Source organism: Marmota flaviventris, chromosome 6, assembly GCF_047511675.1.
Source record: "Marmota flaviventris isolate mMarFla1 chromosome 6, mMarFla1.hap1, whole genome shotgun sequence".
Lineage (NCBI taxonomy): Eukaryota > Metazoa > Chordata > Mammalia > Rodentia > Sciuridae > Marmota > Marmota flaviventris.
This window is the reverse complement of record NC_092503.1, coordinates 122,831,040-122,972,154: the sequence shown is the minus strand read 5'-3', so window position 1 is coordinate 122,972,154 and position 141,115 is coordinate 122,831,040. Positions and strand designations below refer to the sequence as shown.

The 141,115-nt window shown below is 45.3% G+C and overlaps 5 protein-coding genes, 1 long non-coding RNA gene and 2 pseudogenes across 14 annotated transcripts in view; 6 read left to right on the top strand and 2 right to left on the bottom strand.

Annotated features, from left to right (window-relative positions):
- The window catches only part of LOC114081603 (uncharacterized), a 13,716-nt gene extending 11,927 nt beyond the window's left edge, over nt 1-1,789 (top strand). For both annotated transcript variants that reach the window (XR_003580829.2, XR_011707770.1), the window contains one exon: nt 1,120-1,789. This is a non-coding gene — a long non-coding RNA (uncharacterized lncRNA). The remainder of the gene's footprint in view (nt 1-1,119) is intronic.
- A 32,211-nt stretch (nt 1,790-34,000) lies between these two features.
- On the bottom strand, nt 34,001-34,694 carry LOC114081599 (barrier-to-autointegration factor pseudogene; annotated as a pseudogene).
- A 10,668-nt stretch (nt 34,695-45,362) lies between these two features.
- Ddr1 (discoidin domain receptor tyrosine kinase 1) lies at nt 45,363-60,803 on the top strand. Of its 5 annotated transcripts, none has more exons than XM_071613542.1 (19): nt 45,369-45,631; nt 45,876-46,055; nt 50,025-50,157; nt 50,254-50,356; nt 50,547-50,775; nt 52,203-52,350; nt 52,610-52,709; nt 53,181-53,367; nt 53,476-53,722; nt 54,262-54,357; nt 54,461-54,612; nt 55,356-55,521; nt 56,125-56,235; nt 57,322-57,566; nt 57,699-57,826; nt 58,043-58,261; nt 58,740-58,974; nt 59,552-59,701; nt 59,827-60,803. In XM_071613542.1, exons 3-19 carry the CDS (start codon nt 50,067-50,069, stop codon nt 59,965-59,967), a joined length of 2,748 nt encoding a protein of 915 aa, XP_071469643.1. In that variant the 5' UTR covers nt 45,369-45,631; nt 45,876-46,055; nt 50,025-50,066; the 3' UTR covers nt 59,968-60,803. The 5 variants fall into 5 exon arrangements, with proteins under 5 accessions (XP_071469644.1, XP_071469643.1, XP_027778867.1 ...); XM_027923066.2 differs by having other exon boundaries at nt 45,762-46,055; XM_027923065.3 differs by lacking the exon at nt 45,876-46,055.
- A 7,864-nt stretch (nt 60,804-68,667) lies between these two features.
- Nucleotides 68,668-74,810, top strand: Gtf2h4 (general transcription factor IIH subunit 4). Its single transcript, XM_027923043.3, has 14 exons — nt 68,668-68,866; nt 69,465-69,607; nt 69,887-69,991; nt 70,704-70,835; nt 71,082-71,178; nt 71,272-71,360; nt 71,706-71,817; nt 71,974-72,042; nt 72,218-72,301; nt 72,504-72,636; nt 72,834-72,964; nt 73,603-73,650; nt 73,799-73,877; nt 74,491-74,810. Exons 2-14 carry the CDS (start codon nt 69,468-69,470, stop codon nt 74,661-74,663), a joined length of 1,392 nt encoding a protein of 463 aa, XP_027778844.1. The 5' UTR covers nt 68,668-68,866; nt 69,465-69,467; the 3' UTR covers nt 74,664-74,810.
- A 152-nt stretch (nt 74,811-74,962) lies between these two features.
- Vars2 (valyl-tRNA synthetase 2, mitochondrial) lies at nt 74,963-96,215 on the top strand. 4 transcript variants are annotated; one of them, XM_027923040.3, is made up of 30 exons: nt 74,963-75,039; nt 75,540-75,767; nt 75,888-75,969; nt 76,090-76,190; nt 76,409-76,530; nt 76,639-76,705; nt 76,802-76,899; nt 77,812-77,893; nt 78,066-78,185; nt 78,587-78,698; nt 79,635-79,723; nt 80,523-80,613; nt 80,832-80,959; nt 81,077-81,180; nt 81,605-81,686; nt 82,004-82,080; nt 82,166-82,241; nt 82,510-82,615; nt 82,814-82,884; nt 82,988-83,113; nt 83,297-83,401; nt 83,550-83,618; nt 83,721-83,799; nt 83,922-84,049; nt 84,180-84,332; nt 85,295-85,501; nt 86,391-86,502; nt 86,660-86,835; nt 86,965-87,093; nt 87,186-87,760. In XM_027923040.3, the coding sequence occupies exons 2-30, from the start codon at nt 75,567-75,569 to the stop codon at nt 87,285-87,287; spliced, it is 3,195 nt and encodes a 1,064-aa protein (XP_027778841.2). In that variant the 5' UTR covers nt 74,963-75,039; nt 75,540-75,566; the 3' UTR covers nt 87,288-87,760. The 4 variants fall into 4 exon arrangements, with proteins under 4 accessions (XP_027778841.2, XP_027778842.2, XP_071469642.1 ...); XM_027923039.3 differs by lacking the exon at nt 74,963-75,039 and having other exon boundaries at nt 75,136-75,767; XM_071613541.1 differs by lacking the exons at nt 74,963-75,039; nt 86,660-86,835; nt 86,965-87,093; nt 87,186-87,760 and adding an exon at nt 85,919-86,012 and having other exon boundaries at nt 75,130-75,767; nt 86,391-86,470.
- On the bottom strand, nt 91,368-93,097 carry Sfta2 (surfactant associated 2). The gene is made up of 3 exons (XM_027923045.3): nt 92,027-93,097; nt 91,714-91,802; nt 91,368-91,573 (listed from the first exon to the last, which is right to left on the bottom strand). Exons 1-3 carry the CDS (start codon nt 92,085-92,087, stop codon nt 91,481-91,483), a joined length of 243 nt encoding a protein of 80 aa, XP_027778846.1. The 5' UTR covers nt 92,088-93,097; the 3' UTR covers nt 91,368-91,480.
- Nucleotides 96,216-106,445: 10,230 nt separating the features above from the next.
- Nucleotides 106,446-107,230, top strand: LOC114081589 (enolase-phosphatase E1 pseudogene; annotated as a pseudogene).
- A 30,586-nt stretch (nt 107,231-137,816) lies between these two features.
- On the top strand, nt 137,817-139,346 carry Muc21 (mucin 21, cell surface associated). Its single transcript, XM_027923077.2, has 2 exons — nt 137,817-138,848; nt 139,170-139,346. Exons 1-2 carry the CDS (start codon nt 137,817-137,819, stop codon nt 139,344-139,346), a joined length of 1,209 nt encoding a protein of 402 aa, XP_027778878.2.
- Nucleotides 139,347-141,115: the final 1,769 nt, after the last annotated feature.

The window sequence follows — 141,115 nt, the reverse complement described above, 5'->3', positions numbered from 1 at the left end:
TAATCATTTCTCCTGAATCACTTGCTGAATTATATTTTTCTGATGCAGGATTTAACAAGAATGCCTTTGTGCCTAAATTTTAGGCTTGTCTACTTTTTTTTTTTAATATATTTTTTTAGTTGTAGGTGGATACAATGCCTCTATTTTTATGTGGTGCTGAGGATGGAACCTGATGCCTCACCGGTGTTAGGAGAGCGTTCTACCATTGAGCCACAACCTCAGCCCTAGGCTTGCTAACTGTTAGTTATTTATATGGAGGATTGAACCCATATATGTGTGTCTATTTTGCTATAAAAACACTGTGATTAAGAAAACTGTACTAAAATGTATGGGGGGTGGTATTGTTATTTTGTTTTGTTTGACACTTGGGGTTGAATCCAGGGACTCTCAACCATTGAGCCACATCCCCAGCCCATTTTTTTTACTTTGACACAGGATTCTAGATTTTTTTTTCTCTCTATTGTCTTATTTCTCCCTGTCTACTAACTATGCAATTGTCTTATCCAGGGGTAGGTGTCCAGTGTGAGATCTTAGGTGGCAGCCAGGGCTTTTGCCCTGGGATTATTGTGGGGATGACTCAGTTACAGCCCCAGGCCCTGAGAGGCTGAGTGAAATCCAGGTGTAGGCCCTTTGGGTATGTGCAGGCCTCTCTAGACCACCTTCCCAGGCAAAGTTAGTAATCACTTATTTTATTCAGCCATCTCCCTTGAAGAGGTAGAGGGGTAAGGAAAAGGTGATTCCCAGCCCCTGATTTTTGAGTAGTGAACATGATGCTGGTCCTGGATCTCATTGGGCAATATATTTCTTTCTTATTGTCAGGACTTGAACTCCCAGTTGCCCTTGGCTGGATCCAAAGTCCAGATACAGCTTTAACCCTGATCATGTTCTCCATTCATATTCCATTCCTGTGAATATTTTTTAGGGATATTTCTTCTTTGTTAAGTGTGGCTTTTTCGTTTTTTTCTAATATTGTGTCTATCATTGCTCTATATTGGAAGCTCCTAGGCTATCAATGCTGTTTCACTTGTGTATCTATTTTGCTATAACCATTAATTATTGTAGCTTACATTGTGTATTCTGGGACTACTCTAATGATTTTCTCTAATCACTTTCTCAAAGCTGGATCAGGCAGGAGAAAGCTCTATAGAAGTTACTGAAGTTGAGAACTGAAGAAGTGGTATAATGATCCCTTCCACCGCCCACCACAGGTCATGTGAGAGGAGCCCCGGGGTGGCAGCACTAGGAGGGGATTCTGCTTCGAAGCTTCATGCCAATCTATCATCATGAACTCTCAAGCCAAGGTAGATCCAGCACCTGGAAGTGACCTGGTTTTTGGATGAATGTCTAGAAGTTATATGTGTGATAGACTCCTCTCCCTCAGAAAACAATGGTGCACTGGAAAACCAGCATGCATCCAAGGCAATGTGTAGTTATGTTTCTAGAGTAAACTGTCCAATGTCCACTTTGATCCTGTCAACAGTTGCTTCTAGATGAAGGCAGGGCACATGCATGGTCCCAGCTGACTCCCTTCTGCTGAACTAGGCTGTTTCTCAGTGGCACAGGCAAGGTACTATAGACAGGAACTGCATATGAAGCAGGATCTCCTTTAAAATACACAGTAGTCATCTTTTATCCATTGGGGAAGACATTCCAGGATCCAGTGGACCTCTGAAGGGTAACAAATGCTCTATATATTTGTGTTTTGTATACTGTACATATATACCTGTTATGAAATTTATTAGTTAAGCACAATAAAAAATAATAAAACAATTTTAACAACATACTGTAATAAAAGATACTTAAAACTTACAGATTTTTTTATTTCTGGGATTTTCTACTTAGTATTTTTGTGCTGTGGTTGACCATGGGTAACTGAAAATGTGAAATCAAAACTGGAGAAATGGGGCACCTACTGTAAACAGAGCAAAGCCCTGTCCTGGGAGGCCTCCTTCTTCCTGGCTGTGAATTCAGGAGCATGAACAACAGCGTCCACCCTCACCCTGTGGCCCTGGCTCCCCTTTGCCAGGGGTGGGGCCTGTGGTCAACCCAGTGGGGTTGAGAAGCAGTGTTCTCTACCACCAGACATACTGGGCAACCCGCTCAGCCAGACTGTCTCCTGGGTGTCTGTGAAAGTTTGTCCCAGAAACCAGTTCTTCCTGGAACTGGGTGTCATTTCAGGACAGAGAATGCCAGGAGTGTAACTTGGCCCTGAAGTAAAGGATAGCCTTCCAATCTTGCATGAGATAGCAGATTGCTTGGGTTTTGGCTTGAGCTGGGGCTGGTAGTTCCTGGGGAAATTCAGGCAGCTCCACCAGGGGGAGCCTTTTCCATATCTTGGATTTATGGGGCTCCACTCAGCTTCTGAGTATGAGTGTGTGTGGTGTGCACATCTCAGTTTTTCTGTGATTACAGTACAGAAGCATGACTCAACTTTCCTAATTGATATATTCAACTTAATTTGCTGCCATGGCTTGGGTTCTATCATGCTTCAGATTTACTTGTGACTGTGGTTATATGTAACATTGCAGCCACCCACAACAATGTGGGGTGGGGAGAAATGAGAGTGATAAACTTTCACTCCCCAAATGTCACTCAGTCGGTTTCATCTCATAACCAGGCCATGAGCTCATCCTGAAGTTGAGAGACCCATACAGTGGAGGAGGGGGGCATGGGAGGTGGATTGTGAGTGCTTGATGTCCGGATTAACTCCATTGCCCTCCAGTAGGATGGGAGAACTCAGACCAGCCATTAATTCCACATCCTGCTCTTGCCAGGTGCCCTAGAAATGTAGGTAACTCTGCCTGTGATGTATGGTTCTGGGCCTGCTCCGGGAAGATATGGTCTGGCTGAGCAGAGGGTGGCCACATATGAGGATGGAAGGAGCTGATCCAGGTATAGAAGGGCAGGGGAGGAAGTTCAGGGGAAGAGGGCACCATGAGGACTGCAGAGAGGCTGAGCAGAGTGAGGCAGGGTGCAGCGCCATGACAGTCTCATGCATCACCTTTTTCACTGGTTCCCTTAAAATGTGCCCCTCGAACAGCCTCTGCCACCCCTACCTGGGTCTCAGTGCTGGGGGTGATGGTGTTAGAAGAAATCAAGACTGAGGAAATTTCAGGATGGTGGGGCTGAGAATTCCCTGGTGCAGGTTGAGAAAATGCTAAGCTTTTCTAGAAAAAGTACAGTGTTCAACATAGTGCTGCTCACGTTGAGATGGTACAAGAGATGGGATCTTCTGTGGCACTTGTAGAGAGCAGAAGAGATAACAAGTTCTCTGGGCATTCTTTTTTTTTTTTTTTGGTACTGGGGATTGAACCCAGGGGTTCTTAGCCTCTGAGCAACATTCCCAGCCCTTTTTATTTTTTATTTTAGGATAAGGTCTTGTTAAGTTGCTTAGGGCCTTGATAAGTTTCTAAGGCTGGCCTTGAACTTGCAATCCTACCTCATCCTCTTTAGTTGCTGGGATAATTGGTAATGTGTCACTGTGCCCAGCCTAGCTCTCAATCTTATGGGTTTAACAGCAATACCAGAAAATTAGGAGTTAAAAAGTGAGCCAGTCTTCAAGGCTGTAAACTAAGATAACATGCCAAGAGGTGGGAGGCTGAGAAATCAGCTCAGCCTTTTGAGACTATGTGGTCAGCAGAAATGCCAAGAAGTAGTGGCAGACAGGACAAGGTCACTAAAATCAGACCCACTGAGACAGGACAATAGTCTGCTCTGTTCTGAAAATAGCATTAGAGACTTTCCTGGATTATAAGGGGCAGGTTCCTGGTGGAGAGGGGCAAACACAGGTGTAGAACACACCATGTTATCGTTTGGCCATGAAGTGTCCCCCAAAGACTTGATTCCTAAGGCAGCCATGTTCAGAAATGGGGGCTTTTAGGAGATGGTTGAATTGTGAGAGCTGTAACCTCATCAGTGGATTAATCCATTTGATGGATTAAAATTTAAAAGGCTTATTGAGTCATAATGGAAACTGGAAGAGGTGTGGCCTAGTTGAAGAACATAGGTCACTGGGGTCAAGCTCTGAAAGGGTATTTCTTGTCCCCAGCCCAGTCTACTCTCTCTGCTTTCTGACTGCCATGACCTGGGCACCTTTCTGCCACCACACCCTTCTGCCCTGACGTTCTGCCTCATTCAGGCCCAGAACAATGGAGCCAGCTGACCACGAACTGAAACCATGAGCCAAAGTCAATCTTTCCTCCTTTAAATTGTTTATGTCAAATATTTTAGTTACAGTGACGAAAAGCTGAGTAATGCACACCCCAAGGTGGAGACTTGAGATGGGAATGAGATGTGTATTGTGTAAAGAGATGTGACGAAGAAGAGAGCAGTGCAACTAAAATTCCCATCTCCATGTGACCACATCAAGAGATGGAGTCCCTGCTGGTCCTGTAGTTGCTAGAAAAGATGTACACCTTAGCAGGGCATGGTGGCACATGCCTGTAATCCCAGTGACTTGGGAGGTTGAGGCAAGAGGATCACAAGTTCAAAGCTAGCTTCAGTAATTTAGCAAGGCCCTAAGCAACTTAGCAAGACTCTGTCTCAAAATAAAACACAAAAAGGGCCAGGAATGTGGCTTAGTGGTTAAGCCCCGCTGGGTTCAATCCCCAGTATCAAAAAAAAAAAAAACAACAACAAAAAAGTATTCCTTCGTCCTTTGAGCCAGCCTGACCCTCTCCATTGGTGCTGTGTCTTCCTTCTGGTTCAAGCTAGTCCCCCTACCCACTGCCATGAAGCCTTGACTATGCTTAAATTCTTTCTGGGTTCAGTTTTGTTTCTAATGTCTGGACCCAAGGATCTGAGTCTAGTAACAACAATGTAGAGACCTAAAGACCAAAGGACCCATGGGATCCATGTATAGAGCTGACACCTCCTCCTCTACATCTAGATTCAACTTGGTCAGGAATAAAGGTGACAAGGAGAACCCTCAAACACTGGGCACTTACTAGAGAGACTCTTTTAGATAGAAAAGAATGTTTAAAAGTTATTCGAAAGGCTGTGATTGTAGCTCAGTGGTGAGCGCTTGCTTAGCATGTGTGAAGCACTGGATGTGATCCTCAGCACCACATAAAAATAAATAAATAAAGGGATTGGGTCCATCCAGAACTCTAAAATTTTTTTTAAAACTTCGAGGGCTGGGGATGTAGCTCAGTGGTAGAGTACTTGCCTGCCACTTGCACAGGGGGGTTCAGTCATTCCCCAATACCATTAAAAAAAGGCTGAAATACCTATAATTAATAGGTATTATTACTATTGCCACCCCAGCAGCAGTAGGGATGAGAAGACTTGAAAACTAAAGATCTCCCTTTTTTATTTCCTCAGAGTCTAGTGTTTTAAGTTTCAACTCTACTATAAAGACCTTTGTGCCGAGGTTGCTGGGATAAAGAATTCTGGAAGATCTCCCCATGCTCATGACTGAATTGAGTTTGACTCCACAGCATGTCACAATTCTTGATTTTTCCAAGTCATCTCTGTTTAGTATCCATCCGCCACATGGGCAGGATATGTAACCGCAGTTTTGTTGGCAGCCTTAGACAGCCTCCAGTCGTCTCAGACATAAAATTGAGAGAAAAGAAGCTAGATGCACAAAAACTCATGTTACATATTTTTCCTTCCTTCCTTCCTTCCTTCCTTCCTTCCTTCCTTCCTTCCTTCCTTCCTTCCTTCCTTCCTTCCTTCCTTCTTTCCCTCCCTCCCTCCCTCTCTCTTTTTCTTTTGTACCAGGGATTGAACCCAGGGGCACTTAACCATTGAGCCACTTCCCCAGGCTTTTTTATTTTTAGATAGGGTCTTGCTAAATGTCCTTAATAATTTTGCTGAGGCTGGCCTCGAACTTGCAATCTTCCTGCCTCAGTCTCCAGAGTTGCTGGGATTACAGATGTGTGCCACTATGATTTGTTTTTATGAAGCTCAAGTTCAGAAAAAAAACTGTAGAATTTACATCTTTGAAAAATAAAATACAGAATGGATTGAGGGTGGTGGTAAAGGTCTTATATTATCTCAGCACCCACCATACTCTGTGCCCTCAACAATAGTTCTCTGCTCTTGTCTCTTGGGGGTGATGGTGATGGTGTGGAATTTAAATTATGGATGTTCTGCTCTTTCTGTGACACCTTCCTTGAGTCAAAATTCTTTTCAATCACCATTCTATAGCTTCTTGAATTGTTCTCATGCAGTTTTCAGTTTCTGCAAAAACTGAAATGGAATAGACGATATGATTTTTACAATGTGATAAGATGGTTAACTTTATACATCAACCTGTGTGACAGGTTGCCCAGATTAATGTTAATTCTGAGTATGTCTCTGAGGATGTTTCTAGATGAGATTAGCATTTGAATCTGTATATTTAGTAGACTGCACCCCAATGTTGGTGGTCATTATCTAATCTGTGTGAGGGTCTGAACAGGATAAAATGTCAGAGGAAGAAGAATCCCCTTTTCTTATCGCCTGCTTGGGCTGGAACATCCATCTTCTCCCACCCTTGGACTAAGACTTGCACTGTTAGCTCCCCTGGTTCTTTCTTAGGCCTTTGGATTTAGACAGTTCAGCCTTCCTGGGTCTCCAGCTTGTAGGTGGAAGATTGTGGGACTTTCCAGCTTCCACGTTTGTATAAGCCTATTCCTTTCCTCATTCTATCCATCCATCCATTCCTATTGGTTCAGTTTCTCTAGAGAATCCTGATTAAAACATGGTACTGGTTTGGATAAGTGTTCCCCAAAAGCCTGTGCTAAAGGTTTGGTCTTGAGGGTAGTACTATTGGGAGGTGATGGAAACTTTGAGAGGTGTGGCCTAGTGGGAAGTCCTCAGGTCACAGAGGTGTGCCCTTGAAGGGTACTGTGAGGCTCCAGTCCCATTTCCTTTTTTCTTTGCTTCCTGGCTTGTGATATGAGTTTTCTCTGCCATGTAATTCTGCCATAATGTGCTGCTGCTGTGGGCTGCTCACATCAACCCCTATGAGCAGTTTAAGGTTTTCCTTGTATCTTGCCCAGAGTCACCAAGTTTCATAGATGTTATTGTTGAGGTGAGCCTCAATCCACCAATGAATCACCTGCAGGAAGAGAGCTAATTCTATTCATTTTAGGATATTAAAGATGGCCACAGGTCCTTTGCTACTTCTCCCATTGAGATGAAGGGGAGCCCTTGGATCTGGGGAGCTCTGGCTGGTTGATCAAGAAAAATTGGTGGAAGTGATGCTGTGCCAGTCTTTAGCCCAGCTCCAAAAGCAACTTCCACCTCCTGTCCTTTGGGCCATCCTATGGGAGCCTGAGTTGCCATGTAAGAAGTTTGAATTTCCTGAAATTGCCATGCTGGAGTGGCCACATGCAGCACTCTGGCAAACCACTTAGTAGAGCCTGGTTGTCCTCAAAAAAGTGACAAAAAATGCAAGAGAAGCTGTCTTATACTTAGACCAGGCATCTGCCTGCTGATGCCATGGATTGACCCCACAGATTGTGCCATTTCCACTACAGCCAGCCCTGTGTAAGAAAGTGTGTTTCCCTTCGGCCTCATTCATGCTCTGTGAGTCAAACTTTTGGATTCTTATCAACCAGCAAAAGACTTCAGTGCATTTAGCATAGATGCACTTAGATTAATTCTCCCTCCTGCATTTCTTATAGAATATCCTCAGTCTTTTCTTCTATGTCAGATACTTTAATTAGCTTCTAATCATACAGGGTGCCATTTCTTTTATTTAAGAGAGAGGGAGAAAGCAAGAGAGAGAGAGAGAATTTTTTTAATATTTATTTTTTAGTTATCGGCGGATACAACATCTTTGTTTGTATGTGGTGCTGAGGATGCCAGGCGAGCGCGCTACCACTTGAGCCACATCCCCAGCCCCACAGGGTGCCATTTTGATATTCCCTTTATTGTCATCACAGCATGAAAGGTTTCTGCCAGGGTAGGTAGGTTGAGTGACTGTGGTTCCATATTGGTTATTGTAATAAAATCAACAGATCCTCGTGGCTTGAGTTGTTTTAGATGAGATCAGCTTCGGTTTAAAGGCTCATCTTGTTATTCTTTGTATTATTCTTTGTTTCTGTTATAAAGATTCTTTTACAAATATTCTTTTGTATTTATTTAATGTTTATTAACAAATTATTTTATTTCCAGAAAGCCTAAGCCTTTCTGAACAGAATGGAAATATGAAAAGAAAGAGAAGCTGGGTGTGAGGGCAAATGCCTTGTAGTCCCAATCACTCAGGAGGCAAGTTCAAGGCAACTTAGGGAGACCCTGTCTCTAATAAAATAAACAAACAAACAAACGAATGAATGAATAAAAAGGGCTGGAGATGTAGAGAGTACCTCTGAATTTAATCCCTAGTGCTGAAAAAAGAAAAGAAATAAAAAACAGAAGACCTTTATCACAGCCATGTCTTCGCAGTTCCTCCTCAAGTAGGCTGTCTGTTGTGCTATTTAGAATATGCTGTGAGGTCTTCTGCTGCTATATTTGAATACTACAAATTGGGTAATTTATAAGAGGAATTTGTTTTACAGTTCTGGAGGCTGGGGAGTCCAATGTTGAAGGGCACATCTGCTGAGAGACTTCTTGCTGGCAGGGACTCTCATCAGAGTCCTGAGGCAAAGCAGGGCACTTGGTGCTCAGAAGAACAAGGCAACTAGAAAAAGCTCACTTGTATAGAAAAGCTACTCCTGTGATATCCCATTAATTCTTTAACCCAGAGCTGAACCCTTACCATCTAACTACCTCCCAGGCTTCTTGGGCTTCAGGTACCCAGGTGTCTTTTTTGGAACCATCATCCTAGTGTAAGTCCTCCCATCTTCAGAGTGATCACTTGGTCCACTCTCCACTCCAGTCCAATTTGAGTCCATGATATTCTCATTGTTAAGGTCCCGAGGTCTTCTGAAGGCATGGATTTCTCTGCATGCCCACACATTTGAGTGTAGGAATATTTGTGGATTCTGGAATCCATGTGTGGGTGATACAGTTCAGTGGTATTGCACTTGCCTGGAGTCCAGGTATCGGGGTACAGCTTCCTGAGGGGCCCCAGGAACAACTGTTCACCTCTGAGGCCTTACCAGCCCTTGAGTTGCCTCCTGCTGAGGAATGTCTCAGCCCCATGAAGGATCCACCTACCTCACCTGATTTCCAGTCCAGGACACTCTTTCTCCCTATCTGCCTTCAAAGGTCCTGGGCTCCTCGAGACACTCCCCAGTACACCTGCAATCCTCTCAAGGAACTCCAGCCTCCAGCAAATAAAAGTCTGAAAAGGAAATTTGTCTGAAAGGAACCTCTGAGCTCAGGGTTCCCTGAACAGAGAGAATCCAAAGTCCTTTGTCTAGGCTTGGAAGTGGAGAGTGGTATGCAAAGACAGAGGAAAGCAGGGTTAGGTGAGGAAAAACCAGGAAAAATAAAACACAAATTAATTTTTTTTAAAACAATTTTTTTTTTTTAAAGAGAGAGAGAACTTCAATATTTATTCTTCAGTTTTCGGTGGACACAATATCTTTGTATGTGGTGCTGAGGATCGAACCCAGGCCGCACGCATGCCAGGCGAGCGCGCTACCGCTTGAGCCACATTCCCAGCCCACAAATTAATTTTATAATAAGTGATCCTGTTACAATGGGGGAAATATTTTACTGCTTATTGCTCCACTAAAAACTCTGGAGATGGGCTGCCAAGAAAATAGGTTTATTCAAAAGGCAGCTTTGAGGAAGACAGATGAGAACTTTTTGTTTCAAATCTCCATCTTCAGGGGACTCAGGGGTGTGGAAATCTTTTATAAGAGAGGAGGCAACGTGGGATGAAATACAGGAAATATACATATAAAGATTTAGTTAGCCCCAGAACATGTACATCTGTGCTTCCTTGGTGTCTGTCCCCGGCATGAGGCTTTTATTCTTAGTGTGAGGAAGCTCAGAAGTTAAAATAATTTGGAACTTTTAATTTCAAAGGAGGTCTGCTTCAAATCCTCCCTATTTAGTTCATTCCTAATCTTAGGGAATTGGGGCTCCATGTCATGTGGATGGTAGTTTATTATTGTTGGATCAGTATATAGATCCCAATGAAGGGACTGGAATATGAGTCAGATATTTATTTCTGAAGAAGGCAAAATCAGAAACACTTGATAGCTCTGCCTAGGGGAGAACTTTAGTGTTAGATTGCGTAAGAACTCACTTTCTAGGACTTCCCACTATTTTTGGTGGAATTTGACAAGGGACTCCACATGATTTTCCCCTGACTCTGAACGATTTCCCATGAAGACATTGCTGATTATTTGCCAAGCACCTTGTTCCCATGAAACTGGAGCCTTGTCCTGATTTTTTTAAATATATATTTTTAGTTGTAGATGGACACAATACTTTTATTTTGTTTATTTTTATTGGTGCTGAGGATCGAACCCAGTGCCTTACACGTGCCAGGTGAGCACTCTACTGCTAAGTCCCAGCCCCAGCTCCATTGCCTGATTTTTGATATGATTGGTCCCAGGTTTGGAGGGAAAGTGACAGTTTAGGAGTCAGTATCAGAAGACCCCTTTTTGGCCTATTTTAACCAACAGAAGTTTTGGGAAATATTAATTCTTAGGCCAAAAGCAAACAAAAACAAAAAACATCAACAAGAGTGGAACAATCCAGTCTGCATAATAGATTTGCATTGTAGGTACTGGGTATTGCACCTAGAGGTGATTTACAACTGAGCTACATCCACAGCAGAGGATTTTGTTGTGCAGAGGATTGTACCCAGGGTCTCATATATGCTAGGCAAGTGGTCTGCCACTGAGTCACAAAACAGCACCACAACTTTTTTTTTTTTTTTTTCAAAATAGTCCTCTTTTTATTTTTTATTTTGACACAGGACTAAGTTGCCCAGGTTGGCCTCTAACTTGTGATCCTTCTACTTCAGCCTCCCCAGTCTCTGGGATTATAGACGTGTGCCACCACATTTGGCCAGTTGCATAATAGAGTTAAGCTAATAACCATAATCTCTTTAATTCTATCTAATCTATATTTATATAATCAAGAAAATCAACTTGCTGTAAAGGTAGTCCTGTCACATTTCACTAAGAAGAGTACTTGTTAGCATCTGGGTACTCTGGGTAGAAAGTTCAACATATTTTATAATATCTTTACATACATTTTTCAGAACAGTAAAAATTTTGAACACAAGTTATAAGAACATGTATATACACTTAAGTGTATTTTGTAAACTAAGTCACAGTGTAAACAGCACAACTTTAAAACAAAGGTTTTAAAGAAAACCTTTAAAGACCTTATAGCCACTTTTGCCTGTAGGGTGCTGCATACCTGTAATCCCAGAGACTCTGGAAGCTGAGCAGGAGGATTACAAGTATGAGGCCAGCCTCAGAAATTTAGTGAGAGCCTTATCAATTTAATAAGATTATGGTCTTAAAATAAAAAATAAAAAAGGACTGGGGATGTAACTCAGTGGCAGAGTGCTCCTAGGTTCAATCTCAGTACCCCCCTTCCCCAAATAACAAAAACAAACAAAACAAAAAAACAGTCTTACACATCTCCTATGCCAAAATCTTAACCTTAAATTTGTCTTAAGATGAAGGGTGAATAAAGAGGGATTGCCCCTTATAACTATAGAGACATGGCTCATGATATCTCATATGACTATAAATAGTATATTCTTTATTTATACTTAGATAACTTAGAAATTTATATTTAGATAGCTTAGAAATTTAGCAAAACGATTTAGTTATCTCTATAATATGTTAACAATCACAATTTACAGCATTGAATCCAGGCTATATCAGATTTTTAAAGTGTTAGAATATTTATATTAATAAAATATCATATATTGTAAAAATAGTAGTTTAACCAAAATTATACACCAAAAAGAAGCTTTAGTACAGATAAAGATTTGAATAAACTCTCTTATAGGACTTAATTTTATCTTAAGCAATCAAAAACCTAATAAAATCAGCAGAAAACAAGGGAAATTACCTTCCCCCCCTTTTTTACTTTTCTGCAAATTTCTTCAATGTCTCAATTAATAGAAGAAAAATAGCATCTCAAATCTTCTGCATGTAATTTGTTTCCATATGTTGCTTTGGTTGAGTATATAGACAAAACCTTTGCTCACACAGATGTATAGTTGAAAAGGGGAGGAGTACTTTAGTATCCTTTTCAGCAAATAGTATATATTCTTCTCTGATACCTCCTCAAAATAAGTAGTAGCTTCTTTAGATTAGTTGCAAGGTGGAATCTGAAACCATATTACTGAACTTCTGGTGCTTTTACATTAAAATCCATTTGTCTTTCTTGTACTTTGAATGGTGGTTTCATGCAAGATTCTGTAACATCATGCATCAGTTATTGATTCTGAAGAGAACTCCCAGCAATATAGTCTCTAGAATTGAACAAAACGTAGTATCGATCCCAGCTCCATTCCAGAAACACCTCTTCAAACTGGAAGGGGAAAATGGTGGTGAAAACGATGTCCACGAAACAGACTTACAGCTCACACCTGCGGGACAGGCAGGTATAGATCTGTCTTTGTAAGAGCCTGACAGCATCACCTGGGGCTAGGCTCAGGTCATAGCTTCCTGCTGCCATGCATTTGAGCTCTGGAATCCATTGCCTTTTGGGCTCCATGCCTGAACCACAATTCCTGAAGCTAGGAGGCCACCAACGTAGGAGATTATCTTGATAAAACATAAAATAGAGCAATTATTGTCAAACTGTTGGATCTTAACTATAGAAGCACTTTAAAAGTTACTTTAAATTTTTCTATGATTTAAGCTTTAATAAAAGCATCAAAACGTTATTATTCTATGTCTTCGGTAATTAAAAGTAGAGAAAATAAAAGATTTTAAATAATAGAAAACTGGACATGGTGGTTGAGACCTGTAATCCCAGCAACTCAAGAGTCTGAGGCAGGGGGATTCCAAATTCCAGGCCAGCCTTAACAATTTAGCTAGGCCCCAAGAACTCAGAGAAACCCTGTCTCAAAATAAAAAAAAAAAGGGGGGGGGGCGGGGGAGATGTGGCTCAGCGGCTAAGTGCCCTTGGGTTTAATCCCTGGTACCATAAACAAATAAACAAACAAATGAATAAATAAATAAATAAATAGGGCTCAGGATATAGTTCAGTGATAATGAGATAGGGACCTTAATCAAGAGGGTACAAGAAAAATGCTGTCTGGAGTAAAAGCCAAGGAGATGAGTCATATTGTACCTATTTATGATAAATTCCATTACTATAGCAACTCCTGCCACCAGTTCTGTATTCTAATTAGGTAAAAATAATCAATGGCGGGGGCTGGGGTTATGGCTCAGCGGTAGTGTGCTTGCCTAGCACATATGAGGCATGGGGTTCAATTCTCAGCACCACATAAAAATATAAAGATATCTGGTCCATCTACAACTAAAAATATTAAAAAAATATATCAATAGGAACAAATAGGGTAAGGTCTTCAATTAGATCTGTGGGGAGGGGAATGAGGCACAGCTTAGCACATAAGACTTGCCCAGGCATTGGGCCTTGAGCTACTCTCTCACTTGGCCCACTCTGCTCTACTTTAGAAGTATACTTTCATTTTCAACAAATCTGTGCTTTGCCTATTCTGCATGTCTTGCTCAATTCTTTGTCTGAAATGCCAAGAACCTGGACCCCAACAGAATCATTTAGGGAGCCAGCTTCAAGGTAAGCACTCCCTCCTTTGGGGTGTTCCCCATTGTATTCACCTAAGCCTACTTCCCTTTTCTATCAGGTTCTCTGACAGTACCACATTCAGACTGAGGAGTAACTGATGCTTCCCAGGGCATCCTCAGGATGAGCACAAGAGCACCTCCATTTGAGTGTTGAGAACTCTGTAGCCCAAATGAGTGGAAACCCTGTAACTTTGCCAGACTTTCTGGCACTTAGTCTCCCTGCCATGTACTTGTGCTGGGTTCCTGGAGATCACTAGATTTTTCTCTGTTTTCATTTTAATGCAAACTGCCTTCTTCCTTCTGATCACAATTTCTTTGGCTGTAAACAATGAGACACCTTTGGCCCTTGGCTACACTCTCAGTGGCACAGGTTGGGCAGTTAAATGCTATTAGGGTGCCCCTTGCTTGAAGACTCCCATGACAGGATAATGCCATTGTGAGCCACAGATAAATTTAGTCTGTGCCAGAGTCAAGAGAAAGCTCACCATCACAGGCACACAGTAAAACGATCTACTTACCCCAACTTTGTGGTCACCCAAAGGAAATAGCTCAGCTAAGACTAATCACTTCAAAAATCTTTCTATCTCTATTGTGGGCATTAAACCCAGCCTTATGACTCCTTACTTTTCTTTCTTTCTTTCTTTCTTTTTTTTGGCACAAGGGATTGAACCCAGGGGGCACTTAACCACTGAGCCACATCCCCAGCCCTTTTTATATTTTATTTTGAGACAGGATCTCACTAAGTTTTTAGGGTTTCACTAAATTGCTGAGGCTGGCCTTGAACTTGCATTCCTTCTACTTCAGCCTCCTGAGCTACTGGGAATACAGGCATGCACATCTGCTCCTGGCTACTTTTCTTTATTAGTCTCTTAGAGGCCTTTGTGCCGAGGCTGCCAATTCTTCTTCTTCTGAAGTGTTCTTGGTACCTCCACCTGAAGACAAAATGTCCCTTTTGCACCAATCATTACCCTCAACCCTCATGGGGAAGTTGGGGTCTATTGGTTCTGGTGGTTTTCCCTGCCTTGGAGCATAAGCCAGACCTGGAGGATGTGTGGAGTTCCTTTTATCATTTAGATATGGGGAGGGAACGGAAATAGATTAGGCCTCTGGAATGAGGTTAATCAGTGCCTGGATGATAATCAGTGCCTGAGTGCTCCTTAGCCTCTTGGGTGGTAGATAGGCCAAATTTCATTGGATTTATGAAAACAGTTAAAGGATGATCAAAGTTGGGTACTACATTTAGGAGTCCCATGAATTATTCTTGGCTACTGCCCTTGGAGAAAGCTCTACCTCATCCCAACATTAAAAAGGTGTCCCCAAAAGCAAACTGGGACTTAATTGTCCTAGGGCCTTTGAGTTGGCTTCTTATCCCTTGCCCCAACCCAAGGCTTCACCTATATTTTGCAATCAATTCTTTGCTGCCAGGCCAGTCCTCAAAGGCATTCATCTTCTTGATAAGACTTAGCAGTCGGAAGAGACTTATGGGATTAGAGAAAGAATATGCTCTGGGGAACTAAGTAGAGTGGCACTGGTGCCCACTCTAAGAGCCAGGAATGTCTGGTCACCTAAGCTAAGATCCCTGGCGGATGGCCCAGGGATAGTGTAAGTCAGAGATAGCTCATTCCTTGGAAGGATGCGTTGGATGGAATTTGGAATTTAGTCCTAAGATTCTTAAGGTCCTTCTTTTACAGACAACCATGGGAGGAAGAACTACCTCGGTACCCCAGGAGTCCTTGTTGGCTGTATTCTGTGCTACTGGGACTGCTTCAATCTTGAAAACCTGAGAAAGAGCTGCCTCATTTTCTATTGCAATACTGCTTGACCCCATAGCTGCTTAAGGTAGGAGTCTCAGAACAATGGTCTGTTAATGGTAGCCCAAATTTTAATGCTGTCCTTCAATTGAATCTATTTTGCAAAAGACAAGGCAAATGGATCAGAAATCCCATGCATCCAAGCTTTCATGGTCTTTATACAAAAACCCATTATTATACAAAGACAAAAATCCACCAGTCCCCAGAGAAGCCTCTGTTCCTGCCTCTGATCTCAAACAACCCTCTACTGAGTTGTATCCCTTCTTTTGGGGAACACCAACAATCCCCCCTCATATCACTTACCAGAGGAAATAGATTACCAACCCCCTCCTTGTGCAAACATTCTGAGCCCACAACATACTTGTAGTGGGGCCTGGACCCTCTCTTCTCACCAAAACTATCATAACTCCCAATTACCCTGGCAACAAAATATCAAGACCTTCACAAAGAAAGCTTGCTGAGGGCTATTCAAAGGGTCATAAACTGACTAAGGGAGCAGAAAATGGAGGCAAAAGTGGGGGGACTCAATTTTCTTAAATATTTAACTCTTGGAGGTGGTCCATGCAGTTCCTACCAGTCAGTCAAAAGCCAAAAGTTGGACCTGAGCGGGACTCTCTGGAACTGCAGGGCAGGAGAGGCACGCCATCCTTCTCTTCTCTGAGAGGACCCGCTCTCTCCCTTGAAGGTGACCCCTTTTTCCTATACCTTCTAATAAACTCATGCCTAATACTCTGAGGGACATGTCTATTGAGGTCTTTCTGACATGATTTCAAGAACTGGGGTTTGTTGGGGGTCTCTATGCTGCTTCAGTTTCACGAAGGCCCATGCCCTGTCACATTTGGTGTTTCTACCCAGTTATACTCAGTTTCCTAACTCTGTTTCTGATTACTTTCTTCATTCAGTCTTTTCTGAACCTCCATTCTTCATCTCAGATTCTTAGTGACTAGAGGAAAAGTCTTGAAATAATTGATGGTTAGATTAGAGCACACTCTAGTAAAAAACGGATTATCTCTTGATTGAAACTCAGATACCACAGCCCTTAGGGATAAGAATTGAGGCTATTGTCCTTGATCTTCTTGGGGGAAAAAATGTTGCCTGATAGCAATTGAAAGATTCTTGGCAAGGGTAACATTCTTGTAGAACCCGAAGGTCAGTGATTATGAGATTTTGAACCCCAATGCCCAGTAGGATAAAGAGTCCTCTTTCTCATCCTCTTCTCTCATCTTTGTCTCTGGACCAATAGAACTTCATGGGACCTGGACCTCATTCAAGGCTCAAATCAGTGGGAACTGTAATTCACACCTAAGGTAAAGAGGTACCCTCCCCATCTCTGGGTCAGGATGCCCTATTCAATACCCTTTGCCTCCCAGCCTCAAAATGGCAGCTTTCCTTACTCCTTAGCTGCCTGATATCTACCCTTCTGAAGCTTGTATCTGCAATGTAAGTTGCATAAGAAATGCCCTAAACAGGTTTGAGACCAGAGGAGAAAGTGTCACTTTTAAATCCAAGCCACTGTGGGACAGAAATGTACTGTTTTACAAGTTTTTCTTGAGAGCCTTTTCCTGAGGTCCAGCCTTTCCCTGAACCCCAAGGGCTCCCACATTCTTTAAGTACCTGGACTAACTCTGATCCAAAGTGCACTCCGGTGTGACATAGATATTACATGTGCTCCTTTACTAGAGCAATCATGGGATGTGTGTCATTTTTTAAAAGCGTCTTTTTTGAGCTCATGGTTTTTCTGATGAATTGATTGACTTTTGGTCCTGCTCACCTGAATTAGTTTGTTTTGTTCTGATTTTTAAAATTTTGTCTTACTGTCATCTCCCCCTCCCCCATTTTCCTTCTGTCTTTATTCAGGGCCCAATTAATCAAGGAGTAACTCTAAAATACACTATAAAAGAAAAGAGATCATCCCTTTCAAAGGGTCCTAAAAAGTAGCATAAATAGTGGTGTTGGTTGACATGGGTCTACCTCATGGATGGACAAGTGGCCACCTGAACCATTGGCTCAGTGTGCATACATGGCTGGCAGACCCGGCTCCAACATCCCCAACTGTACAGTCCTCTTCAGGTCTATGTCCTCTATTCTATATTCTATTGTTCACTGTCACACAAAGGACATATGTGACAGGCACTATTTTAATTTCTAAAGGGTTAAATCTGATAGACAAGGTGTAATAAACATGTGTAGTCTTTTATCTCCTATCTGAGAATATCTAATACATTGTAAAAAACTAAAATCTTTACTTCCGGGTGAGGGTTGTGACTCAGTGGTAGAGCTCTTGCTTCATATGCGAGAGGCCTCATAATGTCCATTGCAATAAAGCTTTTTTAATCGGGGAAAAAGATGGCTTGAGACATTAATTAGGCTTGTCTGATATCTTAGTTTTTATTGGAAACCTAAAGTTAACCTAAAGTTAAAAATGGATAAACTAGATTTAACATAAATGGGGTAAACATTTATAAATGTGTCTTTTAGAGGTGACATCTGATTAATTTTCAAAGTTAAATACAAAACATCAACTGCTGAATATAAATTCAAGTAACTGATATTCAGAGATAGACTCAGGAAACTTATTTGTTCAAAGCTATTGTATACAAACTAAGTATGTTCTTGCTATTGTTAATTTCACTCTGTATTTTCCTTGTAAAACTTTATAACTTTTGCCTATTCGTGTTTTGCTGAAATTCTACTTCTTCTTCTTCTTTTTTTTAAAGATTTAAGATTTAGGGCTGGGACTGTAGCTCGGTGGTAGAGCGCCCACCTCACACATGTGAGGCACTGGGTTTGATCCTCAGCACCACATAAAAATAAATAAAGATATTGTGTCCAACTACAACTAAAAAAATATTTAAAAAAAGAAAATTTAAGATTTAGTTATCTTTATTGTTTTCTTCAATTCTAACTTTATTTGTTATTTAAGTAGTACTTAACTTTTTTCAGACCATGTATAAGCTAAAAATAACACGAACTGTTCCAAGTTTTCTTTTTTTTTTTTTTTAGTTTTTTTGCTACTTTAGTATGCTTTATTTAACACTGAAAACATGATATACAAATGATAATTTAATAATATCAGTGTAAATTTTCCAGTTTATTTTTGCTAGTTTTTTTTAATGTTTTCTAGACTTTCAGTTAGTTTATATTGTAATAGTTGATTAAGCAGTTTAGAATGAAATGCTACTTCTAACAAAATGACCTGAATTAATTTGAGATAATAAGTCATAATCTATAGGGCAGATAGAATATAATGCTGCTGACTTCCAGTACTAATACTGACACTAGTTACATGAAAGGGGTAACTGTACAATTACAGACACTCAAATTAATGTCTAATGTTAACCCATTACTCCCACTGCAAGACTGGTGAAACTTGCCTGCTGGATGTTTAAAACCAAAAGTTGGAGACTAAATCTAAGGAAATAAAAGGACTAAGGAATAGGCAAGGCAATGTTTTGGTTCTTGTCCTTTAAGGTCAACCAGGACTCAGGGACCTCTCAAAGGACCTCTCAAAGGACCTCTCAAAGGACCTCTCAAAGGACCCCACAACTCAGGTGAGTCATCTGACCTCCTAATCAGGGGGATTGTGAGGACCCTAGAGAACAGGAAGCCAACCAGTGCACATTCTGCAAAGGAGAGTCATTGGAGAGAGAAATGTCACTGATGCTTCCAAGGGAAGCCATGTGGTCAGCAAGTCCCTAATCCATCATAGTAGATGGCACAACTAGTAGAGAAAAAGCTGAAGGAGCTGAGAGGCTTTTCACAAGTTCCCAAGAGTGTCCCTTGAGGAGTCTCAACTGATCCTAATGTTAGATAAGAACAAGGTCTATTTTATTTTATTTTTTAAAAATTTAGTTGTACATGGACATAAAACCTTTATTTTATTTATTCATTCATTTTTTTAAATTTGGTGCTGAGGATCAAACCCAGTGCCTCATGTGTGCTAGGCAAGAACTCTACAACTGAGCCATAACCCCAGCCCCTTATTTCATTTTTTGGTATCAGGGATTAAACTCAGGGGCACTCAACCACTGAGCCACATCCCCAGCCCTATTTTGTGTTTTATTTACAGACAGGGTCTCACTGAGTTGCTTTATACCTTGCCATTACTGATGTTGGCTTTGAACTCAGGATTCTCCTGTCTCAGCCTCTCAAGCTGCTGGAATTACAGACATGCACCACAGTGCTTGGCAAGAGTAAGGTCTATTTTTGACCAACATGGTCTTAAACACCTGACAGGAAAGTATAACCAAAGCACAGTCATACATGGACATTTGAAAAAAAAAACAATGTTTCTTTTAATATAACATGAAACATACACTTGTGTCAATTCTCTCAAAAGTAAGTAAAATGGGGAGGTTATAAAGAAAGTGTTCTTGTGTGGGAGAGCCTAATAACTCCCACCAAGGACTCTGATAGTCACAAGTTTGTCCTGCGTCCATTTGAGTCAAATTTCACAAACTGACCAATCTTCCTCACTTCCTACATAGACGGATTTGATCTGTATTTTTTTTTTTTTTGCTGGAATAATTATCTAGCCCTAAACATAGATATAACCACTAATAATCAACCTCTAACCATTTGTAAGGGCATCCATTAGAGTCACATGGGTTATATAACCAATTCCGCTCTTGGTGGGATTGGTGTGGCCACAGAGTTAGGAGGAATACCCACATCCCTCTCTTATCTTCAGGGTTTGTCTGAAGATCTGTTAGTCTAGAGGAAATATCAAAAGGGATAATTACCTTCCAGAATCAGGTAGACTCATTAGCAGCAGTCACTCCCCAAAATTGGAGAAGATAAGATTAACCACTGAAAAGAGAGGACTATGTCTCTTCCTGGAGGAAAAAAACAGTCTTCACATAAACCAATCTGAGATGGTTAGAGATGCAACAAAGAAATTAGCAGACCATTCTTGCGGATTCAGCAGCAGCAGCTCTCATATGGGATAATGGTCAAAATTTGGAACTGGATGCCTTGGTTACTATGCTTGGTGGGATCCCTTCTGATGCTCCTTCTGTCTTTGTGATTAGGACCCTGCCTAATAAATGTACTAACAAAGTTTATCTCTTCTCATCTAGAGGCCATCAAACTCCAGCTGATCCTATAGCAGGACTTCAAACCCACCTCACCAATGGACCTGAGTGCCTCAAAGTCTTGCCTTGACCAGGTAGTGTGAGAGTTTTGTGACCCCCGACAGCCCCTGGCCAGCCTGAAGAACATCCAGTGGCAAGGAGAGAGTACAAGAAAAATGCCAGCTGCACTACAAGACAAGGAGATGAGTCATCATGTCCCTGTTTATGATAAGCCCCACTACCATGGCAACGCCCACCATGGAGGGCTTATCACCATAGCAACTCCCAACACAAGTTCTGAATTCTAATTAGGTGAGAATAAAGTAACCAAATGAAAACAAATAGGGCAAGATCTCCCGTCAGGTCTGTGAGGAGAACAATGCATATTTTCACTTTAAATAATTCCAAGCTCTGCCTGTTACTTCTGCATGTCTTGCTCAGTTCTTTGTTGGGGATCCCAATTGGACACCTCATCAGTATCAGTCGAACTCCTCTAGGTTCAATTCCCAGCTCCATGAAACAAAACAAAATGTCCTGAAGAAACCAAGCAGGGTGGCTCAGCCCTGTCATCCCAGTGACTCAGGAAGCTGAGGCAGGTGAATTGCAGGTTTAGGCCATTCTTTGCAACATAGCAAGACCCTCAGCAACTTAGCAAAAATCTTGTCTTAAATAAAAAGTAGAAAGGGCTGGGGATGCAGCCCAGTGGTGAAGTACCCCTGGGTTCAATCCCCAGTTTAAAAACAAAAAAAGAATCCCTTTTCTGTTGACTATCAAATAATCCCTTTTTCAGTGAAAAATATTTTTACATTTAGTTGAAGCAAAGTAGACTTTTGACATCAGACATAGAATAAGATCCATTTAACAGCTTGGAAGGATAAGGAGGAATGAATCACATTGCTGATTAGAGAATCATATACACTCCCTGGGGGCAGTGGCCCACGTCTATAATCCCAGCAGCTCAGGAGGTTGAGGCAGCAAGATTACAAGTTCAAAGCCAGCCTCACGGGCTGGGGATGTGGCTCAAGTGGTAGCGCACTCGCCTGGCATGCATTCGGCCCAGGTTCGATCCTCAGCACCACATACAAACAAAGATGTTGTGTCCGCTGAAAACTAAAATATAAATATTTAAAAAAATTCTCTCTCTCTCTCTGTCTTTCACTCTCTCTTAAAAAAAATTAAAAAAAAAAGAAAACTCCACCAAAAAAATATACATTTTAATAAATATCTTTATATTACCCATGGATATAGAAGGCATCAAACATTGTATTTTAAATATCTAGAGACAAACATCTCAATTGGTTACCAGACCTGGAAAAAAATGTTACCAAATTTTAAAGATATACTTACTAACATCAAGTTCAGATTAACTTATTTGTCATAGTTATACTAAAGTCACATGAATCAGAAGGCATTTGGGCTAACTTAACAGATTTTAAGTTATGTGCTTACTTATCTATAAGCTAATTTGATACTGAGCAAACAAACAAACAAGATATAAGCATATAAACACATAGGTACACACAAAAAAATCTCAAAGCTTAGATTTATCATTTGATAGTTTTTTTTTGGGGGGGGGGGCATGGTACTGGGGATTGAAACCAGAGGTGCTTTATCACTGAACTATAGCCTCAGCCCTTTTTATTTTTTATTTTAAGACAAGGTTTCACAAAGTTGCTTAGGGTCTCCCTAAATTGCTGAGGTTTTCCTTGAACTTGAGATCCTCCTGCCTCAGCCTTCCTAGTCACTGAGATTATAGGCATGTGCCACCCACCATACCCAGCTCATTAGAGAGTTTTAAAAGCCATACTGTGGGCTGGGGGTATAGCTCAGTGGAAGAGTGTTTGCCTAGCATGTATGAAGCACTGGGTCAATCCTCAGCACCACATAAAAATAAATACATAAATACAGGTATTGTGTTCATCTACTACTAAAAATATTTTTTAAATAAATAAATAATTAAAAGCCATACTGTAAGCCAGGCACAGTACATGCCTATAATCCCAGCAGTTTGAGAGGCTGATTAACAGGAGGATCATGAGTTCAAAGCTAGCCTCAGCAATGGTGAGGCACTAAGCAACTCAGTGAGACCCTGTCTCTAATAAAGTACAAAATAGGGCTGGGGATGTGGCTCAGTGGTCGAGTGCCCCTGAGTTCAATCTCCAGTACCCCCCACCCAACAGCCATACTGTATGATGCCAGGAGCCATGGCACATGCCTGCAATCCAAGCGACTCGGGGGTGGAAGGTGGGCTGAGGCAGGAGGATCACAAGTTCAAAAGCTAGCCTCAGCAATTTAGCAAGTTCAAAAACAACTTAGGGAGACCTTGCCCCCAAATAAAAAAGGGCTGGGGATGTAGCTCAGTGGGTTCAATACACAATACCAAAAAATAAAAATAAATAAATAAAAATTAAAAATAAAAATAAAAGCCATACTGTTATCTGACATAGCTTTAAGCAGTCTGTAAATCTTAAATTTGCTTCAGTTGAGGCCAGATAGAACATTTATGTCACAGAGACTCAGGCTAGCAAACCTTGAACACTTTTTTTTTTTTTTAAGAGAGACTCAAAAACTTTAAAGAAGACAAAACAAAACAAAAGTATATAATTTAATTGTGCAAAATCAAAAAGTGAATTCATCAGAAGGAAAGTCTATGAGCTCAAAACAAAGTAATCACAGATAAATTTTGTTCATATTTTTTATAGAAGCTCATCTGATGGCTGAAGTCATGCTTGGGAATTGTAATTCCCTATCTTACGAAGATAAATCCGTTGTTATAGTAATCAGAATTTAGCCTTTTAATCCAACTGTCAGATATACAAACATATAAAACTGTTGTATTAAATCAGTGTGCACTTTTAGATATATAGGACATGTTATAATGTTTTCTTTCCAACTGAACCCAAACCCAAAACGAGTTTCCAAACAAACCATCACAATTGTTGGGATTTTTTACCCTTTGAATGCCCTCATTGATTGGTAGCCTGAAACCAAATGGATTATTTAAATCCCAAGTGGCAGAGGGAGCTTCTTACTTCATATTAACTGGTACCACAAAATGGTCCACTCAAGGTCCAAAACCTCAGAGATAAAATTCTCAGGGTGTATCCTTATGTGACATCCACCAGGGGACTCCTCCGTTCCTTTGCTAACAAAGCATTTTTAGGTAGTTGAGGCTGCAGCAGGAAGGAAGGGAAAATTCCTTGGGATTTAAAATGTCTCTGGGCAGCTGCTGGGATTTTTTTTTTGCTGAAAGAAAAAAAAAAAAAAACCTTTCCTCTAGAGATTGCTGCTGGCTTGAGCCATGTTATTCAAGCGCAGGGTCCTTGCTCCTGGCTCCTCAAAACTCTTATACTGTGGGGGACAGGCTTTACTGCTCATTGCTCCACTAAAAACTCTGGAGACAAGCTGGCAAGGAAAGAGATTTATTGAAAGCCAGCTTTGAGGAAGCTGGATGAGAACGTTCTGTCTCAAATCTCCATCTCTGGGGGACTCCTGGGCATGCTAAGTTCTTAGAAGAGGAGGACTGGAGTGCAGTGGCGCATCCTGGTAACCCCAGAGATTTGGGAGGCTGAGGCAGGAAGAGTGCAAATTTGAGGCCAGCCTCAGCAATTTAGTGAGATCCTGCCCCAAAATGAAAAATAAAAAGGTCTGGGGAAGTAACTCAGGGGCAAAACACCCTGGGGTTCCATCCCTAATTAAAAAAGGGGGGCAGGGAGGGAGGGAAGAGGAAAGAGAGGAGAGAAAAGAGAAGAGAATGGGAGGCCCCAGTGGAACAAAAGACAGAAAATAGACATGTAGATTCAGTTAGCCAGACAATAGGCCAGTCTCTGCTTCCTTGGTGTCTCTATCCTCTGCAGAAGTTTTTATTCTTTTTATTATATTTTATTCTTTTAATTTCAAAGAGGGTCTGTTTTAATCCACCATTCATCCTCACTCTTAATGAGTTTATGTTCTTGCCCCTATACTATATAGGTTGGGTTGTTAAGGGTGTCAGGGTCTCCCTTAAGCAGCTGTCAGGAGAGCTGAGGGCAGAGGCCAGGAGCAGCCAGGTTAAGGTGGGAAAGCCTGAGGTGGAGAGGGAATAGGGAAGAGTCACATCATTCCTGAGAGTTGAAGTGGGAATCCACTGGAGACACTGGAAGGGAGGCAGACGGCAGAGCATCAGAGGGAGCTGAGTAAAGTCAATACTAAGAAACAGCAATTTTTTGGTTTCTGGGTTTAGTTTTGTTTGTTTTTGTTTTTACAGTGCTGGAAATTGAACCCAGAGTCTTGCACATGCCAGGCAAGTGCCGTGTATCACTGAGCTACATCCCAGCCCAAGAAAGGCAGTTTTGAGACATTCTTAGCATTCTAGACTTATGCCTCCCGGCCAGCCCAACACTGGCCTCCTCAAGTTCTCGGGACATTTGTCATTCATATCACTCCTCCTGCAAGCTCCTAAAACTGCTAGAGGGCTTCCTCCACCCCTGGGAGAGCAGGCTAAGACTACTGAGGAATCCATTCTTTGGGGTGGCCCTCAATCAGATGGATTTGTCACATAAATACCCCAGCTTCCATGTGGGCAGGATGATTCTGATGCATCTCTATGCCATTTGTTGGAGGGGCCCCAGTGGGTTGGAACCCCTTGCTGCCAACAGGGGCTCATTCATGCACTTGTGTGGGCTTCTGCCCTTTCTCTGCCTCTATCTCACGCATCCATCAACAGTACCTGAGATTCCCTCTCAAATTACCTTCTTGACTTAAAAATCCCTGTCTTCTGATCTGCTTCAGAAGGAACCCAAAGCAAGACAAGCTCCTTGGCAACATGTATAACCTCTGAACTCCCTAGAATAATGTTTTACGTGTACAGTCATGAGTGAGCTCCATAATGATGTTAGAAGAACAATGGGCTGAATACAATGTTGTTTCCCAAGATGATAATGAAGCTGAAAAGTTCCTCTTGCTTGGTGGCCTAGTGACGCTGTAGCCTACACTCCCAGCACAATGCATTACTCACCTGTTCGTGGTGATGCTGGTGTGAAGAAACCTACTGCACATACAATTATAAACAGCACATAATACTTGATAATAAATGACTATGTTATTGTTGTATTTATTTATTATACTTTTTACCATTATTTTATTTTATTAGGGTTTTATAGTTGGGTTCATCTTTTGCCATTATTTTAAAATGCACTCCTACTTACAGCACCAGAAGCCTCATATGTCTCCTGTTTGCCGCATCTCTTGATGGCTTCCAGAGGCCATGTCAAGTGATTGGCCTATACTGACTAGGTTTGTGAAATACCCTCTATAATGCTTACAAAGTGGTGAAATTGCCTAATGACACAGTTCTCTGAATGTCCCTGTTATTAAGTGACATGACTATGTGAGATAAAATCTACAGGAATAAAAGAAAATCAATCATATTGAAGTATGATGAGGGACAAATTTGGAGTCTTTGAACCCCAAATCACTCACATGTGGTTGTTAAGGTGCCTCATCCACTGGGCTTAGGGAGCTGGTCAGGAGTCCATGGAGGGGGCACATGGAGGCAGGAAGAGGAGACCTCAGCTCTCTACCAGAGGCCCACTATGGTGGGTTCTGAGAACATTTTCTTTCCTTAGTCACGTTGGTGATGCCCTGTGCATGCTAGGCAAGCATCCTACCACTGAGCCTATTCCTAACCCTAACCCTAACCCTAACCCTTCTGCATTGTGCTATTTTTTTTTTTTTTTTTTGAGAGACAGATTCTTGCTATGTTGTCCAGTCTGATCTTGAACTCCTGGGCTCAGTATTCCTCCCTCCGCCTCTTGAGTAGCTGGGACTATAGGCATGTGCCACCAAACAAAGGGAGGAGGAATATTTTGAGAAGAAAAAACTGCAGGAGAGCAGGAGAGCCTTTGAGCCCTGCTTTAGGGAAGGTTGGTTTTTCTGGTGCCTCAGACTGGGCCCAGGTGGGTTACTTTCCTATCTAGCCACTTTCCTTGCTGCCCTCCCAAGTGAGCCCCTTACTCTATTGGCCTCAGATCTCCTTCTCCTTCTCCCTTACATGCGTGGCTTGTAAGGAATGCTGTTCACTGTTCAGGAGCAGCTGGATATTGAGATAACTCCCTCCCTGGAATGTAGAGAATGAAGAGGAAGAGAAGGGAGAAAGAGAGTCACAGTTAATGCCCCCTTGAAGTTATTCAATCAGGGTCTGGACAAGTTCCATCTGTGAGAGAGGAGCGAGGGGGTGGGTGCCGGTCTTAGTGAAGAGTTTGGGTCATGAGCATGTCCTCAGGGTGCAGTGACTGCTTCCGGCATTGGAAAGTGGTACCAAAGGCAAGGCCCTCTGCAGCACTGTGCAGGTGGGACCCTGGGGAGCAGGATATTCAGAGATCTGCCTGAGGGTCTCCAGGGGTGCTTTCCCATTGCTCTGCCTTATCCTTCAGGGGAGAGGTTCAGGAAGAATGTCACTTGCCCATGTTACCCCAAGGGGCTCTGGTGCTCAGCCCTTCTTATTCCTTTTGATAAGAGCTTCTTACAAACACCTCACTTTAATAATTTTTCTGTAGTCACGCTCAAAGCATGCCCTTGTAACTCGAGATCATGAATATTGGTTATAAGAAACATTTGTCAACATTTTTGAAATACAAAAAGATATTTGTTCAGTTAAAATAGGAGATTGGAGGCTGATTTTATCTACCAGCCTGGTGAATGTTAACCAGCCATCTGTGACCTTGATGATCTAATGCAACCCAGACGGTACTTGGATCCTGTGGAATGCTGCTCTTTGACAATTAAGGGGATTTAGTTAAAAGAGGATATTAAGTAAATTCCTCATTGAAAAATTATAAAAATTTTACCTTCTGGATTGCTACTGGAAATCTTAAAAGGTTCTTTCAGAAATTTCCTTAGTCAACCACTCTGAGGCTAAGGTAGGAAGATTGCAAGTTCAAAGCCAGACTCAGCAACTTAGCAAGACACTGCTGCAAAAAAAAAAAAAAAAAAAGGCTGGGGATGTGGCTTGTTAAACGTCCCTGAATTTAATCCCTGGTACAAAAAAAAAATGTTTTTTTCCCTAAGTTTATTATATTTCTAGAAACCTCTTATAACTAATCTTCCAGAAGAAAAACATTTTTTCTCTATGTCCAATATCAAAGAAAACCTCCAAGTTATAAGTAGGTTTGGCCACTAATACCCACTAATCAACTCTGATGAAATCATTAGACCAAAAAAAAAAAAAAAAAAGCCACTGCTTATTGAGAGCTTACTCTGTATTATGCAGGATTAAGGTAAGTATTATTTTATTTGAGCCTTAAATTACCTTTAATTTCTCATCTAAAGCTTACTGATTTGAAAAATAATGAGTAAGCAATGTATTAAACAGGATCCCTATGAGAAAGACAATGAGGAATCTCTTCTGTTTAAAAGAATTCTGCTATGATGGGTAATTTTCAAACGTAAACAAAAGCCCTGAGGAAAGAATAATGAATCTTTCTGTATCCATCATAAAGCTTTAATTTTAATGTCTGCTCTAACTTGGTCATACTCACTTAATCTACCCCTACCATTTTTTTTTCTGGAGGGTTTTTTTTTTTTGCTTTTGTACTGGGATTGAACCCAGGGACAAGGTCTCATTAAGTTGCTGAGGCTGTACTTGAACTTGCAATCCTCTTGCCTCAGCATTCCCTACTTACTGAGATTAGAAGTATGTGCCACTACACTTGGCTACTGGAGATATTTTGAAACCAATTTCAGACATTATACCATCTCATCCATAAATTCTTCAGCATTACAACCAAGTCCCAGTAAGCTGAGAGCACAGTGCCAAAGCATAATTCATTAAAGAGATTCTATAAAGGTTTAAAATAGTACAATCTAAATTCACATTGTGGCAAATGTCTGCAATTGCTTAATCCACAAATTTGGAAGGACTGACTACATATTCTTCAAAGAATCCTCTGTGCACTTTATTTCCCTTAACTGAGTTTTTTTGTTGCTGTTGTTTGTTGGTACCAGAGATTGAACACATAGGTGATTAACCACTGAACCACATCCCCAGTGGGTTTTTTTTTTTTTTTTTTTTTTTTGAGACAGGGTCTTGATAAGTTGCTTAGGGCCTTGCTAAATTGCAGAGGCTGGCTATGAACTTGTGATCCCCCTGTTTCAGCCTCCCAAGTCTCTGGGATTATAGATGTGCACCATGGTGCCCAACTTTAACTGAGTTTTTGATAACAATCAGTGGGGGAAGGGAAGAGGGTTGACATTCAAATTTATATTTTTTGGCAAAAAATTAACAGTGCAAGTTATTCTTATTCTGATGAAGAGAAATCCATTAACCAGAAAGTAGTCTTGGCATCAGTGTAGAAAAACTGTATAGCCTAACAAGAATTCATGACACCCAATTTCTGCATAGGTAAGCAACATGAACTCTTGGCAAGATTCTCTGAGTGGAACGGTCTTTTCTTAGAATAGTGTCTCTTAAAAGTTGTTAGCCAGAGTGAAAGAAGCCAGGGCAAAAAAGAGTACTCACTGTACAATTTCATTTATATGAAACTCTAGAAAATGCAAACTAGTCTATTGAGATAGAAAGTTGCTTGGGAATGGAGATAGAAGTAGCAGGAGAGAAGGAATTTCAAAGGGCATGAGAAAACTTTGGGCAAGGGTTTGATGGATATATTCAGTACCTGACTGTGATGATGATTTTAGAGGCATATACATATTTCAAAATTTATCAAAGTGTACTCTTTAAATCTGAACAGTTTATTATATGTCAATTGCACCTCAAAAATATGTTTTCTTTGTTTTAAAATAATAGCCAAGGGGCAGAGTGGTGGAAAGCCTGAATATGTTATTCCAGAGGTATGTGCCTGTTGCTTCAGGTCCAGGTAATAAGTATAATCTTCAACATGAAGCAACAGGTCTGAGGACTGACAACCATAAGCACGCTAGCTAAGGAAACCATTTGTGTGTGTGTGTGTGTGTGTGTGTGTTTGTATGTTACTAGGGCTCAAACCCAGGGAGACTACACTCCTGAGCTACATTCCTAGCCATTTTAATTTTTTAAATTTTGAGACAGGGTCTTGCTAAGTTGCCCAAACTTGCCTTGAAATTTCGATCTTCCTACTCAGCCTTCCATATTGCTGGGATTATAGGTGCACTCCAGGGTACCTGGTACAAATCACCTTTTGTGTGTAGTGTCCTAAGGAGACTGAGACTGTAGATTGAAGTATTAAGGTCTTTTATTATCACAGCTTAGTCTAACATAATCAAGGCAGGGCAGAATCAGGAGGAAAGTTTATTTTCATTTCTCTCTATCCCTTTGAACCCATTTTGTAGAATTTCTTCTCCTGTTTGTAGATCAAATTTAGAGCAGGTCTCTTGACATTTTTGGTCATTTGTAAGTAATATGGTCACTATAGTTGCACACATATTTCTATAATTAAATGTTCCATGTCATAGTAATGGTAAAAACTTCAAACTTTATTTAAATATGAAGTTTTCCCCTTTCTTTGCTCAATTTACAGACCAGCTGCCCTCAGAGGGAACCGAGATGTGTGGTGAGTTCTCTCTTCCCACTTCGTGCTTTGTTGCAGAAACTGCTTTTGTTCCTCAGTACCCATTCTCCTCTTTTTTCTTACTAATAGAACTCTTGACTTTTCACTGGATTCTTGGCCACCATGAATGAAGACTACCTTTACCAGCATCCTTTGCAGCTAGACACGGTTGCATCACTTTTGACCAACAGAGTTGAAGTCAAATTGATAAGAGCAACCTTTGTTCTACCCTCAAATGGCTTGGGTGATGCTACCTTCCCTTTGTCCTCATCCACAGGTAGGCTAGGTACCCAGCTGATGTGGAAAATTGATGTCAACCTTTCAAGTATAAAAAAGGAATGACAGGATTCTAGGGAAGATAGAAGGAACTGGGGTCCCCAAAACCATGGAGTCACTATATGCAGAGCAGGACTCCTTCTGCTGAAACTATGATGTGAGAAATAATTTTTACTTTTATGTAACATACAGTTTTCCAGCTGAGTGCGGTGGAGCACACTTGTAATCCCAGTGGCTGGGGTGGGGGTGGGGCTGAGGCAGGAGGAACACAAGTTCAAAGCCAGCCTTTGCAACTTAGCGGGACCCTGTCTCAAAACTTAAAAAGGGACAGGGATGTGGCTCAGTGGTTAAGTGCTCTGGATTCAATCCCTGGTGTACACACACATGCACACATGCAAAATTAACATACAGCTCTCTGCCCCCAGCAGCTGAACCAGTACCACCTATACAGGCTTATTTTTTGTATGTGCTTCTATCCTTCCTCCCCTATCTTGGCCTCTTCAGTGATGGATTGGTGAGAGGGAAGGGCCTGGAGAAGACTTCTCTGGGTAGAGCTCTTGTGAGGGGGCATCAGCACTCCCTGGGTTGGCAGGCAAAGCTGATTTTTCCTTTTATAAGACAACTTCTGGGATCCTTCCTTCCTTCCTTCCTTCCTTCTTTTTCTTATTTGCTAGCAGTTCTCATTTGGTTTCTTGATGTAAGCAAATGTCTTTTCTCAGGCTAGTCAATCATATGTCTTTTTTGCAGCTTCTAAGAATCTGGCAATTCACTGCTCTTCAAAGACCCTTCAGGTGACACTTTTTTTTTTTTCTTAAAGGGCTAATTTTTTAAAAAATTAGCTTCACACATTCCAGGCCAAGTGCTCTACCACTGAGCCACAACTCCAGCCCCACAGGTGACATTTTTTTACTGGATCTAACATAATCCTGTGCCAGATCTCTTATACTGGTCCCACATCTGGTCCAGGAACCCAGGGAACTCTGGGAAGGCTGGCAGCACCTCAACCCAGCGACTTCCCTTGTTCTACCATCAGGGGAGGATAGCTAGCATCTTGTTTTTATTTTTTTTGCACTTATAGATACAAGTCAGCCACCAGCTCACCCTGTCCTCCAAATGCAGGGAATGCATATTAAACTCTCTGGGGGGTACTACTGAAGGCCTTTGCCCCAGACTTGAGATAAGGGAAATACTTGTCTTTGATTTTCTCAAGAGGCTGGAGAGCTTTCCTTTTCCTACTCGTGTCGATGGGTCCCTTCTCTCTGTGTGTGTCTCATCTCTCTTTCCCTTCCTCCCTTCCTTCCTGGCCTCATGCATACTGAACATACACTCTACCACTGAGCTATATCCCCAGTCCCTATGTACAGGTGTTTTACTACCTGAGGATTCTGGCTTCTTCCTTCATTATCCCCCCTCTCTTCTATTTAGGAAGATATTTAAACTTGAGGAGCTCATCTTAAGTAAGAGCCACTGTTTGATTCCCAGATACTAATCTTACTCCCCTGCCCTCTATCTTCCAGGGCACTTCAGAGGAATTAGCATCCCCTGAAGCTCTAAACTAGCTTCACATTCTCTTTCTGTTTGAACTTCCAACCCAAGACTACATGTAGCAGGACTCCACTAACATCACCCCACCCACCTCCAACAGATCAGTGCTCTCATTCTAGTGGTAATAATTAGTCAGGGGTACAGATTCAAGATTGGATTACAAAATCGTAACCTGGGTATTCTTGGGTCTCACTCACCTATAGTGATGGGACCACCTTAAGGTAAGAACAGAAATTTCAGGGTCTTTTCTCAACACCTGCAAAATGCCCTTCTTTGCTTATGTATTTCTGGGGATCTAGGGGAAGCCCCCCATGTGTTCATAAACTCAGTCATCCAGACACACTGCAACCAGCTCCTGCTGAGCATCACCCCCATGTAACTCAAGTGCAGGTTCTAAATCTGCGCTGGGAGGGGAATATCTGCCCAGTGGGGAAAACCTTTCCCTCTCTTCAGTTTTCTACTTCATTAAAGGGCTGCCCAAGCACTGGCTCTGTGCTCAGGGTCTTGTGGAGCTTCCATGTGGACATTCAGCTTTCTCTTAGGTTAGCACAGAGGCAGGACAAGACTAGACATGGTGACAAGCAAGGCACACTTACTTTTTTATTCAACAAATGCTTCCCAAATTCCTCTTCCATGCTAGCCACATGGTGTACAAGATAATCATGGTCTCTGCACTCACAAAGTTTATGGTCTTGTGCAAGACCAAAAACAACACACACCCAAATTAAAAAAGCACTTAAGGTTTAATGTTCAAGACTTTGTTACTGGGTCAAGTTCATTATGCCTGGATGCTGCTTGTGCTTGGGTGAGTTTTTTGTGTAAAGCCTGTCAACTCTCAAACAAATAGACCCTGACAGCCAGCCTCACTGTGGGGAGGCAAATGTCTCTACCCCCTGCTGCTGGGCTGCTGGGGCCTAGTGCAGATTAACTCTTGCAAAGCTGAAGGTGTCCGAGAATTTGTTTCAACACTCAGTGACAAGCAAACAAAAACACTTGACGAAGTCTCCAGGTCAGCTCTTTATTCTCCAACCTACACTATGGTTTCCAAACTCCCAGCAATTCCCAGCAGCAGAAAAATGGGTGGTGGAGACCAGCCAGGCATAACTATGATGACTTCACAAATACAAAAAGAGGCCAGGGATTTGCTGATTCTGGGGGAGCAGCAGGTGAAGGGAGCTCAGTGCCGGGATGTTGAGGAAATGGGAAACTCTGGGGGAAGGTTCTTCAAGGGAGGCTTCACCAAGGGGAAGGGGAAGGTAGAAGGTTGAAGAAGGAGTGCTAAGGGAGGTCTAGGAGGGATATTCTCTCAGGGTCCAGAGAAGCCCAAGGGCCTGGCAGGGTGGGGTATGGCAGGGAGCGACTGGTTCTTCACCAGACACTGCACTGTTTGGATTTTGATGTTGAAAACCTTGAGAACCAACCTTCCTTGGAGTTTCGTGTGTGTGTGTGTGTGTGTGTGTGTGTGTGAAGTCTCCCCAACTCCCTAATGGCACCTACAGGAGATGTGTTTTGGCCTTTGTGACCCTACAGTAAGGGAAGGATCTCATGGACATCCTATGAACCAACAGTCCAGCTGAGCCCCACCTGCTTCTCATCTTACCCCCAGTCCCCACCTTGCATCTCCACCCTGCTCTATAGCCCAGAGTTACAGACCCCAGGAGCTGAAGATGGGGAGTCATTGCCCAGAGACACCCAGCTGAGGCTCCAGCTCAGTCCGACAGTTCTGTAACTTGGAACACAGGAACTTTAGTCCCTCCCTCTGTTATGTGTCTATCCATCTGAAAACACAGACCTCAAAAATATGAAGAGACCATGCTACTGAATGGGATCATGTGAGAGATACCTTCCCAATTTGAATGATTTGACTCTATTTACAAGTAGAATATTCTGGAATTGATGTTATAAAGTCAGTTTAATAATTTAAGAGGCTGATGCCATTGTGGGAGGATAGATGGCTGAAGACCAATGTCCTCCCCCATCTCCTACCTCCAACTGCCCAGTCCTCAGTGCTGGTTTTCATGGAGCACATGGCTGACCTGAAGGAGTGCCTCCAGAAAGTGGCTCATGGACTGCACGTGGCCATGATGTGGGCTGTGGGCAAGTGAACAGGTGACTTTGCAAGTGGAAGTTTATTTTTTTATTTTTTGAAGGCCACTGTCTTTATTGATCTAAAAAACTTTACAAGGACAGTGACTGTTATGCCAAAAAAGGTGCCAAATGGCATCAAACAGACCAGAGGTGAAGGTGGGGGTGAGGGAAGGGGCCAGGAATCCAATCAGAAAAGCTAGTTAATGATTTCCATGGAACTGGCAGGGGAAAGAAAAAGGGAGTTGCATGCAAGAGCAAAAATTCCAAAAAAGATTGAAATGGTGAGGGGAGAGAACTCCCAAAGACCCTGGAGTACAACAACAGCAATCTTTTCCTTTGTAGAGGACAAGGAGCCCCCACTCAGCTGCAAACTCTGGAGACTTGATAATGGGGCTAGGGATTGAGGGCTCCCCAGAGAACATCACAAGAAGGTGTCACACCATTCTCGAAGGCACCCAAAGCAGTCCCGGGACTGCTTGGCATTGGCACCACATGTGTCCTTCAGCCATTCTCGGAAGAGGTCTTCATCTTTCTTTAGCACCAGAAACTGACCGAGGACGACATATGCCTTGTCAAAGCCCCTTTCCTCAAGCTTCTTGCCCAGGACTTCACCAATCCCAGCCAGGCTCCCCACTGGCTTTTCCCCCATAGGCTCTGCCACGAAGTCTCGATGCTTTTGGGAGGTGGTCATCTTGATCGAGCTTAATAGGCAGCTCCGGCTCCAGTAACGGTTGCTCTTGCTACTCGGCGCAAGTGGAAGTTTAAATGCTTAGAGGCATGATGTGAGCTTTGACTCTCAGTTGGTGATCACATGGTTGTGGGGTAGGGGTGGATGGTTTCATTGATGAACAGGAGGGTGGTGGTGATGGGGCTTGGGCGGCACAGAGCATCTTGCCCGCATATCACTATCACCCTTAGGTGAGGGCAGGTTATTATGAAGTCCTTGACAGTGGTTTCTGTGGAGTCTGGGTGAGAGGCAAGAGATGCCCCTTGGGCCCTACTACCCCTATCCCAGGTGAATACTTTAGGGACAAAATCAAGCTAATAGGTATCTTAGGCTGTCACTTTGGGGCCTTAGATTGGACACAATGTCTGTTGGGGGAGAGTGCAGTGGCAGATTTTAGCGCTCACATGAGCCACCTTTTACTAACCTATGCTCAGCCCCTCCAACCTTACCCTCTAAACTTTCAGGACAGGCTCCATCCTCCACCACTAGGTGGTTCTGGACCCCAGTCAGGGATGATGGTTCATCTTGTACTTCAGTCAGCTTTATCCATGAGGAATAGCTGTGAAGTTCATGGAGGAGAGTCTCCAGGTGGGACCTTTTGCTGGTGCTGTGATCCAAAGAGCATATCACCTACCTGCTAGTTCTGGTTTTCTACTATGTGCATGATTTAGAATTAAAAGCACACAACAAATAACCTTCTTTTTGGCACCCCGCCTCTAGTCTCACTTTCCTTCCTCCTATCATCATTTATCTGAGCATGCCTAGGCGCCATTCTTTTTCTTTTTCTTTTTTTCTTTTTTGATACTAGGGGTTGGATCCAGAGGCACTTTACAGCTAAATTACCCACCATACCTTTTTTCTCTCTTTTCTTTCTTTCTTTTTTCTTTGGGATGCTGGGGATCGAACCCAGGGCCTTGTGCATGCAAGGCAAGCATTCTACCAACTGAGCTATATCCACAGACCCCCAGCCTTTTTTCTTTTGTGTGTTTTATTTTGTTTTGTTTTTTGCAGTAGTGGGCATCAAACCAAGGGCTTCACCCACGCCAAACAACATCTCTCTACCACTGAACCACATTGGCAGCCCCCACTGTTCTTATTTTGAGATAGGGTCTTGCTAAGTTACTGAAGGTGGCCTTGAATTTGTGATCCTCCCGACTCAGTCTCCCCAGTTGTTGAGATCATAGACATGTGCCTCTTGACTAGCTTTAATTTTTTTTAAAGTTCTTTTTTTATTAAAATTTTTTTTTGAGGGGGTCAGATGCAGTGCATGCCTGTAATCCTAGTGGCTTGGGAGGCTGAGACAGGAGGATCGAAAGTTCAAAGCCAGCCTCAGCAATTTAGCAAGGCCCTAATCAACTCGGTGAGACTCTGTCTCTAAATAAAATGCAAAACAGGGCTGGGATGTCACTGAGTGGTCAAGTGCCCCTGAATTCAATCCCTGGAAGCCCCCTCCCCCCCAAAAAAAAATTGGTACTGGGCATTGAATCCAGGGCGTTGTACCACTGAGCCACATCCCCAGCCCTTTTTATTTTTTAATTTTAAGATAGGGTCCTGCTAAATTGATGAGGGCCTTGCTAAATTGCTAAGGCTGACCTCATACTGTGATCCTCCTGTGTCAGCCTCCAGCATCATTGGGATTACAGGTGTGTACCACCATGCCCAACAATTAAAAAAAAAAAAAAGACTTCTCGCAGCCAGCTGGATAAAATCCAACCTTCTTGGCATGGTAGATAAGTCCCTTAAAGATAACCAGTTCAGTTTTAGGAAAGCTCTTTGCAGAAGATGTTTTCAGAGCCCACAAAACAGCCATCCTCTATTTCCTTATTACAAAGTGTTCACAAATTTTATTTATTGTTTCAGTGCTGTCCTCTTCTACATTCAGGGAAGGAGGTCCCTTTGTAGCCTAAAGGCGTATATGACTATAATTGATCTAAGCCAGCCTTATCACTTCCATTCTTCCTCCATTATGGGTGGAGGAGTGGGCTCTGGGATAGTGATATGTGGGAAATCTGTAGGGACACTTCTGGGAAAGGCTTTCTGCCTCTGGACATGGTTGTGGATGTAATTCGTACAGCTGCAAGCATTCTGAGAACATTCCCCCCAAGTCTTTTTTTTTTCCTTTTGGTATCAGGGATTGAACCCAGGGACAATAACCACTGGGCCACATCCCCAGCCCTCTTTATATTGAGACAGGGCCTCGATAAGTTGCTTAGGGCCTTGCTAAATTGCTAAGACTGGCTTTGAATTTGTGATCCTCCTGCCTCAGTCTTCCAAGACTCTGGGATTATAGGTGTGCCCCACCTGTGCCCAATTCAAGTGTAATTTTGTTTTTTTGTGTTGCTGGGGATTGAACCTAGGGCCTCATGTGTGCTAGACAAGCACTCTGCCATTGAGCTTTGTCTCCAGCTCTTTTTCTATTTTATTCCTTAGATTAAAGCCATTTCTTTTAAAAAATTTGTGTATGCTTATTTGGGAAAAAATTTAAACAATCTCACTTCAATTTTTGATTTTTTAAAAAAAGAGTCCAGAGGGTATTTTATTTTTAATTTTCAAATATTTATTTTGCCATTAATTCATAAGGAATATATTCCAGTGGCTCAGGCTTCTTCCCATTGGTCTTCACAAAATACTACTTCCAGTGCAGGCTGGTGCTTTCTTGTTGACTTTCTTTCCTTTATTTTACTTTATTTATTTATTTATTTTGTGTATGTGTGTGTGTGTATGTTTGGTACCGGGGATTGAACTCAGGGGCACTGGACCATTGAGCCACATCCTCAGCCCTATTTTATCTTTTATTTAGAGAAGGGCATAGGGTCTCACTGATTTCTTAGTGCCTTGCTTTTTGCTGAGGCTGGCTTTGAACTCACAATCCTCCTGTCTCAGCCTCCCAAGCCTGGGGATTACAGGTGTACACCACCGTGCCCAGTGGCTTTCTAATTTTGAAATCATTTTCCTTCACCCTTTTCAGGAAGCTATCATAGCTCTTGGAGTCCTTACTATGCTCAATATGCACATTAATTCTCTTGGCAAGAATCTCGCCCTTAACTTGCTTGTTTATGACAATGCCAACAGCATGCTGGGCAAAATTATATACTCTTCCCATTCTGCCGTGGTAACATTTCTGGGGCATTTCTTTCAGAACAGTGCCCATTTCCGTAATGTCTACAATATCACCCTTCTGTAGATTTGCCTGTATGTGGGCAAGGTAATAACACCATGTCTTCTAAAAGGCATAGAAAACATATAAATGGTACTTATTCTCTTTCCCTTTGTGTTCATCATTTTGGTAAATTACTGAAAGATGGAGGTTTTGGCCACAATTCTTGATACTATCTTGTAAATTTTCCTTGTCCCCCACCCCCAGGTGTCTGTCCTATGACCTCCTCCCTCTGTGAATTCCACTCAATAGCCTAGAAACCCCTGGTTCTAACGTCCTTATACTTGGTCCTGAGGGTGGGGAAGGCTTTGGATCTTTAACAAGGATTCCATCCATCATTACAGGTTTTCCTTGGAGACTCCTGAAACCCAGGTTTATGTTAGCCGCATTGGGAGGGGTAGAAATGTTAGTACTTGTCTCCTGGCCTTCACTTGGTGCAAACACAACCAAGACAATGGAAGCTATAAATGAATAAACATAAGCATTAGTCACACCCTCACATGTGGGCCCAGGATCAGTTATATATGATCCAAATATGCTTCTAATAGTTTTCAAAAATTATGAAAACTTCTAACAGTTTTCAAAAACAAAAACACAGGCTTTCATAATTTTCATAGGATATTTGATGTATGAATGGAAAGGAAATCAGTTTTTGTGGGCTTAAGTTATTTTTGTAATTTAAATGTGTGCAAACATAGCTAGCTATGAACTCTTTATGCTTCAGCATTTAAGCAGTTATGAAACCAAAACAAAGTAGCAATTAATAGAACAACAGTAGAAAGGCAATTTAAAAATTAACATTAATTTAATGTGATGAATAGTGTTGTTTTTCTGAAATGAAGTTGCTGCTGGCAACATGAACATGTGCTGCCCAAAGCAGGTTCTTTTGAACTTGGCACAATATTCCACTGTGTGCTTGTCAATGACTCAACTCTTCCCCTTCTTGTGTCTATTCAAATTGCTAAGAAATGTTAGTACTTGTCTCCTGCCCTTCACTTGGTACAAACACAACCAAGACAATGGAAGCTATAAATGAATAAACACAAGCATTAGTCAGCCCCTCATATGTGGGCCCAGGATCAGTTATATATGATCCAAATATGCTTCTAATAGTTTTCAAAAATTACCAAAGGAACGAAAACACAGGCTTTCATAATTTTCACTGGATATTTGTGGGTCCTTAAGGAATCCATAGACTTTAGTTTGAATTAGTATCCTAGTGCTGACCTTGACTTCCAGGGTGACCTTAAACAAATCATTTGCCATTTTTGACTCTCTCTCTACATTCTTTTTTTTTTTACACAAACAAGAATGACTTGGGTACCAGTATTCTTGGAAGAATTCATTAGAAGAATTAAAGACAGCATCCCGAGACCTTCAAGGATTGTGGAAGAAGGGATAAGAACTTACTATAGACCTCTAGAGCAGGCAAAACAACCATGGCTAAGAACTTCCATTCTATCTTAGCTATGGAGTGGAAAAGATGCAGGTTTGAATCCATCTCTGCCAGTTACTGAGTGTGTGAGTGTGACTGTGTGTGTGTGTCTCTCTCTGTGTGAAGTGGAGGCAAGGTACTCAATTTTCTAAACTCAGTTTCTATACCTGTGGAGTGGGTATATATCAAAATGCCCCATCACGGGGCTCCTATGAGGGTCAAATAAAATGCATTTGGAAAGTGCTGAGAGCAGAGCCTGGCACAGGATGAGGCTGGATAATCCTAACAAGCCACAAGATTTTTAGCAAAGAACAGCAGAAAAGAAAGTGAAGAACTGATTCTGTCTATAAAAGACAACATATTGGGGCTAGGGTTGTGTGGTTCAGCGGTAGAGCGCTCGCGGCTGGTTCGATCCTCAGCACCACATTAAAAATAAATAAATAAATAAATAAAGGTATGCAACTAAAAATAATATTTAAAAAAGACAAAATATCTGAATATCAGTGTATTGCGCTCTAATTAGTTCCGCGGCTAGTCTTTCTCAAACGTCCTCCCGATCCGTGGCTCCAGGCTCTTCCCCGCCCAGGTTTTCCAGCCTTTGAGGACTTTCACTTTCGCCCGCCAGTAGTCGACGTTAGTCACCTGTGCAGCGAGCGCCCCCCAATGGTGTTCCTGTCAATTGCAAGGACTGTGAAGCCCACAAAAACTAAAGGTTTAAGTCCATCAAAGGTGGGGCCTCCCACAGCACAGACTCAAGAGGCTCAGGGGTTTGTGCAGTTCAGCAGCCCAGGGAGCTGTTCTAGATCCCCATCCATTCTGGAAGAGGGAGGTAAAAGAATCTGGAAATCCTGGGCGGGAAGTGGCAGTTTGCCACAGATCTAGGGCAAGTTCCAACCACTCTGGTCCTGGTTTTGTTTTTGTGAACAGCCATTATTCCACCCAAGGTCAGAGGTCCTTGAGGAGACATCACAGGATAGGTGAGGAAATGAGAAAAGACCCAGTATGTGCAGTGCCTTCATAAGATCCTCAAGATGTTCATTTCCTCATGATGTTCCTGGTTGGGGGCTGGAGGGGAACCACAGGAGGATGTGGGTAGGACACAGATGGGATTAACTCCTCCCTCCCCTCAGCCATTGTCCTGAACAGTGCATCCCACATGCTGTTCCCAGAAACCACTTATTAAAAAACACAAATCAATCATGTCATTTCCCTGCTGAAACCCCAAATCCCTTCCTCCTTACCTTCAAAATATGCCAAACTATGAAGAAGAGTCCAAGACTGCTTTTCTGATGTTGCTCATTAGGATGGACACGGCTTCCAGTCACAGCTGCATGTTCACATCCCAGGTTGGTACCTCCCTGCCCTCGCTAGTCTCTGCATATCTGAATCTGATCTAAGGCCCAGTTCTCAGTCTCACCTTCTACCTCATTCATGAGACCTGACCTGGCCCTCTTCTGGCTTCACAGTCCCTTCCAGCTCCATCTACAGCTCAGCCAGCCTGTCTTCAGCCATTATAGTCCTGACATGCCTGGCTCTGCCTCTGGACTGTAAGTGCCCCATGGTGGAATGTATCACGCTTCTCTTGTACTTCCTCCTCTTTCTCTCATAATTCTTGCTGTTAGAGTCTTGCCTTGTGCACACTTTAATAATAACTGTGGAATAAATTGGGAGGTGGAACTCAGAGGCCTCAAGTGACACATCAGAAAGCCACAGAGAGAGCTGATGTTAGTGGAGTTTGAATGGTTGCTTTATCAGATAGGCCTGTACTTTGCAGATGTTACGTCATTACCACCCAGACAGACTCCTGGGTCTCCATCCTACTGGTGAGGGAAGGTTGTGGTATAGGGCGCAGCCAAGGGGAGCCAGATGGTGAGTGGTGATTTCAATCCTCTCAGTTGGCAAAGCCTTGCTTTCTCCCCTCCCCATTAGATGCTTGGCTTCCTTTCACATGCTGTGAGAGGCATCATTACTCCCTCCCTTTGGCCCCACTCTCTCCAAGTCCAATCAGGCATTTGGCTTTGAGGATCACAGTTTCCAAACCAAGAATTGGAGTGCATTGTCTGAAGATGCTGCTTGTATTTAACAGGTGATAGGTCATTGTATATTTGAAATGGGGAGGTGTTCCTGAAATCTGAGGATGCCTTCTGGCTTAAGATAATTTCTATAGCCATGGTGCAACTGGGGATGGTTCTCACTGTACCATACTTTGAGAGCAGCCAAATATATTGGGATTCAGCTTCTTTTCAGGATGCAAAATCAAAATCCCACAAAGAGGAAGTGCATTGTCAGAGACCCAGAAAGAGGTCTCCAATGGATGGACCACCCTAGTCAATTCTGGTTTCTCCCTCCTCTAGTGTCCCACTCCACTCTTCCCTCTCTGCAGGACCTGATGCAGCTGCCTTAAGTCACTGCTAGTCAGTGCTGCTTTTCGCCTATTCTCCTTCCTTTGTTTGGGGTCTCTTTGTCTGGGGTCTCCATTTGGCTCAGTCTCACAGTTCTCAGCCTCCTCTCCCATTCTCCCCAGCCTGGTTGTCCCCTCCCTCTCTCTGCGGGGGCCGAGAGGCTCTGCGAGGGGAGCGGTTGGGTTGCCATGGTCACATTGAAGCCAGCCGCAGCTGGCCCGGGCAGCTGCTCCTGAGCCCTGGACGCTTGGACAAAGCCAGGCAGCCTCAGCAGCCCCAGAGCTGGGACCCCAAAGGCCCGAGGCTGGGGAGACTAGGATCCAGGAGAATCCTGAGCTGGAGGTGAGAGGGAGAAAGTCAGAGCTGAACTGGGAAAGCAGAGGTAGGCACTGAAGCTGAGCCCCCCCTCCCCCTTTGTGGGGAGTTACCTACCAGGTGGGCCTGGCTAGAGGTGTGGTGGGAGGAAGGGAAGGATGGGGAATAGAGATGGGGAAGAAGGGATGGATGGGGGCCACATGTGGCAAATAGATTGAGGGGCTGGATGTCCCCAAAGGGAGGGGAGGGGCCTCTGGGTCCAGCAGTCTAGAAACAGGTTGGATTCATCTTTGGGCCTCATCTCCCTGCTCCCCGCCTGTCTGTCCCGCAGTGGCCCTTCCTTCCTCATCCTCTTATTTCTCATCCCTGTGTGTGCCTTGGTTTCAAGCTCTGGGCCTCAGTCTTGTTTCTTCCCACCTCTTCCCCCTGTGTCACTTTCACTCCAACCTCTCCTCTCCCCTTTTCCTTGATTCATGTCTCCATTGTCCGCTTACCTCCCAGGGCACTTCTCTGAGGTTTGTGTTTCTTCCCTTCCTCTATTCCTTTTCTCCCCAGACTTCAGTCTCCTCCTGAGCCCCCTGGTCTTCCTACCTTTTGCTGTGTGTGCTCTCTGTCCTCACCCCCCTTTCCCCCTCTCTCACCTTCAGTTTCCCCAGCCTAGGCCTCAGTTTCTCTCTTGCCTCTCTCTGAGTTCCATCACTATTGTCCCCATAGTCTTTCTTCCTCCCCAAGGCTATCCACAGCTAAACTGTCTCATCTTTCTCCCAGAGCTAGGTCATCTCTTCTTCCTCCTTCACACTCCAGGCTTTGATCTCCCATTTAAACTTGGTGACATTAAGTTATGACTTACACTTAGGGCCTTTCACATTCCCCCCCCCTCCCCCCACCAGTTTCTTCCCACTCTCCCCAGCTGCTGACCCAACCTGCTTCCCTCAGAGGCAGTTGCATCTCAGAGAAGGGACTATTGTGTGTGTGTGTGTGTGTGTGTGTGTGTGTGTGTTGTGTGTGTGTTTTGTAAGGCCCATCTGGTCCATCCTCCCTCTCACTGGTCCTGCTGGGCTTTCCTGCAGTGGTCGGGTGGTCTGCAGGCCTCTGCAGGCCCAGAGCTGGGCTTTCTTCTCTACGTGCCTCTCCTCACATTTTTTCAGCTGTTACCCCTCCTCTCCTTCCTGGGCAGCAGGAGGCCATAGGCTTGAAGGGAAGGGCAGCCCAGGCTGAGAGGGCATGCTTGGGGGAGGGATGGAAGGTCCTTTGGGGATCTGGAGGAGATGGGGCCTCTGTGGTTGAGAGTAGTATAAGAAGTGAGGGATGGGCACTGGGAGCTATGTATGGCAGGCAGAAACTCTCGGCTTTTGGTGCTGTTCTGTGGGCCCCAGGATGGCTGGGATTTCCCTCTCTGGCCCCTGGGAATCTAGGCTCCAAGCCCCGCATTCCAGCCGGCTCCAGCCCCCTTTCCGTTGTCACTTGATTCCACTGGGCCCCAGCCCTGCATCCCTCCAACTCCTCCAGCCCTGGGCTGGGTGAGGTGGGCATCACTGACTAGGAATTTCATCTGGGAGAATGAGAAGAGTGCACAATGCTTTCAGGACTCTCTGGCATCCTCTACTCTCCCCAATGGACACTTCTGTCCATATCAGTATGGGCCTAGGGTGTGGAATGTCCCATTAGGATGTGAGGAGCTGTAGCTAGGCCTGGCCAATCTTCCCAGGGCTTCCCCAGAAAACAGCTCTTGGGAGGAGGGGCTAAGTGCAGACCCAGGTGAAGTTACTGGGGAAGCCTTGGCCCCACCCCCAGCCTGGCTCCACCCCGGGCACGCCTCTCCGGCCCCAGATTTCCCAGAGGCTGGCGCACAGGGGTAGGTGCTCTAGGGAATCTCTGGGGGTTTGGGGGGAGGGCAAGAGGCACTTTTCTTAGTGACCATGGGGCTGTTAGCAGGTCCCTTAGCAGCTGGAGTGTTGTTGGGTTTGTGAACCTATGCCCCTGTATGCCTTGGCCTTTCCAAAGGGTCAGCCTCTTCCTGGTAGTGCTTTTGTGTACTTGTCTGATTGGGACTTCATGTTTCTTTGATGGGACTGTTGTTTGAAACTGTACACAGGGTGTGAGTTTATATCAGCTGTGAGGTGCAATGGGGTGGAGATCAGCAATACAGCCAGAGACCTTACTGATCTGACATTGTCTAGGTGATTGGCAGGTGTGGGGTTGTGGAGAGAGGTGGGGCTGACAGGTGGTGCTGAAACATCCCCCATGACAAGCTCTTCTGTCCCCTACCTCACCTGTTCACTACCCAGCAGTTCTCTCTTGTCTATCTGTTCTGCTTTCATCTTTGTTGGCTGTGTCTGGTTTTCAGTGTGTCTCTCTCTTCTTCCTCCTCTTGGGAATGTAGCTCAGTGGTAGAATGCTTGCCTAGCATGCTCAAGGCCCTGGGTTCAATCTCCAGTACTGCCCCAAACAAAGATCAGCCCGCACCAGATGTTACCAGTATCCTTCCTCTTCCTCCTCCCCACCACCAAATTCGTCCTGGTTCCATTTCTAGTTTCTCTTTGCCAGTGATCCGACCCTCCTGTCCCCACCAGGGCCAGAGCTGGCTGGGCCTAAGGAAAGCTTGCCCTAAGGAGGACTTTGAGCCTGCGCAGGGAGTCCAGGGGAACCAGGGTCTGATAATCTATACTCCAGAGATCCAGAGAAGACTGGGGAGTGGGCTGCCAGGGAGAGGAACTGAAAGGAGGGGATAGAGAGAGGAGGGGGGCTGGAAGAGGGTGGCCCTCCATCAGGATCTGGGGCAATCTAGGTAGGGCTGTGGAGGACGGGGCCCCAGAAAGCGCCAGAGAGAAGCAAAGGTTGGTGGTGTGAAAAGAGCAAGTCTGGCTGGACAGGTGAGCCCTGTTCCCTTCCCCCTTCTGGTTCCTGTTGCTGGGCTGGGCGCCGGGCCTGTGGGAACCCGCTCCTTCCCCAGTGCCCTAGGGCTCTCCCCCTCGCCTCTCTCCAGGAACCAGGCCCAGAAAAGGGGGAGTAGGGAGGGGCGCCAACCCCTCCTGGGGCCGCGTGTAGGGGGCCCTGAGCGGGTAGCAGCAGGCCCCCTGGCGGTGCTCTTTGTGGGGAACTCAGGGCCGCGGGGGATGGGCAGGGAGCGGGCCTGGGTCCGCAGCGCCAGAGACTGGGCTGCTGGCTAGGACTGGCGACCGCGGGGATGGCGCGCCGAGGAGGGGGTGGCGGAAGGGTTACCTGGGGAAGGCCGGGCGCGCAGGGGAATGTGGGGTGGGCGTGGCGGGGCGGAGAGGAGCGCGGGGGCCGCGAGGGCTGCGCAGGGCGTGGGAGCCGGGGGTCGACTGGGCCCGGGAGGGGGAAGGGAGGTCGGCGAGCCCAAGCGTGCGGCACGAAGGCCGAGGGGAGGGAGCGCGGGCGGGAGGAGGAGGGCGGGGAGGCGGCGCCTGGGCCCGAGCCGCCCCAGCTCTGGCTCCTCTCCCCGGAACAGGCCCCCGACAGCTGCTCGCGGGAGCCGCCTCCCGACACCCGAGCCCCGCCGGCGCCTCCAGCTCCCGGCTCCTGGCTCCCTCCGCTCCCCCTCCCCTCGCCCCGCCGCCAAGGAGGCCCTACTCCGGGCTCGGACGCTTGGTTCTGCGGTTCTGCTGGGAAGAGCGATGAGAGGTAGGGGGAGCGGCGGGAGGACCACGCTGGCGGGGGGCGAGGGCGGCGCCTGAGGGTGAGGGCCGGCGGGGGAACTCCGTCTCTTCCTGCGGTCCCAGTGCTCTGGTTCACTCTCTGACCTCCGAGAAAGTGTCCCAGCCATGGGGAAGACCCCCTTCTGTACTCGTTGTGGCGGAACTGATCCCCGGGAGGACAGGTGCGCATATGTGGCGCCACTGATTCATCTCACCCGTCCCGGGAGAAGCGGCTCGATCTGCAGCCGGCCAGTCCTGTGGGCATCTACTAACTGTTAAGCCTCCACTCGGCAACTCCCAGTTGGACAACCTGACCACAGCCCAGCAGGGAGAGGGCTTGACACCTAACCTACCAGGGACAATCGGCTGGATGGCTGGTTGGTTCTGCCATGAGATGAGGTCACTACCCAGTGAGTAACACTTTCAGAGCCCCACCCCTTCGTCCCCAGCCTTCACCTTACAGGTCCAGTGTCTGACTGGCACTGGGACTTACTGTTGCTAAAGGGATGGTAGGTGTGTCCAGAATTTAGTGGTACTGTTGAGACAGGTGAAAGCAGAATGTATGAGGAAATGGAGAAATAGCTCTTGTTCTTACTGTTACTCTTCCCATCCAGGTTTCCACCTGCCCCCACCCCGCTGACTTCCTTCTGGCTTTGTCACCCATGTATATGATCAAGAGGTGTGCCTAGTTCTGTTTGGTTCCTGTGCCTGAGGACCTTAGTGTGTCTTACATTGTCTTCTATAGAAGCAGGCATCTGCCATTTTGTACTTACAGGTGTCTGAAGGTGGCCATTCACTAAGTGCTGGGATTGGACTTTAAAGAATGCCAAGGTGTGGATGTGATGGATGTGTGCATGAGTATTGGTATTTGCCCTGCCTCTGAAAGTCTGTGAAGGGTTGTCTACCCACAGGTGTGTATGCCTGGGCTACATTTAGCCCCAGTGTTTACACCCCACTCAAGAAGTTTGTGTGTGTATGTGTGTGTGTGTGTGAGAGAGAGAGAGAGAGAGGGAGGGAGGGAGAGATTGGGGTAGGAGGCAGGGTTTGGGAGAGAAGAATGAAGGCCCTGAGGTAGGGTATCCTGGCTCCTGGCTTGTAATTGGTTGTAAAGGGGATAGCAGTGTGGGTCTTCTGGGTCTGGACTTTGGGTGTCTGACTGTGGGGTCAAGCCAGACCCAGTGGATAGAGATTTGTGGTGTTGGAGGACGGATTGCCCCAGACCCTTGCTGTTTCTCCTTCTTTCTCTGCTTGGCCCTGTGCCCTGAGTCTCTGAGCCTGTTCCATTTACCTCTTGCTTTGTGTTTCTGCTCTGTCTCCCCCTGTCTCCTGTCCTCTGCCAGTCTTTGTATCTCTGCCCCAGGCTCCTCTCTGCTCTGTCTGACTCTGATGACTCATCTGGGATAGGCATGAAGGTTACTCTGGGGAACAAGGGCTCCGCTGTTCCCAGAGAGGTGGGGGTGGAGAGCAGCACCCAGAAATTCCCAGCCAGTATCCTGGGACTCTGGCAGATGGCTCTCCTGCACTGGGGTGCTGGACTCCCAAGGGACTACTCATGGTGCCTTTTGGTTCCAGGTTCTCCTTTGATAACCAAGTGACCCCCCACAGTCATCCCCTTCAGCTGCTGCTTCATGGCTATGGGGTCTCAGCTGCCTCTTACATTCCTACCCTGGAGCATTGTGGAAGCAGCTGGAGGAGGACAAAGGGATGGGGGACTATCCCCCCCACTCCTCTTACCTCCTGGGGTGACCTGACTTCCCTGTCAGTAGACCCGCCCTCATCTCCAAGGCAACTCAGCTTTTTCCTCAGCCCTGGGCTCTTCCTTCAGAAGCAGCTACCTTTAGAAAGTGGGAACTGGAGGGGATGGAATGTCAGGCCCAGCAAGGAAAGCTGGGGGCAAGATGCTTTGGACCTGATGGTGGGGGTGGGGTAGGGTGTGAGAGGTGTCAATAGGGTCCTTCAAGATTCCAGGGCCTGGAATGATGTGCAGAGCTCTGGCAAGGCATAGGTTAAGATAGCTTTTCTTGAAGCCTGGGCGGGGGACAGTGGATACCTGGATGTGTAAGGAGATGCCAGTCGGAATGGTTTGAGATAGGGTAAGCTGCCTGGGTTCCAGGGGAACAAAGTCGAGATTTTGAAACTTTAGTGGGCCCAGATAACTTGGGGATGGTGTTAAAATGCAGAAAGTCTCTGGGGCCTGAGGGTCTGCTTTTCTCCAAAGTTCCCAGAAGATGCTGAGGCTGCTAGTCTAGGGTCCACACTGGGCTTTGAGGGCTGCAGGGGACAATGGGATTGGAAGGTGCTGGGATCCTGCACTTCTCTTAGGTTCTGGGCTTCAAGGTTGCAGGGGCCCAAGGTCAGCAGGTCCAGGCTTATCTGATGTCTAATTTTATTGTATCCTTAACAAGGTGTTGCTCAACCTTTCCTAGAGCGTCTTTGCTTTTATTTATTTATTTTTGTGCCAAGGATTGAACCCAGGAGTGCTTAACCTCCCTTTTTATTTTTTATTTTGAGACAAGGTCTTGCTAAGTTGCCCAGGGCCTCACTGTGTTGCTGAGGCTGGCTTGAACTTGCAATCCTCCTGTCTTAGTCTTCTGAGCCACTGAGATTATAGGCATACACTATCAAAAAGATGTGTCTTTGCTTTTTGGAAATTAAAATAATTTTTATTTTGTTTTGTTTTGTTTTACTTTGAGTTAGGTTGTGTTCTTGCTAAGTTGCCTATGCTGGCCTCAAACTCAAGGTCCTCCCACCTCAACCTTCCAAGTAGGTGGGATTATAGACATGTGCCATGGTACCTGGCTCAAAATGATTTTATATTCTTTTATATATATCACATGACTTTACACACATGTATAAGTATTGTTTTAGTAAAATAGTACCATTAGCATATCTTTTTTCCCTTTTTGTTTGCTTTCCCAACTCTTGGCCTATTCATGTTAACTCACGTTCTGTTGCGTATCCTCTCTACACATACACATGTGTACAAACACAGGAGTTCGTTTATTCTTTGCTTACAGAAAGTAGGATAACCCTTTATACTTCTGTATCTTGCTTTTCATTTTCAACCATGGTACAAGGAAATCATACCAAATCAGAAATTTATTGCTTCTTTGTTACTTTTCATAGCTGCACAGAAGCCCACTGAACCTTATTTATTTTTCTCATCTGGTCCCCTGTAGGCATTTACATGGCTTACAAATTTGGGTCTTTACAAAGATGCCATCTTTGTAAAACCATTCTTCTGAGACTTCTCCCATCCTTTTTATTAGATCCTCAGGAGGGGAACTTGGGATTTCAGGGGAAGTGAATTTTTAATTATAATGATACCACTAGATTGTTTTCTAGTAGTAGATGATGATGTTAAATTCCTACTGTCTAGCATGGTGGCTCCCTTTTCACCACTCTCACTACCTATAAATATTAAAACCTTAGAGAATATCTTGTTAAGCTAGGTACAGTGGTGTGCTACTATAGTCCTTTTTCCTGGAGGTTAAGGCAAAAGTATTACTTGAGCCCAGGAGTTGGAGACCAGTCTGGGCAACATAGCCAGACCCTATATCTGATTTATATTTCCCTGACTCTATAGTGATTTTCACTGTTTAAAGATAAATGTTTGGCTGGGTTTGGTGGCACACTCCTGTCATTCCAGTGACTCAGGAGGCTGAGGCAGGAGGATCACAAGTTCAGGGTAAGTCTCAGGAACTTAAAGAGGCCCTAAGCAACTTAGTGAGGCCTTGTCTGAAAATTAAAAGTAAAAAGTGCTGTGGCTGTGGCACAGTGGTTAAATACCCCTGGATTCAATCCCTAGTACCAACAAAACAAAACAAAACAACAAAATACAAATGTTTGTTGGCAACTGGACTTTTTGCTCTTCTATGAAATGACTATTCAAATTCTTTTGGCAATTTCTCTATTGTATTATTTATATATTTTTTTCTTGTTGATTTGTAAGGGTCCTTTGTTTATTGTAACTGTAACCATTTTTCTGTTCTACATGTTGTCTACATGTTTTTGAAAATTTGTTGTTTGTTCGAAGCCATTGTAAATGGGGTATTTTGTCCTTTTTCTATAGGGGGGATGGGGCTCTAGGCATATTATTTAATGGATCTCTAGACTACTTTCTTCATGTGTTAAATATGGATAGTAACAGAATCTACCTTTTAAAGTGACCGAAGATAAAATTATGGATTCTGTTTAAAGGTTTAGCCCAGTGTCTGGGACATGGGAGGCATTCTAAAAATAGAGCCAGTACTATTCAACAATGACCATTCTTGTCATTTTACTGCTCTTATCCCCAAGACAGCCATCCTGTCTTTGCTGTTGGCTGTGACTCAGTCCCCCTTATTAACTTACCCTCCTATCCATTTTGTCCCCTGCAGAGATGCTGCCCCCACCCCCTTAGGCCTGAGGGATCAGGAGCTATGGGGCCAGAGGTCCTCTCATCTCTACTGCTGCTGCTACTGCTCTTGGTAGCAACTGGAGATGCTGACATGAAGGGACATTTTGACCCTGGTAAGAAGAATGAATCTTGGGTCCCTGATGGGCAGGGCTTGGGGTGGGGAGTAAGGAGTTGAAGGCCTTGACCCATCACATGCTGTGTTCATCCAGCCAAGTGCCGCTACGCCCTGGGCATGCAAGACCGCACCATTCCAGACAGTGACATCTCTGTCTCCAGCTCCTGGTCAGACTCCACTGCTGCTCGCCACAGCAGGTATCTAGCATATTTGGGGCTGCTCTGGGACCTTTATTTGCCCTTCCAGACCATCTGACCAAGCTAAGAGGCTTTTGAGAGGTTCATTACCATTGAAATCCCAGCAGTCCAGTGGGAGCAGGTTGTAAATATTAGAGACAGACTCAGACCTACTGCCATATGTTCCCTGTGACCTCCTTCCCCCTCCCAGGCTGGAGAGCAGTGATGGGGATGGGGCATGGTGTCCTGCGGGGCCAGTGTTTCCCAAGGAGGAGGAGTACCTACAGGTGGATCTACGGCGGCTACACCTCGTGGCTCTGGTGGGCACCCAGGGACGCCATGCTGGGGGCCTGGGCAAAGAGTTCTCCCGCAGCTACCGGCTGCGTTACTCCCGGGATGGCCACCGCTGGATGGACTGGAAGGATCGCTGGGGTCAGGAGGTGAGGCTGGTTGGGACAGTGCCCAAAGGAGGCTGACTCCTCTCTCCTCCAGTGACACTTAAATAGCACCTGAACACTGATGATGCTCCAGTTATAGCATCTTCAGTGCCGGCTTCTCCCCTGAGCATTCATTACTCAGTATTGCAAACTGAGGACATCCTGGACCTTGCCAAGTCGGTGTTTGAGCATCTCATACTTATCATTTACTTCCCAGGTGGAACTCCCACCTTAAACCTGTTCTTTCGCTGGAGATATAGCTCAGTGGTAGAACACTTGCCTAACATGCACAAGGCCCTGGGTTCAATCCCTGGTATCACCAAAAAAGAAAAGGAAAAAAAAAAAAAAAAAAGACAAACTGTTCTTCCCCAGCTTTCTCAGATTTCAGATGATATTCCCTATTTCTCTTCCTCTTACCTCCTTCTTCAAAAGCATCAGCAGGGCCTGCCTGCTCTACCTCCATTGGCATTTCTTGAATCCCACCACTTCTCCCCACTCTACTGACCTAGGCCAAATGCCACCCGTCAGCTAGATGAATGCAGCAGTCTCCAAACTGTTCTGCCTGCTTTGCTGCCCCTTTCTCCCTGAAGTGAAATCTCCACCTCCATGCTACGTATAGCAGAACTTAAAAAAATGTAAATCAGACATATCATCCCAGCTCTCGGCCTGCCACTGGTATTTCGCTCTGCCAGAACAAAAACTAATCTTGAGTGGGCACGGACTTTAGCCTGACCTCTCTCTGGCTGTGCCTATGCTTTGCTCTGCCTTGGCCTCACTGCTTTGCTTGCTCTTCCTGGAACAAGCCAGGGCTCATTCCCACATGACAGGACATTTTTACTTGCTGTTCTCTGGGCCAGGCAAGCTCCTCCCCTAGATACCCACAGACTCCCCCTTGCTCCATTTTCTGAGATGTTACCTCGAGAGCCTTGGCTGACCACCTGCCTCACTGTTCTGTCCCCACATACTGTCTTTTGTTCCTCATAGCTGTTTCTCCTACTGTAATCTCAGTTCTGTGAAGGGAAGGACTGATGTTTACCACTGACGATATGAGTGTCACAGAGTTGGCACTCAGTCAGTTTTGGCTGAATGAACAGAAGGAATGGGATGAAGCAAGAGGGGGAAGCTGAGGTGGGGTGCAGGGCTCTGAGGGATTGGTTAGGATCTGGAAATAATAGCATGAGTACTTGGAGACAAATGGAGCCAGGCAAGGAGAGGGGGCTGAGAATGGAGTTGGAGGTCAGACCACCAGGGCCAGGAGAGATGTCAGAGATCTCTGCTGCAGACCCACATTTACAAATGCCTGGCTGCACCCCACAGTACTGTGCACTCAGTATCACCCTTCACGTTTTTTTTAGTGGCCACTGTGGGCTGGGAAGTTAGATTTGATTCGGGGCCCTTCCTACCCATCCTCCCCATTTCCTGGCCCACAGGTGATCTCAGGTAATGAGGACCCTGGGGGAGTGGTGCTGAAGGACCTTGGGCCCCCCATGGTGGCCCGCCTGGTTCGCTTCTACCCCCGGGCTGACCGTGTTATGAGCGTCTGTCTGCGAGTGGAGCTCTATGGCTGCCTCTGGAGGGGTGAGTAGGTCAGCCCCCAAATAATCCATTTTCAGTTCTGGGGACTGAGGGTGGGGAGTGTAAAGAAAGGCACCCAGGATCCTTTCTCCTGTTGGGAAGCTGTCCCTCTGGATGTGGAGGGGACTGGTCAACATTGCCTCCTCCATGATAGTGGGCCAGTGGAGGGATACAAAAAAGGGACTGAAATCTCCCAAGCCTGATGCAGGGGTAGGGAATGGAGGCTTTGTGCCTCTAATACCCCTCCTCCCACCTGCCCCAGATGGACTTCTGTCTTACACAGCCCCTGTGGGGCAAACGATGTACTTATCTGAAGCCGTGCACCTCAACGACTCCACCTATGATGGATATACTGTTGGCGGGTGAGAGGAATGGGCCCTGCAGGATGTGGAGCCTGGGGTGGGTGGGAGGCCAGAGTGTGTGTGGGGTTTTGGTAAGTAGTCTGGGCAGTAAAATGGAAGAACTGGGGAGAGAGATCTGTTAGGTGGGATGGAATAAATGGTAGCAAGATGATTATTAGCCCATAAGTCAGTAAAAATTAGAAAAAGGCACCCTTTGGCTAAGATCATCTTATTATGGAAATTATCATAATAGTGATTGAATAGTGTACCTCAGAGGGTGCCTCTGTGCAGTGTGTCATCTGCAAAGTATCTGTGATGGCCTGGTGTGGTGGGTTGTTAGAGGAGAGAGCTGCAAGAAGTTTGGTGGTGTGGGAATGGGATGAATGGATGGGAGCCAGGCCGCCCAGGCCACTGGGGTGGATGTGTAAAGCACCTGGGTAGTTGACACCCTCTTCCCTTCCAACCTCCCCTTTTTGTTCCCCTCTTCTCCAGGCTGCAGTATGGTGGTCTGGGCCAGCTGGCAGATGGTGTGGTAGGGCTGGATGACTTTAGGCAGAGCCAGGAACTTCGAGTTTGGCCAGGCTATGATTATGTGGGATGGAGTAACCATAGCTTCCCCAGTGGCTATGTGGAGATGGAGTTTGAGTTTGAGCAGTTGAGGGCCTTCCAGGCCATGCAGGTAAGTGAGCCTGCCTCTCTGGGAAGGCTCTGAAGCCAGGGTAGGTGCTGCTCTGGTACCCTCAGGGCTCTCTGGCTCTGACCCCGTGTCCCTCTCCCTTCTTCCCAGGTACACTGTAACAACATGCACACACTGGGAGCCCGCCTGCCAGGTGGGGTGGAGTGTCGCTTCAAGCGGGGCCCTGCCATGGCCTGGGAAGGGGAGCCCATGCGCCATGCCCTGGGAGGCAGCCTAGGGGACCCCAGAGCCCGGGCTATCTCAGTGCCCCTGGGTGGCCGTGTGGGTCGCTTTCTGCAGTGCCGCTTCCTCTTTGCGGGGCCCTGGTTACTCTTCAGTGAAATTTCCTTCATCTCTGGTAAGTCCCTGGAGTATGCCCAATCCCCAGCCCCTGGGATTGCCAGCTGACTTAATTCTTAACCCTGTAGTACCCCCAGAATATCCATTCTTGGCATCATATTGTCCCAACACCCATGAAACTTCTCTACTGGGGTGGAAATAATTGGCATCTCTTTTTCCCTTGTTCCCTGTATCTGTTTGTCTTTTCTTTATGAGCCTTTCACTCATGACTGAACCTGATTCAGTCCTTTGGACAGTACTGAAATACTTCTGTATTAGTTGAGTCCACTCTTTTCTAAACCTCCTGATACCCATCACCATCCACTTGGCGGGAAGCCCTCCATTTCCTCACCATTCAGTGACTAAGGGGTTAACATCTGCCATAGCCAGGGGCTCTGTTCCACCATGTTCTCTGATTGATTGGTGTTCTGACTGACCAGTGGTGGCCTATATTGTCACCCCTGCTTCTATTCAATTCCCTAGGTTTCATGCATACATACCTCTAGGGGGTCCCTTCCTCCTCCCCTTCTAATTGCCTTTTCTCTTCCTTTCCCCCAGATGTGGTAAATGACTCCTCTCAGGTTCTGGGGGGCACCTTTGCACCAGCCCCCTGGTGGCCTCCTGGCCCACCTCCCACCAACTTCAGTAGCTTGGGTGAGTAGGCTCTTACGAGGGGCCCCTTCCCAGGGATGTGGACCCTGCTCCTCCTTCCTCCCTGGGCCTCCCTTCTGGGTGCTGACCCTTTTGCCTCTGCCAGAGCTGGAGCCCCGGGGCCAGCAGCCTGTGGCCAAGGCAGAGGGGAGCCCGACTGCCATTCTCATAGGCTGCCTGGTGGCGATCATCCTGCTGCTGCTGCTTATCATTGCCCTCATGCTCTGGCGGCTGCACTGGCGCAGGCTCCTCAGCAAGGTGGGTGGTGCTGGTGGGATGAGGGTGGAGAAGTTGCTCCCATAGAGCCCCTCACTGTCCAGGCACAGGCATATCACGGTCCAGCAGGGCTGGCAGGGCAAAGTTTAATAGTGTAACTAGAGACCACTTTCAAAGGTGTGAGCTGGATGCAGGGCATTACAAGGAGCGGGTCACTTTCCCATTCCTGTGGTCCTGCTAGGGCGAGAGGAAGCTGCAGTATCGAATCCCTGGGAGGAGTGAGTCTGGAGAGGGTGCCTTGAGCTGAGGGGTGGACTTTAGAGCAGGGATACAGGCTGTGGCAGTCCAGTCCCGAGGGAGAGGATGGGAGAGTAAATCCCCTGACATCATTTTCTCCCTTCAGTCTCTGGTTGGGGTTCTTTTCTCACCAACCTTAACCAGCTAGTGGCAGTCCACACTGGTCATTCTGTTGGGGCAGGAGTGGTGGGAAAAGATGGAGAGTAGAGTGAGAGGGGCAAATAGAGGATGCTTGGATTCTCCCAAGTCCTTGTCTTCTTGGGAAAGTCCAAGGTGCTGGTACACATTAAGGTTGATAAATATGGGAAGTTACTTAAATGCTCTTGAGCTTTAGTTTCTTTATCTGTGAAATTGGGCATATGTAGGAGCTACAACTGTAGGACTATTGTGAAGATTAAAGAGGAGAACATAGGAACAGCACTTACGAGGTGCCAGGAAATGTGTGCTACGCAGGGGCAACACTTAACTTTGCCCACTCCTCTAACAAGGCTGAGCGACGGGTATTGGAAGAGGAGCTGACAGTTCATCTCTCTGTTCCTGGGGACACCATCCTCATCAACAATCGCCCGGGTCCCCGAGAACCACCCCCTTACCAAGAGCCCCGGCCTCGTGGGAATCCACCCCACTCTGCTCCCTGTGTCCCCGGTGGCTCTGGTAAGGCCTTCTTTGTTCCAGTCCTACCTCCATCCTCTCTGCCTGTCTTCTTATTGTATCCCTCTTTCTCTCTCTCCTATTTTTTCTTTTCCTGTCTTCCCTAGTTTCAATTTATTTTCTTATTTCTGTGCCTCTGTTCACCTTCTTCATCATTCCATGTCTCGACCATATAATCTTCCTGAAGGATTTCCCATCTATTATCCATAATCCCCAGTCGTCTCATTCTGTCTCTGTATCATACATACATTTCTCTATATTCTCTGTTACTTTCTATTGTGTCTCCCTGACCCCTCTCTTCTTTTTCCTAGACTCACCATGTTTAATTCTTCCTTCCATCTATCTATACATTCATACTACCATCCATCCATTTATCTATATTTATATATCCATTTGTCTATCCATCAAATTGTCTGTTTATCATCCCCTCTATTGTCCATCAATCACCAATCTACTAGCTCTCCACCACTCTCCAGGTCCTTGTTTTATCCTCTCTTAGTACATTCAATCCCATCACCCTGGTCTTGCCCTATTCCAGGTCTCCCTGTCTGTCTAGCCTTGAGTCTCATCCCTTCCCCGTGTCTCCCCCCCTCCTTCTCCCGACAGCGCTGCTGCTCTCCAATCCAGCCTACCGCCTCCTTCTGGCCACTTACGCCCGTCCCCCTCGAGGCCCGGGCCCCCCCACACCCGCCTGGGCCAAACCCACCAACACCCAGGGTAAGCCCCTCTGCCCCTGGGCTCCACCAGGCTCCCCATACCTCCACTGGGGCAGGGAGAAGCCCGCACACCTTGCACTCCCTCTCCTCCCCACTGTGGCCTCTTCTGCTCTCCTGAGCTCCCTGGCAGAGCTCTTGTGCCCTTCACTCACTATTGCTTCTTGCTCCTTTTGAAGGCCTCCCCCTCTAGCCGAGGTGTAGTCCTATCGGTCTTGGCTCTGTCCCTTCCTCCTCTCATACCCTGTCTCTACAGCTCTCCAGAGCTGGAGAGGAGGTTGCTGTGGTGCCCCAGGTTCTCTTGTAACACCTTTATTCTCCCCTTTCTCTAGAGCTGCAAGGAGGGCCTCTCACCCTGGGCACTTGCCCTCTTCCCCCATGTGTCCTCTCTTCGCAGTCCCAGAGGTGAAGGCTCACACTCCACCCTTCCTGTCTCTCCTCCCCTCCTCTGTGTTGCCTTCTCATTGTGGTCCCTTCCCCAGCACCAAGAGGGATAGCTCTGCTTCCCTCCCTGTCTGTAGACAATTGTTTTGGGGGCTGTAAGGAACCGTTGCCCTTTTCCCTCTCTGTGTGCCCCTGTCTCTGCCTGTCTTTGAGCTTGGTGTGTTGGGTTGGGGAGTTTGGGTAACCATGGCAGGGAAAAGTCAGGCTATGAGAAGTGGGAGAACAGATAAAGTGAACAAGAGGAAGTTGGTGGTGAGTGGGACAAGGGTTTGGAGAGTGAAGGAGACTGGATGGCTGAACCCTCCTTCTTTGATGGTGGGTAGATGAATTCCTCTTCCATCCAAGACTCATCTCATGGTCTCTTAGGCTATGCTGGGAGATCCCTAGACAGTAAGATTTTATAATAGTTTTTGATCAACCATTTTCATTGTCTTGAAAAATCCCCTAGAGTAGTTAACTCTTATCTCACCCCAGTGCTTTCTTTGGTTTGAGGTTGGTGGTTGGAATACTGGGGAGATGCAGGGTGGATTCAGTCTCTCACCCAAATGGAAGACATGGAGGGCCTTGGGGAGGCTGGGGTGTGAACTGTGGTTCTTAGGGGTTGATCCTGATGCCTTGCCTGTTTTCTTTCTCCTCACTCCTCCAGCCTGCAATGGGGATTATATGGAGCCTGAGAAGCCAGGTGCCCCGCTTCTGCCCCCACCTCCCCAGAACAGCGTCCCCCATTATGCCGAGGCTGACATTGTTACCCTGCAGGGCGTCACTGGGGGCAACACCTATGCTGTGCCTGCACTGCCCCCAGGGGCAGTTGGGGATGGGCCCCCCAGAGTGGATTTCCCTCGGTCACGGCTCCGCTTCAAGGAGAAGCTTGGCGAGGGCCAGTTTGGGGAGGTAAGGAGGATGCCTGCCTGGCCATCAATAGTGTCTGCCCTGACTGGGGGCTTTGATGTCATGCCTTACCATCTGTGCAGTGTTACTCCATTTGATTTTGTGACCTTCTAGGAAATGACCTTCTTTCTCTAGGTGCACCTGTGTGAGGTAGAGAACCCTCAAGATCTGGTCAGTCTTGACTTCCCCATCAATGTACACAAGGGACAACCCTTGCTGGTAGCTGTCAAGATCCTACGGCCAGATGCTACCAAGAATGCCAGGTGAGTATCAGGAATGGTATCTGGAAGAAGGGAAGGGAGGCCAAGAAGAGTAGGGAGCAATGTAGAGAGAACTATGGTATGGACCAAGAGAAGACTGGTGTCTGGGGTGGGAGGTTTGCTTGTGTGCTGAGGGTGGAGGCAACTTTTCCTTACGAGCAGGAGGGAAGGTGCAGGCCACCCCTTGGTGCTCCCTCCACCTTCTTCCTGCTTCCCCAGGAATGATTTCTTGAAGGAGGTGAAGATCATGTCACGACTCAAGGACCCAAACATCATCCGGCTCCTGGGTGTGTGTGTGCAGGATGACCCCCTGTGCATGATTACTGATTACATGGAGAATGGAGACCTGAACCAGTTTCTCAGTGCCCATCAGCTGGAAGACAAGGCAGCCGAAGGGGCCTCCAGGGATGGGGAGGCTGCCCAGGGGCCCACCATCAGGTACCCATGTACCCAGGCAAGGACTTCCTTGAGAACTCCCTGGCAGTTCTCCTCCTCTTTCAACTTCAGTCTTGAGGGAAAGAGAGGAGCATGGGGGAAGAGAGGCAGATAGAGATTTCAGGAGGAACTGGGACCATAATAATCCAGAAACTTGGCCAGAAAGGCTGGAGATTACTGAGTGTGGTGAAGGGACTTAGACGCTGCTATGAATTCCTTTCTGCCCTCCCTCAGCCTTATCACCCCTGAGTCCAGATGGCAGAACCTAACAAAACACAAGCTCCCCAGGGTTGGATGAGCTAGAGAGGTTGAGTGGGAGCCTGCACTGGCCTACACATGGGTATTCCCTCTCCTCCCTGGGAGCAGAAGTGATGTGGTCCTGGGGCTAGGCTCCCTTCCTCTCCCGGACAAGGATGTTTGAAGAAGGGAGGAGTCTGGGGATGACTCCCAGTGACTCCCAATAATTGCCTTCCTTGCTCAGCTACCCGATGCTCTTGCATGTGGCAGCCCAGATCGCCTCAGGCATGCGTTATTTGGCCACACTCAACTTTGTACATCGAGACCTGGCCACACGGAATTGCCTGGTTGGGGAAAATTTCACCATCAAAATTGCTGACTTTGGCATGAGCCGAAACCTCTATGCTGGGGATTATTATCGTGTGCAGGGCCGGGCAGTACTGCCCATCCGGTGGATGGCCTGGGAATGCATCCTCATGGTAAGCAACCTGAAGAGAGGTAGGGTGGTGGTGGAGGAAACCAGCTGCCATTCTCAGTTCTGTGGCTCCTTTAGTCACTTGCCTTCTCTGGGCTTTAGTCTCCTCATCCATAAAATGGCTCAAGGGACTGGAGAGATGAGGAGCAGCAGTATGATGGGTTCAGGCACCAAGAGCAGTGGATACAGAGGATAGTCAGAGTAGCAGAGAGATAAGAGATAAGAAAATAGGAACTCAGGAACCTTGTCTACTCAGGAGGGGTGCTCTGCAGGAGGTCTTGGGGGAGCTCACTCAGGCCAGGAATTCTGAGCCATATTTTTACTAGAGACAGAAGGACCTGGGGGAAGATTCAGGGTCAGGGGGGCAGATGGAGACAAAGGATAAGTAGAAGGAAGAGAGAACCAAAGCATGGGAGAAGAAGCAGAACTCTAGGGAGAGAGGACCAGCTTGTTGGGAAAGGGACCAGCTGAGGAGAATAGAGCCTGAGGCTGGGAGGAGTCAGGCTGGGTGGCTTTGGGCTTCTGCACAGCTAAGCTGCCTGGTGCCCTTCTCTGCCTTTGTTGCCCTTTCCTTGTGCCAGGGGAAGTTCACAACAGCCAGTGACGTGTGGGCCTTTGGGGTGACTCTGTGGGAGGTGCTGATGCTCTGTAGGGCCCAACCCTTTGGGCAGCTCACCGACGAGCAAGTCATCGAGAATGCTGGGGAGTTCTTCCGGGACCAGGGACGACAGGTCAGAGCAGAGGGAGGGGAGATGGATTGCAGTGGGGGTGGGGAGGACTGGGAAGGGCAAAGCATGTCATCTTGGAGACTTGAAGAACCTCTTCCCTGCCTCTCATCCATGTTGCCACAATACAGGTGTACCTGTTCCGGCCACCTGCCTGCCCACAGGGCCTGTATGAGCTGATGCTTCAGTGCTGGAGCAGGGAGCCTGAGCAGCGACCCCCTTTTTCCCAACTGCATCGGTTCCTGGCAGAAGATGCACTCAATACAGTGTGAATCACAACATTCAGCTGCCCACCCCCTTGGGGAGCAATCCAAGGGAAACCAGTGATACTAAAACAAGAGGAGCCTATGGTATCCCCACTTCACCCTCTTCCAGCAGCCCAGCACCAAGAGAGGCAGTGTGACAACAGGTGGGCTGGGCCTGCCCAGGGAGCTGATAACTCCATTTTCAGTGGACATATGCTCGTGTCCACATCCTGTTTCTCCTTCCATCTCCTCCTTAGAAGCTCCTGCCACCCACCCAGCTGGCCCTATGGATGGGATCCTCTCTGACTTCTTTCACCATCCTTTGGGGAAGGGTGGGAACAAATGCAGGGCAGACACTGGACATGGCCTGTTGAACACCTGGGTCCCACTGGATAACACTGGTTCCTGGGGAGTTGGCTGTGTCCCCAGCCTCTCTCTTCCTGTCACACACTGGACCCCACTGGCTGAGAATTTAGGGGGTAGAAAGGACAAGAAGGGAAGAAAGCTGTTCCCTGAGCCTACCCCGGAACTGTTCTCAGCTTTGGCTTCCTCCTCCATCCCCAATACACTGGACCTGGGGATTCCCTACTACCCACCTGCCACCTGTGCTGTAGCTAGAACTTCTCTAAACCTGTACATTTCTGTGGAGTAAACTGGGATTAGGGGAAAAGAGGGAGTGATGGCCTTTGGCCTTGGGGTTGGACATCTCTATTAGCTGCCAAAATGGTTTTTCTATAATCACTTGGGGTTTGTACATTTTTGGGGGGAGAGACACAGATTTTTACACTAATATATGGATCTAGCTTGAGACAACTTTAATCCCCTGCATTAGGCAGGTAATAATAAAGGTTGAATTTTCCACAGCTCTGAGTGAGTTTCTTGGGCTAAAATCTGCCTCTTACCAACCCATTTCCTGTCTTCCTTTCTTCTTTCTCCCTGGTCTATTTCCTACCACCTACCTTTGTCCAGCACAGTGGTCTGTTTCAACATAATCCAGGCCCTTGCCAGTGGGACCTCATGAGACTGCATGAATATGTGAACTCAGGAACTTTGTCTACTCAGGAGGGGTGCTCTGCAGGAGGTCTTGGGGGAGCTCACTCAGGCCAGGGATTCTGAGCCACATTTTGTGCCAGGAACTCTGTTGGCAGTCTGGAGGTGTCTCTTGACCCTTCCTCAGAATTATGTTTGTTTTTTTCCTCCCTTCTACTGGAGATTGAACCCAGGGCTTGTGCATGCTAGACAAGTGCTCTACCACTGAGTTATATTTCCAGCCCTTTTTATTTTGAGATAGGGTCTCATTAAGTTGCCTATGCTGGCCTTGAATTTGTGATCGTCCAGGGATCGAATCCACAAGTGCTTAACCACTGATCCACATCCCCAGCCCTTTCAATTTTTTTTTTTTTTACATTTGGAGACAGGGTCTTGCTAAATTGCTTAGGGACTTGCTAAATTGTGGAGGCTGGACTCAAACTTGCAATCCTCCTGCCTCAGGCTCCTGAGTCACTGGGATTACAGACATGCAATACCGCTCCTAGCTCCAGGATTGTTTTAAAATTCATAAAATATGGATCATAAGATTGAAGGATTACCAATTGACTTACTTTGCCAAAATGTTAAAAAATTATGATAGTAACAAATATGCTTCTCTTAGTAATGAACAAACTATTTTGGGAATTCTATAACCACTGTAGTAGGATATAAAAATATATTTCTATTAGTGACAAGTCCCAGGTATGACTGATACTACTGGGGGTTTGCTTGCATTTATAATTGAAGGAAATGCTAATTTTTAGTTAGAGGTTGAGGTTAATAAAAATAAAAAGTCTAATTTCTTTTTCTTGCTCAAATTCTAGGACCCTCCCTTCCCCTGAGGGTCTGGGGAAGGTGAGACCCCTGGATTAGGCTGACCAAGTGTGCAAATGATCGAGTGTGAGCTGTCTAGTTGGAAGCCAGAACCATAAGCCTAAATGATCTGAGGCCCAGAAGGATGAGATCAGCCACAAGTCCTAAGAAAGCATTTAATGAGGAGTCTGAATTTGGTTAAAAAATAAGCAACTAGTTCCAGATATTGGATGAGGCAGACCTGTCTAGATAGCAGTTCATGTGAAATAAGGCCCCTTGATATTCACAAAATGAGCCAAATGGTTAATGAGGATAACAATAAGACTGAATTAATAGACTCTGAGACTGAATTAATAGACTCAGGGTTCTGGTCACAGATCTAATAATCCTGCAAAAACCTACACAGGTCAGACCACTGTGCACCGTAATTTAAGATGGGCACTGGCAGGTTAAGAGTTTAGAAGCCAGAACCCAGAATAATAAGCAATAGAGGCCAAGTAGTAAACTGATAATGCCCAAATCTCCAAGCCCAGACTCTCAAGCTCTAGACCTATAATGCAACCTGAAGTTCACGTGAATTTCAGTCTTAACATGTTCAAACCTCCTCCTCCACAGTATCCTGACTCAGTGAGTGGCAGCCACATCCACTCAGCTGCACAAGGTATCATCCTTGACAACCCTCCTTCCTTACCCTTACCTGCCATGGCCAATCCAGTACAAAGCTCATTTGGTTCTGCCATCCCAGTCTTCTTGGAACTTGTCATTTCCATCTTGATTGCCCTCCTGATACTTCCTCCATCTTCCCTGGACCACTGTAATTGTACCCAAAGTGGTTATCTCACTCTTGGAGAGCACTCTCTGGTTTGTTTCTGGCCCTGCAAACACTGTGATCTTTAAAAACATATAATCTAGCTGGGTGTGGTGGTGCACGCCTGTGATCTCAGATGCAGGAGGATCACAACTTTGAGACCAGCCTCAGCAATTTAGCAAGTCCCTAAGCAAATTAGTGAGATCATGTTTCAAATTTAAAAAAAGGGTTGGGGATATGACACTGTGGTTAAGTGCCTCTGGGTTCAGTCCCCAGCAGAATCATCATCATCATCTTTGCATAATCTGATTTTACTCCTTTATCAAACCTTTTAGTGGTTTCTTATTCATCCTTATTTTAAAAAAATTTTTTATTAGCTACACATGACATTACAATGATCTTGGCAATTCATACATTTGAATCAATTGGGGTATAATTTCTCATTTTTCTGATTGTACAGATTGCAGAATCACACTGGTCATAGAGTCACCTATATACATACAGCAATCATAATGTCTATTCTATCATCCTTATTTTTAAAATTATTATTATTTTGTGGTGCTGGGGATCAAATCCAAGGCCTTGCAGATGCTAGACAAATATTCTACCACTGAGCTACACCCACAGCCCTCCATCAAGGTTTAAAGAACAAAATCTTCCTGGCTAAGATTGGTCCTGGTTCTCCTCCCCAGCACTCTTCTGTCCCTCCCCATGTACCACTGAGTTTTTAGTTTCCCCCAAAGGCCAGTCCTTCTGGCCACATGGGCTTTGTAGCATGTTGTCCCCCCACCTGGAACAATGTCCCCTATAGTCTGCCTTGTTAACTCCTGCTTGCCCTTCAGCAATCTTACCCAACCAGGTCAAATTCCCTAATGACACTCTCAGAGCACATGAATCCCTTCTTTGTAGCATTTATCATAGGTGTGATTTTACATGTATTTGTGTATTTTTTTTTTTTAAAAAACACCTGCTTCTTTTGCTTGACTGTAAGCTGCACAAGGGCAAATTCCTGGAACACATGACTCAATAAATCTTGGTTGAAAGAAAGAATTATATTAAACATGTGAAGGGCTAACATGATTCTGTGCACTTAAGAGAACTAGGATTAAAAAAAGTTATAGAAGATAATGATAATATTTTAGTGAGCACATACTATATACCATGTATAATACTATTACACATATCTTTTTTTTTAAAAGAATTTCTTAGAGAGAGACAGAGAGAGAGAGAGAGAGAGAGAGAATTTTAATATTTATTTTTTAGTTATCGGCGGACACAACATCTTTGTATGTGGTGCTGAGGATCGAACCGGGCCGCACGCACTCCAGGCAAGCGCGCTACCGCTTGAGCCACATCCCCAGCCCCACATATCTTATTTAACACAATGTATGAATTAGTTAAAATTATTAACTTCCGTTAGGCTACGCCAAAGGCAGCATAGCCAGTAAATAGTAAAGTTGGTAGGAAGTGGGCCTGTCTCCTGGTTCTTTCCTCTAGGATGCTGTTTGAGGGGAGGAGTTATGAGATGTTTTATCTCAGGAGCTTTCAAGTACAGGCAGGACAAGCCTGTGCTTGACAGGGCTATGAAATTGTGATCTTTGCACGATTTTAGCTCCTAAATTCCCTTCTTAGACCTAGCTGGATTATCAAGCTGATTTTCTTTCTCAAGTCCAATTCTAGAAACTCAGGCTGAGTTTAGTTCCTGCCATCATACAGCTTGCCCATATCCATTAGGACAGTGCTCTCCCAAAGAACTGTCAGGATAGAAATGGTCTATCCCTATGGTCCGATGGGCTGCTACCAGCCTCCTGTGGCTGTTGAGTACTTGAAACAGGGTTAGTGTAACTGAGAGACTGGCTTTAAACTTTTATTTTAGTGAATTTAAATGTAAATGGCCACAGGTGGCTTGTGGCTACAATACTTGACAACACAGCCTTAGAGTGTAGGGAACTGTGACATGATCTGTCCAGTCCCTCCTGCCTGCTCCCTCTAAAATGAAGCATATGGCTTCTCTTGGTGTTACACTGATGCCATTGAATGGAATATGCTGCTTTTTATTTTTTTAAATTTTTTTATTGGTTGTTCAAAACATTACAAAGCTCTTGACATATCATATTTCATACATTTGATTCAAGTGGGTTATGAACTCCCATTTTTACCCCGAATACAGATTGCAGAATCACATCGGTTACAAATCCACGTTTTTACATATTGCCATACTAGTGACTGTTGTATTCTGCTACCTTTCTATCCTCTACTATCCCCCCCTCCCCTCCCCTCCCCTCCCATCTTCTCTCTCTACCCCATCTACTGTAATTCATTTCTCTCCCTTGATTTTTTTCCCCTTCCCCTCACATCCTCTTATATGCAATTTTGTATGACAGTGAGGGTCACCTTCCATTTCCATGCAATTTCCCTTCTCTCTCCCTTTCCCTCCCACCTCTCATCCCTGTTTAATGTTAATCTTTTTCTCATGCTCTTCCTCCCTGCTCTGTTTTTAGTTGCTCTCCTTATATCAAAGAAGACATCTGGCATTTGTTTTTTAGGGATTGGCTAGCTTCACTTAGCATAATCTGCTCTAATGCCATCCATTTCCCTGCAAATTCCATGATTTTGTCATTTTTTTAGTGCTGAGTAATACTCCATTATGTATAAATGCCACATTTTTTAATCCATTCATCTATTGAAGGGCATCTAAGTTGGTTCCACAGTCTAGCTATTGTGAATTGTGCTGCTATGAACATGGATGTAGCAGTATCCCTATAGTACGCTCTTTTAAGGACTTCAGGGAATAGTCCGAGAAGGGCAATAGCTGGGTCAAATGGTGGTTCCATTCCCAGCTTTCCCAGTATGCTGCTTTTTATTTGCTTTTCTCTCCCTGGTGATTGGTGTAGATAGTTCAAGGCCAGTGTGCATACAGGGACCTCCTCTCTAAGGGCTGCCCGGTATTCTACATTGTTGCAATGACCCACATTTTATGTAACCAACCCACAAGGATGGTCATTTGGGCCATTTGCACTGTTCTCTTAATACAAGAAAAACACCTTAGTAAACATCTTTGCATGCTTAACTCAGTACCATGTGGGGGAATTTCCATATGACACATTCCCAAAGATGGAGTTTCCAGGTCAAAAGATAGTCACATTAAAACTGTTGGTAGAGGGACTGGGGTTGTGGCTTGTGGTAGAGCACTTGCCTCACATACATGAGCCCCTAGGTTTGATCCTCATCACCACATATAAATAAACAAGGAAAAGAAAGGTATTGTGTCCATCTACAACTGAAAAAAAAATTTAAAAAAAAAAACTGTTGGTAGAGGGCTGGGGTTGTGGCTCAGCGGTAGAGCGCTCGCTTGGCAAGTGTGAGGCCCTGGGTTTGATCTTCAGCACCACATAAAAATAAATAAAATAAAGGTATTGTGTCCAACTACAACTAAAAAATAAAACAAAACAAAATTGTTAGTAGAAACAAGGGTTTAACCTTATCCTTGGGAGATATGTTTTAAGATTCCCAGTGGATTCCTGAAACCCTAGGTAGTACCAAACTCTCTATATACTTTCTTTCTTCCTATATATATCTAAGTATGATAAAGTTTAATTTATTAATTAGATACAGTGAGAGATTAACAATAAATACTAATAAAAAGGAACAATTATAATATACTATAATAAAATTTATTTAAAATTTATGAATTGCTTACTTTTGGAATTTTCCATTTAATATTTTCAGACCACAATGGACTGTAAGCACCTGAAACCTAAAAAAAGCAAAACTACAAATGGGGGAGGGAATGAAGCTATAATCTGGAACATCCCCAGTATGTTGAAAACTTGGTCCTGCATGGTGCTATTGGAAGGTTGTGGAAACTTTTAAAGATGTGGGTTCTAATGGGATGTCTTCAGATCATAGGGAGTTTGTCCTTAAAGGGGTCAGTGGGATCCCAGCTCTCCTCTTCTCTTTCACTCCCTAATCATTGCTGAGCAGTTTTGCTCTACTCTGCAATCCTGCCATAATGTACCACCGTGTGCCTAAAGCAATGGAATCAATTGATTGTGAACTGAAACTTCTAAAACCATGAGCCAAAATAAATCTTTTATTTTTATAAATTGATTACTTCAGGCATTTGTTAAAGTAATGGAAAGCTGACTAACACAGGGGGACTACTGTATGGACAAACTTTCCTTAAAAAAAAGGTGAGACTAAGCTGTGTGCAGTGAGTGGCACATGCTTATGTTCACAGCTACTAGGCAGGTTGAGGCAGGAGGATGGCAAATTCCAGGCTAGCCTAGGGAACTTAGTGAGACCCCGACTCAAAATAAAAAATAAAAAGGGCTGGGATGTAGCTTAGTGGTAGAATGTCCTGAGTCCAATCTCAGTGTGTGGGTATGTCTCTATCAGCTTTCAAGTGTCTGAGTATGTTCCTAAGCCTGGCCAATATGAAGCCTTGATTTTTTTTTTTTTTTTTTTAATTTTTGCTCCTTTAGTTTCTGGTATTTTTGTTACTTTAACTTCCTTTCCCTAATTTCAACTGAAGTGACAATTTTAAAATCTCTTTAAAAGGCATTTGTATTTCTTCTGCTGTTTATCTTTTGCCAATCTTTCTGCTTCTTTTTCTTATTGCTTTGTAAGAGCTTTGTGCAGTTTGTCTATCTTATCAAACAGTTCTCCCCAGACTGTATAATTTGTTTTATAACCTTACTTAGTGTTTGCCATAAAGAAGCACTGTCAGTTTTGTGCTGTTCTTTGAGAAACTTAAAACACTGACTGCTAAACAAACAGGGAATAACAAAACACATGTGCTACAAAGTGTAACTAAGTCTTACAGCCCTTACCATTTTGGTAAACCGTCCCTGGCAAATGCACTTCAAATCCCAGATTTACTTTCTAGCTGTCTGATTGTAGGCAAATTTCTTAGCTTCGCTGGGCTCTGGCCTTCTATTCTGTTAAGTGAGAATAACAGAATTTGCTTTATAGGAATTTTGGGGGAAATAATGTAGTTCTGGTTTAGGCTGAAGGCTTTCCTTTGACTTTCCTGCAGAACTCATAAATCAAATCAGAAAAACAACTGCTTTCTTTTACTAATTGTGTTCGAGTTGAGTGGGGTGGCACACGCCTATAACACCAGCGACTGGAGGGGGGGCGGTGTTTAGGAAGGAGGATGGCAAATTCCAGGCCAGCTTCAGCAATTTAGCGAGACCCGTCTCAAAAAATAAAAAGGGCTGGGGATGCAGCTCAGTGGCAAAGCGTCCCTGGTTTAATCCTCAAAACCACAAAACAAAACAAAACAAAAAATCCAAAACAAACAAACAAACCCCACCCCCCCCAAAAAAAAAAAAAAAAAAAAAAAAAACTGGTGTGATGGCGCACTCTTGCAATCACATCTACTTGGGAAGCTGGAAGCAGGAGGACCACAAGTTCAAGACCTGCTTGACAATTCAGAGAAACCCTCTCAACAAAACAAACCCCCACCCCCGCCACGCACAAAACAAAACAGGGTTGAGGGGGCGGCTGAATATAAAACCCAGCTATATATATAGCTGAATATATAACACTCCTGAGTTCAATCACCAGTACAGGGAAAACAAAAACAAAACAAAAAACCTGTATCAATCCCTAACTACACAGGGGTTGGTAGCGCGGCGGAGGCAGAAATGTAGATTTATTGAGTACTTACTTGCCAAGTAAGGCGCACTAGATCGTTAACTGGTGACAATGCTCTACATGTGCAGTAACCAATTTTATGGTATAACTAAGCTCAAGGAGCCCAGCTGTTGCAGTCCGAGCAACGGGGTCATTTCAGCGCGTCTCCCACAGGAAGCCCTCGGGCTACTTTTACCCTCAGGTCCTCCTGCTCCGGCCGGTTAGACCAGCCGTTAGCAGCCTGGGTCGAGAATGCCGCGGAACGAAGTACCCAGGCTTCTGGTGTTCCTGGTTCTGTCAATTAAAAGACAGCCACTCTCCTCCCCGTCTTCCCGCGGTGCCTTTTGGAAGTTGTAGTCAGACACTCTTCAGACCTGCTCCAGCACGGGCAAGGATAGGACTCTAATTCCCAGAATGCCTCGCGGCGGACAAGTGCAGCCCCTATTCTCATCCTTTCCACTCTTCCATTCCATTCCTTCCCTGCTCTCGCTTCTCTTCTGAATATTTCACACTGGGCTCCTGTCTGAAGTTTTTCGCTCGCGCATCTTTTTCTCGCTTTTTTCACCATCCTTTCCTTTTTCTCTGGAAGCTAATGAGAGACACTGGCTCTGATTAAGCAACTGTTCAAGACCCGGGGTGCGCGAGGGGGATCGACATAGTGGTGAAGGGGCCCAAGAGGGCCAGGGTTATGAAGACAGTTGAGTGAGAGGCGAGAAGTTAGGAGATTGGACGGTGTGGTTCCCAGTGAGACGGTGAAGTAGACTTTGGGGAGGGAGGGGGATAGAGGTGGATTTAGATTTGGGAAGCATGGAGGGAAGAGGCAGTTTATTGCCATATGGGGAGGGTTGACAGAGTTGGGCTTGTCGAGTGATCTGGCTAGGAGGAGTAGAAGAGAAGCGGGGATAGTACTGGGTGTACACAAATCTCTTTGTCTCTGCTTAGCAAAGATGAGACAAGTCATTCGAATACCAAATGATTTTTCAAGTACACGGCAATTTTGAGAGAAGGACAACTGAGGGAAGACTGGAGTTTAGGGCAGAACTGGGATAAGGAAGCAGGAAAGGCAGGGAGGTTGGAGGTTGGTGAAGTTTGAGAGAAATAAGAGATAAGTGATGTGGGAGAGGAAACCTCAGAAAAGATGGGGTTATGGGCTGATGGATCTGGAAACAGAAAGATTAGGGGTGACACTGGCATGGATCATGTTGGATGTGTGTCTAACATTTGCATCCCTCAGGTGATGGAGAGCACCCCTGCAAGGGGTGGACTGAATCGAGTTCACCTACAATGCAGGAATCTACAGGAATTCTTAGGGGGCTTGAGCCCTGGGGTATTGGACCGATTGTATGGGCATCCTGCCACATGTCTGGCTGTCTTTAGGTGAGGAGACTTCTTTGTGTCAGGGATCATGGTGGGGAAATGTAATAGGGCTTTCAGACTGGAATAATTATCATGGGTAGAAGCTTAGTGGCCTAGTGATGGTAGAGGGGTATTGGAGATTACTCCCAAATGTGGAAGGCCAAAACAGATGGAGCTTGTGTGGGCAACAGGACTGGTAAAGATATGGGGATGAGATGAGATGTTTGAGAGGCACTTGAAAGCAGAGATTCAGTTATGGGACAGCTTCTGATACTAATATTTGACTTCTACCCTCTACAGGGAGCTCCCATCTTTAGCTAAAAACTGGGTGATGCGGATGCTCTTTCTGGAGCAGCCTTTGCCACAAGCTGCTGTAGCCCTGTGGGTGAAGAAGGAATTCAGCAAGTGAGTCTCTACTGCATTCTCAGCCAAACGCAAATTTCTCAACCTCTAGATTTTCCAAACTCCTGTTCTTTGGAACACTTTCAAGAAGTTTTATATATACACATATACATACACACATATACATATACATATATATGTGTATGTGCACATACATACACATATGCACATAAACACACATATGCATATATATATATATATTTTTTTGGGGCATTGGGGATTGAACCCAGGACCTTGAGATGCACACTAAGCATGTGCTCTGCCACTGAGCTACACCCCCACTCCCTCCAGGAAATATTAATTTATTAATGGGTGTATTGCAAAACTTGTCATTAAATAAACTTTGGAAACTGTGCTATATTTTCCCTCTTGGAGAACTGGGATGTCAATAATGAGACTCTTGTAGATTGCTAGGCATTTCAGTGAAGACATTTATCTTAAGAAGGCACAATTTGGGCTGGGGTTGTGGCTCAGTGGTAAGAGTGCTTGCCTAGCATGCGTGAGGTACTGGATTCGATTCTCAGCATCCATACAAATAAATAAAATAAAGGTCCCTCAACAACTAAAAATATATATATTTTAAAAAAAGAAGGCACAATTTGACTATGTGGAACTGTTTCAAGGATCACCAGTTCAGAAAAGGCAGAAATGGAGGCCTTTATGGCTCTCTTTTTGCTCTTCAGACACCCTACTCACCTCTCTACTTCTGTTCCAGGGCTCAGGAAGAAAGTACAGGGCTGCTGAGTGGCCTCCGCATCTGGCACACCCAGCTGCTCCCTGGTGGTCTTCAGGGCTTTATTCTCAACCCCATCTTTCGCCAGAATCTCCGCATTGCCCTTCTGGGTGGGTATGTTACTTCCGTCTCTTCCTAAACTAGGCCGGGGAACTGCTAATTACATGCTGGAGGAGAACTTCTGAGGAGCCGCCTCAGAACCTTAGGGTCCTGGGACCTTTGGGAGCTCATTCAGGAATAAGTTGGACCAGATATGGCTGTAGGATGTAGGATGTATGAACCATGGGTTAAAGGTGTGAAAGGTTGAAGGGCAGCAGGAAAGAGATAGGCCTCCTTATTCTTGGCATATCCTGGCCATAGGGGGAAGGCCTGGTCTGATGATACAAGTCAACTGGGACCGGACAAGCATGCCCGGGATGTTCCCTCACTTGACAAGTACGCTGAGGAGCGATGGGAGGTGAGGACATGGGCATCTAAGTGTATTTCTACTGTGCTTCTACTTCCTGTGGTTTGTGGATACTTTGGTCTCTCTGTTGTCTTCCATTTCTAGGTGGTCTTACACTTTATGGTGGGCTCTCCCAGTGCAGCTGTCAGCCAGGATTTGGCTCAGCTCCTCAGCCAGGCTGGGCTCATGAAGAGGTGAGGAAGCCTGAGGGAGCTGCTGTGCCATCTCCTTGGGGCCCTGATAAAATAGGTGTCCAGGGTGAGTCAGGATTGGAGGGAGTTGATTGAATACATCCAGAGATACCCAGAAGAAGCATAGGAGGACACATGGAAGGTTGGGGTTGTGGCTTAGCAGTAGAGCGCTTGCCTAGCATGTCCAAGGCCCTGGGTTCGATCCTCAGCACCACATAAAAATAAATAAATAAAATGAAGATGTTGGTATTGTGTCCAACCAAAAAATAAATATTTAAAAAAATGAGGACATGTGGAGATGGTAGTCTTTCTATGCATATCTTTGTCATTGTCCCTCTCTATGTCTAGTACTGAACCTGGAGAGCCACCCTGCATTACCTCTGCTGGCTTCCAATTCCTCTTGCTGGACACACCTGCCCAACTCTGGTACTTTATGTTGCAGTATCTGCAGACAGCCCAGGTGAGGAGGCCAGGGCTCCTTGCCAGCATGCTTTGATCTTCTTACATCCCACTGAGAGATAACCACCCATAGACTGTTCTCTGTTCTTTCTTCCCTGTCTTTCTCCTTCATTTTCCCCCTCCCATTTCTCATTTGTTTCTGTCTCTTTCTTCCCAGAGCCGGGGTATGGACCTAGTGGAGATTCTCTCCTTCCTCTTTCAGCTCAGCTTCTCTACTCTGGGCAAGGTAAGTAAGGGGCTAGAGGACAAGGAGATGGGAAGGGGAAGTCAGGTTGGGACAGTAGAGTGAGAAAATAAGAAGGAACACAGAACGACCAGAGAAGGGGGAGGAGGGAATGAGTCTATGGCACTGAGGGAGGGAGGAAGGGATGTGTTTTGAAAAGGTATTACCTTTTCCCCAGGATTACTCTGTGGAGGGTATGAGTGATTCTCTGTTGAATTTCCTGCAACATCTGCGAGAGTTTGGACTTGTTTTCCAGAGGAAGGTATGAACATCCAGATACATGGCTTCTAGGGAAGTTGGGTCTTGGCACCAGCAGGAAACAGTTGCCAGGACTGAGTACTTGGGTCACTTGGGGAGGAAGTTGAAGGTTGAGGCTCTGTGCACTGGGAGGGATCTGATGTCCCAAGCAGGAAGATGTAGGGCAACTGACAGGTGACCTTTGTCTTTCCCTTTGTCCTTCCCAGAGGAAATCTCGACGTTACTATCCCACACGCCTGGCCATCAATCTCTCATCAGGTGTCTCTGGGGCTGGGGGCACTGTGCATCAGCCAGGCTTCATTGTCGTGGAAACCAACTACCGACTATATGCCTACACGGGTGAGACTGGACAGAGGGAGAGCAGATTAACGGTGGGAGTGGGAGGGGAAGGAAATGGGAGGGGATGCAGTTTATGTTTACATTTACTGGTGGTTTACAGAGCTTTCTGATATTTCTCCTCATGTTTGGGGGAAGGGCTCAAGGGAGTCCGAATATGAGGGTAGCTTCCTTATCTTCTCTTCCTATCCCTGGGTCAGAGTCGGAGCTGCAGATTGCCCTCATTGCCCTCTTCTCTGAGATGCTCTATCGCTTCCCCAACATGGTTGTGGCACAGGTGACCCGGGAGAGTGTGCAGCAGGCCATTGCCAGTGGCATCACAGCCCAGCAGGTATCCCCACTTGGGGGACACAGAGGTGTGAAGATGGGCTGTGTGTGGGCCTTGGGGTATAGAGTGGCCCATCATGGAAGGCCAGCCTCAAGTCTGTCACAGTTGTGGTGATGAGTTGTCTGTGTTTGAGCACAAGGAATGTAAGGAGAAATCAAGGCCTTAGTTGTGGGAATAGGGAGACCCTTGAGGGAGAAATACATGGAGGGAGAAGGTATAGCTCTGGATTTGTGCTTCAGCACCATTATTTCTAGCTGTGTAAACTGATCATAGTTGCCTTACCTTTGAGTCTCAGTCTCCTCAGATGGTGATATTTCTCAGCTCACAGGGTTGTTGGGAGGATTCAGTGGAAGACTAGAGGTAAAGCTTTTAACTTGAAGTCTGTTGAGCAGTAAGTGCTCAAAATATAGTAGCTACTGCTATTTTAAAGAAAGAATAAATAAGACTATGGAAAGAGCAAATGTGCCAGAGAAGGAATAGCAGACATGACCAGTGGGAGCAGCAACTTGGGATAACAGCTGAACAGGAATGGGTTGAGTAGAGTTAAGTAGAGTTAAGAGTGTTCGGAGACAGGTGAGAGCTCTGATGACTTTTCTGCCCTCTCGCTTGAGCCCTCATCTCATTTTTGTCTGTTTTCCTAGATAATCCATTTCCTAAGGACAAGGGCTCACCCAGTGATGCTCAAACAGGTATGGACAAGTACCAATAAGCCAGGGGGCTGGCACCTGGCAGATGATGGAAAAGAAAAAGGGTCCAAATCTTGGGGATGATTAGAGGGCTGGGGTTGTTTGGGGCAGTATTTTTTAAATCCCTACAGCCTACTCTTTGCTTCTGCAGACCCCTGTGTTGCCCCCTACCATCACTGACCAGATTCGTCTGTGGGAGCTAGAAAGGGACAGACTACGGTTCACTGAGGGTGAGTGGCTTCTTGAGTTTAAGTCATTGGCCAAAGGAATGGCAGTCTTGATGAGCAGAGGAGTTTTTGTGCATTTCATTTTTTGTGCACTGCACAGAAAGGGAGAGAAAATCTGGCAAGACACTTTTTTGGGGGATGGAGTGTGGCAGGGGTGAATTAGTAGCAATAAAAAAAATTGACCCAGGGGCTGGGGTTGTGGCTCAGTGGTAGAGCATTTGCCTGGCATGTGCAAGGCCCTGGGTTCAATTCACAGCACCTCATATAAATAAATAAAATAAAGGTATTGTGTCCATCTACAACTAAAAAATAAATTTTTTTAAAAAAATTGATCCAAATCAGTGCAGTGTGGATTAGACTGAGAAAGTGGGAGGCTTAATTCAGTCATTTTCCTGGGTTTCATGGACCTTCACGGGTTTTCTTATTGTTTTATATTGACTTTCTGAATATGGCTGGAGAACACTAGTGTTAAGGCCCTGGGCAGACAAGGATAGACAATTGTTTTTAAAAATCGCTGTGGGGCAAGCAAAGAGGTGTCTTAAGACTCCTGGGGCTAAATAAAGGGTCTCCAGCCTCATTCTCTTCCCCTCTTCCCCTCCTGTCCTGCCGACCCCAGGTGTCCTGTATAACCAGTTCCTGTCGCAAGTGGACTTTGAGCTGCTGCTGGCACACGCACGGGAGCTGGGCGTGCTCGTGTTCGAGAACTCAGCTAAACGACTCATGGTGGTGACCCCCGCCGGGCACAGTGACGTGAAGCGCTTCTGGAAGCGGCAGAAGCACAGCTCCTGAAAGAGTTTAATCCACCACGGACCTGGGCGGGCGGGACCGGGCTGGGCGGGCAAGACGGCCGTGTGACGGAGGGCGCGGCCTCACAACTCAGGTGTTTTTTTATTTACACGCCAGGGCTTATCTTGTTTAATAAAATTGTGGAAATGAGCTCTGTGGCTGGCTCGCATCGCTTCCTCGCGGGCTTCCCCTGCCGCACTGTACCGGTTCCTTGGCTCCGGCTGCCATAAGCCTTGCAGGTGGCGGGAGGACAGCTTCCGCGCATGCGCCTCGCGGGGCCCCGCCTCCTAGTGCGCGGGGCTTGCCGGGCACGTTCCAGGGTCCGTACGCCGGCGCCTGTCACCGCGGGGCGCCCTGGGATAGCGGTGGGGTCGCGGGGGTGAGCGTGCAATGGGGTGTCTCCCAGGAGGTGGGAGGGGCAGCGGGGTCTGGCGCACAATGTGGGCCTAGCAGAAGGACTGGTCCGCGCGGGCTGGGGATCTGTGGGTGGCGCCAGGGCAGGCGGTGAGCCTAGTGTCTGTGGCGGGGCTTCTTACCCGCTCCTAGGCGCGCGGATGCTCATCACCTCTCAAACTATTGAAACCTCTCTGTTCCTTGTGTCAGCGGTCAGCGTCGTGACGCAGATGCATAGGTCGAGGGGCAGAGACTCTCCGACCCTGCTCCAGAAGCGCCCTAGTCTCCATGGCTGCAGGGTCCGGTATCTCTCGATACAACGTACTCAGGCACTTAAGGAGCAGGCACTTAAGGAGGCAGAGTTGTGTGGAAGGAGATAGAATGAGAGAGCACTGCTAGGAGGAGGCAGGAAATAAGGGAATGACTGGTGGGTGTGACTCTGTAGCATCCCGGAATCCTTATGTGCTCTCTGTCTATCCAAAACAGATCTTGACCTCTTCCCAAACACTCCTCATGCCTCATTTGCCTCTGGCTTCTTTTCGACCACCACTGTGGGGCCTGAGGCCCTCATGGGGCCTCCCTAGGCCCCATTCCCTTTCTACACAGTCAGAGCCCTATGGATCTTCCCTTTCCCGGAGGAACCGTGAAGCCAAACAGAAGCGTCTGCGGGAGAAGCAGGCGGCTCTGGAGGCTGGACTTGCAGGGAAGAGCAAGGTTAGAAGTCAGTCTGTCCTTGGGTTTGAAACTTGGAAGGGGGCTGGAGGAGACGACTGGGATCCAGATGGCTGAGGTATACTGGGAATTACAAACTCTTTTTCTGTTCCATCCCACCAGTCATCTGCAGAATCCACTAAAGCCTGGAGTCCTAAAGAGATACTATTGTATGAAATCCCTACAAAACCTGGTGAAAAGAAAGGTAACCAGGGAATCTGAAGGCCATCTCTCATATTTTTGTTGCCCATTTGGTCTGCTGAAATGCAGCCTGGAAGAAAGTTAAATAGTTAGTGGACTCTCTTTTGCCCTTCTGCTTCCACAGATGTTTCTGGGCCTCTGCCTCCTGCTTACAGCCCACGATATGTTGAGGCTGCCTGGTACCCGTGGTGGGTGCGAGAGGGCTTCTTCAAACCAGAATACCAGGTTAGTGTCCTGAAGAGAGGGTTACTAAATGGTTCCCAGGACAGAGTGGCCTTTGAGGTTGAGCACAATAGCCTCTGAATTGAGCTCATATTTCATAGCTTTCTTTTTTTGGCCTCACATTTTCTTGTTATTTCCTAGAAGTTCTTTCTGCATTGGAGGCACCAGAGGGTGCTATTGCCCCAGGTAATGTCCAGTCCTCTCCTTTGACTTTCTTCTAGGCACAACTGCCCCAGGCTACAGGGGAGACCTTTTCCATGTGTATCCCACCTCCCAATGTCACTGGTTCCCTGCACATCGGCCATGCACTCACAGTGGCCATACAGGATGCCCTCGTGCGCTGGTGAGGGGAATGGGGACTGCAGTTCTTGGAGGGGAAATAAAAAGTGCAGGAATGAATGAAAATAACCATGTGAACTCAGGGTCTCAAGTGAGGGTATTTCTGTTTCAGGCACCGGATGCGGGGAGATCAAGTGCTGTGGGTTCCTGGCTCAGATCATGCAGGAATTGCTACACAAGTAGGTCTTTTTGTCATTTTCATTTTCTCAGGCAAAAGTGGTATCTTCTCCAAAAACAACTTGATTTGTTATGCATTTGCCTTACACCTACTGCAGGCTGTGGTGGAGAAACAACTGTGGAAGGAGCAGGGAGTGAGGAGACACGAGCTGAGCCGAGAAGACTTCCTTAGGGTGGTGTGGCAGTGGAAGGAGGCGTGAGTGTGATGATCTGGGTTGCAGGGGCCGCCCAGTGTTGGCAGGTTGAGCTCTGGTTTTCCACTACTGTCTCTCCTAACTTGTAGACCTCAGTTCATCTCAACACAGTTCTCACTTTTCAGAGATGGGAACTCTGAAACCCCTTAGTATTGGGTGAAGTTTCTTAGCTTTGTATGTGTATATGTATGTATTTTATATACATCAGAATGTATATGTTTGAGCTGAGCATGCCTGTAATCCCAGTGACTCAGGAGGCTGAGGCAGGAGCATTGCAAGTTTAAGGCCAGCTGTAGCAATTTAGCAGCCCTTTAGCAACTTAGTGAGACTCATTCTCATAAAAAGGGCAGGGGATGTGATTCAGTGGTAAAGTGTCCCTGGATTCAATCCCCAGTATCAAAAAGAAAAAAAAAAAAAGATGTGTTTGTGTGTATATTTGTATAGATGTTTGTGTATATGTGTGTGTGTGTGTGTGTGTGTGTGTGTGTGTATATATATATATATATATATATATATATATATATATATATATATATATCCTGTCTACTTATTTCACTTTCTCACTTTCTCTTGCTTAGATTTCATCACCTCTCCTACTTGCCCATTCCCAACTTCCAGACCCTTAAAATTTCTCTCATTCTTCTAGGTCTTTTATCACTTGCTGTTTTCTCTGTGCAGCTTTCTTGGATTTTCCACAGATTGGCTTCCCCTCCTCTGTTATGTTTCTTTTAATGTCCTAGAAAGCCCTCCACTTGGTTTGTGGGTCTGTTTCCATCAGCTTCTAGAGGCTAGATGATTTGTGTTATACGCTCTTTTGTTTTCCTCCAATACTTGGTGTTGGTGGAGGCAGCATTGGGCCTGGTACCTAGAAGGTCTTGGGATATGTCTGCTGACAGGTATTTCTCTGGGTGCAGGAAAGGAGGAGAGATTTATGAGCAGCTGCGTGCTCTGGGTGCCTCCCTGGATTGGGATCGAGAGTGTTTTACCATGGATGCTGTGAGTGTCCTACACTGGGGTCTCTGTGGATGTTGGAGGGGAGTGTGGTTAGAGATCTGTGTGGGAGGGGGCTTATTGAGTATATTGGGAAAGGGAAGTAGAAGTGACCAGGTCCCTGAAGGGAGACATTCTGAGAAGGGGCTGCTAGATGTGGACACTCAGGTCATTCTAGGGCTCCTCAGTGGCTGTGACCGAAGCTTTTGTGCGACTCTACAATGCAGGATTGTTGTACCGGAACTGTCAGCTTGTCAACTGGTCGTGTGCTTTAAGATCAGCTATCTCGGATATTGAGGTGAGGCAGAAGAAGAGAAGAAGGTTTGTGAGAGCTCTGAGGCAGGGTAGGCAAGTAGTTAAGAGCTCAGACTCTGGAGCCAGACTGCTTGGATTCAAATCTGCCACAACCAGCTATGTGACTTTTGTCATGCTATTTAGCCTCTTTCAGTCTCTACTTCCTTAACCTATAAATCAGAGAGATGGAATGCCTGCCTTGTGGGACTGTTGTAAAGTTTAGATGAGAATTTGTGCTTAGGTGCTCAGTGAATATTTACTCTAACAAAATTTGGGTGAGGGTAAAGGGAGGTGGCTCTTCTGAATGGGATTTAGATGGATTATAGGGAGGTTGGGGCATAAATATCAATGGGGAGAGGAATTCTAGGTGTGAGCTTTACAGAGAGGCTGCCTTGACCTCTCCAGGTAGAGAGTCGGTCCCTCCCAGGCCGCACGGAGCTCCGACTGCCCGGCTGCCCCACTCCTGTGTCTTTTGGTCTCCTTGTTTTTGTCGCCTTCCCTGTGGATGGAGAGGCTGGTAAGTGTGCTCCTCTGAAGGATTGCCCACTTTCCTCCAGCCCATGTTGGGCTGTGTGGTGCCCTAGTAGAGTTTGCACCATTGTGGACACTTACCTAGGTACTATGGGGATTAAGAAAAGCATAAATGGGGGTTGGAGGTATAACTCAGTGGTAGAGCAGTTGCCTAGCACATTTGAGGTACTGGGTTATATCAGCACTGCATCAAAATAAATAAATAAAATAAAGATATTGTTCTTCAACTAAAAAAAAAAATTAAAAAGCATAAAAAAAAAAAAAAAAAAGAGGGCTGGAGCTTTAGTTCAGTGGCAGAGTACTTGCCTAGCATGTATGTGTAAGGCACTGGGTTCAATCCTTAGCACCACATAAAAATGAAATAAAACAAAGGCACGCTATTCATCTATAACTACAAAAAAAAAAATTAAAAAAAAAGAGAAAAGAAAAGCATATTTGGCCTTGCCTTTTGGGAACTTAGTGTAATTTTGCAGGAGTCTGCTACTCAGGAAGAGACAAAGAATCAGTTGTAGTTCAGAAAAGGGGGAGAGAGATGAGCAGAATAATCTGAGGAAGTGTTTTGCAGGGGGTCTGGTGCTAGCCATGGAGAAGGCACAGCATTTGCAGTTAGGATCTGAGACACCCTTGGGTCCTCTGGGTGCCCAGCAGGATTCTGATTGCTTTTATTAATGCTATCCCCACTTCTCCTGTCTAGTTATTGAGGATTCCTTTCTACCAATACCGCTCAGGCCTCTGGTCATGTGCTTACAGGAAACCTGGGCCCATGTAGACATGCCTTCTAATTCTCTGTTATTTTGAGGAGCCTGTTGACCTTGTCTGCTTCCTTCCCTTGCCAATTCCAGTTCTCCTGGCTTTAATTGTATTGGGAGTGAAGGGTGAGGGTAATGACCAACTGTAAGTGCTTGAATGTTTTTGTCTTTAGATGCAGAGGTCATAGTAGGAACCACGAGGCCAGAGACATTGCCTGGAGATGTGGCTGTGGCCATTCACCCTGAGGACTCCAGATACACAGTAATTAATACAAAATGTGCTGCCTGCACAATAGCCCTCCTGCCCCCATGGTTAACCCTCCTTTCTCTGAAGATGCTGGCTTTTACTCTCCTCTTCCTACTTCTGTTTGTAAGACTTTTTCTTTCATCCCAGCTTGGCAGTGGCTGTGACCCTGTTCCCTTCTCATGTTGTGCTTTTTCTCAGCTCTTAGTGTTGACTATAGTGGCCCATCGACCAAATCTAGCTACTGCCTATTTTTGCCTGGGGATTGAACCCAGGGGCATTTCACCATTGAGCTACACCCCCAGTTCTTTTTATTTTTTATTTTGAGACAGGGTCTCACTAAGTTGGTAATGGTCTCATTAAATTGTCAAGGTAGGCCTTGAACTTGTGATCTTCCTGTCTTGGCCTCCCAGGTCATTACTGTGCCCAGCTTGCTATTTTTGTATGAATAACATTAATTTGTTTATGTATTATCTATGGCTTCTGTTGTATTTAATTTTATTTAATTGTATTTAGTTTCATTTAATTTTGCCACACTGACAGTGGCAGCATGGAGTAATTTTTCAGAGACTAATTTTTTTCTCCCCTTTTTCTAAATTTTTTAACTGATACTCAGAGACTAAATTTGCCTCTTGGCTCCAAAGCCTAAAATATTTACTGTTTGGCTCCTGAAAGAAAAGTTGGCTGACCTTGCTCTAGTTCTTTACCTTCTGGTTTCCACCCTCTTGTTCCCAAGTTTCTCATGCCCAGACCTGTCCTTCCCGTAACATGTGTCGATCCCTGTTCCTGATTGCCTATCTTTATCCCTTCCCTTCAGCATCTGCATGGACGACAGCTTCGCCATCCCTTGACAGGACATCTTCTTCCCCTCATCACAGACACTGCTGTTCAGCCACATATGGGCACAGGTGAGCAGAGGCCAGGGGTTGGGAGGGAGGTGCCCTGGGGGAGAGGGGAGTGAACTAGGAGAAGGAAGGAAGTAGAGGAGTGAAATCTGAATGGGTAGAGGGGAAGGAACAGGAGGTAGACAGAAGATGGGAGGCATGGGGAGGTGTGGGTGATGATGCATCTGGAAAACCAAAGGCCAAGGTCAGGATCAGTGCTCACTGCAGTTGTGCTCCCCCAGGGGCAGTGAAGGTGACTCCTGCTCATAGTCCTGCTGATGCTGAGATGGGGGCCCGACATGGCTTGAGTCCCTTGAGTGTCATTGCGGAGGATGGGACCATGACTTCTCTCTGTGGGGACTGGCTGCAGGTGGGACCAATCTTGGTGTTAATCCATCCTCTGGGGGCACTCTCTGCCCTGCCTTCCTTTCCCATTTTCTTGTTTCTCTAAGGCCTTTAATGTTTGCTGTCTCCATTTTCTTCCTAGGGTCTTCACCGATTTGTGGCCCGGGAAAAGATTATGTCTGCGTTGAGGGAGCGGGGCCTGTTCCGGGGTCTCCAGGAACACCCCATGGTGTTGCCAATCTGCAGGTAGTCCTGCTTTAAACTCCTTTACTAAGGGCCATGCCCAAAAGGGAGTAGATGAAGATTAAGAGTGTCAACGGGATGGGCTCTGCACCCTATGTTAGAATACAGGTTCTGAGCTGGATGTAGTGGCACACTCCTATGATCTGAGCTACTCAGGAGGCTAAGGCAGGATGATTGCAAGTTGAAAGGCAGCCTTAGCAACTTAGTAAGACCCTATCTCAAAATAAAAAATAGAAAGGTCTGGGGATGTAGCTCAGTGGTAGAACCCCTCCCCCCCAACCAGTACTGGAGGAAAAAAGCAAAAAACAGGTACTCTGTTGGTTTTATTCATTGCTATATCCTCAGTACTGAGGGCCTGGCATGGAGTAGAGTCCCTGGGAGAAGGTGCAGGGCTTGCAGAATGATGGGATCACTGTTTACCTTTCAGCCGTTCTGGGGACGTGGTAGAATACCTACTCAAGAGCCAGTGGTTTGTCCGCTGCCGGGAAATGGGGGACCGAGCTGCCAAGGTGAGGCTGCAGTATGAGGAACAACTGGCCCTGGGAATGGGGAGCTCTCTGATAATTGGGATGAAGAAACTAGAGGCCAGAGAACTTCCTGCCCCAAAGATCTATAGCTGTGGTAATTGAGGGGAGTGATGTGTGGGATAGAGACAAGATGGCCCATGGAGGGCTGGCTTGTAGTCTCACTCAAGCCCAGAATCTCCTCAGAAAGCTTTTGAGGTCCTTTCTGAGTTTTAAAACCACTTCAGAGGCAACCTGTCTCATCCCAGGAGGTGTGGGCATACAGGAAGGGGAGCATTGGTTAAAGGCCTTTTCCCTTCTAGGCTGTGGAGTCAGGGGCCCTGGAGCTGTCTCCCTCCTTCCACCAGAAGAGCTGGCAGCATTGGTTTGCCCACATTGGGTAAGGGTCAGAGGAGCTCTCGTGGAGATGGATGGAGATCCTCTTCATATGCTGAAACATCACTGATGTCCTCTCTTCTTGGCAGAGACTGGTGTGTTTCCCGGCAGCTGTGGTGGGGTCATCAGATTCCAGCCTACTTGGTCATCGGGGAGCATGTGAAGGTTGGTAGGAGGAAGCTGGGCGTGGAGGAAAGAGCCATAGCCAGGAGTCAGAGGACTGCCAGTCCCAGCACCTGCCTCTTGATGTGTTTTATGGTCTTGGTCACGTAGCCTCATGTGGCAAAGGCTCCCTGAATCGGAGTTTCTTCCTCTCACCGCCCAGAGGGGACCAGTCATTCTAAGACACTGGAGAGAACATGAAGACTAAGAGACATTTTATGCCTGTCTATTGTTATTTGTCCTCGATCTCCCCCACCCCCTAATTTTTCAGGATGACAGGGAGGACTGTTGGGTGGTTGCACGTTCAGAGGCTGAGGCCAGAGAGGTAGCAGCAGAACTGACAGGGAGACCAGGCGCAGAGCTGACCCTGGAGAGGGGTGAGTGCTTGAGCCTGAGGGGAGGGCAGGATGGCTGGGTCTTTCAGCTGGAGAGGTGGGGTTGGGCAAGCTGGAAATGGAGTAACAAGTAAGCCCCCTGTTCTCTGGGGTGTGTTGGCCTGCAGGGATGGGCATCAGTGGTTTGAGGTGCTAGATGCTGAGGTTCCAATTGTCCCCAAACCCTATTCTGTTTCCCAGACCCCGATGTCCTGGACACGTGGTTCTCTTCAGCTCTTTTCCCTTTTTCTGCCCTGGGCTGGCCCCAAGAGGTGAGGTGGAGATAATGAAGAAAGTGGACAGCTGGGCCCCCACAGAGTTGAGAAGAGCCCAGGCGAGGGCTTGGGCTTCTTACTATTTATGTCTTCCTCCTAGACCCCAGACCTTGCTCGTTTCTACCCACTGTCGCTTTTGGAAACCGGCAGTGATCTCCTGCTGTTCTGGGTGGGCCGCATGGTCATGCTGGGGACCCAGCTCACTGGGCAGCTCCCCTTCAGCAGGGTAACAGTCTTTCAATGCCCTTCCCTTGTTGTAGATCCCCAGGTTTCCCCAAACCTCTCCTTCCTTCTAGCTCCTGATACATTTTCTGTGTTCCCTTTTTTCTGATCCACTGCCTACCCTAACCATAAAGTATAGAGGCCAGAAAGATCTGAGCTCCTCTGCTGACCTCTTCTATCCCCCTAGGTACTTCTTCATTCCATGGTTCGGGACAGGCAGGGCAGGAAAATGAGCAAGTCCCTGGGGAATGTTCTGGACCCACGGGACATCATCAGTGGGGTGGAGCTACAGGTGAGAATGAATGCCCTGGCTTGGGAGTTGGGGGAATCTGAGGAGAGGGGCCAGCTGGAAGGGATAAGAGGGGTGAGGGACAGCAGGTGTGAGTCTTAATAGGGGCAGGCTTTTGACCTAGGTCAGTGGCCACCTCATGCATCCGCAGGTGCTACAGGAGAAGCTGAGAGATGGGAACTTGGATCCTGCAGAGCTGGCCATTGCAGCTGCAGCACAGGTGAGATGCCACGCCTGCCCATCTGAGCCTCTAGTTCAAGGGTTTCCCCTGCAGCCCCTACTTTAGCCCTGTAACATCTGTCACCATCTTTTTCCTCTGCAGAAAAAGGACTTTCCTCATGGGATCCCTGAGTGTGGGACAGATGCCCTGAGATTTGCACTGTGCTCCCATGGAGCCCTGGGTGAGCCTGGGGTGGTGGACTGGGCGTAAGGCAGCCAGATACCTGTGCAAGAGAGGCAGGCAGGATCTAGGATTTCCCATGCTGCTGCCCACATAAAAACTCCTTTGTTCTCTTCCCTCCAGGGGGCGACCTGCACCTGTCTGTCTCTGAGGTCTTAAGCTGCCGCCATTTCTGCAACAAGATCTGGAATGCCCTGCGCTTTATCCTCAATGCCCTAGGGGAGAACTTTGTACCTCAGCCTGCAGAGCATGTGAGATCCAGGAGTGGTGCTTGGAGTGGGGAAGGTCTCATATCCAAAGGCTGAAGGAGCACCTCCAAGGAGAGGAAGTAGGGGAGTGGGAGGTCGATCCATCTGGCTCCTGATCTCCCTCTGCCCACAGATCTCTCCCTCCTCTCCCATGGACACCTGGATGCTCAGCCGCCTGGCCCTTGCTGCCCAGGAGTGTGAGCGGGGTTTCCTCACGAGGGAGCTCTCACTCGTCACTCACACCCTGCACCACTTCTGGCTCCATGACCTCTGTGATGTCTACCTGGTGAGTGGCCAGTTCAAGGCTTGGCCAATGGTAGTACTCCAGTGAGTGGCACTCCTGCTAGTTTCTGCTGAAATTGGGGCCAGTGGCCAAAAATGAGTTAACAAATTCTTACTTTTCCTTAGATAGGAAAGGAAGGTCCAGGGGGTTCCTAGCTCCCATCTTCCTTGGAACTGGCCTGTGTAGCACAGCCACTGTCAAGCCAGGTACTTGCTGTGGCAAGATAGGAGGAAGGGAGACTTCTAGAAAAAAGTTTCACAAATCAGTGTTGGAAGGCAAGGGGAATTTTTTTTCCCCCCATGATTGCTTTATTTAGACTATGGGCAGGTTGGGTGCTGTGAGTGGCCTGGGAGGAGAGAGTTGTAGACCAGGGCTCCTGCCTCAGTGCCCCACCTCACCAAGAGGGCTTGTTGACCACAGATTCCTGTCCACACCCAGCAGCTCCTTCAGTGGGTTAGGCTGGATCTTGAAAATGTTCATTTCTTGTCCCAGGGGATGCTGCTGGCTGTGGACCAAGTAGTAGCTTACTGTTTCTTAACATTATTAAAATAAGGTTAAGACTGATGATGTGGCTCAGTGGTAGAGTGCTTGTCTAGCTTGTACAGGGTTCAGAGCTCAATTCCCAGCACCTCATAAATAAATGAGTAAATAAGAAAAATTTAAAAATACAATGAGGTTGAATAAGCTAAAAACTGATTCTCCCCCTTCCCCAAACTACACATCTCCCTGGAAATCTTATTCTTGCCCACTGGTGAGAATTATTGTCCTGGATTTCCCCTCTTCATGTTCTCTAGTATATGTCTAGGGATAGCTAGTGGTCTCAGACATGCTAGGTGCTCCTGCTTGTCCCTCTCTCCAAGAAACTGTTTCTGCTGGCTCCCAGAGCTCCCCACAGGTATGCTAGCAACTGTGGGGGGAAGGATGTGTCTGTGGCCTATCCTCTGATCTCTTGACTTCCTCCTTAGGAAGCTGTGAAGCCAGTGCTGTCACACATACCCCGCCCCTCAGAGCCTCCTCAGGTCCTGTTCTCCTGCGCAGATGTTGGTCTCCGCCTCCTTGCCCCACTGATGCCCTTCCTGGCTGAAGAGCTCTGGCAGAGGCTGCCTCCCAGGGTTGGCAGTCCCCCTCCCCCCAGTGTCTCTGTGGCCCCTTACCCCAGTGCCTGCAGTTTGGTGAGTCACAGACATGGTACCTTGGAATGGGACTCCTGATCAAAGTTGGGAGCAGCCTTATAGGGTTCACTGTGGGGTTACTGCTGTGTGGCTTGTTCTTTCTGTGAGTGTTTGGGAGGATGGTTCCTGCCAGATTGCTGGTAAAACTCCAGGGTCTTGAGGAGCAGTGTTAACATAATGGTCAAGAGTAGGACCTTTGGTAGACTAATACTATGTGACTGTGCTTCAGTTTCCCTTATCTTTAAACTGGTGATAGTAATAGTATATGCCTTGGTTGTGATAAAGGTTAGATGAGGTAGTAATAGATTATCAACATAATTTCAGCAGCTTTTTTTTTGGGTAATGGGGATTGAACTCTGGGGCACTCGACCACTGAGCCACATCCCCAGCCCTGTTTTGTATTTTATTTTGGGACAGGATCTCACTGAGTTGCTTAGCACCTCGCTATTGCTGAGGCTGATTTAAACTTGCGATCCTCCTGCCTCAACTTCCTGAGCCACTGGGATTACAGGCATGCACAACCACGTCCGGCTATCTCAGTAGCTTTCATAACTTAAGAATGATAAGCACTACAGATTCACCCAAAAATTATTTTAAAGTTTATTTGTTTATTTTGGTATTTATTTGGAATTTTGAATAGTGTTTTAAATTTTAATTTAGGTTTGGTTATTGGCTATCTTCAGTCAGAGCAACTAAACAGTCATCAAACCTTAGATGGCTCCTCACTTGCTACCATATTCCTGGAAGTGGAGCATTTTATGTGCTGTTGAGAACAGATCGGTTGCCCTAAGGAGATGGGTGGGCATGGATGGGGTGAGGATACAGCCAGTAATGTTGATGCTGAACCTCCTGGGAGCCCCTTTGCCAATGCTGGTTCCCCCCTTGCCAGGAACACTGGCGCCAGCCCGAAATTGAGCAACATTTCTCCAAGGTGCAGGATGCTGTGCAGGTGCTGAGGGCTCTCCGAGCCACCTACCAGCTCACCAAAGCCCGGCCTCGAGGTGAGGTGGCTCCTGAATACCTGGGTGTCTGCAGGAAGAAGGGATTGATGGGGGAAGAGAACAGCCTGGAGGTCAGACCCCAGGGTCTGGATGTACAGGATGGAAAGTGAGGCAGGAGCAGCTGATGTTGGAGCCGTGTCATTCTCTCCTTCTCCAGTGCTGCTGCAGAGCTCGGAGCCAGGGGAGCAGGGTCTCTTCCAGGCCTTCCTGGAGCCCCTGGGCACCCTGGGCCATTGTGGGGCTGTTGGTCTCCTACCACCAGATGCAGCGGCTCCCTCTGGCTGGGCCCAGGCCCCACTCAGTAACACCATCCAGGTCTACATGGAGCTTCAGGTGACCAGAGGGGCCTGGAGGGATTGAGAAGAATGCTGGGTGGAAGGGAACAACTGAGGAAGAGGTGGAGAAGGTGGAGGCCTGGGCAAGCTGCAGATGTCTCAGCCTTTTTTCCCTGTTCTTCCCCAGGGCCTGGTGGACCCCCAGACCCAGTTACCTCTGCTAGCTGCCCGAAGGCACAAGTTGCAAAAGCAGTTTGATGGCCTCATGGCCCGGACCCCATCAGAAGGGGAGGCAGAGACCCAGAGGCAGCGAAGGGTGAGGCTTGGGGTGGCCACCCTGGAAACCTGAGTTCTGGAGGGAGCTTGGGCTGGGAGGATGAACTGTATCCTCACCTTCTCCTCTTACAGCTTTCCTCCCTCCGCCTGGAATTGTCAAAACTGGACCAGGCAGCCTCTCACCTCCAGCAGCTGATGAATGAGTCTCCTAGCCCCAGGAGCTCTGAGCTCTAACTCACCAGCCCTTCAGTCCTTCTTCCTAGACATGTATCTGGGGACAGCAGATCTGTCAGTGGTTAGGGTCTGATGGGAACTCAGACTAGTGGTCCACCTTTCTCATTTTGTAAACGAGGAAGCAGACTGGCCTGGTCACCATGACTGGTATCTCAAGATGCACGGGTTACCCCCTGAGCCTTACACTTGCTCAGGGTTATCCAGGACATTTGGGAATGAGGAATTCAGATAAACTTTTAAAATCTCAAGAGTTAGATAGCAGTGGCACATACCTGTAATCCCAGTTACTGGGGAGGCTGAGGTAGGAGGATTGCAAGTTCATGGCCAGCCTGGGCATCTTAGTAAGATCCTGTCACAAAATAAAAAATAATAATAATAGGAGCTATAGATGTAGCTCAGTGATGGAGTGCCCCTGGGTTCAGTCCCTAGTACTGAAACAAACAAACAAATAAATAAATAAAATCCCAAACACATTTGCCTGTGGTCCTTTTTTCCTCTTTCCCTTAATGGTGACTTTCTTGCCTGTCCATTATTCCTTGACAGCCTGGTCTGGAGATGAAGGCTACCTGTAAAATGATACTTATTTGGGTCTTTTGACTGCATGGGAGTATGGGTGCTGGGTGGCACCTGTCTTGCTGAGGGAAGCTTTCCAGTGGTGGGGCAGGGCACAGGCTCAATGACCATGGCCCAACCCACTGGCAGTGTCCTGGCTGCTTCAGGGACTTCCTTCAGCCTGCAGGGCTGTAGGGTGCATTGGGAGTTATGTGCCTTCTACCTTTTGTGCAACTGAGACCTGAGCACCACAGTCACAGTGCTCAAACCCTGACTGAGTTATGTGCAGATACACAACTAGCCACCCTTCCCACCCCAAACACCCTTGTCTCATATCAGCGGAATTAGAAGTACTAGCCCTTCTGCACCCAAATTCCATTCTATTCAGCAGCTCTAAGTTGCTATTTGTGGCAAGTTGATCATGGGCTGGGTCCTTCATGGTGCTCCTGGTATAATACCATTTAATCCTACCAAGCACCTCATGAAGTGGGCGTTAGCTTCATTCTGGAGATAAAGAAACGTACTCAGACTGAAAGTAACTTATCCAAGGTATCAATGGGGATTTAACCCAATTTATTTAACCTTATAACTTGCAGGTCCTTTCTGGATGCTGGAATCAAACCTCCTAATGGGGATTTAGATAAGATGGATGTTTCTCTTTCTGGGCATAAGTAGAGGAGAGTTTTGCAATAATGGGAGTCCATGTCCATTTTAATCCTATTTTCCTACCATTCTGATATGCTTTCTGTGTCCAAGATCTGCTCCAGCTCCTACCACCATGTCTGTGTCCCTCCCTGGAGGGAAGAGAGAAAGAAGGGGTGAGCAGTCCCCTATTTCTTTTCCCCAGGTTTGACAAGTTTTTCTTGATGCCTACTATGTGCTGGTACCTATCAGAAATAAGTAACATGGGTCAATAAGTAAATGATACAGCATTTTTTGAAAGTTATAATGTTAATAGGGGAAGAAAGGGTAGAATAGGGTAAAGGGACTTGAATGTGTTGTGTAGGAGGCAACTCTGTAATATTAAATAGGGGAGCAGGGTTGATCTTATGAAAGTGAAGTTTGAGCAAAGACTTGTGGCAGGTGTGGCCAAGTGAATGTCTCAGGTAAAATGTTCTAGATGATGTGAAAAGCCAGAGCTTGTGTGGACATGCCCATGGTGCTCAGAGTAGCAAGGAGGCCAGTGTGTGGGGCACAGCCAGCTCAGGGAGGCTCAGGGAGGTGAAGTCAGCAGCTGAGGGAGGCAGTGAGGAATAGGGAAGGCTCAGGATCTTTCAAGGCTGTAATGTCCAAAATGGTTGACTATTTAATACAATTGAAATGAAATAAAATGAGACATTCAGTTCCTTAGTCACACTAGTCACATTTCAGTTGTTTAATATCCATAGGTGGCCAGTGGCTACTACATGGTCAGCATAGTTATAAAACATTTCCATCACCACAGAAAGTTTTGTGTAGATGAGTGTGGTGGTGCATGCCTGTAATCCCAGTGGCTCAGGAGGCTGATGCAGGAGGATCACAAGTTCAAAGCCAGCCTCAGCAATCGTGAGGCACTAAGCAACTCAAGTGAGACCCTGTCTCTAAATAAAATACAAAATAGGGCTGGGGATGTGGCTCAGTGGTTGAGTGCCCCTGAGTTCAATTCCTGGTACGCCCTCCTCCAAAAAAAAAAAAAAAAAAAAAAAAAATTCTGTTGGAAAAAACATTGTATTGTAGATAGTTTTAAAACCTGAGTTTTTTTCTCTCTGAAGTGGAAGCCCTTTTCTTTCAACTTATTACACACTTCCTTTCTATTTGCATCCTCTTGGACAAACCTAACCACATGGCCATATCTATTGGCAAGGGAAGCTGGGAAATGTAACATAATGAGCTATGTGCCCGAACTAAGATGTATGTGAACGTCCAAAACGGAGAATGACTATTAGGGGGATGGCTAGCCATCTCTGCCACCCCCAGTTCCAGTGAAATCCAAAGCATTCTCTTCATTGTACTGCTCTGTTTCCAATCTAGGAAGATAATTCTTGAAGAAAATAATCTGGAAACCATGCCCTGGTGATTCCAGGCCCTGAGATCTAGGAACCTGGTTGCTATCTGTTTCTCCAAGAGAGGGATTCAGACATGCAGTCCCCAAACTTGCCTGGGGATGTGCACATCTGGACCATGGGGGTCACCTGCTCACTAGTTCAGACTAGGGGCAAGTCATGAAACACTGGTTTCCTTTGGGACCCCCTGGCTACCTCTTTTCAGGGCTAACTGTCTCAGGACAGTTGAAAAGGACAGTAGAGGAACTTGTTTTTGGTTTCTTCTTCCATTTCTACGCTTCATCATATTCAGGTATGTTCACTATTCAACTCTTGTCTTCCCCATCACCTTCTAGGGAAGCCAGACTCTCCTTTCATATGGTGGTGATGGTGGCTGGGTGGAGATGGTGGGCAGAGGCAGGTACTGGGGAAGAGAGGAAGCAATCATAACACCCATAAGGAGTCAGTTTTGGGCTTCAAACTTGTGTCTTGAGAGGTGGTAAGAAACCCAGTTGAGCGACCAGTGAGCTACATCCCCAGCCCTTTTTATTTTTTGTTTTGAGAGATGGTCTTGCTAAATTGCTGAGACTGGCCTTCAACATGAGATCTTCCTGCCTCAGCCTCCTGAGTAGCTGACATTACTGGTGTGTAACGTTGCTCTAGGCAAAACCCAAATCATTTTGAGAGGACTTATATGAATGCCTGTATCAAGAAAATAGAATGTAAAGGACTCTGAACTCTTGAAGTGACTAGGTATTTCTAGCATAAAAACAGTACTTTCTGACTATGCCCACATGCGCATGGTTGTGTGATATGCTCTGTTATGTCCCCAGGGAGCTTATCCATGTAATCCTCACAACAGTCCTATGGCACAGGCAACTTTTGTTGTCCCCATTTTATGGGTAAAGAATTGGAGGCTCATAGAAAATAAAAACCTTTTAGGACTCAGGGAGTCCTGTGTGACCACAGATTCATGTGGTTATCTGGCACAAGCTCACCTAACATGGGTCCCACTACTTGGGCCAGGCCGGCCAACCTCTTGGAGCTGAAGCCCCTGTCCCTCTCTTAGCTGTCTCCCACCCTGTCCTCATCCTGATTGGCTTGTGTGGATCCCTGGGCCATTTGCTCATTTGTGAAATAAGATATGATACCTATTAGGCTACATTTGAGATTGTTACAAGCATTAAGATGGGAAAGCATGAGGCCTGGAATAAACAATTGGAATAAATAATTTGATAACTGTTACTTTTCTTTATTCCCAGGTGTTCTGAAGACTTCTGCTGGAAATGTGTGTTCGTGTGTGTGTGTGTGTGTGTGTGTGTGTGTGTGTATGCGCGCATGTGCGCATGCCTAATAGTTAATTAATTCCTCAGATTCCTTCTAGACCTTTGTGGTGTTGAGAGTTCATCCTGGAACACTCTGCTCAGGAGTGGGGAGGGTCAGAGACTTGGGCATGCAACACCCACTTTCTGCCGCCCTGTGTTCATGGATTTGTCAAGTCAAGACATTGGATATAGCATTTTATTGGCACACAGCAGGACAAGAATCTGTTGGAAGACAGGGTCAGGATATGACCTTGCACCCCAGGGGACTGATTCCCTTAGCCAACACAGGCTTCAGTTATTTCCAGGTTTTGCAGATGAAGTTGTGCGGGGTTCCTTCATGATGGAGGGTGACGTTGGTCTCTGATGGGAGGTGGAGAAGAAGGCAGAGCTGGGGAACAGAAAGGGATAGAGGATGAGGTTTAGGATGGCTCCTTACTCTCACCCTTGAGACAGCCAGACCCCTGCAGAGATACCCAAACTGACTCACAGAAACAGATAGCCCCATACTTTCCCCTCCCCAGATTCTACCTTTTTGAGCAACTCTGGGAAGCTGGAGTTATGGGAGACATTTGCCGGAAAAGATGCCTTCAGCTTCATTTGCAAAGTCACACTTGGCCCTGGGGATCCAAAAGGACACAGAAGTCAGAGCAGTGAACCTTTAAGGAGGCAGGCACCGTCCTGTGATATACTTTCCCTCTTGGGGCAGGGTTTCATTCTGTTTTTTCAGAAGCTCAGCACTGAGATGCCTCCATTTTTTTTTTCCAGAGGCCAAGAAGTCCCCCTCACCTTCTTCTGATTCTCCTTGCCCTGAGGACCCAGGTGTTCACCCTCTAGCACTCACCTGCTCCATATGAGCTGCCAAGAAGGGCCAGGAGGAGGAAGAGAGGCAGCGCAGACCCCATTGTAGCCACCTTACAACTCTATTGTAAGGAAGAGATATCTGAAATCCCAGGTGGCCTCTCCTTACCCTCAGTCCTTAGCACCTGTGTTTGGCAGAAAGGGTGTGGGGGTCTGGGCAACTGGATTTTCCAGTTCTCTCAGTAAGGTTTTGAGGACCCTGGAGAGGGCCATTCACTGGGCTCTTGGGGAAAGTAGAGTGGTCCCCTTGGAGGTCCAGTGGTGCAATCTGTTTGTCCTTAGTGCAGCTTGTGTCCCACCCCTTCTCCATGTCTTCAAGCTTGGGAGGCAGGAAGAGGGAAATGGAGAGGGAAGCAGGGAACTAGGGAGGTGTCCTGCCTGCAGGTGTCTGGATCCCACCCAGGTCCAGCCTCTCATTAGGGATTAATTATTAACTACTGTTAATTGTCATCATTCCTGCCACCAAAGGGCTCAGGAATGTGGGCCCCAAAGGGAGGGGTGGATTAAGCCTGGCTTCTTCCTAAGCCCAGGTGTCCTGCTTTCTAGGTGAGGATAATAGGGTAATGGGTAAACTTATCTGAATGTTTTGAGTTAGTTGCTCTAATGCATCCTAGATACTCAGGTGGAGACACATTTCATCCACTATCCTCCCCCATTTCTGGGGGATACTACATACTCCAACCAAGACCCGGGTGCACAGGCACGCAGGCAGAAGGGCAAGCACAGAGGGAGCTGGGGGCCTATCTAGTTTACTGCCCTTCTTTAAAAACTAGGAAACTAACTGCCCAGAGAGGGTTAATGACTTGCTAAAGTCACTAGCAGGTCAGTAGCAGAGGGATTAGTCCCTCATGATGCTAGACACACAGGAACATGCTCAACAGACCGACACTCAAGTGACATCTAAACCCACTTGATCACACAGGGGCACAGGTTCTGCATCTTCCTGTCTCTTCCCTGTGTCACCCTTTGCTCCTCCAAAAACAGTGGGACTGAGTGCTGAGGGGTAGAGGCAGAGGGACCACTGGGAAGAGTCAGGGAGAGAAGCCAAAAGCAAAGCAAGACCAGGGAGTTGGAGAGAGGGAGGGAAGGCGGTGGGGGGGGGGGGAGAGAGAGAGAGAGAGAGAGAGAGAGAGAGAGAGAGAGAGAGAGAGAGACACTGCACCCTAAACCTGCAGTGAGACCTTCAGGGACTCAGATGCTTCCTTGAGGAAGCAGGAAGACCCAGTGGGAAGGAAAATGGGCAAAAAAGAGCAGCAGACATAGGAGGGGAAGAAGGGTGGACACAGAGAGATACACTAGGGTGTCTGGACCTTCCTGAGAGAGAAGCACCCTGTTTCTTTCCCAGCCGGTGTTCCCCTCTTTCTACATAACCATAGCCAAAATGACTGTGTGCTAGGCTTATTACAAACACTATTTCCTTTAACAGTTATAATGACCCTTTGATTTATTTTGTGGTGCTGGGAAAGGGTCGTGTGCTTGCTAGACAAGTGCTCTACCACTGAGCTATATCCTCAACTCTATAATGACCCTTTGTAGTGAGTCCCAGATCACCCCTGTTTATAGGTGGAGAATCTAAGACATAGATAGGACGCCCGAGGATCCACAGCTCAGCAGTGGTAGATGCCTGCACCGCAGACTCAGCCCCAAAGCTGAACTTCTGGAATTCAGGGATATGTACTTTGTGCTTGAACTTGACAAGTGCCTTCCCTGGTGTACCTCTTCTTCCTTTGCCCCTTCTCTGCCAAGGGGACAGGAAACTTTGCATGCTGCAGCTGACTAGGTGAGAGATTGAAACAGACTCAAAATCTCTCCATATTGTTTTAATTTTTAAACTTCTTTACACTGAGAATATAAACTACCCTGTGCCCCACCGACTTACTCTTAGGTCACACTGTCTAGCTAATCTACATATGTCTATTTCCTGCTGCTTTTTCTACTTTGCTGCCTCTGCTTATAAAAGCTTTCCTGGCTCTTAAATTTTCTGAAGATGGTGATTTGAAACATAAAAGTTTCCTCTATCTTCCTTCAAAGCTGGCTTTGAATAAAACTATTTTCTTGCCAGTTTGACTCCAAGTATTTGTGGAGCATGATGAGTGGTAAACCTACCTGGTCCCACCCCCACCCAGAGCAGTAACAAGATAGCTCAGGTATCCAGTCTCCCACTCCATCCTGGGGTCTCCTGAAGGTCAGGTGCACAGTCCCCGGGCCTGACCATCTTTCCTTGCAGCATCAACTCCCAAGTCCTGCTTTCCTGAGGGACCCCTATGTTCTGACCCTCAGTAGTTGTATTTTTAGGAGTGAGAAGAGAACCTTAGGATAGTATAATTGGGACTGCCTGTTTTGAGGAGGGCTGAGCTGAGGACCAACTTTGGCCGAGGGAGGGGGGAGGTTGCTAGTACATGAAGAGCTCATCCATTTAGAGAACTTAGGCTCACTGGTGGCTCAGAGTGGGGATTCTTGTGCTCTAAGTGGAGCGCAGCAGTTTTCCAGGGCTTCTTGTGGCTCTACAAAAACCCCTCTTCCTCAGCAACTTTGTGAAACCCTGTTTAAAAATAAAAAATAAAAGGACTAGCGGGGCTGGGGTTGCACGTGTGAGGCACTGGGTTCGATCCTCAGCACCACATAAAAATAAATAAGGGTATTGTATCCATCTATAACTTAAAAATATTTAAAAAAATTAAAAGGACTAGGGATGAAACTCAGTGGTAAAGAACCTCTGGGTTCAATCCCTAGTACAAAAAAAAAAAAAAAAAAAAAAAAAAAGCAAGCAAACAAACAAAAAGCCCCCCAAACTCAAAAAAATAAAAATAAAAAAACCAACATAGACCCATCTTTCTGTTTTTCCATTCATCAATTTTCTGTTTTTCCATTCATCAACTTTTCAGTTTTTCCATTCATCAACTTTTTGTTATGTTGGTGAATGTTGTACTTGCCTAAGTTGCCTGTCCCCCACCATCCCCTGTCATGAAAACATTGACCTATGCATTTTTCCAGAAACTTTGCAATTTTTTAAAAGATAATTTTTTAGTTGTCAAAGGACCTTTATTTTATTTATTGATATGTGATGCTGAGAATCGAACTCAGTGCCTCACACATGCCAGGCAAGTGCTCTGCCACTAAGCCTCAGTCCGAAATTTTATCATTTTAATCTCAAATTTAAGCCTACCATCCATTTCAATTAGTTGCTGTGTATGGAGTGAAGTAGAGAACAAGCAAGATTCATGAATTTCCCCTTCTGGTTATCCAGGCACCCAGAACCATTTATTTCAGACTCTCCCCTCTCCTCTCCTCAGGTTGTGAGAGTACTTCAAATAAGTCAAGTGACCAGATCTGTATGCTTCTATTTCTGGGCTCTGTGCTGGCCTCTATCTGGCCATTCTTACCCCAGTGCCACAGTGCTTAGTGACTGCTTTGTGGCAAATCCTGAGATCTGAGAATGTAGGCCCTCCACTTCTGTTTTTATTTAAAATCATCTTGGCTATTTTCAGTCCTTTGATTTTTATAGAATCAGTTCAATTTCTTTTCTTTTTTCTCTTTTTGGTACTAAGGATGGAATCCAAGGGCACTTAACCAATTCTTTTTATTTTTTATTTTGAGACAGCGTCTTGCTAAATTCTTGGGCCTCCTGAGTTGCTGGGATTATAGGCATGTGCCATCATGCCCAGCTAAAATCAGTTCAATTACTACCCAAAGCTCACTAGGATCTTGAGAGAGAATGCACTAGAGATGATTTCTGCTTTGCTCTAGTTTGGATCTCTTCTAATCATTGATTTCCCTCTGCCCACCTAGGATCTGTCTCCTCCCTACAGACCGTGGAACTGCCCCAATCATGCCAGGGACTTCTGCGTCAAGTGTGGTCATCTCGGAAGCTTACACTTCCACAGTGGCTGGAGTGGCCACCCCGTCTGCAGCTCTCAGCGACCGGACCAGTGAGGCACTCTCACATCTGCTTGTTGCTTAATAACAGGGATAAGTCTGAGAAATGGGTCCTCAGGCAATCTTATCATTGTGTAAGCTTTATAGAGTGTACTTATGCAAGCCTAGATAGTATGGGTCAATCACTTAAGGTGGCCTCTTGGTGCAATCAAGAAATGTGTTAGGATTGGGGATGTAGCTCGTGGTTCAAAAAAAAGCAGTAAACTGGAGATGTACATGTCTGTTGCCAGCAAAACAAAGCAGACCATTTTACAATAAAGTAGAAGTACATGCTAAAATGATGATAAAAATAAAGTAAATGCATAAACCAATAGTACAGTTGTTGTTAATCATTATCAAGTCTTATGCATTAACCATAATTGCATGTGCTGTACTGTTTTTTTTTTTTTTGAGGCTGGCTTTGAACTTCTAGACTCAAGTGGTCCTCTTGCCTCAACCTCTTTAACAGCTGGAATTATAGGTGTGTGCCACAGTGCCTGACTCCTGCTATGCTTTTATAAGTGGTGGTGTGACAGTAATTTATGCCATCATCACTACACACACACGTCAAATACATTGTGCTACCTTACAATGCTTACAACACTAGGTGGTAGGAATTTTTCATCTCCATCATAATCTTATGAGATCACCTTCATATATGTGGTTTGTCATTAACCAAAATGTCATAATGTGCCCGTATTAGGTGATTGTTTCTTCCAGTAAAATGTTAGTCAGGTCCATTCTCTTCCCCACTCTCCCCATTTTTATTTTATTTATTTATTTTTTTAATTGGTTGTTCAAAACATTACAAAAGAAAAACCCATTTTAAAAAATTGGTTCATTATAGTTGTACATAATCATCAGGCCCATTCTCTCTTATTCCCCTGCAGCCACCCCTGGATTCTGGAGAGGAATGTGGTATGAGAAATAGAAAGTCCTCGATCCATTTTCAGAATACAGTATCTTAATTGGATCCAGTTGTAGCCATTTCAATTATAGCCTTTCCCTTTGCCCAATCCAATTTTAAAATTAACCAATTGCTAATTGAAACCCTGAATGCCTCCAATCAGAGTGAAGGGCAGCACTGTATTAGGTTAGGGATATAAACAGGTGGACTTCCCATCCAGATGCGCTTGCTAGCCAGGTTCTGTAGCCCCTCCTTCTGTCAGAAGTAAACACCTTGCCCACCCACCTTCCAGCACATGTTTGATTTCTTGCAGCACCTTGGTATTTCTAACAATGAGAATAGCCATTAGCACCTCCCTTCCACTGTATTTTGAGTTTGTCTCCTCAGACAAATAATGCCTGTTATCTTATAGGGATCACAGTTTTCCTCCAACATGGGTCAGATTAAGAGCAGATGTCTGGTACCTGAAAGGTTTCGATCTTTCTTTTTTGTTGGTACTGGGGATTGAATTCAGGTGTACTTATCTACTGAGCCACATCCCTAGCCCTTTTAATATTTTATTTTGAAACAGGATCTCACTAAGTTGCTCAGGGCCTTGCTCACTTGCTGAGGCTGGTTTTGAACTTGCAATCCTCCTATCTCAGCCTCCCAAGCTGCTGGGATTTCAGGCATGCACCACTGCATCCGGCTGGTCTTTCTTCTTCATGCCCCAATCTGTCTGCCCAGGGCAGGAGGCACCCCTCCAGAGATCTTGCTCTCCTTCTGCCCCCTGTCTTCCTCTTTTCCTTCTGTTCATTCCTGATGAGCTTGGGGAATCTATCACCCAAGTAATCTGAGGACAGGAAATAAATGGAGGGAAGATGGGACAACAGGCTGTGGTATCCCCGAGGGACCAGAATCAGGAGAGGAAAAAGGAAGGCTGGGGCTCAGAGAAGGAGAGTGCCCACCTGGGGACCCTCAGTGCAGAGAAGGCACAAGCTTGAGAGAGACAGAAACAGAGCCTGAGATAAGGAGGAGGGTTCAGAAAGAGGAGAGAGGCAGATATCAGCAAGAAGTCTGGGGACTGTCCAGCCAGGCAAGGTGACACATGCCTGTAATCCCAGCAGCTCAGGAGGCTGAGGCAGGGAGGATAGCAAGTTCAAAGCAAGCCTCAGCAGTGAGGCCCTAAGCAACTCATGGAAACCCTATCTCTAAATAAAATAGGCTCCGTGGTTAAGCGCTGCTGGGTTTAATCTGTAGTACCAGAAAAAACAAAAAAAAGTCTAGGGACTGGTAGACATGTCTCCAGATGTTGGGGAATAGGTGACTGGGTGACTGGGACTTGTACTTAAGTCCTTTAACCCCCACTGCATTGCAGTTCTCATGCCAAAATTATAGGAGAGAATAGCAGAGGGAATGATGTCTTTTCGGACATCAGAGTCATGGAAAGAAAGGGGTAAAGTTAGGGGGGCAGTAGAGATGTGGGAACTAGAGGACCCCCTTGCCCTGATCACTGTCCCTATCTTTGTTCCTCAGGCATGAAGGCTCAGGAGAAGGGCTCTGTCATCGACTGGGGACATCATGCTGATAACTCTTTCTAGTGACAGCAGTTGCCAACCTAATGTATGGAATCAAGGATGTGTGTGGCCCAACTTTGCCCCCAAGTCCAGTGGGACTGGAACCTGGTGGTTAGGACTCTGAGAAGAACAGGGGTTCAGGGAGGAGGATGATAGCTTAGAAGTGCGGAGGGGACAAGGAACCTGACCCGAGGGGCTGGGAGGAAGCACTGGCCTGGCAGGAGTGGAGATTTGGGGCCACTGAAAGAGGCTGGGCAGTGCCAATGGCTGATCAGTCCCTGGAGGCGCTAAACAATTCTAGGTAATGCAGACCCAAGATTTTTAAGTCATCCTATTCATCTCTCATCTCACAGGCTTTCCAGTTCCACAGGGAGCTGAATTTGGGGAGTGGTGATGGCTCTGTGACCTTCTATAGATATGACCATGAGCCATCTCTAGTTCGTCAAATGAAGGGATGCACCAGGATAGCTGAAAACCCCTTCCCCATTGGATGTTTGGCAATCTTCATCCTCTCCCAGGAGCCCCTGTCCCATCTACCCTCTCTGGGGCCATTTATTGCAGGTGGGTTCCTAGGTCACTGGGTCCCAGGTCTCTTCCACCAACAGTGCCAAGGAGGCCCAGGGAGATCTGCTGTCACTCACCACTGGGAGCTGGGATTCCAGTTCTGATTCCCCCTGCTCTCTGCTGCCATCCCCATGGACTGGGGAAAGGCACCCACAGTGGCAGTTATCTCATCTGTAGAAGGAAGGGCCAGGGCTGGAAGGGCCAGAAAGCTTCCAGCCCTCATGGAGTCTGGGTCAGGGCAGCTGGAGCCTTCACCCTTCACCCTTTCTTCCCATCCCCACCCCTCTCACCAGGTATCAGACAAGGTCCTTATCTGAGGACAATTTGATCCAGTCATCGAGGACACAGGAGCAGGTGGGGGGAGGTTCCCTTTCACCCTTCCTTTCTTAGGGAGCTCCCTCAGGTTGGATCCTGACCCCCTCCCACCCCCTGTTTCTCTCCCCTCAGGACCCATGAGGAACCTTGCCTTGTGGTACTCCCTTGGGCCACTCTGGGAGGGTGGTGGCCACAATCCTTACTAAATAAAATGGCACTCCCTCTACGGGTCTCCCAGAATGGGCTTTGTGGTCCCTAGGAACAGGCCAAGTCTGGTCTCTGCCACTCACTATGTATGTGATCTTGGGCAAGTCACTCCTTGATCCAAGATTTGTTTGTCCTGGGAAAATGAGGATGACATTGCCAACCTCATGGCTGTAATTCATAGGTGAGGTGTTTAGCACATGCTTCTATCAACAGAACTGCCGCGCCATCGGCAGTCTGTTTAGTGACTGGTCCCTCAGCCTCCAGCTTAGACACTGACTTTAAGAGATCATCCAGGGTCTCCATCTGCTTCTAGGTTCCTCCTCTCCAGGTGCCTAGGTCCTCTGGGTAGAAGGGAGGGAGTGTTTACTTATAAATGCTGATTAAAACTTATTCTGAAGGAGGAATCCTCAACCTCTGCATTATTGATGTGTTGAGATGGATCTTTATTTGTTGAGGGGCTGTTGTGAGCATTATAGGATGTTTAGTAGCCTCTCTGACCTCTACCCACTAGATGCCAGTAGGGCCCCTCTCCAAATTGTGACATGAATATCTCCAGAAACTGCCAGATGTCCTTTGGAAGGCAAATTGTTCCTTATAGAGAACCACTGTACTAGAGGCTGGGGGTCCCTGGAGAAATGTTGGGGTGAGAGGCCTAGCAGACAGAGGGTTGCCAATTACCCCCAAGTCCAGATGGAGTTGCCAGGGGAGTCCTGCCTCTGCCTCAGTCTCTCAGCCTGTGAGATGCATTTCCTGAGAGGCAGGCTGCCCAGTTCTGAGCAGTCATTCTTTGGCCTGACTCCACAGAGCCTCATTAATCTCCCATTAATTGATTGTGAGCAGCTGACCTCTCCTCTGCCCACCCATTCCAGTCCTGCTTGGGGCTGAGGGACCAGTCATACCAGGGAATGTGAGGAGTCCACGTGATTAGCCCTCAGTCCTCTCGGGAGCCCTGCTGCCTGAGGCCTGGCCTCCTGCCCTCCAGGTCCTAGCCCTCTTCACTCCCTCTGCCTGCTCCACTTCCCTCAGAAAGGCAGCCAGCCCGGCTTCCACTCCACCCAGGAGTCGCATGTATTGACTGATGGCCTCCTGTGTGCCAGGCGCTGTCCCAGGTGCTGGGGATACGGCACTGATGGAGGCATGGACGTTGCCCACAGGGTGCTTATCTCCCCTCAGCAGAGACCCACAACAAGCAATAGAGAGAGGTGGTGGCTCCTGTCCAGCCCCGGGCACTATCACTGGGGAGACAAGTGACTATCTGTGAGCTAATGCTTATTTTAGGCAGAGAATAAAGAGGGAAGAGGAACTCCTGGGAACTCCTAGAAATGAGAGTTCTTCATTTCTGTGTGTGTGTGTGTGTGTGTGTGTGTGTGTGTGTGAGTGTGTTTAATCAGAAATTGAACCCAGGAGACCTTAATCACTGAGCCACACCCCACTCTTTTATATTTCATTTGGAGACAGGGTCTCACTGAGTTGCTTAGGGCCTCACTAAGTTACTGAGGCTGGTTTTGAATTTGCAATCCTCCTGCCTCAGCCTCCAGAGCTGCTGGGATTACAGGCGTCCACCACAGTGCCTGGCTAGGTCTGCATTTCTGATCAGGATAGATGGAGGCTTTGAAGCAAAGAGGAGGCTGTCGGGCTGGGGTGGTAGAGAGGGGAAGGGGTGGAGCAAAAGCAAAGCCCCCATGGGCTGAACATTTCTGTCAAAGAGTTCAGCTTCTGTCACTCTGGGTGGCCTGAGCTGTATGCATCCCTGGAGAGCTGTGTGATGTGGGTCCTTGGACTCCATGTCTGTCTTGTCCTTGTCACTGTCTCCACTGTCCCCACAGCTTGTTGTATTGCCTTGGACATCTCGAATCACCATGTGGACCATGTGAGTGCTCTCTCCCTTTTGCTCTTTCACCTGGTCCTTGGAGACAGCTCCACCCAGAACAGAGTGACCATGTGTGAGCAAGGGGTGTGGAGCTTACTGACGTGAGAGATGTAGGAGGGTGAGTGTAAAGCTGGGGACAGATTGGAACATGAACCTCCTCCCAGAGCCCCAACCGTCCTGTCCCCAGCTAGAACTCAGCCCTTCTAGAACTCAGTCATCTGCTCCCTGCCTCTTCAGGTGGGGTTCACCTCCACCCATAGCCCCTCCCCTCTGTTGGGGCTGGGTCAGGAGTCTGCCCCTCTTGGGTCCTTTTGCCTGCCCTGGGATCCCACCCATTTCACAGTACCCTGGTACCTGGCTCCATGACGCAACTGCTGCGGTCTCCTGTTATCAGGCCACCCCTGTGGGGTGCGGTAGCTCCATTTGTTTAAGGCTTAGTCCTGAGGGGCCCCAGCCCCCATGACGTCAGACTTGGCTTCATATAACAGGTCTGCAGCCATGGTCCCCAAACAGCTGCCCAGCTCTAACATGGCCCAGCCAGCCGGTGGCCTCCATTTCACTTTTGGCTTCCAGTGCTGCCTCCTCTTTCTTCTAACTCCTTGGGAGGCAGGTAAGATACCTGCAGGGGCAAAGGAGTCACAGTTACACAGTGGGATGGAACTCAGAGAGGGATTGTCTCTTGATTCATAAGTTTGGATGAATAAGCATATAAATGAAGGAGGGATGTGGGGGACGGGTTGCTGTGTACAGTTGTCTGGGGCGTTCACTGCTCAAGTTTGCCAGTTAAGGGGTGTAGGAAATGAAATCCAGCCTGCTCTTTAAGACCTGGCCTACAGAGCTGCACCCACCCAAAGGGGGCAGGAGTGTGGACCCACTTTTCTTTGTACTGGGAATTGAACCCAGGGGTACTTTACCACTGAGCTACATTCCCAGTCCTTTTTAATTTTGGGACAGGGTCTCACCAAGTTGCAGAAGCTGGCCTGAAACTTGTGATCCTCTTGCTTCAGTCTCCTGAGTAGCTGGAATTATAGGCATTCGTCACCGTACCCAGAGGGACCTGACATTCATTGAGTACCTGTTTCACACAAGCAGCTCACAGGTGCTCATGATACTTCATCTCACTTCACCTTCTCAACATGAGGAGATGATTTACTAATATCCTATCTTCTAGTTGAGGAGAGTGAGATGCAGAGATCTAAAGGGCTTTCCCAAGGTCACAGGACTAGAGAGGTGCAAGCAAGAACTCTACCACTCCACACTGCCAGCTGCATGGGATGGGAGTGTGGGGTGAATTTCTCTCCCGAGAATGCTGTTATGTGCAGACTTAGGTTCTTATCCGGACTCTGGGTCATTTAGCTCATCTGGACCTCTACTCCACCTGTAAAATGGGAAGGACACTGCCGGTCAATACCCTGAGTTGGTGCCTATTCAGCATTTGCTCTGCACCAGGTATTGTTCTAGGCACTTCATCCGTATTTACTTATTTAATTCTCACTGCAACTCAACAGGATTCTGTCCCCATCTTACAGCTGGGAAGCATCCCAAGGCTTTGATGAGAAAATGAGCATGGAAAAGTATTTCATGAGCAAAACAGATCCTATGGAATAAGATGAAATTGCTAAATTGGTTCACTTGCCTTAATTAAGAAACAGTTCTGGACCTGGACCAGGGAGCAGAGATACCAAACCCAGGTGTGGTTTGGAGGGGCTTGGGTGATCAGGAGGAGGGACTTCATGAGGTAGACGTGTGACAATATGTCAATTCAGAGAGAGTATCTACATCTGGGATAGAGTCAGCAAAGGTGGAGGTGGTGGTGACCCCAAACCAGAGCTGGGGATGTGGAGTCTGAGATGCTTCGGGCAGGTTCTGGGGCACAGCAGGCGGTGTCTTCCTCCAATAGTGTTTGGGGGTAGTATTGGAGGAATGCTCCTTCCCTGAGCTCAGTGTCCTATTAGGGCCAGAGAGGCAGGGGCTAAGGAATCTTCAAGCTGACTCTGACAGGTTCCACAGTGCACTCTATCCATGCCCTGACTTCATGCCTGTCCCCTTTACTTGAAGGGTCTGGGAAGCACCAGAGCTGCCCTCAGCCTCCCTGTCCCCATCCTGCTTACCTGTCTTCCTATTCTGACAGTTGCTCTCTATACCTTTTGTCTTGCTGCAGCTCAGAGAAGAGGAACCTGTATAGGGCACAGGGGATTGAGTCATGAATCAATGACACACAGCCCTGGCAGGGAAATTTGCTCTAGGGCAAGAGGCAGGGCGCAGGCGCAGGTCAGAGGAGCAGCAACTGAGCCTCTGGGTTCTGTGGGTGCAGCCTGGGAGGTGCCTGCTACAGCTTGGTCAGGAGGGATGGAGAGTGAGGATGGAAGGAAACAGAAGGAGATGGGGTCTTAGAATCTGTAGAGCAGTGGGTGATATGGGGAGGGTTTGAGGCTGGTATCAGGGTGGGATAGGGACCGAGTGGGTCTCAAGGCCATGGCTGTGTCCAGTAGTCATGCTGGATGTGGCACGAGGGGGAGACTCCTGGGATGGATGAAGCCCTTGCCACAAAGTTCTGGGGTGCCCCCTAGCATTTGTCTGCAGGACTAGTCAATACCCACTCAGCTATAGTGATAAATAAAACAAATCAAAATCCCTGCTACAGTGGGAATTAAACTGCATTTATTGTGTACTGGAGAGGGACAAGTGCCAGATTGCTAAAATGCAGCAGGAGAAGTGGCTCAGGAATGCAGGCCACTGCCATTGTGGAGAGGGTGGTCCAGGTTGGCCTCTGAGGTGTATGGAACAGGTGGGTCAGAGGAGAAACTTGGGCTGCTGCAGGCAGGTGTGCAGGGCCACAGGCTCAGATGTAAAGACAATAACTCAAATTCAATACATAATTAAAGAGACTGCTCTGCTCCATGCTTCCTTTGGCTCTCATGTTAAGCTGATGCAGTCAGCATCATTGTTATTTATAGTTGAGGACATGAGACCTCAGAGCATGTTAGTGACTTGATCAAAGATGCAAAGCTGATGAGAGACACAGCCTGGACTCCAGCCCCGTCCTCCAATTCTTTAAGGCCAGTGAAATTTGTCACTCTGCATTGCTACCTGCTCTTGTATGCATTCAACAGATATTCATTCCTTATAATGTTAAAAAGCATCTGGGGTATAGTATAAAACCAGTCTTTACCAATTTCCTCACCTATTTGAATTGCTTTTCCCTACCTGTAAAATTAATTGTAAGATTATAACTCTTACTTTATGGGTTTGTGGGAAAGATTAAACAAACAAATATGTGGATACTATACTTCAGGGGTTCTAAAATGTTAGAGACAGCTTGTACTGACGTCTAAGTTGTGCACTGTGGTCGTAACCAGTAAAAGACTATGCTGGGGAGCCCAGAATGTGTGTTCAAATTCTGGCTGCACTTTTTATTTCCTGGGTGTTCTTAAAGAGATTATTTAACCACTCTGAACCTTGTCTTCATGTATAAATTTTGGAGAATACTAAATAGTTCTCAACATGAAAGGATTCTTGTGAAAAGTAAGTAATTTAGTGTTTGTTCTTACTAGTAGGCCATGCATGTCTCATAGTAAATGCTCAAGAAATGTTGGCTGTTGCTATTGCTGGGAGGGCTGTGTATAAGTCACTTGTCCTCCATGAAACTCTTGGTTCTCAGATGTAAAACAGGAGAGGTTGTCAGCATGTAAGAAACCCTGTAAGGGTTGGAAGGTATATCATCATATAAGAGAATGCCGAAAGAGAAGATCTGTGGTGTAACCAGTCAAGCACCAGGGCTAGTGAGTTAGCTTTCTGTTACTGTAAAAAAAAAATTGAGATAATAAACTTATGAAGAAGAAAGGTTTATTTTGGTTCACAGTTTTGAAGGGTTGAGTAAAGACCAACTAGATTCATCGCTCTGGGCCTGTGGCGGCCTATTGTGGTGGGAGCATGTGGTAGAGAAAAACCATTTACCTCATGACCAGGAATGACAAAGAAGAGGCTGTGGTCCCACGATCCCCTTCAAGGGTACACCATCAATGAATGGAAGACTTTCCACCAGGCCCCACCCCCTAAAGGTTTCACCACATCCTATTGGGGCACCAAGCTGGGGACCATGCCTTCGACACACGAACCCTTGGGGGACTCCAGATCCAAGCTATGGCACCTAGAGAAGGTACCCAATACATGATAACTATTATTAAAATTTTTGCCAAAGGAATGAGAGAATGCAATTGGCGAAGTGGAGTGATAGCCTGATAATTCAACCCTTCTCCTTTCCCCCAACCTTAATTCCCTTTAGGGACTTGGGTTTCTCTCTGATCTCTTGCCCCTTTCTTGTCCCACCTGTTATTCTTTCAAAGACCGAATTCCCCAACACCTGATTCTCCTCATCCGCAGAGAGGTGGGTGGAAATGGTTTCCTGTGGCTGGGAACAGCTCCAGGTTCTGGTCGCCACCTTGAGCTAACAGACACTGGAAATCTCAGTTATGTAACAGCATGATTTCCCTTGTTCTTTGGTGATCTCTGGTTCTCACTCTTCAGGCCAGATATCAGGGACGTGTCCTCTGTCCCCATCTGGTTGTTTTCCCATAGAATTAAAGTCCATATCTGCTGATTGATAGGGATGTTTTCCTTCACACCCTGTCCTTAAACATAGTTAGTTCCTCCCAGAATACAGCTACCTCATTCACTCCTGTTAGGACCCCCAAGGAGCTACTTTTCCCTTCCTTGGAAAGAGGATTTCATTTCATAAGTCTGTAAAGGAGCACCTGCAAGGCCAAGTGACAGTCAATCCCTGCTCTCAAAGCCTTGTAAGTCGATAGGCATGGTTGGAAGTAGATGTTAACAGGTTTAAAACAAATGTAGATTTGGGCCTGAGTTCTGACCCCTGGGCGGTGGTCCTCTCCACTTGCTAGTTGGCAGAGGTATCCTCTCCTGCGTGCTTCAGGCCCCATGGATGGCCACCTCTGAGATTGTCATGGGGCTCTTGGAAGCCCAAGACTGTCCTGGGGGCACATCTAGCGCCATTCTCCAACTTCTCTAGCAGCAGATGGATTTCCATGGTAACAGCTGGTAGGGAAAAATGGTCATGCTTTTGGTGCCTGCTAAAGTCATTGTGATCTTGTTAGATATCGAAGAACATTTGATTTCCTTACATTAAAGAAAATGTTAAAGAGTATCTGCAGACACATTGGGAAGAGGAGGAGTGCCAATCTTTTGAGAAAACAGGTTGAAGAAAATGCCCATGTGGACGGGGCTGTTCCAATACCTGCAGCTTCCGGGAATGGGGTAGATAACTTGTGCTGGCAGATGTCTCCGGATCCAAAGACCACAGTGCTCAACTGCAGGGCCACCTGTGGAGGGCAGCATTCATAGCTGGGTGCATGAAAGCAGAGTTTTTTGAAGATGTAGTTCCAGCAGTCAGGAAGTGGAGGGAAGCTGGAATGAAGGTGTTCATCTATTCTTCTGAAAGTGTAGAGGCTCCAAAACTATCATGTGGGCATTCTACAGGGGGGAATATTATTGAGCTTTTGGATGGTCACTTTGACACCAAGATTGGACAGAGTGGAGAGTCAAAGTTATAGAAAGATTGCAAATAGCATTGGAGGTCCAACCAACCACATCTTGTTTATAAGACATGTGACTTTTAGAAGCCAGTGTTGCTGGAGAAGCAGGTGTGCATGTAGCTGGGGCGGTGACAGCTGGCAATGCAGGATTGACAGATGATGAGAAAACTTCCTACAGCTTCTCACATCCCTCAGTGAACTATACCTTCCTCCCTCAGCACAGAGGACCATTTCTACAGAAGACCAACTGTTCCTCAGAGTTGTCCCCCCAGTGTCTGGTTTTATTCTAATGGTAAAGTAATTTACTTACATAGACATATATATGTGTGCCAGTATATGCATGTGTATGCTCATTAACTTTCATGAGCACATAGTGAGAAAAAAAAAGTCTTCAGTTCAGTGAAAATGAAACTTATGTAAAGATGCTCTAGATGTAGAAATAGTTCGAAACTATAACACTAACCTTTATTGAGGGCAAAGTGTAGGTGATAGAAGAAAATACAAATCAAATGTGTTATGATTATCAAATCCTATACTAAAATGAGAAATTAGTTTTGAAAATTATTCTGAGGCCTACTATTTTAAATACTGGAAATACTTCAGAGACATTCTTAATGTCCTTGTTTAATGGTGAGTGGGAAAATTTACAAGCTGTATTTCCTATTTGCCTCCCTTGGGACAAAAGATAAAGGTATTTGTTTCTATTGTCAAACAGCAAAATTAGGAAAGAAAATTCACTTGAATCTTGATCAGTCAAGTATTTGTTACTTAAGAAGAAAATTACTAATCATGTGGTACCCATAGCCAGCACTTGCCTTATCAATGAAAAAGGTATGCTGATATAACAGCTAAAAAAGAAATATGGTTCTTAATGTTCAACAAAATGATTCTAATTCTACTGGTTGTTACCAGTTGCCTTTCTAACTTTATCTTACACAGTTTAAGAATATATATTAATTGCTACTTACTATTTTTTAAAATAAAGTTTTGCTGAAATTAGTTATTAGCACCAAGAAGAGCCCTAATATGTAATATTTCCCCATTGAATGTGAGAAATGTAAATTTTATAACAGCATTATTTGCCCAGGTTCAATTCTAATAGAATTACATGTCAGTTTTCTGTTGTAATTAATAAAAGCATTCTCTTCTTTCAGTTTTACAGAGGTTCTTGAACTATATCACATACTACCATAATCAAGACAAATTTTCTTCAAGACAGATTGAAGAAAATTTTTTAAAATAAGAATTTTATTTTATTTTTGTCTTAATTATGTGTGTGATGTACGTGTTTTAATGAAGTGCCAATGGAAAAAATCGTTAACTGGCATTTGAATTATGTATACATATATGGTTGCTATTTCATCTGGGCTGTAAGCATTCAATATATTAGTGGGATTTCTTATGCTTTTGAGAGTCTTATGTTTGATGTATTTCAGATAATGCTTGAAGGAGGCAATTATTTTTTAATGAATCCTGGAGGGATAATTTTAGGAAGCTTCAAATAAGGAAAAGGAAAAGTTATAGAAAGATTGATCTTCTAGTAGCTAATTTAAAGAATCTAAAGACTAAAATATAGAAGAGTAGAAAAATAGAAATGAATATAAGAAATCTTAAAAATGGGAGTAATTTGTAAATCATGGCAAAATCACAAATGATCATAAAAGGTTGAATTTATTTTTTGACTGGTAAAAATGGATTCTTTATTTAAAAAATAATGGTACATGTGAGAAACATGCTCACCTCTCCAAACTCAAAGAATGGATCAAGAGACAAGAGACACAGCAAACAGTGATGTTTCACTTTGATGATGATCTTGCAAGATTGGGTAAAGTTTTGCAAGACCAGGTGTCTCAGAGAGAGCGGGCACACACAGTTTGGATACATCCAGCATCTTACCTGTAGAGTTCAAGGTCCCTTGCCCAATTCCTCATTGTCTGAGTATTATGGGGTGTATACAGTCTTCCCCAACATCACCTAAGTTTTATTTGCAGTATCTTATTGGGTTATATAAAGATGCATAATTTTAGTTGTTCCCAGATCCCTTTGTTGTCTCATGGCAGGAAAGCCTTCTTGGGTGAATGCATTCTAACCCTTAGGCAGCTCTTAACTTCTTTACCTAAGTTACTATATTTTTTTATTAGTTACACATGACAATACAATGATCTAGACATATCATACATTTGAATCAGATAGGGTATAATTTCTCATTTTTCCAAATGTACAGGTTGTAGAACCACATTGGTTATACAGACATGTATATTCATACAGCAATACTAGTGTCTATTTTATTCTGCTGCCCTTCCTATCCCCCCTTCCCCTCCCCTAAGGATGCATTTTTTTAAAATACAGCAAATGTAATAACAACTTGAAGGTAACAGGAAAGAGTAATGGACTATTTTGAGAAGCTAAATGAAGCTAGATCTTATCCACTTAGAGGAACCAGAAAAGATGCCAGAAGGATGTGTGATTGAGGGCCTAGAAACAAATGTGGGAAAGGAGTAAGGTGGCATTTTTCCTGGAGGCACAGCCTGAGTAAGAGCCTGAAGCTAGAGGTAAGGATGGGGATTAGGGGCTGGGGATGTGGCTCAAGCGGTAGCGCGCTTGCCTGGCATGCGTGCGGCCCCGGGTTTGATCCTCAGCACCACATACAAACAAAGATGTTGTGTCTGCCGAAAGCTAAAAAATAGATATTAAAAAAATTCTCTCTCTCTCTCTCTCTTTAAAAAAAAAAAAAGAATGGGGATTAGATAGCACAGTGTTCTTTTCTTTTCTTTTTTTTTTGTGGTACTGGGAGTTGAACCCAGGAGTATTTAACAACTGAGCCACACCCCCAGCACCCCTCACCCCATGTTTTGGGGGGTATTTTATTTAGAGACAGGGTCTCACTGAATTGCTTAGGACCTTGCTATGTTGCTGAAGCCAGCTTTGAACTCATGATCCTACTGCCTCAGCCTCCTGAGCCACTGGGATTACAAGCATGTGCCACTGTAACTGGCTGATAGCACGGTATTCTGAGGAGACTAGATGGGAGACACCTCACAAGGAACCAAGAATCCCTAGAAATGAAGGGAGACAGGGAAGAACTCATGGGAAATTTCTTATTTGCCTCTCTTCCTCCACAGGTGCTTCATTTCAAGAACTTCAGAAAACTGGTGAATCGCCAACATCTGACCATTTATTCCCCCTCAATCCAGGCCTTATTTATAATACTCCCTCTAACCACAATCCTCCGCATACAGGACAAAGGCCTCCAGACTTCCCTAAATCTATAGAAACCCATAAGCCAAAACACAAGTGCAACACCACACACCCTTCCAAAGCAATTCACAAGCCTACAAACAACTCCAAAACTCTAGACAATGAAAGCTCTGGAGTTCATCACAAAGGTCCCTCCACTTCTGAACAAAACACCACTAATCAGGGAAAAGACTCAATTATTCGAAATGGACGGGATGTCAATCCTGACTCCGTCAACCCAACAAAAGGACTGTCTGATGGAAGACACCCAACCTCAGCACCCAAGAGAACAACAACTTGTAGGACCACAAAAAGCAATACAAGAGTAACAAGAAACAGAGCTACAACTGTAAGACCTATGGAGACAACCATCAGTACTTTAGATAAGAAAAGTACCACTCCACATGAAGCCACAATTCCTTCCCATAGCTCAGTCACTTCAGAGATGAACAAAAAAACTATGGTTTCATCAGAAAAAGCCACAAAAGCCATGATGCCAGCATACAACACTACAAGAAATGAAGGACAGACCACATCAGCTCATGAGAAGGCCACAGGGGCCCAAGTCACACCTATAGAACATGGAGAACAGACCACATCCGCCCATGAGAAGGTCACAGGGGCCCACGTCACACCTATAGAACATGGAGGACAGACCACATTAGCCCATGAGAAGACCACAGGGGCCCACGTCACACCTACAGAACATGGAGGACAGACAGCATCCGCCCATGAGGTCACAGGGGCCCATGTCACATCTACAGAACATGGAAGACAGACTGCATCAGCCCATGAGACGGCCACAGGGGCCCAAGTAATACCTACAGAACATGGAGGACAGACCACATCCGCCCATGAGAAGGTCACAGGGGCCCATGTCACACCTACGGAACATGGAGGACAGACCACATCAGCTCATGAGAAGGTCACAGGGGCCCAAGTAATACCTACAGAACATGGAGGACAGACCACATTAGCCCATGAGAAGGCCACAGGGGCCCAAGTCACACCTATAGAACATGGAGGACAGACCACATTAGCCCATGAGAAGACCACAGGGGCCCACGTCACACATACAGAACATGGAGGACAGACCGCATCCGCCCATGAGGTCACAGGGGCCCATGTCACACCTACAGAACATGGAGGACAGACCACATCCGCTCATGAGAAGGTCACAGGGGCCCAAGTAATACCTACAGAACATGGAGGACAGACCGCATCTGCCCATGAGAAGGCCACAGGGGCCCAAGTAATACCTACAGAACATGGAGGACAGACCACATCTGCACATGAGAAGGTCACAGGGGCCCAAGTCACACCTACAGAACATAGAGAAGACACCATATCTGCCCATGAGAAGGCCACAGGGGCCCAAGTAATACCTACAGAAAATGGAGGACAGACCGCATCCTCCCATGAGAAGGCCACAGGGGCCCATGTCACATCTACAGAACATGGAGGACAGACCACATCAGCCCATGAGAAGGCCACAGGGGCCCAAGTAATACCTACAGAACATGGAGGACAGACTGCATCTGCCTATGAGAAGGCCACAGGGGCCCAAGTAATACCTACAGAACATGGAGGACAGACCACATTAGCCCATGAGAGGGTCACAGGGGCCCATGTCACACCTACAGAACATGGAGGACAGACCACATCCTCCCATGAGAAGGTCACAGGGGCCCATGTCACACCTACAGAACATGAAGGACAGACTGCAACCGCCCATGAGAAGGCCACAGGGGTCCAAGTAATACCTACAGAACATGGAGGACAGACCACATTAGCCCATGAGAAGACCACAGGGGCCCACGTCACACCTACAGAACATGGAGGACAGACCACATCTGCCCATGAGAAGGTCACAGGGGCCCATGTCACACCTACAGAACATGGAGGACAGACCACATCCGTTCATGAGAAGGTCACAGGGGCCCAAGTAATACCTACAGAACATGGAGGACAGACCACATCCGCTCATGAGAAGGTCACAGGGGCCCAAGTAATACCTACAGAACATGGAGGACAGACCGCATCTGCCCATGAGAAGGCCACAGGGGCCCAAGTAATACCTACAGAACGTGGAGGACAGACCACATCCGCTCATGAGAAGGTCACAGGGGCCCAAGTAATACCTACAGAACATGGAGGACAGACCGCATCTGCCCATGAGAAGGCCACAGGGGCCCAAGTAATACCTACAGAACATGGAGGACAGACCACATCAGCCCATGAGAAGGTCACAGGGGCCCATGTCACACCTACAGAACATGGAGGACAGACTGCATCTGCCTATGAGAAGGCCACAGGGGCCCAAGTAATACCTACAGAACATGGAGGACAGACTGCAACCGCCCATGAGAAGGTCACAGGGGCCCATGTCACACCTACAGAACATGAAGGACAGACTGCAACCGCCCATGAGAAGGTCACAGGGGCCCATGTCACACCTACAGAACGTGGAGGACAGACCACATCAGCCCATGAGAAGGTCACAGGGGCCCAAGTAATACCTACAGAACATGGAGGACAGACCGCATCTGCCCATGAGAAGGTCACAGGGGCCCAAGTAATACCTACAGAACATGGAGGACAGACCACATCTGCTCATGAGAAGGCCACAGGGGCCCAAGTAATACCTACAGAACATGGAGGACAGACCACATCCACCCATGAGAAAGCCACAGGGGCCCATGTCACACCTACAGAACATGGAGGACAGACCACATCAGCCCATGAGAAGGTCACGGGGGCCCATGTCACACCTACAGAACATGGAGGACAGACTGCATCTGCTCATGAGAAGGCCACAGCGGCCCATGTCACACCTATGGCTTTGATATCCCCTACATCTGGGGTGCGCCTGAGTTCCATCTTGTCAGAAGCCCCAGGCAATAAGAGCCATTCAAACCAGAATAATGGTGGCTCACAGGCAGGTGTCCATGCTGGAGAGACAGGAGAGAATGGTTCATTCCCTCCATGGGCCATAGTTATTGTGGTCCTGGTGGCTGTGATTCTTCTGCTGCTGTTCCTTGGCCTCATCTTCTTGGTAAGGGGCAGTGGTGCCCTTGGAAAGTGAATGCATATGATAGGGAATTGAGGAGAGTTTAGGAGCTAGAGTTAAAGGGAATAATGAAACTAGGAAAAGAGAAGTGGTGGGGATGAGAAGGCAATAAATGCACAAAATGTGAAGAGTTCGAATTAGGAAATAGGCTATGGCTGAGACGAAAAGGTCACAAAAAATTGGGGGGTTGGAGATAGAGTCTTGGGTATTAAGAATAGGGCACCAAAGGACAAGGAGACTAGGACAAAGGGGAGATATGGAGATGGGACCTGGGACTTAGTATATTGGATCTGGGGCTGGAATAAGGACTGAGGCTTGGATGGAATTGTGGGGAAGAAGGAAACCAAAGGTCCAGGTTGAGGGAGAATAGAATGAAGAACCTGTGATGTGGGTGTTGAGGAAAGCAGAAGGAACTGCAGATCATTCTCATTCCTCTTTTCTTGTTCCAATCTCAGATCTTCTCTGTGATTCGAACACGCCGTGCACTGACCCAGAACATGGAGAACGATGACCCAGAAGAAAATGAGGGCCCGAATTCCTACCCAGTCTACCTGATGGAGCAGCAGAACCTTGGCATTAGCCAAATACCTTCCCTACCATGATTTTTTTAGAAGTCATCCATTCCTAGATCTTTCCTGGATGAGGAATTAGACTCACAATTCCTATTTCCTGGACTCCAAGAAGGGAAGAGATACAGTTGACAGCAATAACACTCCATCCACTGTGTTCTTAATTGAAACTGGTTTGGGAATGAGATGATAAGCAAGAAAGATGCATTTTGAGGAAAGAGCAGAAAGAATGAATATACAAGTGGACAGATGACACTTTCCTTCTCTCAGTCTTTTTATAATAAAGTGCAACATATTTATAAAGTAAAGACTTATTGGACTATCAGTTGAGAGAACTGGCTGGTGTTTGTGGCTCTGACAGTGACCTTACAGATGATCCTGAGCAGAGGGGATAGAGGCAGAACAGGAGTTTTTTGAAGCTGGAGAGAGAGGGGAGGAGGAGAGGCCAAATATCTTTTGTTTCTAAAATGGTTGTTTCTGGGTTTGGATAAGAGAGCCTCAGTTCACACTGGGTTTATTTGTATGGTGACAAAATGAAGAGAAAAATATGATGTTTAACAAGCAAGCATTTTAAAGCTCTCATTATATATCCTGTTGAGGATATATAATATATAAGGAAGTATAAGACATAGTTCCCACTTGAGACACAAATACAGAAAAATTTAAATAATTCTGGGCTGGGGTTGTGGCTCAGTGGTAGAGCATTTGCCTCATATGTGTGAGGCACTGGGTTCAATTCTCAGCACCACATATAAATAAATGAATAAAATAAAGGTCCACCAACAACTAAAAAATATTTTTAAAAAATTTAAATAATTCCACAAGAGTTGTCATGACAATTACTATAACACAACTATAAAAACTAAATTACTATAAAAGAACACCCGAATGAATTAAACCCAATATTTATAAGCATTTACCATACCCATGCTTATGTTAGGACCTGCTCCAAAACTATTCTGTGCCCATGTGTCAGTCCCAGTGGAGCCTTGGCCATCATCTGTGTAGCCTTGCTCTTACTCTCACTGGAGGAGGGTGGCATCCTTGCTGACAAGAGAGGTACACCTGTTTGCTGGTGGCCTTCTAATCTCAACTCCTTTCAGAATCAAACAATAGGGCCATTTGCTATTTTTAACATCCCCATTTGTGAAAAACTGGAAGTCTGTCATGGACAATAATCCTAAACCTGACATTGATGCCAATGAATTATCTGGCCTTGTTGCTAGCCAGAACCCAGCTCTGGGCTGGGAGTTCCCTCAGCCCAGAGGGTCTCTCAGTCTTTCACTGGCTCTACTAAGGGCAAAACTGGACCTTCTGGGACTCAGAAAAGAGGCATGCCAGTCCCTGCTGAAGGCCTGAGGCAGAAAGGGACACCTGGATTCTGGGACAGGGCTGAGGAGCCTGCTAGAAAAGGAGGGAGATATGTGGTTTTAGTTGTTTGGGCAGATAGCTACTCAGCATGTGGTGGCTGTCAGGACAGGAGTGTCACCAACCTGGGAGGGATGCAGAGACTCCCTGACCCTAGCCTCTAATCGTTGGAACTCCTCTGGTCTGCACCCTAATTTAAAAAATTAAATTAAATTAAATCACCTCTGGCCCTAGAGTCTTAAACATTCAACCTGATCCTACCCCATCTCCTGCCCAGGTGCCAGTAAAGCCCTGGGGATCAGAGGGAGGGTGGGGAGCCGAAGTTTTGCACCCACCACTATGAACCATGTTTTCCTTTCCAAGGCTCTTGCCTCTCTCTTTCCTGCTAATTATCACTGTGAAATAAATCCAGAGGAAAATCCTTTAATAAGCTCTGGGCTGGGTCCCCACTAGGGATAATTACTTCATGAGTAGGTCAAGAGGGGATCCACTGGCTGTTCATAAGCCTATGCTCCCTGCACCACCCAGTTGTGAGTGCCCAAGACCGGGAGCATTGGGAGGTCAGGATCTGGGAAGGAGACACCCGAAGCCCCGTCCTTGGGAAGAGGGGCTCTGAGTTCTCTCCTTCCCTCTAGGCTGTGTCTGGCCAGCGCACCTCAGATTTCTCTAGCAGAGCCGATTGGAGACTCTTAACCTCCATTGTGGGCACTGGCATATTAGCTGGAATCCGGTTCTGAGCGGCAGCGGATCCTGCAACCCCATGCGCTCCCGCGGCTCCCGCGGGTCTCCTCCTTCTTCGGGCACATGCTCTGCTGGGTCAAAATTTCTGGCTCAGCCAGACGGATAGGTCTGGGCTTTGCTCCCAATGCCACACCAAATTCATAAGAAAATACGAAGCATATGTGCTGTGCTTTCACGGACACTGCATCTGTCAATCCTTCTCTGTTCATAGGCTCTTTTTATGAATGAGAAAGCCAACGCCCAGACAGGCGCCTTGTTCAGATCCACTCGGTACCACACGGTCTCTGTGGGCCAGAGTTGTTCATCACCATGCCCTCCTTTTGCTCTGCTCCTTGGAATAGGCTTCATATAAGACTGCAGCATGACCTGGGTGGATGGGTGGTGATAGGGACTCCCCAAGAAACAGTGAAATTGGGGTTCCTGTCAGTGTCTGCTCCCTGCTTCCAGAGTCCAGGTTTCCCCTTTCAAGTCCATAAGCATCTAGAGTCCTGTTCTGACCCAGCAGTGCCCCAGGCCAGGTTCTTTCCTGCCAGATTTCCATTGCCCTCTGAGACCAAATAAGAGGCTTCATAATGGCAGGCTCTCCATCCTAACCTCCCAGTGCCTAGCTCTCCCTACAGCTGCCCCTGGAAAGTGAATGCTGACACATTAGGACCAAGACCCAGTGCTTTAGGATCCAGGAAACTTCATTTCTCTCCCCCTGCTTGGTACAGAGGCCTCTGCCCCAGAAATGAGACACTGCCAGACAAAACAGGTTTCTGCTGACGTCTGGCCCTGAGGGTGTCTCCTGTCCAATAAAAGATTTGATCCCCCTGTTCTCCCCAGCCCTTCTCCTCCCCACATATTATCAGGAAGCATGGCCTGAGAAATGCCCCTCCCTAGAGAGGGAGGAGGACCCAAAAGTTGTGGCCTTCTCTGCTCAGTAGCAACTATAAATGCTACCGCTATAGTCAAGTGAGAAAAGAAAGTAAGCCAGGCACATGTGGGAGCAACCTTGGGACTCAGGAGTCCAGCTGTCCCAGTGCCCTGCTACCACAGAACCTACCCCTCTCAGAGCCCTGGTCCTTGCAAGATTTCAATTCTTTCTGCAACTTCATGTCCCATTGAGAGGCCAGGCATCAACTCATTCTCTTCAGCTTATCTGGGCTCTAGAACCCAGGCATTCCAGATAACAACTTCTCATGTGGATTATTTCAAGATGAAGCGAAGGAAATTATCTCCTACCTCCTCCTTCTGGGTACTGCTTCTCTTTAGAATCCTGGGACTTGGTAAGTGAATGATCTACCAATCATTCAGAGAGGACAGGGAAGTCACAAAAGGTCTGAAGAATCCTGTCTCAGGTACTCTGCTTGTATATTCTCATTTTTTTTTTCCTAGGAGCAAAGATGAACTCTCCCTACCCCTACTTCTATGAAAGTCACTACTGCTGTAGTCCCTACTGACCACAAGTCTGACCTCGACTTTCACCTTGAAGCTAGTCTACCTTTATCTTCTTCCTTCAACCCTCAGCTATAAGCATGGACACAAAATAGCAGGTGTACTTTCTTTCCCTTAGAATCCAGGGCTGTAGTGGTTGCTTTATCAATGTTTTGTATCAAACTTGAAAATCCTACTTTCAATATCATCCTTACTTCTGTATCAGAGCTAGGTTCCAAGTCTAAGGTCAAGTCAATGAAAATATGCCTTCCAGAAATGCTGCCTAGATTTAAATATCAGTCAGTTTTCATATCTTTGATAGAAACACATACGGAGGGACCACTTAGACTCGAGGGCTACAGGGACTATGAGTGAAATTAGCCTGCAGAGATATAAAAGCTAAGTTATAATCTGACTTCTTTCTTCCAGAATTATAAGTTCACCTTCTTCTTCTTCCTCCTCCTCCTCCTTTTCCTCTTCTTCATCATCATCATCATCATCATTATTTTGGTACCAGGGATTGAACTCAGGGGCGCTTAACTACTGAGCCACATCCACAGCCCTTATTTATATTTTATTTAGAGACAGGGTCTCACTGAGTTGCTTAGGGCCTCCCTGAGTTACAGAGGCTGGCTTTAAACTCTCAATTCTTCTGCCTTAGCCTCCTAAGTCCTGGCACAAGTTTCCCTTTTTAATTACTTAAATCCAATATCAAACAATTTATGGCTGGGTGTGGTGGCCAATGCCTGTTATCTGAGCAAATGGGGAGACTGAGGCAGGAGGACTGAAAGATGAAGGCCAGCCTCAGCAACTTGGAGAGCTCCATTTTAAAATAAAAAATAAAAAGGGCTGAGGATGTAGCTCATGGAGAGAGCACCCCTGGGTTCAATCCTCAGTACTGCAAAAAAGCAAACAAAAAACCCAAAACAATTTAGAAGGCTCCTTCACTCCACTACAGCATGGACTGCCATAAAAAGGGAGTGGGGAAGGAGGTATGGAATGGATAGAAACAGGTCTGGGCTGAATGAATGGGAGGATGATTCTTTATGCTTTTTCTTTCCCTTTTGGTGTCTGTTTCTTGAGTCCTCCCTCTGCTGTATCCCAGGGACTCCAGGAGACGTACCTCTTCTCCTCTTCCTTGCCTTTTTGGGAGCCTGTTGGCTATTGCTGCAGAAGATGTCTTTCTTCTACACTCATTTCTAGCCTGTCGTTGCTCTGAAATCCAGATTTCTATTTCCATTAACAGTAAAGGTGTTTTTCAATAACACCTTTACTAGGATGTCATGCCATCTCCTGTTATGTCATGTCATGAGCTAGGTCCGAAGATACTTTAGTGAACAAGTGACAGGTCCTGCACTTAGGCAGCTCACAGTTTACTGGGAAAGGCATCCACAAAGAAGACACATAATGAAAAAAGAGCCTCAGCTGTGCAAAAGTACCAGCAGGCCTTCTCTTATCTTACTACCAGATCTAGAAAGCCTCTCTTGTCACCTTCCATTCTCCCTTGCTTACATTGGAGGAGTGTCCCACAACTGAGTGCTGGCTTCCATCTTGCTCCTCCTGTCTTCTCAATGGGGTTCTCCCAACCTCCCACAATTTCTACTTCTCTGTCTCCAGGGTCTTTCCCCTCAACAGCCAAAGAAATGTGTATAGGAAGAATCTGGAGGGAATTATCTAGAAAATGGGTGCCTGGGCCCTACCTGTAGGGTCCCTGAGTCAGGTCAGCAAGTTTGGGTGGAGGCTGGGGTCTGGATTTTGACAAGCTCCCCAGGCTCTCCTGATCCCGCGGTTCAGAGGCCCCACTTTGGAACACACTGCTCTTACAGCATCCATCTCCCTGTCTTTCCCAGCTCTGCCCTCTTTCAACTCCCTTCATCAAAAAGCTTCTTGAAATAATCCCCTATAAACCCTGACTCCATTTCCTCATTGCTGCTCACTGCCTGTGTACATATTCTTCCCCAAGTTTTTCCAGAGTGATCCATGGAAGTAGTTTAAAAAGTCCAATAGCCTCATAAAAATTGGCCAGCTCTGATGTATCCACTCCTTGTCACATCTGATTCCTGCTCTCTAGAGGGAACAACTTCCAACTTTTAGTTTTTTTTTTTCTTTTGGTGTTTGCATCTACAGATTTAAATGTAATGCTCATATTATGATTCATAGGATTAAAAAGACTTTAAATACATCTTTTATTTGGGGGTGTGGTATATTGTAAAGCTCAAAGTAGTCTCCTGTTTCACTCATGTCTCTTTTATTTAACAACTAAAATGTATCTTCTATGAACTGAACAGTGTCTCCTCTGAAATTCATATGTTAAGGTCCTACACTATTGTGATTGGATCTGGAGACAGGATCTTTAGAAGGTAAGTAAAGTTAAATAAAGGCATAATTGGTGCCCTAATCTGTGGCATTATGGAGAGAGAGAGAGAGAGAGAGAGAGAGAGAGAGAGAGAGAAAAGGAAAAGGAGGAGGAGGAGGAGGAGGAGGAAGAAGAAGAAGAGAACGAGGAGGAGGAGGAGGAGGAGGAGGAGGAGGAGGAGGAGGAGGAGGAGGAGGAGGAGGAGGGAGAGGGAGAGAGGGAGATAGAGATTCCTGCTATATGAGAACACATCAAGAAGGTGGCCATCTGCAAATCAGGAAGAGTCCTGAGCAGGAACCAAATGTGCTAACACCTTGATCTTGGATTTCTAGTCTCCAGAACAGTGAGGAAATAAGTTTCTGTTGTATAAGCCACCCAGTTTGTGGAATTTGCCACGGTCATGCAAGCTAACTAAGGCAGTATCCAATATCATGGGGGATATATTTCTTTTCCAAAACAAAAAAATCTTTAAAATTTTATTTATTTATTTATTTATTTTCACTAATAAGCCTCAATTTTTTCCCCTTCTTGGTGCTTGGGATTGAACTTAGGGTCTTGAGCATGCTAAGCAAGTGGTTTACCACTGAGTTACATCCCTAGCTCTCAGTAAACTTCACTTTTAGCAGCAATTGAAAAATCAAATGTAAAGGACATTCTCTACACTAAATTACATAAAACCAAAAAAAAATCCGCGCTTATTGTTCCAGTTGTTTAGAACATAATTTATCTAGACTTTGTCTTGCAAATTTAAAAATCAACCATTAAAACATGACAGTACATTTGCTGTTAACACCTGCTTATGTCTTATGGAGAAACTCTTATAGAAATAAAAATATAAAACCTTCAAAGATGAAGATGGGTGATTAGGGCAAGTGGTAACTAAATATTAGAGTCTTTATTGGTATCCAAAGCTATGACTGCAATGAAGTGTGGAATTCTCTTAAACAGGTTCTAAGTGCATGAAATGGCATGCCAGATTTTTCCTTTTCTTTTTTGCATCACAATATACCAGCACAGTCCTCCTGAATAGTCACCTTCCTTAATAGCAGCCATGGTATTGATGCCACCATGCTTGATCTGGGGGTTGCTATTGATTTCCCCCTTTTCTTCCTTCTTTTTTTTTTTTTTTTTGGTAATTATGGCCATATTTTACTTCATTTATAATTTATATGGTTTTATATTTTTTGCACATATAAAATTAAAAAAAAAGAAATAGAAAAAGGAAGGACAGACACTAAATTATCAGGAGCAGAGCTGACTTTTTCTTCTTCTTCTTCTTTTTTTTTTGTGGTGCTGGGGATTGAGCCCAGGGCCATGTGCAGTCGAGGCAAGCACTCTACCAACTGAGCTATATCCCCAGCCCAAGGCTGACTTCTTTATGAACTTGTTTACTATTTGCATTACTTGATGATTATTAAGTAAGCTTGCCAGTTAAATGTGATGCAGGGATATAATAAAAATTAGACAATTTGAAGGACAAAAAATGGTGCCCAGATCTTAATTTTTGGTTATCTGGTTACTTGAAAAATTGTAATCTTTTTCATATATTTATCAATCATGTGTGTTCCTTCCTTTTTAAAATTTGTTCTAATTAGTTATACATGACAGTAGAATGCATTTTGATACATCATACATAAATGGAGTATAACTTCCCATTCTTCTGGTTGTACATGACATAGAGTCACACCGGTTGGGTAATCATATGTGTACATAGGGTAATATCTTCCAATTCTTCTTCTTTCTCTTCCTTTTATTCTCTCCACCGCCTCCTCCTCTGCCTTTTCCTCTTCTAAATTGTTTTTATTGTGGTATGTGTTAGTTAGCCCTCTATCATTATCACAAAATATCTGAGATACTAAACTTGTAAAGGGAAAAGGTTTATTTTGGCTCAGAGTTTTGAAGATTTTATCCATGATTAATTGGCCTCATTGTTTGGGTCTGTGGTGAGGCAGTGTGGTGTGGTAGGAGCATGTGGTAGAGCAAAACCACTCACCTCACCTTTAGGAACAAGAAAGACAAAGAGGAAGAGATGGGGTCCCATGATCCTCTTCAAGAATATACCTCCAGTGCATAAGTACCTACTGAGGCCCCACCTCCTAAAGGTTTCACCAGCTCCCAAAGCACCATCCTGGTAACCAAGGCTTTAAGGCATGGACCTTTGGGGAACTTATGCAAACAGCATGATAAAATATATGTAAATGACATTTACCATTTTAACCATTCAGTTTAGTGTCCTTAAGTACATTCATATGGCTGTGCAACCATTCTTGGTGATTTCTTGGTTTCCTCTGCTGGAACCACCAAACTCAGGCATATATGCTTGACCAATGGATGGTGCAGATTTCTGGTGCTGTAGGTTGGCCTTGCTGGTGATAAGGTTCTAGATATTATTCCTAGGAAGCACAGCTGTCACTTCCAGGTACTTCTTCCATATTAGTATCTTTCTCAGACAGCTCTCTCCAGCCATGTAGTCACTCCTGTGTAGGGGAACTAAGATCTGAACAACTGTGTAGAACTGGATAATTATCAGTTTTCTCCTAAGTATTTTTTTCTTTCTGAATAGAGTGCTGCCTCCTCTGTCCTATCTGTTCTAGCAGTGTTGTGACTTTTCCTAAGCATTCAACGGCTTGGTAAAATGTTCCTCATTTTCAAACCGATTGCTATTTATCAATATCATTGTCCATAGTTTTCCATTGTTCAAATCAACATTTTCTATGAATTTTCCAGCGTTTCCAATACCTCTGTGGCTGCTGTGTTAGGGATATTGTTTTCTTAATACATCATGCTGGCGTTCTCAATCTGTGTTCCTTCTTCATCATCATGAGAGATTTCTCAGAAGCCTTGCTTTTACATATTCAGAAGGGCACTGTTATAATCTGGCTTCCATTTTTAAAAAAGCAGATTTTATGTATTTCTCTGGTTTGGTAAGATGCTCCAGTCATTCATTTCTTCTTTAAGCCAACATGCCCAGAGGGCAAGGCCAGAGCACATGGTGGAACAAAACTGCTCACTTGATGGCAGCAAAAGAGAGAAAGGGGAAGGGATTGGGGTGCCTCTTCCTTTTGGTTTCTGAAAGAGTCCTGATCAGGTATTCATAGATTTTTTTTTTTTGTTTGTTTCAGATGTCTGTTTACTGATTCATAACCATTTCTCCATCATTTGAACATCAGCTTCTTCTTATTAAAAAAAAAATCCCTGTGTCCCATGCTGGCACATTTCATGACTCAGAGAAGGTTCTTAAGGAATATTTTAGCATAAATGAGTGAGAAGCACCAGATGCAGAGAGTGCATATCAGAGAGAAATTTAATCTAGGATTATTCTAATTCTTAAATTTATCCTTAGCATTTGATATCTTCAGACTAATTCTTTAATCTATTCCCACTGCTGCTTTTAGTATTTCATATTAAAAGTGTAAATAAATATGAGAAAGAAAGAAATCATTCCGACAACTTCCTCCCAGCATTTCCTTGTCTGTCCCTTGTGAACCGCCTTCAGCTCTGAGCTTGACCTTCTGAAGAAGCCCAACAAAATCTGGCCTCATGTGAACTTCCCACCTCTGCCCTCAGTTCATGCATTGGGACCTGCAGAGTTTCCACAGAAAGGCACAATGTGCTAAAAGTCCCAGAGAGTGAGCAGGGGAGGGTTTGCAATGGAGTAACCCTGCTCAAGGTACCCTCACATTTTGATGTGATCTTCTGTTTACTTCCACTCAGTCAAGGGAAATCTTTGGAGGGATTGGCCCAGATGATATCAATGAGGTTTTCAAGCCACACATTTCCCCCTCATCTGAGCTCCAAATATTCTCACTGTCAAAACACGAACAAAGATGATGTGGAGTCTTTGTTTGTTCTGGGTTAGATTTGAAGATCGCGGGCAGGTAAAAATGCCAAATGAAGAGCTAAGCACGCTGATTAGCAATTATGCAGAATAAAAAAAGAAAATGCAAAGCAGATGGATGAGACAATTTGTTTATTCCTTACAGAAACTCAGTTAAACTAGTAACCAGACCCACAAAAGCCATATTTGAAAAAACTAATAGGGGCTGGGGTTGTAGCCCAGTTTGATTCCCAGCACTGCAAATAAATAAATGAGGAGGAAAAAAAAGTCTACAAAGCTGGAACCTCTGAAATATGTTTCCATATAAAAGGTTAACTGCAATCTAGACTCCAGGAGTTCTATTGATGTAAAGGAAACAAGACAGATACGTACAATGGTCCTAATTAAATATCAGTAATAGAGAAGCCAGTGCCATACTTGAGTCAAAATTGATGTATTTCAGGGATGAGTGTATCTTCTGAGTCCACCTCAGCCTCTGAGCCCTCCACATCCTTGACCACAGCTTCTATAAGTGCTACTGGGACACACACACGCAACACCATGGCTCCGATCCAAACCTCTCACTCCATCGTGCCTGCCACCACAGGCGCTGACACCTCGAGTGCCCCTTCCAAGATTTCAAAGACCAACATGGCCACAACCCAGGCCTCTGAGATCAAATAACCACTGCCATGACTTCTGAGATGAGCACAGACTTTGTAATTACTGCAGAGTCTGTGTCCACAGGGGGCTCCACCACAGGCTCTGAGAGCACCTCAACCTCAAAGGCCATCACGGCCTCTATCAGGGGCTCTGAGACTGCCAAAGCCTCAGAAACCACCACAACCAAGGCCAAAGACTCTGAGCTGCCAACGTCCTCCACCACAGCGTCTGTGACCACTGTGACATCCGCCACAATCTCTGAGAGAAACATGGTCTCCGAGACTACCACAGCTTCCAGCACAGCCCCAAAGATCATCACGTCTTCTAACACAATGTTGGTGACAACTGCAGCCCCGAGCACAGCCTCTGATACCACCACAGCCTCTCACACCACGAGAGCCTTTCACTCCCCCACAGCCTCTGATACTATGACAGCCTCTCACACCCCCACAACCTCTGATACCACCGCAGCCTCTCAAACCCCCGCAGCCTCTCACACCACTACAGCCTCTCACAGCCCCACAGCCTCTCACACCACCGCAGCCTCTGAGACCATGACAGCTTTTATTACAGCCTCTGGGACCACTGCAGAGTCTGTGATCATAGTGGGCTCCACCACAGCCTCTGGGAGCACCTTGGTTTCGACCACAGCATCTGTGCCCACAATAGCTTCCAGTATAATCTCTAAGGTCACCACACCCTCCATAACAATGTCTGTCCCCATCCTGACCTCCACCACATTTTCTGAAACCTCCCCAGCTCTGAATCCTCTACAGCTTCCACTAAGACATCTGCAGACACCTCACTCTCTACCACAGCATCGGTACTTACAGCCTCCATGATGACATCGACACCTATCACAGTTTCCACCACACCCTCTGATACCATCACAACTTCTGTCATAGCCTCTGAGGTTGTTTCAGCTTCCACCACAAGGTCTCTGACAACCACTGCCTCTATCTCAGGCCCCAAGACTACAGTGGCCTCTGAGAACACTATGACTGCTACTGAAGCCTCTGAGGTCCCTGCAGTTTCCACTCAAAACTCTGTGACATCCACAAGACTCACCTCAGGTTCTAAGAATACAGCAGCCTCTGAGACCACCAAGCCTTCCACTACCATTGCTAACACCACCAAAATCTCCATCCAGACCTCTGGGACCATCCTGACATCTACAACAGCCTCAGAGACCACTATAGTCTCCACTAATGCCTCTGGGACACCTGAAGAGTCTATGCCTTCCACAGTCACCACAACACCTGCTGAGACCACCACAGCATCTGTGCCTACCACTATTTTCACCAAGACCTCTGAAAACACTGTAGGCTCTAAGACCACTGTAGCTTCCACAAAAAACTCAGAGACCATTGCAGAGTCTGTGACCACGGTAGCCTCCACTAAAGATTCTGAGATCACCACATCTTTAATGGTAACTTCCGCACCCACCAAGGCCTCCACCTCAGCCTCTGAAACTACTGCAGCTTTCTCAACAGCTTATGAAACCATTACATCCTCTTCAAAAATGCCCGTGTCTGCCATATCTTCTGATGTTACTACAGCTTCCAGTAGGGCCTCTGAGACCACCAGTTCCTTTGAGAATTCTATGGCATCCACCACAGCATCTAACAGCACTGCAAAGTCTTTGTCCACCACAGGCTCTGAGACCACCATATCCTACACTACAAGATCTCAGACGAGCTTGGTCTATAACACAGCATTTGTGGTCACATCAGCGTCTGGTAGTAGCACGCCTTCCACTACAGACCCTGTGACTCCTGTGTCGTCCATAGCAGCATCTGCAACCACCATGGTCTCTCCCCAAGGCCTGGAGAACATTATATCCTCTATAGCTCCTTCCTCAGTCTCTCAACACACCCCAGACTTGTCTGCTTCTACTCTGTCCACTACAATCAGCACGCCTGGTTCTGAAACCCCGACTGTCTCAAACACAGCCTTTGAGAACTCCACAGGATCCTTTCCAGCCTCTGGGTCCACCACATTCTCCTCTACAGCAGGGGACACCTACCCTTCCACCTCACTTTCTGGACCCACCACAGTCTCTGAAGTCACCAAAGCCTTTGCTGTGTCCTCATCACCCAACTTTGGCTCTACTACTACTTCTGAGGCCACTACCATCTTCACCAGGGTCTCTGGACCTTTTACCACCTTGATGCCCATCAGGAGCACAGTTATTTCTACTCCTTCTGCCATTAGGATAACTGAATCAGGTACTAACACCATGCCTTCTGTGAACACCAACATTTCAATTCCAGTGACAACCACCACCTTCTTACCTGTCTCTGCCTCAGCTTGTAGCCAAGCCAGCATGGCAGGTCAATGTCATTTCCCCTTTTTGAATCCCCCTTTCTTCCATGCTGTCCTCACTTGCTTTGTTTAGCGTCCACTCCTTTCAGTCCAATCAGAAACAATCTTTGCAAATATCCCCGCTCCAATTCCACCCCAGCACAAGTTATATTCTTACATTTCTGCCTCTATAAATCTCATCTCAACTCTGTCGACAACCATCACAATTTTGTCATTTCTATCCCAAGTATAACCTATTCTATCCAGCCTAACACCTGTGACACCACACTTCATGTTCCACATATTGTTCCCTTGTCCAGAGTTTGGCAAATCACAACTTCATGGGTCAAGTCTCACCAGCTAATGTTTCGGTAAATCAAGTTTTGTTGGAACATGCTCATGTTCATCTGCATATTGTCTCCAGCTGTTTTCCAGTATAATATATGTACATCCTCGTCTCTAAAATGTTGACTTCTATTCTGGAGACCACAGCTACAGAGAACTACTTCCTATCATTTCTCCTTCCCCACAACCTTCTCTCAAATCACCCCATCACCAGAGCCATGTTAGATTAGACTCCTCTGCTCTAAGGACCCCCACCTCCCCCTTTAAGTGTCTCCATTATAAATGCATCATCTTGCTTGACCTGTTTCCCAGGCACCAGGACCAGACCAACCATCCCCATCTCTGTTACCATGGCTCCTGGAAGGAACCCCACGACTTTTGCCACCAGCAATGGAACATACCCAAATACCTCTGGCATGGATGCATCCACTCTTGGAGCATCATCTTCCTCCTCTGCCCCAGTGTTCACGGGCACACACACAGTTAGTGTGAGCCATATGCCCACGAATGTGGTCAAACCAAGTGGCAATTTGCAGCCCTGGGCCATCATCCTTATTTCTCTGGCTGCAGTTGTGATGGGTATTGTCCTGCTAGTAGGACTCTGCTTTTGCTTGGTGAGTGATTGCTTGAAAATGGGGTGAACCTTCCTGAGAACACAGATTATGAGCAGGAATATGACTGGTGGAAGTAGGGAGAAGTAGGGTCATTAGGATATATATATATATATATATATATATATATATATATATATAGAGAGAGAGAGAGAGAGAGAGAGAGAGAGAGGTGGAGAGTTGCTTGCATCCTAGCCTAATCACTTTAAGAGTAAGGAGCAAACCTATGGTTTCCCAAGGACAGGTTTTATGAGTTTTGCAACAAGGGAGACATATACCGGAGAAGGGAAAGTGCCTTTATATTATCAGGGGAAGTGTGGATTTTGGTGAAGTTTAAAATATAATATGAGTTTTGATAGGCTTAAAAGAGAACAGGGTTGTGTGTTGAGGGGTCAATAGCAGCTCTAGACTGTGAAGTAGACCCAGTTTCCTTGGAAATAACAAGATTACATTAAAATGGGGCATTGTATTCAGAAACTCTTTATCTACCCTGAGTTAGAAATCAAGGCTGCTTCTTTGTGTCAAACTAACACAGATTTTTTTTTTAGACAAGAATGGGATATTTCCCTCTTATTGATATAATTCAGAACAGCAAATAGTCTACAATTTTAGAGAAGTGAATTTTTCACTAAGTCACAGACAGTCAGTTACATGAAGAAGGTCAATGATTCTTTACAGCTGCAGCACATCCTTGGGAAAATATCCCTTGCAGTGACCTTCATAGTTAGTCTTTCTTTCTTTCCTTTCTTTCTTCCTTTCTTTCTTTTTCATTTGTGGGGAGGAGTACTAGGGATTGAACCAGGGGTACTTTCCCACTGAACTACATCCCCAGTCCTTTTTATTATTTTTAAAAAATTTTTTTTTAGTTGTAGATGGACACAATATCTTTATTTTATTTATTTATTATTTGTCTGTGGTGCTAAGGATTGAACCCAGGGCCTCACACATGCCAGGCAAGTGCTCTACCACTGAGCCACAACCCTAGTCCAGTCCTTTTTATTTTGAGTCAGGTTCTCACTCAGTTTCTGGAGAAAAACTTGTGATCCTCCTGTTTCAGCTTCTCAGTAGCTGGGATATAGTTGTGCACCACCCTGCCCAGCCACAGTTGATCTTACCTGTGTTGTTACCCCACTTGATAGGTAACAGGCTGATTCTCTGTCTGCTTTTTAATTCTCTCACATAGCATAATATAAAAACCAGGCAGAAGGAGAAAGACAGAACATATAAATGACAAAGTGAGAATTAGAAAACAAAACCAAAGAAAGATGAAATGGGGGTCCCACAATAGGGAAGTGTGTGGGTGTGACATTCGAGGGTACTATATGAGCATGTCATAAAATAACTAGTAACTCTAGCACTAACTAGAAAGCAATGACCATTTAGAATTACACAGATGTAACCATGTGCTACTTCCAGGGTACAAGTGAAGTATTCCCTACCCCTTTGTATGATTTTCTCCAAGTGGGTACCACTTACCATAGCTCAGACAGCCTGGAAATTTCAAAACACTTTACTAAATACTAAGGGAGGATAACATACAAAAACCCTTTGTGAGAACAGAAACCATTAGAAATGCTTGTCCTCAGGTAGGGGAGGGTTTTGATGCTCTGCGTGCTATGTGCCAGCTGCAGACCGCAGGTCTGCATTCTATTTTCCATCCTGGTCTTGTTCTTCTATTCTGATATATTTTCTCCTATTTTTTAAAAAAATATATCTATAGTTTCCCATTTTGGCTGCACATATTCCTGCAAGCAGTCTTCAAAATTTGTAGAAGGAGCCAGAGTGAATGCACAATAAATAAGTGAATATTTTACACACTAAACGAACAGTTGGCATAATTTATAATCAACTGACCTTACTTCTTATTTCCCTTCCATCAGGGAGAATAATTCTGCTCACCAACCATGAGCAATTCTCTACAGGTTTAAGATAAAGAAGAAATAATAACAACTGACATTTTATTGACTGTCTGCTGGGTGTGAGGTCCAAAGCCAAGGGTGCTTAGAAAATATTGGCTCTTCTTTTCTCTGCTTAACCACTCTTGGGGCATATACTATTTATGATTCTATTTATTGACTAGAAACTGCAGTTGAACATAGAACAGCTTCCACAGTGAGTAGAGGCAAACTCTATCCCAAGTCCACTTGATAAGAGAGCCAGTGTTTTATACAGTTCTTCAATCCTTATGGGATCTTTATCTTTTCTAAAGAGATTGAAGTATAATTCTCAAAATGATAAGCATGCAAGGTGATAGGAACGTTAACTAGCGGAATCAATCACTTCACAATAGTATATCACATAGTACACTGTAAATATATACATTTCTATTTGCTAACTAAATCTTAATAAAATTTGGGGAAAAAGTGAAAAAAAAAAAAAAAAAACCCAAAATAACAACATGTCAGGTGCAGTGGCACATACCTGTTATCACAGCTACTTGGGAGACAAAGACAGGAGAATTGCAAATTCAAGGCCAGCCTGGGGAAGTTAGTGAGACCCTGTCTCAAAATAAAATAAATTTTAAAAGAGCTAGGAGTTTAAGTTAGTGGTAAAGTGCTTTCCCAGCATGCATGAGGCCCTGGGTTCAATCCCTAGTACTGAAACAAACTAACAAAAAAAATAGTAGCATTAATTAAAAAAATACTGCTGCTCATAACCCCCACTCAAAGAAAAAAAATTGAAGTGCTGCATAATTTACAAAAAGTAAACAAATCTTAAATATATAGCTTGATTAATTTTAAAATGTGTATACATCTGTATAACTGCTGCCCAGTGTAATGTTTAGACTGTTTCTATAGTTTGAGTATTGCTTTGTTTCCTCTCACCAAAGGAAACTACTACTCTGACTTTCATTTTATGAACTCACTTTTATTTATATCTGTTCTCATAGACATGCAACATTTCTTGCTGGTTAACACAACGAAAGGCTCCCTATTTCTTGGGAGACTGAACTCCCTAGTACAAGATATGGATTTACCCCCATTATGAGAGTGAAATGACATATATCCTTACCGAGGTATGGATCAGTTATCATAGGCTTCATGTAGAGAATATACAAGTACCACAATTAGGAGGTATGTTTTCATGGAGAAATAAATGAGAAGAAGAGAGTAGCAAATCTCTCTCCTTTCTCTCTCTCTCTCTCTCTCTCTCTCTTTCACACACACACACACACACACACACACACTGATTTAAAGAGAGAAAATACTATTAAAAAGTGAAGTTCTAGAGGGCTGGGGTTGTGGCTCATGTAGAGTGCTTGCCTAGCACATGTGAGGCACTGGGTTCAATCCTTAGCACCACATAAAATAAATAAATAAATAGATAGATAGATAAATAAAGTTATTGTGTTCATCTACAACTAAAATTTTTTTAAAAAGTGAAATTTTAGATGTTTTACAAAACAAGAAATTTTAAATCATATGGGAAAGGATGTAACTATTTTTTTTTCTTTTTTCTCTTTTAGAAGGATTGTTATTTCCCTCTGATGAATAGATGCATTTATTACCCCCATGATCACTGCTTTGGGCTTGGTCTGAACCTGGACTCAGGCCTGGGTACTGGAATGTCCCACAGCTTGGGAAATGTACCAGTTCATGGAGGGGGACTTGAGACTGGACCTGCAGGAGCACATGGCTTTGGACATGGAGTGGGCCATGAATTGAGCTGCAGAGAATGTTATGGGATGAACCACAGCAGGATTCACGGGCATGGAAAAGCCCTTAGCAATAGCTATGAGCTGTATCAAAGAAGAGGTGACCAAGGAAAAGAATATGGACATAAACTGGATAATGGAAGGAGCCATGGGAAAGTAAACCCTGGGGAGAAAGGACATCATGGAGAGGAAGGTAGTGACAATACAATGGATCAGGATGGGATTCCCCAAGGTCTCCAGGGAATTGACCCCAGAGATAATCATGATCAAGGTCAAGAGAAATACCAGAGAAAAAATTATGGAGGGTTTGGCCAGCATAGTAGCCAGGAAAACATAGAGTTGGGGAAAAACTGGAGGAGACCTATGGCCTCACCAGGTTTGGACGTGAGCACAAGTAAAAATATTCCCTGAGATTGACCATGGTTTAGAACCTCTTGGGGGGGTGGTGGTCACATGATCAGCCTCAGAATAATTTTCCTTTCATCTCTCATATACAGGTCATAACCTGTGGGCTATTCTTTTTGTTTGTTTTGTTTTGTTGCAGTGCTGGGCATAACCCCTCCACCCCCAATAAATATACTATCACTTAATGATCAAAATGATCCTTTGAGAACTTCTGCCTTCATGGTAATATAGTGGACAAGGTTTTTAAACATTTCTTACATGAAAGCAATGACTATTGTGCTGAAAAGAAACCTTGTAACCATGTCAATTATTTGGATAGATACTAGGTAATATTTAGATCAACAACTGATAGAAGGCAGAGATTCAAAAGGGCTTAAGGATTCCAGCAACTCAGAGGATTGAAGTAGGAGAATTGTGAGTTCAATGCCAGCCTTAAGGCCCTAAGCAACATAGTCTTAAAGACCATGTCTTAAAATAAAAGACCAAAAGGGTTTGGAATGTAGCTCAGTGATAAAGCACCCCTTGGTTCAATCCCCAGTGCCAAACAAACAAACAAACAAACAACAAACAACAAACAAACAGAAAAAACTTAAGGAGAGCCCTTTGCATTGAGGAATCAGCCAAACTGGTGATTTTGAGCTTATCTTCTCATAGTTTCTTAGTGCTTAGAGTGCAGGAGACAAAGTCCAGGGCCTGCAGACAGGTGGAGTCTACTAGGAGCTGCTAAACCAAATCTGAGATCTGAAAGGGTAAACCTTTAGCATATGGTTAAACTATAAAAACCATATTGCCCACCTGCACATTTAGGGACTGTAAGGAAAATGTCTGTTCCTAAACTTGACAATCAGTGGTGGCAGTGGGTAAAAATCTTCCCTAAGAATTTGTAATTGCACAATATTCTTCGTTTGGGTTTATAGCTTATAATCATACAAAAAGTTGCTATGGTTTGAATGTTTTTGCCCTCCCAAAACTTATGTTGAAACTGAATTCCCAATGCAAGTGTTGAGAGGGGGCCCTGAAGGAAAGTGTTTTGGTGGTGAGGGCTTAGGTATCACAAATGGATGAATGTTGCTATAAAAAGAGCTTGTGGGAATGGGTTAGCTCTTCTGGTATATGGAGAACAGTATTCCTTCCCTCTGGAAGATGCAGTGTTCAAGTTGGTACCATCTTGGAAACAGAGACTGAGTGCTCACCAGACACCAACCCTGCTGGTGCCTTGATCTTGGACTTCCTAGCCTCCAGAACTGTGAGAGATGCATTTCTTTCCCATACAAATTACTCAGTTTGTGGTATTCTGTTATAGCAGCACAAAACGGACTAAGACATAAATGGATCCAAAACCATCTTAGATCTTCTCAGTGCTTCCTGTGTCTTCATCTTTGGGATGATTATTCCTCCCTACTTCTTTGTCTCTTCCAAATGCTATGTGACAATTAAGGAGAAATTCACTGGGACAGCGTTACAATTAAAATCCCCAAATTTACTTGTCATCTATGTACTTATGTTTTTGTGTTTGTCTTTTTATTTTTTTTGTCCTTTATTATTACTTACTTTTTCTGTGACAAATACCATGCTATTGCCCTTAAATAATTTTTCCCCTCAAAACAATCCAATGAGATCTTAAATTTCTGGCTATATGATACAGTAGGTGTCCTAATTAAAATGTCCTCATAAACTAAAAATGATGGACTAAAATACCTTCTTAAAAGAATTAGTGAGTTGACAGCAAAATAAAGAATGTTAAAATTTAAATCTAAGTTAAAGGAGGAAGTCAAGGAAGAAAGGTGAGTACTGAAGTCAGTTTTGCCAAATCCAGGAAACTGAAGCTTCGGTAATCAGAGCTTCAGTAGGACCAGTCCAGGTGGAGGATCTAGTAGTAGATCTCATTTAAATTTGGAAGCTTCACTGAGAATATAAACTAAAAATAAACTCACCCCTCCTCTATGGAAACGTAAGCAAAATCACTTGTCTCTCAGCTTGATGCAGGGTAGGATGGGAGAAATATCTCTGGAGTAACCATGACAATATTTCCATGGTTTGTAGATTGAATCATGCAATATAGGTAATACAAAAGATTTCCTTCCTACAATCCAACTTAAAGAATCCTTTAAACATGATAATACTTCTGTATGTTGGGAAAACCTTACAAATTCTCTTTGGAGAATCATGGCTTCATCACAGCCTTTAAAAAACTTTTGCAGATAATATCTCAAGAAGATTTATACTCATAAATCTCAAATCACAAATTAAAAACAGATACTAGGAGTGAAAACCAACAAGGAAGCAAAAAAAGCAACAAAAACAAAGCAAAGTCAAGAACAATAAAGATATCAATTACATTTAGACTCTTATCTGCATGCATATTACAATTTTTAGGGTAGCTTCTAAAAGGCAGAATCTGGACTTAAATCCAGGAGCTCTTCCTCCAAATAATTCTAGAGGGAGTGGGAGGGAGATGTCTTTTTCATGTAGTGCTGTTGAACTTTTTTGTGGGGGAGGTACCAGGGATTGAACTCAGGGGCATTCAACATGAGCCAGATCCCCGCCCTATTTTATTTAGAGACAGGGTCTCACTGAGTTGCTTAGTACCTCACTAAGTTGCTGAGGTTGGCTTTGAACTCGTGATTCTCCTGTCTTACCTCTTGAGCTGCTGGGATTACAGGCATGCACCATCATTCCCAGATCTACTCTGGCTCTTTTTTTTTTTTTTTTTTAATTTTTAGTGGTTGATAGACCTTTATTTAATTTATTTGTTTATATGTGGTGCTGAGAATTGAACCCAGTGCCTCACATGCCAGGCAAGTGTGCTACCAGTGAACCACAGCCCCATCCCTCTGTTATGATTTTTTTGTTGTTGTTGTTTAAATATTTATTTTTTTTGTACATAATACCTTTATTTTGTTTATTTTTTTATGTGGTGCTGAGAATCGAACCCAGGGTCTTGCACATGCTAAGTGAGCACTCTACTGCTGAGCCACAATCCCAGCCCACTGCAATGGTTCTTATGTGGTTTGTTCCAAAGTTTCACATGCTGAGGCTTGGACCCAATGTGGTAATGTTGAGAGGTTGTAGAACGTTTAAAAAGTGGGGCCTAGTGGGAGGTGATTAGGTCTTTAAGAGAGATTAATGCTTTGCTCTCAGGAATGCATTCTCACTCTGGGTAAAGCATGTTGTTATAGGAGAACCTGGCATCTCTCCTGAATCTCTTCATATATTAACATGTGATCTTTCCTTCTCATGTACGCTTCTACCATGATGTCATCTACCGCGTTGGGAGGTAGCCAGAAGGCCCTCACCAGAACTGAGCAAATAGGATTGTCCAATCTTGCACTTTGAAGTCTCCAAAATTGTGAGCTAAATCAACCTCTTTTCAGATAAAATATCCAGCCTCAGGTATTATAGCAACACAAAATGGACAAAGACCCCAAGGATGACTTCATTAACCCTGGATCTCTCTTCCTCTGTTGATTCAGTGTGCATTGTTGAGTGCCTATTTTGTATCCAGCAACATTTCATCTGTCTTCAACTGTAACTCAGGAGCCCAGATTTTTAGTTGCTACTCTCTTTTGAGTTTCATATGCTTTACAGATGTGGAGTCCTGCCCCTCAGCTGAGTTCATCTGGCTTTTTCCATGCTAAAGTCAGCCCACAGGACTTTTTGACTAGGAAACAAAGTCCTGAGCTAAAACAAACTTCTAACTCCATCCCTGGCACAGAGGGTGGATCCTTTTCACTCTAACAACCTTGAACTTCTTACTTCTTTCTGCTTTCTGCTGCCACCCAGCTTAGTGACCTGCCTAGTGTGATCATGTCATTCTCTTACCTTTTTTTTTTTTTTTTTGTGGTCTATTCGTTCCCAGGCTCAGCATTGCTTTTCACATGCTCACAATTGGCAGACTGTCAGGACAACTGCCCAACCCTTACCCTGCCCAAATAAAGCTAAAAAGGCCCCTACTGTACTTCCACAATAGAGAAGCAGGCAACAACATCACATAGAAGAAGCTTAAGGAACCTAGGCATCCATCCATCCATCCCCAAGCTCAAGGTTCTTTCCAAGAATACATACCTAGGAGATCCAAGTTCTTGGAAACTCCAGGCTTTATCTCTTTACCTTGAATTCTTCTTTCCCCAGAATCCTCTGTTCTTTGTCCACTAAGTCCTGGTTACTTCTGGGTTCCAGGATTCTTGCTTTCCAGCCACAGGAGCAGATGAAGATGCAGAAAAGAAACATTCTCCTCTGTTGGTTGCTACTGCATCTCCTACTTTTGGAAGATGGTAAGTGATTTTATTTAAAGGTGGATTGGATGAGAACCTTTGAGGAGTTGTGAGAGTAATTACTACTGAGACTAGCTCTAGTTATTCATAGAAGAATCATCATTGTTTTACTCTCACACATCAGCAGAGTAGAATATCATACCAGAGACAGTAGTGAAAACTTTGGGCTTTGTTCTCACCTTGCCTACACCTAAATCCTGGCTCCTTATATTAATTGTGTACTTTGGGTGAGTTGTTTCTCTGTGCCTCTGTTTATGCATCTGTGAAATTAATAACCTGTGTGATATGGTTGGAGATTTAAGTAAGAACAGAAAGAGTTGGGTATTTTTAAATATTGTTGTTCAGTATTCTTCAAACTCAATTTCTCTCCTGTCGCTAACCTTGATTTCACATCAGCCAAAATTACATTCAGACCAAGGAGAATAGGATGTAAGAACCACATTTCTGCAGCTCTGATACTCTATCAAACACTTCATGGGCTACCTCCTATTGCACACATGGGAAACATAACTTAGAATATTCATCATAGTGAACCAAATTTAGGCTCCCAATAATTTTGATTCATTTATTTTGCTTTCCAAAACTTTTTAGATTAAATCCTCTCCCTCTTTCACGTGTCACCTATACTCTTGGTCATTCCATTTTCTTATTTAGTTTATTTATTATTTGGACCTTAACACTCATTTGTACTACGATGAATTTTTTTTAGGACCTACCCAAGTAGAGCTAAAAACTCTAATCCTTTGTTTGTTTAAATAAGATTTTTTAAAAAAAATTGACAGGCAGGGTGAGGTGCTGGGAACTCATGATCAAGTTAGTAGTAAAATAAGCCACAAATGAGATGGGAAAATAAAGGCTGTGGAAGCTATGTATCCTTATCTTCAGGGTAGTGAGGAGCAAAAGGTAGGCACAGCCTAAACTCTAGGTGATCCTGCAAGAAGTTGGAGACCTTCCCTATGCCTGTAGACTCTGGTTGACAGCCCTTCTTTTTGGGAGATCTTATGCATTTATGTTGCACATAACTTATTCTCTAGCCTTTGCATAGTGATCAGGAGTCTCTGGAACATTGATGTATATAGAATCACCTGGCTCTTCTGAAGATGCAGAAACCTGGGCCCCATGTCAAACTGATTCATTTAGTCTGGAGGCTGGGAGTCTTTATTTTTGGCAAGCTCTCCCAGGTGATCTGATGTGGGTGTTTTCTGAGAAATATTCAGAGAAATATTTTCTAAGAAGGAAGTAATACTACTTTTAGAGTGAATCAAACTGGGTGTGGTGGTGCACTCCTGTAACTAGTGACTTGGAAGATGAAAGCAAGAGGATCACAAATTAGGGGCCAACCTGTGCAATTTAGTGAGAGCTCATCTCAAAATAAAATTTTAAAAGGGGTTAAGTATATAGTTAAGTGGTAGAGGGCTTTTCTAGTATGCATGAGGCCCTTGGCTCAATCCCCTGTACTGGAAAAAAAAAAAGAATAAATCTAAACATATTAGTGTCACCTAATCCTGGATTACCTATTTTTCTTTTTGCAGAGCTGGAGACCAAATCTATGGCCTCACACCTGCTGGGCAAAAGCTTTGTCACTGAGCTCTACATGCCCTAGCTGTATACTTCCTTTATGATTCTTCTTATCTGTAGTGAATCTTCTATAGCAGAATATGGAATAAGTTTATCTATGAGTAAGCCTATGTTTTGTAACTCTTACATTGGGGATGAGAAGGAGAGAGTGACTTAGCTAAGTACAAATTCAATAGCCTGGATTCAACTTCCTATTTCATGAATCCTAGCTATATAAACTTGGACAACCACCACCGTTTCTAATCCTGAGTTTCTTTACCTTAGCTGATGATAATAATAATATCTACATTGAAGGGCTGTGGTGAACATTAAATACAATTATCCATGTAATGAATTTAACTAACCATTGAGCAGGAAGTGTATGTGCTTTACATATATTTGATATTACTTATCTTTAGTAATAACCACAAGTGTTACAGGCACATCTGCCCACACAGGTTCCAGTGAAACCTCAACTGCCTCTGACATATCTACCCCCATGGCAACCAGCTCAACATTCAACCAAACCACCACTGTAACATCCAATGGTAGATCCAGTACAACTTCTGGAGGAACCAGTATAATCTCCTATACTGTATCCAGAGTGAGCTCCCGTGAAAGCACAGTTGCCAACACTGGATCCAGTGTGATCTCCAATGGGGCCAACACAACTTCCAACACTACTTCCACTGCAAACTCTGGTAGGGCCAATACAATCTCCAGCCCTAGAACCACATTGAACTCTGATAGTACCAGCACAACGTTCAACCCTGCAATCAATTTTACCTCCAGTGGGGCCAGCACAACCTCTAACAGTATATCCATTACAACCTCTGTTGAGACCAATGCAACCCCCTACACTGCTTCCACATCATCTTCTAGTGAGGGCAGCAGAACTTCCAACACTGTTTCTAGTGCAACCTCTGATGAGGTCAGCACAGCTATCAACACTGGATCTAGAGTGACCTCCAGTGGGTCCAGCACAACCTCTAACACTGCATCCATTACAACCTCTGTTGAAGCCAATGTAACCCCCAATACCACATCTTCCATTGCTGTGTCCAGTGCAACCTCTGATGAGGTCAGTGCAGCTATCAACACTGGATCTAGTGTGACCTTCAGTGGGGCCAGCACAATCTCTAACACTGCATCCATTACAACCTCTGTTAAGACCAATGCAATTCCCAACACCACATCCACATTGACTTCCAATGAGGGCAGCATAACCTCCAATGCTGTGTCCAGTGCAACATCTGATAAGGTCAGCACAGCTATCAACACTGGATTCAGTGTGACCTCCAGTGGGATGAGCACAACCTCCAACCCTGGATCAAATGCAACCTCCAAAGTCTCTACCACACCTGCTTCAACTGGAATACACACAACTTTCTACAGAATTAGTACAAGTATTACTACTCCAGTGAATGAGGTGAAGCCCAGTGGGTCCCTGGAGCCTTGGGAAATCTTCCTCATCACCCTCGTCTCAATTGTAGTGGCTGTGGGGCTCTTTGCTGGGATCTTCTTTTGTATGGTGAGTGCCTAATACCTGTGGGGAGGAGCAGCAGGAATATAAAGAAACAGAATAAACAGCATAAACTTCTAGTCAGGGGCCAGTAAGAAGGAAATGGAGATCAAGAGAGTTACAAATAAAAATAACAAGTTGGAACCAGAAGAGCCAATCAATGTGCATAGAAAACCATTGACCTATGAGAAAAGGGTGCTGGAAAAGGACTACATATTGGAGGGAGGAGTGTTAGCTGAGAGAGATGGGTGAAAGAGGGAGATGATTCTAAAGGAGTCCATGGTGAAGACTTGGGTATGATTCTGAAACAACTGTCTCTTCTTTTTCTAGAGAAACTACCTGTCCCTGAGAAACATCTTAGACACAGCTGTCTACTACCCCCATGGTACCTACCGTGGCCCAAGCCCTCCAGAGAATCATGCAGTCTCCCACAGGCCTAGCTGGAGCCCTAACTGGTTCCGGAGGAGACCAGTATCCCCAGTGGCCATGGAGATGAGTGGAAGATAGAATTTCCCAAGTGGCCCCTGAGCTGGAGTGCCACATCCTTCAGGGAGGAAGCAGACCTGAGGACCCGAGACCTGAGTCCCTTCCCAGCTTCATTTGATTCCCTGACATCCTTAAGAAAGACACTAACTGCCCTCTTTTATCTTTACCAGAAATGGAGAAAAGGATAATATATTGCTAATTTAACTAAGAAATAAATACATCCAATGTCTGACAGAATCTGAATGTGCGCAAGTGGGCGTGTTGCATTTCTCAATTACCTGAGAGAACTTCCATGCTAGAATCCATTTAGCATTCAAAATCTCCACAGTACAATCCAGAGACCTCATTCATACCAAAGTATCCTCATTTTCTAATCCTTCCCGTGCCAAGCAGGACCCCCATGTCTATGAGACTCACCCAGTTTGGCAGGAGAATTGAATTTGGAATGATGAGAAGGGAGGGCAGGGACCAGAGTTGGTACTTTAAAGAGATTGGGTTGTGGTTCACAAAGAACCCAGTGATATGGAGGAGGGGCAATTATATGCATGGGGGTGGAGGCAAGGATTGTGCACCTCAAGTTATAGTTCCTAAGCCCTTGCAGGTGCTCTAGACCTGGATCTCTTGTCAGAGTGAGGGTCCTCGTTGATACCTCTCTCAGACTGCTACCTTGAGAAGCAGAGAGAAAGAGCTTCTTGTTTTCCCAAGGGAAACACTTTGCAGTCTATTAAGGTCTAACTTTTCAAGAGGTGCTTGGCAGAGACACCTGAGGGGAAAGTTAAATTCTCACGAATTCCCTCTCAGAAGGTTGGTGCATATCACTTTTATGGGTCTAGGAGAGAAACTGCCTGATGATCCAGGTCTTGCAGGACAGAGGGAAGCGACTTTGGAGGCAAAGTTTGCCCTGAATTCCCAAGGTGGTGAGAGGCTCCCACTTGGGGTAGAGAGTCATAGCAGTGTGTTGGTGGGCTTACCCCAATTTGCAGCAGTGGAAACTGCTGTCTTCCACTACTTACTGGATTCTCAAGGGTTGGCAAACTGAACAATGTTACGGATGAGGTCATGCTGAGCCATGCTCAAGAGATCATCATTATCATCATCTCACTTTGAGGAATCCAGAGACCAGAATGGAAGCCAAAGAAAGCACCTTGCAGGGAATTTTGGAGAGCATTATATGAAAATAATATTAGGCAAGGGAATCTCATTATATCATTTAAAAAATGTAAATCATGAATTTTTAAGTTTACAATTTAATAGATAAGTTGAAAGAGGCTGGTCACTGTTGAGAATATTAATACATAATCTGGAAGAGCAGGTGGGGAAAAGAGTCCAATTAGACACAAGTACAAGGAGAAAATTATCCAGAAAATATAAGATAGATGGAAAATAATTCCAGGAGTACTAACATGCAAGTAATAAGGTTCAAAATTGAGAAAAAAAGAAGAGATGAAGTAAAAGAGGAAGAAAGATTTAAGTCTGTAGATAAAAGGACTTACCAAACACAACTGGAGACATACTAAAAACCATTGGTTTATATACATTAAACATGGGAACTATGTGGTATGTAAATTATATCTCAATAAAACAGCTAAAATATCATTAGGCACATCATGTAAATAAAAATTCTGATTTGCAAAGATAAATAAAAAATGACTGGAAGGAAGGTCACTTTGAAACAGAGGAAGGTGAAAAGAGAGGGATCCATGGCAGGTAATTTAGCATATGATTCATTCACATGATTATGCTGTGAATATCTCATTATTTTCAATAATTAGAGCATGTATGTAGAGTTT

What these genes read in the sequence shown, in the direction of transcription:
- Gtf2h4 (XM_027923043.3), top strand. Translation starts at nt 69,468, where the DNA reads ATGGAGAGCACCCCTGCAAGGGGTGGACTGAATCGAGTTCACCTACAA. An exon ending in CAGGCTGGGCTCATGAAGAG is followed by an intron (nt 71,361 to 71,705) that starts GTGAGGAAGCCT and finishes CTCTATGTCTAG; the next exon opens with TACTGAACCTGGAGAGCCAC. An exon ending in ACCCAGTGATGCTCAAACAG is followed by an intron (nt 73,651 to 73,798) that starts GTATGGACAAGT and finishes TTGCTTCTGCAG; the next exon opens with ACCCCTGTGTTGCCCCCTAC.
- Ddr1 (XM_027923065.3), top strand. Translation starts at nt 50,067, where the DNA reads ATGGGGCCAGAGGTCCTCTCATCTCTACTGCTGCTGCTACTGCTCTTG. An exon ending in CAAACCCACCAACACCCAGG is followed by an intron (nt 56,236 to 57,321) that starts GTAAGCCCCTCT and finishes TCACTCCTCCAG; the next exon opens with CCTGCAATGGGGATTATATG. An exon ending in TCCGGGACCAGGGACGACAG is followed by an intron (nt 59,702 to 59,826) that starts GTCAGAGCAGAG and finishes GCCACAATACAG; the next exon opens with GTGTACCTGTTCCGGCCACC.
- Vars2 (XM_027923039.3), top strand. Translation starts at nt 75,474, where the DNA reads ATGACTGGTGGGTGTGACTCTGTAGCATCCCGGAATCCTTATGTGCTC. An exon ending in GTGTGGCAGTGGAAGGAGGC is followed by an intron (nt 76,900 to 77,811) that starts GTGAGTGTGATG and finishes CTCTGGGTGCAG; the next exon opens with GAAAGGAGGAGAGATTTATG. An exon ending in TCTGTGGGGACTGGCTGCAG is followed by an intron (nt 80,960 to 81,076) that starts GTGGGACCAATC and finishes TTTTCTTCCTAG; the next exon opens with GGTCTTCACCGATTTGTGGC.
- Sfta2 (XM_027923045.3), bottom strand. Translation starts at nt 92,087, where the DNA reads ATGGGGTCTGCGCTGCCTCTCTTCCTCCTCCTGGCCCTTCTTGGCAGC. An exon ending in TGGCAGCTCATATGGAGCAG is followed by an intron (nt 91,803 to 92,026) that starts GTGAGTGCTAGA and finishes TTGGATCCCCAG; the next exon opens with GGCCAAGTGTGACTTTGCAA. An exon ending in TCCCAGAGTTGCTCAAAAAG is followed by an intron (nt 91,574 to 91,713) that starts GTAGAATCTGGG and finishes TCTGTTCCCCAG; the next exon opens with CTCTGCCTTCTTCTCCACCT.
- Muc21 (XM_027923077.2), top strand. Translation starts at nt 137,817, where the DNA reads ATGGCAACCAGCTCAACATTCAACCAAACCACCACTGTAACATCCAAT. An exon ending in CTGGGATCTTCTTTTGTATG is followed by an intron (nt 138,849 to 139,169) that starts GTGAGTGCCTAA and finishes TTCTTTTTCTAG; the next exon opens with AGAAACTACCTGTCCCTGAG.